The sequence below is a fragment of the Leuresthes tenuis genome, unplaced genomic scaffold (assembly GCF_036924035.1).
Source record: "Leuresthes tenuis unplaced genomic scaffold, fLeuTen1.0.hap1 SCAF_2, whole genome shotgun sequence".
NCBI lineage: Eukaryota > Metazoa > Chordata > Actinopteri > Atheriniformes > Atherinopsidae > Leuresthes > Leuresthes tenuis.
Window position 1 is genome coordinate 11419839 of NW_027325356.1, and position 121896 is coordinate 11541734.

A 121896-nucleotide genomic window follows, 5' to 3' on the forward strand; every position below is an offset into this window, starting at 1 on the left:
TGAACAGCTTCAAAACAATACCAACATGTTGTGAAAGTGCTTCTTGCAGCATATTAAGCTATATATTAGCAATAACAGAAAATTAAGTTCCTCATCCCAAAATACTACAATGATAATGATACAAATTTAGTAGCTATCAGTCCTGACAGGGAAAGGTATACAGAGCATACGACAAATGGCAGCGCTTGCTCCTTTTCTTTATACAGAGCACTCCATTTTGACTGTATATTGTAGCTACCAGAAGGATACAGAAATGAACAACTGCATAAAGAAACACTTCCAGAATGCATTGTGCTGTTGTGAGTCTGTGGGGAACCTAGTGCATAGCACAGCTGTTAAGTACTTTTAGCAGAGCTATTGTTCAGTGAGACAAAACAGCCTATTCAGCTTGGCTGGTTTCCAGAGTGCTCCTATAGCGGCCAAATGTTTATCATTGTTTTGACACTGCATAGGACAGGACAGCATGGGGTATGTCTATAGATAGCGTTGAGTTTTGTGTGTGTGTGAAAGGAAAGTGAGGTTAGGGTTGGAGAGTACATTAATGCCACAGGAACAAATTAGTGCGATATTGTAACCGACTATTTGCCATGCTCTTTGACATGTCCCTGTAACATGCACCCTTATTTTCCCCTGCTCAATTCCTCATAGGGATTAAGTAGAAGAGATAACTTACAGATCATGCAGAAAAATCTGGTCTTTCAAGGTTCATGTATCTTAGCATTGTAGCAACAACAAAAACATGTGTTTTAATGCACTCTCCAACCGTAACCTCACTTTTTCTACAAAGTGATCTCTGCTGTCTCTAATAATGGACATTTCCTCTGCCCTTGAAGTCTCCAGAACTGAGTCAGTTGTCGGCGTAACAGTGTAGGACAGAAATGAAAGGTGGTACATTATCTGTTCTGACTGCAGTCCGATAGCTGGTGCTGCACTGATTGTGCTTCCACTCTCTCCTTACACATTTAATCTCTTCATCCTAGCAGTGTGTAAAGCCAGGACAGTTCTGCTTTATTCTAATTGCATACTTTCGATTAAAAAAGCTTGTTTTCCTTGATTACTTTGATGTTGAAATGGGAGCAGGGGAGCAATTCACATTCATTCGGCAGAATATCCCCCCACCCCCCTCCTTCACTCTTTTGTGCTAACAGCAGAATTCCTATTTATATATTGGCAGTGGAACTAAATTACTGCAAACATTTCTGTGGGCCAGCCAGGCATAACAGATTGGCAGGGTCCTGTATTATATCAGTGCCCCCTACTGGCTGTCTTTGGAAATACACCTTTATTCATTCGATGCTTGTATGGCATGAAGGGTTTGCACAAACACAGTGGAATGGTCTCCTTGATTCTTTTCTGGGCAGCTAGAAGATTTGATAAATGAATCATTGATGACTGGGGCTCCTTTGCCTGTGTGCCACCATGTGCACTTACCAGGAATGAATCCACTTCACCTCTACATTTTTGGCATTTAGACAAGAGCTTTTTTTTTTTTTGAAAAAGGAAAACTTAATTTAATCCAGCAAGCTCCATCTTCAAAATCCATGACATTACATGTATTTTCAAACATGAAGTGCTCTTTTTGTAAAGCCAAAGTGCTTTCTAAGATCATAAAAACGGGGCAAAGGAAAACAGATCAGACCAGATGGTAAAAGCAGATCTGGATGAGATATGAATCAAAGGGGAGGGACTGACATCTTTAAAGAGATGAGTATTTAAAAGAAAGAAAGCTCCCGGAGGAATAAACTCCAGGGGGGAGGGTTGAATGGGGATGAAGATAGTGGAGTGATGATTCCCAATCTAAGTCTATGCTAAATATTAAATTGTACTCATGGAGAAGGGTTTAAAGCGCAACAATCCATAAAACAAAAAACACAAGGAGCTGAGTATCATTCATGGCCTGAATTGATGCTACCACACCAGAGCATCGAGGCAGGTCAGCAACAAAGAGTGCAGGCTGACTTTCCTGCTGAGACATGAGCGTTTCTCCCAAGGGTCCCATCACACACCACGACAACACTGGCAAACATCAAGGGGCTTTTGCTCTTTTAAATTTCTATGCTGTCTCTGTTTTATTCTCTCCCAGCAGATGAAAGAGTGAGTCGCACCAAATGTAACAAACAACAAACAAAATTGGTCTATTAGCTCTCAAGTACAGGTCAATTAGGTGTGCTGAACTCCAGGGTGCTCAGTTGCAAAACTAAGGAGCCAAGCAAAAGGTTTGAAAAGACACATTTTATAGCAGTTTATCTCTCCAAAGACAAATAAGGAATGACAGCGACAAGCGTCACGCAGGAGAAAACTCTCCTCATACTGAACTGTGCTGTAATTACTGCAGACATAAACAGGGTCAAATGTAGCCAACCTAACAAATGAGATATGCTCCATATTAAAATATGGCTCTTGTATTGATTATGAATAAGACATTATTAAAAGCTATACGTTATTTTGAGCCTTGATGCTAATGAACACATAGAAATGCGATACAAGCCTTTCAGAGAGATTGCGTTATCAGCAAAAGTACAGGATGATTTAAGGCTCTTTTGTGGAAAGCAAATGCCACCAGTAAAATGTCACAAAATGTCCACTACAGCCTCAGAACAGAATAATGTTTTCAACTCTGACGCTCCAATCACATTCTTAGGACAAAAATTATCCTATCTTCTAAGTATTTAAAGTTATTTCTGTATTTCTTGTTTTTTGGCAAGAGACCTCCCCTTTTTTATACAGTAGTTCTAGTGACAAGCACCTTCCTTGCTTCGTGTCAAAGACCGTGCCAGCTGCATCTTGAGATGAGGTTGTTCGTCTTCATTAGCATCCAGTGTTTCTTCAGTGTTTTCATTAGCAAGGTCCCCTCCTGTATTTGTCAACAGTAGTGAAAGGCCAGAGACGCAACAGAATCTGGGTCACGCTTTAATCGTTTTCATGCTATCTCTACCACTCTCTGAGGTGTTTGTCTTCCATTAGGCGAGGAGAGACTTTCCCACACTGGGGGTTTCTTGAGCAGCTGGTGCAGCACAACCCTCCCCATCTTGAGAACGGAGGGAGGAATGAAGCTGTTGGGCTTTGCTCCCAAACATTCCTTGTCTCCCACCCGCACGATGGCTTTTCTGCAGGATGGCAGCAACGAGATCCAGATTAGGTGAGGTGTAATTTGCTCAGTTTGGCAAAACTCTGGTGTCTTACACAAACACACGCTCTGTTTTAGCAATGCAAGCAGAATTTAAAAAGTTTGATGTGGATACTTGTGTTGCACTTATGGAAGCTGTGATGAGATGTCTATTATAAAAAAAGAAGAAAGCGTAGGTATTTACCTATTTTCATATAATTTCAAAATGGGCATCTTTGAATCATGCGTGCCATTGGATCGGATTAATGGCTAAATTACAATAAGATTGAGTTATTTAGTTCATGTAGACACCTTAATCTGACAAGAAATTGAATCGGATCGGGTTACTTGCGATCGAATTAAGACCCTGAGATAACTCGATCCAAATGCTCACTGAACATGCATGTAGACGACAGTGGATTGGATCGAGCGTTCTGCGCATGCTCGAGATTTTTTCCCGCGATCATCACCCAGAAGTCAAAGGAGACAATATTACTGTTGTTGTTGCCGCCGTCAGAAAGAAACAAACAACGCGATGGAGAATGCGCCGTTGTGCATCGCGTTTGTGCCATAACCAGCTCATCTCAAATGTAGAGGGACGTAGCTTCATCTTGCTCTTCATTCGCCATCTTTCTCAAATGCCTTTGTTTTGATGTTGTTGGTGGTGAAGACGTCAACCGGAAGTCGCTCTATTAGCGATAGTTGAAATGGGTACAGCGCAACCTATCATACTGGGGTGTGGCATGCTTTGTGCCAGTGATTCGATTCATTCACCACCTTATATCCAAGGATAACTACCCTTGCATAACCCAACTATAGCTATAATTGAGTTAATCTCATCATGTAGACCCACTGACTGTATTACAAAGATATACATAGTTTTAAGATCATTATAAAATGCTTAAAATGTCATCTTGAATTTACATTTTGTCTTGCCCTAAACAAGAGGTCAGGGAGGGAGTTCACTAAGGAAAGAACAATGCACATGAGTACTCCTGGAGAACAATGAAATTATTGTCTGTACAAGAACCTCCATAATGGCTAAATCTATTTGATCTATACTTATATAGATCTGCCTGATGGTCATCGTGTTCTATTGTCAGTCTCCAGTATTCTCACCCACCTCCACGAAACAGTGCTAATAAATAATTACCATACCTCTTCACCCCTTATTACACTGCATTTGAGGGTGGGCACTATTTGCATGTGTTGCTGACTATAATGTAGAGGAATTTGGGTACTGTCAGCAGTTTAATGAGCCTCTCACCTACTATTTTAATCTTCTATGTGGAACTGCGTCTCTATTCCTCGCTCTCATCTAAAATGACTGTAGATACTGCTCTCAGTGTATAAATCGCAGTGATTAGCAGCTGTGATTTAAGCTCTTTCTTAATTAACCTTGTTCTTCAATTTCTTCCCCCCTCTAATTTTCAGGAGCGACAATGAAGATGCTTCACCGACATGCATGTAGGAGTGAGTCTTTTCTGATGACAAGGTAATAGAGATATGGCGTATCTCACGGTAGGCACATTAGCCAAGTCAATATGAGATAGACAGAGAAGATAATCTGAAATCATTAATCTCTTCACTGACCGTAAATGCACTTATTTTGGATGCACTTAGCTCAATGGGTAGACTATGGTATTGTGCAACTCCCCTTCTTAAATTTGTTTTTTCTTCACAAGGTACTGTTATTTAATTCCAGTTAATACCATGTCAATACTATGTTAATAGTGTTGCAATTTCAGAAAATATGAAGTCTCATCTTAATACAAAAACTACAGCATTGGTTTGTTGGATGGTGGCATTGGTGGAAACAGCATCACGCCACTAAACTACCAAAAGAGATTTTAGGCTAATGGATATTGAAACTATAGAGAGTACAGATAAGGTACGGCGCTTATAAGATAGAAAGCATAGAGCCAGGAGTGCCTACATTTCTATATTCCCACAATTTCTGAGGCTAAAACTACCATACAAGTCTGGAATTCTTTCAGAGGGATCACTGGCACTGGAGAAATAGCTAATGTCACCATATTGACTTGTCTGTGTGGGGTGGGGGTGGGGGGTTCCAAGGGACTTCTATTTTTTTCCGAAAAAGCTACTAGCAACAAATCTAATGACTTTTAGGACAAATCTGGGCAACTTCATAAACAAGAAAGTCACAAATGTTCCCCTGCAAGTGCAGAAACTAATTGTGTCCTGTGTGTGTGTATGTGTGTCTGTGTGTGTGCCAAGCTCTGTCCCTATAAAGTAAAACAGATTTGTATCATGTGAAATTGTGACAGTGTGAGTTTTCATAATTCATACAAGTCTGCCTAAAGCACCACTAACTTTTCATATTTTATTCACTATATGGTTTGGCAAAGACACTATCCATGAAAGATAGTTTTCTCTTCTTCATTTCTCTTCTTCTATTTCAACTTCTTGGTTTTGACAATTGGCAATCAATTCAATGGTGCATTACCACCACCAACTGGTATCGAGTATGGACCGATCTCCTTCTTCGCAAACCTTCTTTTCTCGTAGGAAACAGTTCCCATGCCGGAAAAGTGTTGCAAAGAGTGATGCTAGCCAGTCACATCTTGTGATTGAAGAATGCACACCAATTGAAAAACTCCCACTTTGTTAGGGAAACTTTCACTTCCGTCAACAGAGAACCCTTACTCGTGTAACAATGATATGATGGACATGATGGAAAGAAGTAGAATATGGAAAAATTTTTGTTTACAGCATGCCAACGATGGTAGATGAGGATCCTTCATTAATAGAGTGGAAAGCAACATACAGATAGTAGATATTGGAAAATGCATCAGAAGTTATTTCCATTTACAATTATCATTAGATTTTAAACTGTTTAAATGACATAAAGTGGCTATTTTATACATTCAAACCAGTTTATAAAAGAGTGAAATCAGATACAATGTATGCAGTAGCTGACAAATGACCCATTCTGTTGTTTAGACATATGAAACTATGATATTACAAATATGTTGATATTTTTTGTTTCTGGAAAACTTCAATATATACAATGTGTTATATGTTGGTACTCTACATTTTTAAATGCATGCACATAATGCCTTCATGCCTTATGTACCTACCTTTTTTACCTTTTTAGTTCTGGGACACATGTACGAACAAACATAAATATGAGTGTTATCAGCTAACAAACGAAACCTTCATATGACGCAGGCTGGGATGATGAATGGATCTAACACAGGCACATTCTGCAGGAAATTTTTCTCTTGTTTTACCTTAAATGTCAGTGTTGCAACCTGTGGTGAGTCCTGTTTCTATTCATTAAATGTATATATTATATATTTAATATTTGAACCAAAACCACTTGGTTGAGGAAGTAAATTATATTTAGAAAAGAAATTACCTGAATATGGGAAAAATGTATGGCTTAATTTTAAATCCCAACCCAGTCACTAGGAAATAAGGCATCTAAAACATGTGCATCCATTACGCACATTGAAAAAATGTGAAGGTATAAATGGCATTATATGTTGCTGCAGGCTGACTGGTATGCAAACAAAAGTAGATAAAGTGAAACTTTTGTTGTAGCTGTTTAATTTATTGCTGGATATAGAGTACAATGATATTTTAATGGTTATTGGTGGTCTGTCTTATTTTGATTGTGAAAAACATTCACTTTTGGAGAAACACAATAAGTGGTTTGTTGAGTTTAGCAGAGTGTTGTATCTTCCAATAGTTGCTGTGGTCACTGTATCAATTCTTTGTAGAAAGTGAATAAAGCAGTTAAAACGATATTCCAAAAACCTGAAGACTGTTTTTGTAACCGTGTTAAATCAGTCATTTTAAATTCATGACATTGTCTATTTTATTAAATAAAATCAAAATTTTATTCAAATCTATTAAAGCTGTGACTCTCCACTCTCTAGTTCTTATGCAAGTCAGACAGAGCTATTGATTGTTTCTGAAGTGGTATATTAAGCTCATTGCCAAACATATACCCACTTGAAGTTTCTCATTGCTAAATCACATATATTTGCTAAATGAAGGAAAAATGGTTTGATAGTGACCAACTAAACATCAAGACCATGTTAGCTATCAAGAAAAGCACTGTGCTCAGTGAGTCTAGACTAAATAGCTGGAGGCAGGGCATCAGAATCAGGTCAGTCTGTTTGCTGATCAGCCCTGAGCCTCCAGAGAGCCACCAAGGTAAAAGTGCTGTGCAGTAGTGTAGGGAGTGTTCTTTAGAAAAAGTGTAGGTACCCCTTGCCCCGGGCCAAACTCACCAGCATAATTTATAAATGCAATAAAGATTTCTCAGAAAAGGTGATCTTTATGGATAAAGCTGGCAATGCTATAAAGATAAAGTCAATTACACGGGCATTACTGCGCTTTAGGCTGCTACCCAGACATTTTACTAAGCCATGTGTCCAGTTGTAAGCTAATTACAAGTCTGTTATCTAGTTCCTGGGGAAAGTATTGCAATGTCTACCAAGCATAATGATACTGTGAAAATGTATGTATATGTATCTTGTGGTTCTTGGTGATGAAATGCGCGTCAAAGCCCTACAAAGGAAGTTTTCTACATTGTATTTTGAAACAAAACTGTGGACAACCATTCCTAGTTGGCAAAGTTTAACATGTGGACAGCTGCAGAAACTAATTGCTGGATGGCACATCACATTCAAATTGCTGTCCTATTTGAATAGGATGCCCTGCTGCTTTGCTCTTGCTTGACATGTAAGTAGGCAATAGAACTTTCCTATACTTTAGGCAAAAGAGCATCACACTTTTTTAACATCTTATTTTGAATTAAAGAAATATAGAAAAACGGCTGTTTGTCATTACAATAAAGTCACATGCCTCATTACTTTTCCTTTCAATGAGCATAAAACACAAAAGAAGAAGGAGGAGGAAAAGAAGAAGAGCACGTAACTCCAATGTTATGCTAACATTACTGCAATGTTCTGAATTATATGGAAGGAGACAGAAGACAGAACTCAGCAGAGTGATTAAAATACATTTGAAAGCAGATTTTCTGGACTCCCAAATTAAAGACAGCCAAATTAAAGTCCAGGTAAGGGATTCGGTGAGTAATGCCAGTCAATAAACCATTATATTATTTTTGTTGACTTAAGAGCCGACTGACTCATGTGTAATATGCCTTATGTATAGTACTGAGTGGAAGAGACACTGGCACTGAAAACATACTGCCCTGAAAGTTAAGAGTTTTTTAATTTTTGAAAGAAATAAATTAAAAGGGAATTCAGTCTGACTGCTTATATGTATTAATAAGAATGTACTCATATAGTAAATAAAGATGCTAGACGCTGACAGTGAATTGAATTGGATATTTAGCAACACAAAGAGAAGTATTGCTGCAGTGTCAATCAAAATTTAAAAAAAATAAATGTACATAATAACAACAAATAAAAGGGAAGGTTCTTTCTTCAGCATGAATGCATTTTCCCTGGAAGCTGGAATTAAAAAAAATTAGCTGCCTACTTAGATTGTAGAAGAATATTTTAATGTAGACGTAGACATTTTTTTCTCGTGTGAGAGCAAAGCTGAAATGCAGTACTACCGCAAATTTGGCAATCAAAATGATGCTTGGTATATTGAAAGGGCAAGTTTAAGATCTCATACTCTGGTTGTTACAGATGTGTATGAGCACATACTGGAGTCACACACTGTGGATTAATTTTGTGAGGAGCCAGCACCACACTGGAGATAAGATTGCTGTAAACCTTCTCTGAGATCCAAGGTTCCAAGGGTAACTACAGTCAGTGGACAGACAGTGGATTGGTTTTGTGTGGACCCACAGTAATTTAGAGTTGAGAATCACTACTAACACCCACCTCAATTTTCACCTGGTAGTTTTACAAACTTTTACCAGAGACAGCTGGGTTTAACCGATACACTGATACAATGCTGGATTAATTTTCTCCCTCCCCCACTGGTGTGGTGATGCTATGCCAATATCTCTACGGGACATAACCGCCAAGTGAATGCAAGTTGCACAGATCAACGATGATAACTTAGTCCACTGCTGGAAGGTGACAGTTAATTAAGCTGATCTGAGATCTGTCAGTCGAAGTCTTCAGCAGACATCCCCACAGATTCTCAGAGCAAAGAACACTGCTCATTTTCTTACAATTTAGTTTTGAAAAAGCATAGCAAGTGTCATATACCACACGCCACTAAAATGCTTGCAATCCTTCTAATGCGGCTGCACTAAAGCAGTTCCATCAACAGAAGTTAATTCCAATTGGTTTCTAGTTTTCTGAAGCTTTTGGTTGCAGTTGTTGCTGTTAAAAGTGTCATAGTGAGCTATCAAGGTTTGGGAGGTTATTTATATTTCACAATATAGAAATCACGCAGCGTTAGGTACTGCATGATTTTTATGCTTTGATGTATGCAATCATTCTTTAAGAAGCGTGTCCTTGGATAATGTAGGTTGCCAGGTTTCAACAGTAAGCTACAAGATGCACCACTATTACTTTAATTTTTCCATGTAACAAATAGGCAGACATCTCACTAGAAACCAAATAACCTACTAACCTTAAGCGCTTCTGTGTCATTAAAACTTTGTCAGTTTGATTATGCTCACCTTGATCCTAAACCTTCTCTGTATACCCATCCATGTCTATCTAAAAGCCAGTGGAAAATGGAGTGGATATCAATTCTAAATGAAGTGGGCCTGTCTGTGTTGTTCAGTGATCCATGGATGAACCCTTTCCTCTAGTTAGAGGTAGCTGGATTTGAATGACAGCTTCCATGTAAGTGTACAACCTCAGACTGATCAGGCTCTTTAACTGTTGAAGCATGGCTCCTTGTAAAGACTGGTCTTCTCCCAAAACTGCCTCATTCCAATTCTTAGGCCAGAAATAACTGTCAGAGTTGGCCCAACTAGGCCTCTGGAAACCAGGCTCTCTGTCCATCACAGAAGCTGACATTCTTTATGTGAGTAATGGGAGAGTGTGTTAGGCTTTGTCTGCCATCCGTTCCTTGTAATGTTTGACCAACCTGCCCTAACATTGTAAACGGTCTGAGTCAGAGATCACCGGTGTCAGGAAAGGTATTTAAGAAAAAATAAAACAGAAGAAAAATACTAGGAATACTTTTTTAGTGGTTTTAAATTGGGGCAAACAGAAACAAACAGTAATTTGCAAAAAGCAGCTTGTCTCCCTGAGATGATATGTCACAGACATCACATGATCACGGCACAGAGCATCTGATGTGTTTTCTTTGTGGCACTGTATGTTGAGCAGAGCACAATGATTTGATTCAAATGTTATGATTGGAAGGAAGGAAAAAAAATCTGCAATCTTCAGTAATTGTTCCCCGGAATGAAATTGATTCACACCCAACCGAGCATGAAATAACATTGGCAGATGACACTGCTGTTACTCTGCCCGAAACACAACACAAAACTAATAGGAATAATCACCACTTTCTTGCAGAGGTGGAAAGGAGAAAGACACACACATACCTATAGTTTTAGGTGACTGCCAGAAATGCTTACATTATTATAAATTTAGCTAATTTAATAGAAAAATTATTAATCTGGAGTTCTTATCCTGAATGAGACCTTTTCATAGCCAGTATGAAAAGTACAATTTTTTGGAAACAAAATTATGTGTCAGTGAACATACAGTATGGGTATATGAATAATACATTTACAAATCATTTAAAGAACAATGATTCACAAATTTTGTGCTTCAACACAAATACTTCTACACAGTCATATCGAAACAAACATATAAAGCTTATCCCAAGCTGGAGAGTAGAACCTTTTTAATTTTAAATTAATGGTTTTTAGATTCAGTTGCCAAACATTTAGCAGAGTGCTCAGTAACCGTAAAAACCTTAAGTGCATCTATCTATTTTTCACAGTATAAGAGAGATTTAAATCCTGTGTCCGTGGTCACATTCCTACAGTCCAGTATTTTATGATAACCACATATGGATGCTAGAGTCGGGCACTACATACTCTAACAACATAGATGGAGCAAGCTACAGCAACATGGACTATGGAGTCTATGGCAGACTTGATACATCTAAAGATGCATCCCAGTTAAATTCCATGCTAGGAGTTGAGACTTCTTTCAGATGAAATACATTACAGTTGCATAACAGTTAGTTATGATAGTGTTAAGAGTGGGATTGGTATTTGTTTGCCTTAAATACCTACATCACTGCATCATGGAGCCCTGATTTTAGACCTGCCTGAAAATTCCCCAAGGCCCAAGCAATTCTCTTTTATTTGTTGTTCTTCCACAAAAGTAGCGTTTCTGCAGCAATTCATCCATGAAAGCCTGATTCACACAGTCTCCTCTGAACAGTTGATGTTGAGATGTGTCTGCTACTTAAACTTCGTGAAACATTTATGTGGGCTCTAATCTGAGGTGCTGTTAATTTCTGGTTTCTAAGGCTGGTAACTGATTAAATTATCCTTTGCAGCATAGACAACTCTTGGTTTTCCTTCCCTGAGGATGTCCTCATGAGAGCCAGTTTCATCATAGCGTTTGATTGTTTTTTCAACTGCACTTGAGAATAGGTTCAAAGTTCTTGAAATTTTCCAGATTGACTGACCTACATGTCTTAAAGTAATGATGGAGTTAGCTGAGTGATTCTTGCCATATTATGGATTAGAACAGTAATTATCAGCAAAAAAAGGGACTCCTTTGAAGAAGCTAAAATATTAAACATGTTCTGGTTTGTGTCACACTTTTTTGTTAACGACATAATGCCATATGTGTTCCTTCATAGTTTTGATGTCTTCAGTTTTAATTTACAATGTAGGAAAAAAAATAATAGGAAAAACCACTGAATGAGAAGGTGTGTCCAAACTTCTAACTGGTACTGTGTATGTACTTATAATCACTACAAGAGATCAATGACGTACAACAAAGAGGGGAGTTAGTTGAGGGAGGATGCATTATCATCCTGGTTACCAGAGAATGGATACAGAGCCCCATTACCCAGTCCTGATAACCTTACCACAAGGGCAGCTGAAGTGAGATGGCAGATCATTGATTAACTAGATACTTATAGGGCTCGGACCTAAAGTACTTTCTGAAAAGGATGTGAATGCAACACTACATTCTGTACTTACTGGGACCATCTCAGAGACCAAAAAGCTGATCTACACCACAGCAGCAGTGATCCTAGAAATGCTTGGCCTGCGCCAACTCAACTGACACACAGAATCCTGATCTTAGAGGATCCTGCCAAAAAGACATTTTTATTGTAACATCTTATCTTTGTCACCGAGGAACACTTGGTAGAAGGTGTGCATGTGGCTTACACAGATTTCCACCTTACTCGACTTGTGCAAAACTTGTCCTTTTCCGGTTCATATCTCACATACTCGTCTACATTCAACAGGGCTGCAATCATCATCCCCTTCTCACTACAATATCAAATTGACAGAGAGAGAAGAGGCTATTTCTGTTAGAGACAAAAGAGCATAAAAAGCTCACAAATAAAAAAATAATCGATTGAGTTCCTCTTTTTGCAACATTGGGGTTGTACGATGTGTTTTATTGTTCAGTGCGTCAACCTTCCACCCACACTTTGCAGATCTGAACAGACACTGTGCTTGTTGTTTGATGTGTTACCACAGCAATATTTCTATTTATCCTGTGAGACAGCAATACAAATAGATGAAGTGCAACAACATGACATTTTCTGTACTTCAATTACTTTGCAGGGCTGAGCCACGTGGGTTAAAAGCCAACAAACCATAACTTTCCCTGACATTTCCTCCCCCCACAGTGACCGTTGATGGATTCTCCCTGACAAAGCATTCATTATCGCAGAGAACAGAGAGTGCACTAAAATCTCTTCTCTTTTCTTCTCCCCTTCATCCCCCTGCCTCCTTGTCCAAATCGAGATGAACTCAGCTGCAGAAACAGAATGGGTTCCGCACACACCGTCAGAAAAGAGAAGTGTTGAATCGCTGCAGGGTATTCACTGGCCATCAAAAAGTATATCCTTATTGCAGGCCGGTGGTTATAGCACTGTGGGCAGAGGGCATATCAAATAGAAACAACTGTTCTATGCCAGCTCAGATTTGATCCCGGTACAACGAGTGAGCTGGCTATGGAAATGAGCTACGATGGCATGTCATTGAAGATTAACATCCTTTCATCATTTATCTTGGAGTTCAGTGCACAGAAGCTCAGTGGTCTAGGATGTATCAAGTCACCGTATGTGACAGGCAATGCCACAAGCCAAGCCAAGTCCCTCCAAAAGCTCCTTGGAAGGGCATGGTTAAAATATGATATTTAGACAGCTTAATCTGTGGTGCAGTTTAAACATACATTTATTTAGATCAAATATGAAGTTTGGGGCAAGAAATTGTATTTCTTCATTTCTGTAAAGCAACTGCATTCATGCACTTAAGGTAACAATTTACGTACCAGTTTATTAAAATCACATCTCTTCTATATGAATACAAACCGACTTATGCAGACACACATATACACGCCTTATCCACCCATAGGAACGATTGTCTGATACTTGTAGCATTAGCATTCCTCTCCAGCCCCGATAAATGCAACACAGAAATCAGGCTCATTTCGAGAGGTTCACATCACAGACAGAAACACATCAATTCACTGTGGACAGGCTAATAAATAAAAGAGTAACCCTGTGACAGTAACAAGCCTATAAAGTATAGCTATGTTTTACAAGTGAATCAGACAGACAGGCAAGAAAGATGGCTACCTTGCAAGAGTCGGGCACTTTGTACTTTACAAGGCTGAGAGGAGTACGTGACTCTGCGCAACACAGCTCTCGGCTGCAGACTGACTCTGCTTCATCGTGATGTGAAAATCTTAGTGTCGTAGCTTGAGTTATCATGTTTACACTGTCGAGATGACATGTGTCTTTTCAGGTGATGTTCACTTTTGTAAGATAAGAACTGGATTAGAAACACAACCAAGAAAATTAACAAATCAGTGGCTCCCTTGTTATTAAAATGCAAACACAAACTGTATTTCTGTTATACAGTTTACAAGTACACTGCAATATATGGTATCTAATGAAAAACTGGTTGCATAGTATAGATTTGATTTCAATATGTGTTATATTGTGACCAAATGTTTCATTTGATATGGAGGAAACACTTGAGGAACTGCCTGAACCATGTGGCATGCAAGCCGCTAGTTGAATTTCTTGCATGTCAGGTGAAATTCCCACAGGCATTGTCAATGTTAGTGAACTGGTCTCACTATAATTATAGTATTTTACAAGCTGTGATTAGACAGCAGTGTTGAGCTCTAAAGTTGTGTTCTACAGATGTGCCACACTAGTGGTCACATACTGCGGTAGCTCTGGCGATACTATTTCTTTCTTTGTTTTATATCACGATTACTGTATTCTATAACTTCTTTTAAAAATTCAACACTGCTTTTTTTTAAGATGATTTTAACTCTGGTTTGAATGCTCTACTGCTTATAATATTTCAGCTGGTAATTATGTTGCTATTAAATCTTATGATGAGTAACCAAGGCATTACAATAGTACATGTGGAAGCAGCTTACTGAGCTCTTCAAAGCTCCAGTAATGCCCATACTAAAATCTCAAATTGAGTTGAAGAGGAAACATAACAAATGCAGGGCAGGTGCAAATACATAGAATAAGAAGGAGAAAGTTTAAACAATTTCTTCCCTTGACCATCATGGGGAGTGTGAGATTGCCATGGAAATTAAAACACAAGGTTCAGAAATGAGTAAAGTGAGACTTGAAGCCTAACACTTGTCTTTGTGTGTGTGCTTGTTCAGGCCAGCATTTATGGAGGAGAGTCTCCAAAACCATCAAAGCTTGACAAGATAAGAGAAACAGTAATTACACTTTTCAGAGACATAGCCTTTGTTACCGTGGTTTCTGACAGTATGTGAGAAATAGGTGGCGCTCTTGAGCTGCTGATATATTAACTATTATAAGAGTTGTTGACATAAGTAAATTATCACCTTGACCTAACGCACATGTTGTGCCCCTAAATGCTTGTTTTCCTCAGTGAGACGACTGACAAATATAATTGACGAGCTTGGAATAATGGCAATAACACAATGGGAAGACATGGAATGCATAATGCATGTTTTACAGAGATAGATAGATAGATAGATAGATAGATAGATAGATAGATAGATAGATAGATAGATAGATAGATAGATAGATAGATAGATAGATAGATAGATAGATAGATAGATAGATAGATAGATAGATAGATAGATAGATAGATAGATAGATAGATAGATAGATAGATAGATAGTCACTTGATTTTTAAAATAAGAAATGTTTAACATTTGCCCTGTGGAGATTTATAAAGTATTATTCTATTCAATTTCATCTGAGGTTGCTGTGACAGAAAACCAAACTTATAAACAAATATGCTAATCTTTTGTTTCATATTTCCATTACACATTCATAGAATTCAATAAAAATGCAAAAGGAGGTGCTTGCTGAGGACAACTTGGCAACCAGATCGTGTTTAGAGTTTACATTCAGTATCACCATGAGGTTCTGATCATGCAAATAAGTTCAAGGTAAGTTAAGCTCAATTATATTTTACCTAATTTATATCTATATGAAAGAAGACTACAGATCAGTCTAATCCATATGAATGCAATAAATACCTTTTTTATCAAATTGTGTATTGTTATCTTTTGCTGTACAGTCACAGTGCAGACACAAAGATAACAGATTAAAAGATGGCAGAAATTGCCGTGAGGCTCCAGTCTGGCTGTCATGCCGCATACACGCCTGGTTGAAACAGAACCACTGATGAAAATGACTCCATGTCGGGTCCAGCATATGCACATCAAATTGTGAATCTTAATGTGTCAGGTGAACAAAGGCTTTTATATGTTCTTGCCCTTTTCATAGGAACAACCAAGTGGCAATTGGTCAGAGCAAGCCAACTCATCAGCCTGAGGTACAGGAGACATCTGAGCTGCCAAAACATAGGCCATGTCATGTGAGTGTTAGCCCTACTGTCCACAGAGAGTGCAATCAGCGGTAAACAACACAAACATAAACACATTAGGTTTAATTAGATTGTGACCAGCACTTTGACTCCATCAAATCTAATACATCGTGTGCTGGATGTAATCCAGCTGGTTGCCATGGTATCATAGCTCCTACAGGGAGTTGAGGCTGAAAGAACGTGTGCTGCTGAAGAAACAGACTGATATATCTGAAGAGCTAGATGCAAGTATTTGGGTCCACGTTCAATGTAAAAACATGTGTTCGTATAGGTTGGTAACATCAGTGTATGTTTATACTTTATACTAGAGGGGTAGGGAGTTGCAGATTGTATCAATTCATGCCACACACATGTATGTCAGAGCAACCATGTGTCACATCTAACATATGCTCCCCAGCAGCTCTGCCTTTGGAGGGAGGCTGAGCTGTGGCGCATGATATAACTCGCCATGAGATGATCGGGGAGGACAACATGGGGCACGATTCTCAGGGCCACAGGGAGCAGCCTGGGCCCGCAGAAAGATGGGGATCTGTTTGTCCTCACTGTCTTCTCTTGTCTGCTCACTGGCTGTGTAGGCAGGAAATCAAAATGACCCAGCGCTCTGGAACTGCACTAGCTATAGACACATTGAAAAGTACATTCACATACCATGACCTGAAATGTATGATCACTTGGTTTAATTGTTCCTAGTATATATATCTTTTTTAAAAACTGTAGTGTTTCTAGCACACATATAATACACATATTAAAAAAACACCAACTTACAACCTATATGCCAGGTTAAACAAAAAGCTAAGAATACAAGAATATAAATGCACATTTGCTCTGCACATCTGAAAACATACATACGGTGACATGTTACATGATGCTTGATGTCTTTCACCTACAGAGTGGAGATATAGTTTAAAATCACAAAAGGCAAAGACTCTTTAACATTAGAAATTAAATTAGTCAGATATGACTGTTCTTGAAGAACTTGAAGTAAATGCTACTGTAACTTACAGTTTATATATACATTTATATGTGTATAGATGTATATGTATATAGAGTGAAATCGGTTAATGTTTTACTGAAAATATAAAGAATCATATAAGAAACATATTTTCTGTTTCTGACTGTATCTCTAGGCCAGCTGTGTAGCCACTGGTTCTAGAGAAAATTTTAAGGTTGAATTACAAAAACAGTATAAAAAAAAAACTCTGAACATATCTCAAGCAAGCATTAAATCCTTTATAAGGAAATGGAGTCAATATGGAGCCACAACAGACATCCCAAGAATGGGGGCATTATTCTGAGAGTTAGCAAAGTGGCAAAAGGTAACACTTAAGGAGCAACAATGTCAACAGTGAGTTTCAACATTGGACCCATTTATGGAAAAGTGGTCATTGTGTTAAAAATATAATAAAAAGAAAAAGCATTTTTGGAGTTCTTAAAAGACAGTGGAGACTGAAACTGAAGTTTTAGTCTATCTAGAAAGATTTCAAATGTGCGGCAACCCCCAAAAATCACAGCCCTTCAGGGAAGACTGGTGGTGGCAGCATTATGCTGCAGCAGTGTTTTTCATTGGCAGAGCCTGGGAATTTGGTCAGAATAGAAGGAGGGATGGATGGTGATAAACACAGGCAATTTTTTTTCGAAAAGAAATCAAATCAGATCAGAATGACGGTGACAATGCACCAACAATCCTGTGATTTAAGAGGACACATTTAAATGTTTTGGAATTTCATAGCAAAAGACCAGGTCTTAATCCAACTGAAAATCTGTCATGATTTAAAGATTTTTGTACACCAGAGCATCTGATTCCGCTTGAAGGAGATGGAGCAGTTTTGTCACAAGAAATGGGCAAAAAAATGGGCAATGACAGACTTATAGATTAGCAGTTGCAATTGTGGCAAAAAGGGGTTTCTTCAAAGTATTGACTTTGTGAGCGTGAATACATATGCACGCTAAACTTCAACATTTTTAGTTTCTCAATAATGATTAAAACAACGTCCAAAGATCCATTTTTACTGTCAAAGATGTGTATTGTGTTTCTTTCAGAACAACTTGTTGGCTATTAAATGAAAAGGCTTTAATGCTTGGGGTGATCTTTTTCCATGTGGAATGAAGGGTTAGGGTTACCCCCTTACCCTAACAAAGGAGGCCCTCAAATGTCGCAGCCGCAGTCTCAGCAGATCTCAGGCCAACAGACACAATGTGCGACGTCCAAGGATTTTGCTGCGCTAATGTGCAAACATTACTCTTTGAGCTGTTCTGGCTTTAGCGTGCACTTGTCTCTCTGCCTCTCCAAACTTGGAGAGCAGCACCCAAAGCTGTGTGCAGTTACACGTCTCTAATCCTGTAATTACTGGCCCATCAGTGCCTAGTAAAACCATAATTGGAACCAGCTGTCTATTTGTTTTGTCTTTTCCTCTCACCAATCTGCACCATGACCAATCTGACATTTGCAAATGCATCTCTGGACCTCCAATAGAGCTTATGTTTTTAACAAGTGGAGACTAGCTTGGTCCAGATTGCATTTGTCTGCAACCATGAGCCAGTGGCTCATGGTTGTATGGCACCCTCATCTCAAATATCCCATGATTCCACATGGCATGTTGTTTGGCTAGGTACCAGTCAAACAATAGGTCCAGTTGTGCTGTGAGCCAAAGGACAGAGGTGGCTGAAAATAGATGAAATTGCTTTAATGGAGACATAAGTTTACTAAAAACAAACTGACAGGAAAGAGGAGACGACAGAGAGAGACTGGAGTTTTGTTTATGCAAACATTTCCCAGAGCACTGCACTGGAGGCAAAAAATAAACACACTTGTATTAAGATGCTCTACTGGATTTACTGCTGGTCACATCATGGCTATAGAAAAGCATAAATCAGAATTTGCCAGTTTTGATTACAAATTACCTTTTTTGCAGACAACCAAACATAAGCACGTCTCTGTCGGTTTATCAGTTACCATCTGTACTGTTAAACCTTTTAGCATTCAGGTAAAAGAACAAGAAACTGGTCCCCTCTGTACTGTATAAAGTCTGTTTGGAAGTGCCTCTGAATGTGCTCTGATCCTTAATTTCTTGATTAATATTTAAAGGCACTCTGTGATGATTTCTTGTATAATTACAAAGGTTGATGTGTAGAACATGGCAATGGAAGCACATTCAGCTCTGAAATTTGCAGAATTTCAATAAAAGAATGAGGTCGGTCTGTCTCGAAACCACCGCTGAGTGATGTATGTCTGCACTGTTGATACAAGGTGGAGCTTTTTGTACACACTTTCCAAAGAAATTATTACCTTTTTTTAAGCCCACCCATCCATCCATTTTCTATTAATCTAATTCAGGTGCAAGGGGGGCTGAACCCTATCCCAGGTGCCACTGAGCAAGAGGTGGGATACGCTCTGGATGGGTCACCAGTCCATCACAGGGTACCTTTTCGAAGCATTATTACTAAATCTCACAAATAATTTCCCTCCAACTCGGAAAGAAACAGAAGAAAATAAAAATACTTGAACATTAGTATTTTTGGGGATCATCCCTTGAGCATAGGTAAGTGTTCACTACTTCAGATAAGATATGCCTCACAGCTGAGTTTTCATTTCCATTCTGTTTTCTTTGAGAAGGTCATTGTTTGTTTTTCCCCTCTCTGTATACATTACATTTCAGTCTATTGCTTCACTCTCATCTAATGACTTGTTGGCTCCACATCTCTGATTTGCCAAAACTGAAAGCAGACATGACAGAGTAAATGACTTCCAATTCAACTCAGGAGTAGAACCTTCTGTGGAAAAACACACAGCGGATAAATAACAAATGGAGAGGCAGGCTGTGCTATCAAGAGATGCAATCATGATGCAATAAAGCTGCACAACAACAGAAAAGACATGATTAAAGTTGCCTATGCAATAAAAGGAAAGCAGTTATTTTATTTTTGAATTCTGTTTTCATAGAATTGCATTTTGTCAAGGACTGTACATGATTATAAAAGCAATTTTATCTCCTGCAAGAGGTATTATGCTGCACTGGTGAATTACATTTAGGATGCCATGCAGATTTGTTTTGTTGTGCTTATATTCAGTGTATCTGATAAAACCCTCTATGCTAAACAGACCCATGTTTAGTGATAAGGTTATCCAAATCATATTTAATATCAACTGAATATGCACTATTTGTAAAGGCAGCAAACAGGTTTACAAATTATGAACATCTGAAACAGTCAGGACCAAAAATATTGGTTATTGCATTTGACTTTCTCGCTGTGGTATGACTGTGCATTCAGTTTTTAAAATCTTTGTCAGAACTCATACACAGCTGAATCACGAGGACTCCCAAAATACATGGATAGTGCTTCACTATTCTTGGCAAGTGAAGTTATTTTGATTCCTATTTATGTTCATATGAGAAGAGGCCCAATTCTCGCAAACTATTACTCACCCTGTGATGTTTTTCAGCCTTGACAAAGATAGTCAAAGATTTAGTCTCCAAGTCATGTACCGCATTGATGAGAGATACTGCTTATCTCAGATTCAATAACGACATGAATTTGCAAGCTTTTTCAACCGTCTTTGATACCTTTAGCCAGCATTGCTTCGGGGCTCATTTTTTAAATGCCACAAAAACTGTAATAACACAAGATAATTTAATAGGTTTCTGACTGCCAATCCCCAGGAGCCAACACAAGAATGGTGTGTGGGGGGGGGGCTATTCTAATGTGTACTTGGCTCTCTTTCTTGACTCGGCTGTAACTAGCACTGATAGGAATGATGTTTTTTATATGTGTCTCTATCTGAGTGTCGGCAGATGTTCCACATTCTCCAGCAGTGCTCTGTTCCGGGGGGAAATCAGGGAAAACTACACACTATAAAATTAAACCACTGACACTTCACCAGCCCTGAAACCAAATAGGGCCTGCAGCATCGGCAAGCTGGAGTGAATCCATCATTCTGCATTTTTAGAGGGTTCCATCTGTGCTTTTTTTCATTACCACTAGCTGTATCTGTGCTGAGCTTCTTTGTAATAGATAAACACAGCACAGTATCTATTCACCAGGTCCAATTGTGTTTGATAATGCATGGAAACAAAGAGCGTTCAGAAGGACCTCATAGAAGCTATTAAAAAGCTATAGAATTACCAGATTTAATTTTGTACAAAGCAACAACAATTATTTACACTGGCAAATGCCACAAAGGATTAGATTCTGTCATAGCAAAGAAACAATCATGTTCCAAATTAATCAGTTTGCATTAGATATTTCAGGCTCTGGAGGAAACTGATGTCAAAGACAATTTTCTGAATGACTCAACTGAGTTTCATTGAATGCCCATTCCTCAGAATGTATTTCATGCATTTGCACTTTACAGCTTTTACAACTTTACACTTGAGCGCAACAGTTTTAGACATTGATGTAAAGTGTTGATGCTTGGAAAAATGATGGCATGGATGGTTTCTATTCAGCATTTAATTCTATACAAAGTGCAGTTAATTGGAAAAAACACATCTCTTAAGTACCCTTGTGGAGTTTTTCAGGGTATCTGATAGATCGGTTATTTGAGAATGTGTGGCAGTTCTTCCTTTACTACTTTAGTAGTCATTTTCTCAAGTCCTCTTTCATTGATTCACATTGTGGTTTGTTGTTGTTGAGGTCAGGGTTTCAGGGCAATACCATCTGCTGTGATACTCTCTGGTGTCATGGAAGATAGTTCTATACTTTGACTAGCTGAGTTTGAGAATCAGGTGATGTTACACGATGCATTAGAATTGACACATCTTAAAGGCATAATGCAGCACAAGAGAAGTGTGTGACCCTTGCTACTATGTGCTTCTGACTTTTTTAGATGGCACACAGGCATGCATCATGCATGTTCCTGGGCTCAAAACTGCCCTGCAGCACCAGTGGATCCAGAGCACTCAGTTCACAACTTTGGTTTCAAGCCCAGCAACCACCTGGCAAAGAGACCCAAGACAAAGCTACCGAATGGTGGTGTCTTTGCCTGCTACTTCTTGGCAGTAGATAGATTGTAACAGTATTTTTGGTGCCTGTCAATAGCACCATACACTGTTTTATAGCTGTACTCAGCGCAACTACTTTTAAGTTAGTAATTAACATTACCACTGGCATTACATGCAAATATTCAACCAGCATGGGATGAAATAACACAAATGTATGTGATGAAATATAATGTGAATAGAACTTTGATTTATTATCTTGTCTTAGAAAATTAATTCTGGAAATAAGACGTTCAATAAGTTGTTCAAATTTGAGGCCATCTAAGACCTCACTGTCATGCTGGAACCATGAAGTGAGCTTTGCAATCAAACTGCTCTGTTGTCAACTGCACAGATCAGCACCCATCATAAGACTGGAGGGGGGGATGTTCTGTCAATGTGAGTCAGCTGCCTTTCATAGGACCAGTTCAGCACATGAGTCATGATGAATCATGATGGGACTGTGTGTAAAAGAAGGATCAGTACCAACTGTCAGTGGTTAAAGACAAGGGAAATATAAGTATCTAAGACACAATTAAGATACTTTATTCTTTGGCCATAGGAGTAGTTAGCATGTAAGCATGCATATTGAGAATGTGTGCTTTGTAATTTGGCTAACCTGCATACTTTGCAGTGTGTGAGTAACTCATATAGACATATGAGTTGTTGTTGCTTCTTAAGTGCCACCAAAAAAAAAGAGTTATCTTTTCAGAAACACAATTGTTGATAATTTTGTTTGATTTGGTGTGTTGTAGTGTGAGCTCAATTCTGTGTTTGTGCAAGTGTAAACGCTGAGGCTAGGTACAGTATGCTTTTAATATGATGTGGTCTGAGTGTAATTTGTGTATAAATTTATGTTTGTATTTTAACAGAATGTGAGTTCTTAGACGCATGTCTTGATTCCCCTGACGTATTCAAACCTCATAAAGTCCATAATGCGGGAGCCTTTGGGCAACCTTTACAGAATGTTTCCATTTGGATGTAGAACTGGTTGTTGTGTGTCCTCTAATCTTAACTTTGTAATTAACCTTTGGGAAAAAATATGGCATTGTTACAGTTAGGTGATTTAAACAACACACAAGACCTGATGATAGCTCTATTCTAATTGCTCTGGAGATTGACATTAAAATGCTAATGAAAATAAAATTGTTATGATCCAACTGCTACAGCAACAGCTATTAGCACTACAGAACACAAGGCCCTTAATCTACGGACTTCAGTGTGTACTTTCATTATAGTTTAAGGATAGTTTAAAAACAAATCCTACGCCTTGTGACTAAAGTTTAAAAAAGGATGAAAAAATTGCTGTGACTTAAAACTACTTATCTTCAACTCTGAAGAATGTTTTAGTAACTGTTTTAAATATAATTGTGCTGGTCTAACAATTAAACCTGTCAACCTATGAGCAATGTTTTAGGAATGTTACCTTATTGTTGTATTCAGAACTTATGATAGATTACATTCATTACATAATTATAAATCACAACCTATTAGGAATGTTGTGTTAAGAGCATAAAACAACTGTAAGAGCATGCTGAAGTCTACCAAACTTTTAAGGAATGTTCCTCTATTTCATTTAGCAAACATTTTTTATATGTAGAAAGTTATGGTTCTTGTAAATCTAACCTCAAGAACCATTGGCCAGATGATGTTGGTTGAACATTTTGTGCTTTCTGGGTAATCAATGTGGTCTTTTAACCAAAGCATGTCACAGATTTTAAAACCTCAGGAAACATGTCAACACGTATTGATTGATCGTATCTTAAAAAATGGATTAGCAGCCACCGGTCAGTACCAGTAACAGTTGCTTGACGCTTGCACCAAATCAATCTCTGGCTCTGATAGAATCTCATTGCAAAAGTGACAACTTCTCTCAAATGAAATACAAAGTCGATGTTGTTTTCCCCATGCAACATTGTGCTTTAATTAGTTAGATTCACTGCTTCTGATCAGCGTGCTGGTGGATACTTCCATAATTATATAGATATTAGGCCTCAAAGATACACATTTTTGGCCAATTAGGTTTCAAGTGACACTTTTCAGATACATCCACTAAATATGGACACAATATGGATTCAGAAAAGACCAGATTGCAGTGGCACAGTGCCAAACTTGAGGTTTCTGAATGACAGTTCACAAACGAGTGTGTAACGTTAAAATGGCTACGCCCATCACTTACATACACCCACAGGGGTTGTTAGGCTCTCAGACTCGAATGCTTTATGATTATATACAAAGTGAATCCCTTCAGCATATGACATATTCAAAGATTTTATGGCTCTGGTTTTCTCAGAGTTTTAATCCTGCTGCTAGTAGAATTTCATTAACAAACTAAAGGCTCAGATTGTTCTAATTTGGCTTATGAAACCAACCTAGGCATCTGAGTGAAAGATCACAACTTTTCCTCCCTTTTTTTTTTCTTACTCTGAAATCACTAAAATTACGCATATAATAGGTAAAACTCTAAAGATGTATGGGCTTCTCATATTACTCACAGATTACTGCACCCTAAGTTTCTAAAGATCCAAACAGCACCTTTTCAACAGGAAATGCTGCAAAGAACTGAAGCTTTATTATAGACTGCTTATTCTCACACTACATTCTGGTATGTATTTACAGTGAATCTAAAATAGATTACAGTGTCATTCAACATTATTTCTGAAAAATTATCATTTCTAAGACACAAGAACCTAAAATCAAAGAGATTGTAACTAATGCAAGAACATATGCAAATTATATAGTAGACTACAGTTTCACCACATTGAACTGAGCACTTTACTGTTGTAAACTTTTTATAGTGTTTTTTCTCTATATAAATGCCATTTCATTTTAGTACTTTAGAACTGTATTCAATATTTTTTCAATGGCCCACACTGTAATCTTTTTAGCCCTCAAAGCTTCCTTACTAGTAGCCAGTGACACCAAGTTGAACCTTAATAAGGGGATTAGGCCTTAGGCATGACGGAAAGAGTAAAGATAAAAAGAGAACCAGCAATGGTCAGAATGTTCATGCAGGTAAACTGGTGGAACAAAGCATTTTTAATTACCCTTTTAATTGCCCCTTTAACAGTACAAATTAGCATTTTAATGATGGGTGTGTAATTAGGGTGGAAAAGGCTATGAGAGCTGCAGGCTGCTAATAATGCCTCTCAACTCAGAGATCACAGCAACAGGAGACAAGAGCAGCTGCACCTGAGCGCTGACACACACTGCACTACTCATACAGGAATTAACAGAGGCTGCATATACACATGCATACACAGCTGAGCTCCCTGCACACACACACTATGGCTGCATATATACAAACATATCACAGTCATTAGGGTGAACAATTGGTTGACATCCAGAAACAGAGTTAATGCAGTGACAAACATTTAATACGCACACATCCCGCCAACCCTCCAAAAGGCTGACTGAATCATTTAGGTGATCATTAAAAACCATTAAAGTGATTATATCATCAGCCATCACTGCATACTGGAACCCCAAACCTATGATTTTCTTTGTTACAGCTATGATGGGAACAATAACCATTTAAACTAATGTACGCCATACAAGACTCAACATGCACATCTAAATAGACATAGTATGTCAACACACATATTTCAAGCACACTGCCTATTAGTGTAGCCATCTCAGAGGTAAGCTTTGATGACCTTGGATTTCCATCGTTTACAGTAGAATCCTGTAAAAGAGATTGAAGGATGGTAAATGATGATGGTCGTTTTGCTACAGGCTTTCCAGCTAATTAAAAAACTAACGTAGTGCAGCTTCCAAATGACCATTAGGATTCATTTGGCATGTATTCAACCAAAAGAAAAGAAAAAAGAGGCAGACATGTACGTCATTATGAACTGATGATCAAAATGAAAGCACCCACCATCAAAATATGCTACTTTTCTGTGCCCATCGTTTGTTGTTACAGAAAGCTGTGCCTTTATTCACATACTAAGTAAACTATTCATCTGCACAAGCAATATTCAGCTATATGAAAAAGAAAGTATACTTTCTTTCACTTTTTAGGTTTTATGTATTATGATATAATAAAAATAAATAATAATCTGGTCCTCACCAGGTCTTATTGGGTAAATACAACCTCAGATGAACAGCAACACACACATATCTGTATTCATATAAATATGTATGTATGTGTGTGTTGCACCATGTCACGTAAGTATGCCTCATGATTCAATAGCTTGTAGAATGGCCTTCAACAGCAGTAACTTAAAGTTAAATTTTCTCCATGATGTTATCAGTCTCTCACGTTGAAGAGGTATGTCAGTCCACTATTCTTTCTAATGTTGCATTAGCTCATTTAAGTTTGTGGGCATTTGTTTATACATCGCTCTTTTAAGGTCCCACCACAGTATCTGTTTGAGGTCTGGATTCTGCATCCACCATGACAACACCTTGATTTTTTTTCAGCCATTCTGCTGTAAATTTACTGCTGCTCTTGGGTTCATTGTCCTGTTGCATTACCCAGATGCAGCCAAGCCTTAGCTGTCAGACAGATGGCAGAATATTTGACTTTAGAATACTTTGGTAGACAGATTAATTCATGGTTGAGTGAAAGACTGTCTCAGTACAGTGGCTGCAAAAAAAAAAAAAAAATCATCACCCCTACGACGCTGTGATGAGGTGTTTGTGCTAATATGCTGTTTTTAGTTTTCACCAAACATGCTGCTGTGCATTATGACCAAACATCTCCACTTTGGTCTGATCTATCCAAAGAACATTGTTCCAGAGGTCATTTAGTTTGTTCAGATGCAACGTTACAAACCTGAGCTGAGCTGTCATGTTCTTTTTAAAGAGAGGAGGCTTTTTCCTGGTAACACTTCTAAACAAATCACATGGGCAGATCTTTTTACAATAGTTCTGTCATGAACTTTAACATTGAAACCATAGAGTCTGAGATGTAGCTCCTGGGATTTTTGTACTCTCTCTGGGCATTGTACAGCCCAACTTAAAGGTTGATTTTGCAGGGACATCCACTTCTGGGAATTTTGTCAACTCTCTTGAATGTTTTCAATTTCAATTATCGTTCTCACTGTAGAATGATAGACTCCCAAAAGGTTGGAAATTACCTTCCCAGGTTGATGGGCAGCAACAACTGCTTCTCTAAGATAATTGCTGATCTTAGGAGATGGGTTTTTTTTTTTTCATGACCAGTGAAATTATTTAATATTGACTGTAGGAGTTGCGATTGTTGGTGGGGAAAGCTTCAAGAACAGATTAATCTCTTTTTGAAGTACTGGGAGAGACAGAAGGGTTTCTCAGTGTGCTCAAGACACCGGCCCTAATTATTTTTCCCAGAGAAGAGGTCACATTCCTCAAAGGCCAATCATGGACATTGTTATTAACAATCTGCACATAAACAAACACGATGGCTAAAAGGCAGCCATTCAGCATAAACCCTTTTTTTTTCTTTTTCTTGTCGCAACAATCTTATTCACACAATCACATGTAGAAATTCACTGGGGAAAGCAAACAATAAAAGATCATCTTGATATTTTAGCCATCAGAGTTCTAACTTTGGAACAACAGAGCAGATTTCTCTCTCATCCCTTGAGGCATGCAGAACTGTGTCATGATGACACAGCAGGCAATAATGCTATTAGCAGACTATTAGTGTTATTTGATGTGCGCAAAGGAAGCCTTGAGCAGATGGTTTAGTGATGTTCAGGGTATTAGGCCTGTTGTCATGGTGAACACAAAGGCTCTGGCACACTGTTGAGGAGAAATTATTGAGATAATAAGCCTTTCTTGTCCTAGATTAAAAAAAGAAGTGAACAGTAAATGGACTGCATTTATATGTCATTTTTCTAGTCTTGTTGACCACTCAAAGTGCTTTTATTTTACAAGCCACATTCACAGGAAGCTGTGGGAAGAAGTTTAGTATTGTCACAGAGAGAACTGATTTTCAGCAAATTGCACACAGAGCAGTGGAACTCACTACCAAGATTTATTTTGCAAGAAAAGAAAAAGACTGTAGCTTTTGATGAGACATTTTGTACATGCAGACTAATGCAGTTTCGCAGCAGGATGTGTCATAGCTATGTTGGTCCACAGCAAAATGTAGCAGTTTCACAATGAAAGGTCAAAAGTAGCAGTATGAAATTTTCAACGCTGAAGAGGAATTGTAACATGTTTACGTCTGCCTTTGTAAATTGTAACATTATCTTTTCCACAACATGAATCAAATGTAATTTTGAACTGCTATTACATATTCAAATATTTTTTTACGGAGGTAGGAGGTGGTGGAGTAGTGATATACTTCAGACTACAATGAAAGAGAGCCAAGCTCCATCTGATCCATTTTTGTCCAACAACTTCACTATCAGGAACGGCAAGTTAGGTTTAAGCATAAAAAACAATGGGTTAGACTAAAGGGTTAGTTACAGGTTTGTATCACGTAGCCTTAGGACATCCTTTTATAAATCAATACAAATGGCAATGAAATAATGTCTGTGCCTCTATGTGGACAAACACATCTCTCGCATGTTTTTTGTAAAACATGGGTTCTCAGTGTCTAAGTTATTAGGCTGTGTCAAAGAAAACTGTGATGAACTATATCGTTGTCTAAAAGGGAATTGATGCTTTTCTTGTGTGTGATGACTGATTAGGGCTCTGCAGATGTGCACATTGTCTTATATACACTACTTTTTGGGGTCAGTTGTGCCAACAATTCCCGTGCAAGGGTATGTAAATCATCTGTAATAAGCTAAATTGTAAAGGTGTGGATAATGCCAATTGTCCCGCAGAGCCTCGCCACAAAGCAAGCATCCACAGTGTTTATCTGCTCCATCCATCCATTTTCTATACCCGTTTAATCAAATCTAGGGTCACGCAGAGGCCTATCCCAGCTGCAATTGGACAGAAGGCAGGGTACACCTCCCAGTATCGATTTAGAGTGTCCAATTAGAGTAACCAAAAACAGGGTTCAAACCAGGAAGCTTTATTCTGTGACGCAATAGTACTAATCACAACACCACCATGCAGCCAGTTCTTCTGCTCCTTGATTACTTAATCTAGTATATTGTTTTATGAATGGAAATCGCTCTAGTCAGAGCACTCAGTCCGTGCAGTTCAAGGTAACAAAAATCAATTGAGAAATTCTTTCTTCATCTAACGGAAATGGGAACGGGGGATTTTACCTCTGGTATAATAAGGTTGTCCTCCACCAACTACAGCAATTCAAGGTCCAGTGTGTGGGATGTATTGACATCTGATAGCTCATATTGCATATGGAAACCAACTGAATACCTACCTCCAGATGTTTTTTATTCTTTTAAAACTTGTTCTAAATCTTTAATTTAGTATTACAAGTGATTTATTATTTTTTGTTGTCATTATTATTATTATTATTATTGTTATTGTATTTTTATTTTAACATTGTTGTCAGACAACAAGTAAAGTGTGTATAATATCTCCAAAGGGAGTAACATTGTATTAACATCATAAAGTGTGCCGCAAATAATGGGTGAGAAACTGAGTTAACAAATGTCCAGTCCAAACACAGCCCTTGTGTGTCCGGTGCTTTATAGAAGATCTATATTCACCATATTCACAATAGTCCTAGATTTCTGAAATTTCAGTGAGTATAGGTCAACTATCACAGGCTCACACATTTCATCTGAAGGAAGCATGTTAGCATCAAGCTAGTAAAGAATCATTTGGTGTGTTAGCCCACGAAATAAACAACTAAAATTAATCCTTCTGAAAAGAAACTTGCCTGAGCATCTGATGCCTTTGAAAGCCAGAGTATCAATCTGGAACGACTCAAGCAAGCAATCTCTGGCAATAATAGTGAAATTGTGCTCCACACTACCCTCTTGATTTTGCTTTCTTAGTTCTTTTATTTGGTGGAAAGGGATCTGTCTTTCACCTCTAGCTGAAACAACCAACGCATTGACAACAAAACAAAAAAAGCTCTGTGATGCATTCGGGGGTTATATAACTAAAATAGAGCAACAACACAAACTTTGTGATACACAGTAGTATCCAATGTGGGTAGATAACAAAGTCACATCTGACATACTGGCCATAGTGTCCTCTGTCACATATTCACTTTCACACAGACTTCTTTTTCTTATCAAATGTGATATTTTACAGGGCACACTCATCCTCGTTCACAATAGAAGAGCTGATTCTGCTGAAGGTCACCCCGACATCTGAGCTGAATGAATGACATTTAGAGTACGATTTTTTATTTTTCACCATTTCCTTTGAAAGGCGTTACGCTACATGAACAGAACATGCAGACATCCGCTCTCATCCACACATGATGCAGCCTTACAGAGGGATTTCAGCCGCCACTGAGCTCTCGCGTCTTATGACATTGAGGTATGCATTCAGCAGTGACCCCGTCCCAGAGTCACTTCCCCTTCACTTTGAAACACTTATTGCAAATTGCATTCATACATCCGACATGCGTCTGTTATTTCAAAAGGAAGTAACGGTCACACACTCTGAAGCAGAATGTTTAATTGCTGAGAATTCAACAAATTGTAATAGTTTAGGATTTATTACAGGCTCCAGGGTATCCAATGAGTCACAGCAGGACTGCAGAATAATCAAATTTTTCTTTCCACATTTTTAAACTTGTATCAATAAAAGTAATAAGTGATTAATACTGGAAAGTTTACAGCCCATAAATACGTAGGTATATAGCATCTTTTATTACTTTTGTTTTTAGGAAATTGCTTGTTATGTGAATTTCCAGAAATTTGCAGCTGGCACTGTTGGCTCTGTTATTAGAAGATGGTATTTATTTTGTAACCCTGTTCAAAAGGACATGTCTCTTTGTGCTCCCATCCAGGATAATCAAGTCATCCCTGTCCTCATGCCTCCCTGTATCTCTCCTCCAACGCCCTGACCTTTATCTTCTGTTAAATCTTATTTGCCTTGAGGACTTTATAAGGTTTTCCACTCATTTATAATCTATTTGCAGTGTCCTACAGACTTTTCATTGCTATGACATTTGACAAAAAAAAACTTAAGGGTAAGGTATCTCTGTCCACATTTTCATTTGCAGTTGACTTTCAGCGAAGCAGTTGGAAGTAGTTGGTGAGATGGATTGTGAGTTGCTTTGCTCCTGGGACATTTTAATCATTGTTCATGGAGATTACCTTTTCATGTGTGTGCTTCTTTAAGCATCTCCCAAACGTATATCTATAAAAAAAAAAGAACCAAATGGTAGAATAAACTCATCCCCAATGTTGTTGAATTTTTCCCCTGTATATTTCAGCAGAGAACCATCAGCTGAGGGAAACAAAGACTTGAGACAGACAAGTGGGTTGGAGTTTTGTTTCAAGTACACTGTTGGTATCACTCTTGTATGTCCTCTGTCTTCTATGTCATTCAGGTGATTTGAATAGAGAAAAGTACTCATCAAGCTGTTTGGTATTGTTGAGTGTTTACACTGATAAGCGTTTGACATGCATGTTCAAGGTAAAGACCATCTCAGATCTTCCGTGAAAACAGCTTCAAATACTTTTGATATTAATTGGTTACTATGGAAATTAAATGAAATCAAATGAAAAGTACTTTATTCATATATATATGCAATATGACAACGAATAAAGCAAGTAATCAAGTTTTTGTGAAATAGCTGCAAAATGCTTGTTGCATCCACATATTTCCCTGTTTAATGTAAAACAACAGCGACGAGGCTACACCCCATTTGAAAAGCCCAGTTTTCTCCGACTGGTCATCCCCACAGGCCTGAGCAGACACCGCCCATTTTTAAACATCAGCTCCACTGGTGTTCACGTTTGTATGCCCCTGCCCTAAACACTGGCTTTAATTTCAAGGGTACACAAAGCTCTACCAGCGCAAAGTCAATTAAAAATTGATTTGAAAGAGAAGATCAAAATGCATACATACTGACTTCCAAGATCATGGCTGTAAGAGTCTTGACTTGTTGTTGCACAATGCAGTCAGTTTGTGAATACGCAACAAGAGTCCCTGCATGTGTTTTCCATCCCCTCACAATGACAATCACAGATAACCTCTACATATATAGAAGGGTGGATAATTTGAGTTAAGTTCTTCAGAAACTCACAAAAACACAAAAAGTTTTGTGCCTTGATATCATATTCATATATAGTGCGGTACAAAATAATTCAATTCCTTATGTTTTCTATCTGTTAAGAAATACAATCTGGGATGTGACCCCAACCATGAGAACTAACATGCAACCAGTCACGACAACCATCTTCGATACTGTTTCTTCTTTGAAAAAAAGAATAAAAAAAACACAGAAGCATACATCTGAAGTGATCTGTCTGAAGACCATCAAATTCATAACATAAGGAAGATTATGGAGTCAACAAAACAAAGCAGGCAGCTCATTATCAGCTGTTTAAAAACTGGCACTTCAAAGGTGTTAGTGGCACTTCAGGATCAGATGGTCGTGACATGTTTTATTTCATCTTTTGTGTCCAAAAATAACGAATCCCATACCCATTTCAGCATCCAGAGGCAAGTTTGTGAACCACAGTGTGAACAGGACAGCTCTCTGTGGCCTGCAGTTTCGGGGAAGGAGCAGCATGAGGAGGAGGGTGCTGGGTGGTTGGAATCTGTGACATTCTTCAAGGCCAGAGTAAGATTAAAGACCAGAGCTGTCGTGCCTCTGATCATATATTCACAAAAGATACCCTGTGAAGAACATATCTTTAAAGAGAGGCTGGTAGAAAATAAGACCAGTACTTGTGAATATTTGTGGCAGCCCATTATACACATCATATAAATGGTCCATTACTGAGTAAGGGGATTAAGCCCCAGATTTTTTTCTTTTTTTTGTAGCTGAGTTGCCCTTCTCATTTTCTGTTCGCCCCTTTTTTTTGGCACAGTACTGTGAACAGCTGCCTTCAAATGCACCAGTTTGTCCTCATGCTTTAGATGGTGGTGAGCATGGTTTAGATGAGCATGCTTGAGGATGCTCTCTCTTTTTTTCCTTTATATTTCATCATTTCAAAATTTCAGCATTTTAAGCTGATAGAGCACAGATTTAGGAAGAAGAAGTAGGAAGAAAAAAACTAACAGCCTTGGGCACAATGTGCAACCAAGCGCATTTATGTAGAAATGAAAAATGTCAATAGAGCTCCCTTCCATAATATTGCCTATTTCCCTAGCACATAACACTGGCCTGTGACTCATGGTCATAAATTCAGTGCACACAGTACTTTAAACCAAATAATGATTAATATAACTTTCATCTTGGTTTTGCTTCACTTGGTGTAGCCTTGGGTCCTGTAATAGTCATGGCACAGCGGAAAAATGTAATTCTGCATGTCCTTCAAATAAAATGCCTCCATAATGGATTATCATTGGGAGATATATTATAGTATATATATAGTATATACATATACTGCATCATAAGCTTTGCCCTTTTTCTATCTTTCACAAGAGAGTTAAGCAGAAACTCTAGATCACAGGATTACAGGCCCTGGAAAGAAATAGAAAATGTCTCTACTGCTGAGAAGTATTAATATAATAACCAAACGTTTCAGGTTGTTCTTAATTCAATTGTCTCGCTTAACATTTCTCAGCTTTGTCAATCAATGTACCTGCCTTGTCTTTAAACCAACAGAGGAGTTATCCTTCCTGGCGCCATTAAAACATCAATGTCTCATTTCTTTTAAATAGGAGAGGAAAGATAATTGGCATGTGTGCTCGCATATTAATTAACTGATAATGAAACGATAAGGCCCCCTCTCTTCCTGCAGGTGTGGAACCACTAATCAATTGGGAGAGAAATAGGGTAAAAACTTGCTTCTTTTATCCCGCAACTGAAATTAAAAACCTATTTAGTGCCACGTTTTCCAACAAAGTGCCTTTCATTTATCTTCTCCGGCACATTATTCAATCACACTTTCCATTTGTACAATGGTAATATTTTCATGTAATTTCCCTCTGCCTCAGAGATGGGTATTTTTGATATGGCTTTGTAAAATGGCTATTCCATTCCAGTTCCATTCACTCGCTGGTAATAAACTTACAACCTATATTTCAGATTAAATGTCTTCAGCAAATGGAGCTGGCCTCAGATGTCTCTCAGCGTTGTGCGAAGACCGCTTCTGCTCCCTGGTGGCGACCGAGGGAACTGTCTCACTGTTTGTTTACACCCCCTGGTGGCAAGAACTGCAAAAGGCTAGAGCATCTTTTCAACCCACCTCTTGGCAGCCTCATTTTCTGTGTGAAAGTGCTTGCTGTCTCCGATTGTCCACGTGAGCAACACTTGCAGTCTCCTGATATGCAGAGCGTGCTATCTAGCTGAGAGCTGCAAGGTGCCCACAGCTGAAATGTAAGCTGACTATCTTAAAGGGTTGCTGCTTTAGCCTGCAGCACAATTGGAAGCGTTTGAAAGAGTGTGTTGTTACTATCAGTCCTAACCAGAGGTGTGTGAGCGCTAAAGTGAGGAGAGAAAATTCAGTATATAAACAGCTGTAACAAAGAAAAGAAAAAAAAAGACAAGCAACGCAAAGTACACAGCAGGGATGTGTACTTTGCTATAAAAAAAGGCTATAAAAAGAGCATGAATGCAGCAAAGGTACATCATGGCACAACCCAGGATTAAAAGCATGACATTTATCAGAAAACAGTTTCTGGAATATGAACATAAAGAGTTAGAATTCCTCAGAAGTGCATGTGTTTGGAACTATGTGGCTGGCCCAGATGGCACAGAGGTTGAGGAGCAGTTGTGCAGCGTCGTCTTCTCTTGCTGACAGCCCCTCCTTCAGCCTCGGACAGGCCAATCTGTACACACAGCACTGCAGACACAACAGAGCCCAACTCAGTCAGCACACGACCCATTTGTCATGTCAAATGGCCACAGAGAAGCATGGCAGTCAAGTTACAGAGGGGGCTGTATCAAAGTGACCCTGTGCAAAGGACATAAATTGCTGGCTTTATAGGGAGGAACTATATCCTCGTTCACAGATGGGATTGAAAGGAGAATAAACAGACTAATTTAGCTAAAAGTCAAATGTTTAATGCAGATCCTGATTGCTTCTGTTTGAGGTTTAAGATATTCTGGCTTACTTGGGAAAGAGTATACGTCTGTTTTCCTCTTCTTTTCTTTTTCTGTCGTTTCCTCTGTTCATGCTTCCTTGGGGGAAGTGGCAGTTTCCAGCCTTTCCTCTGGCTTTTCCTCTGGGTCCAGCACAGTGGTGCTGCTGCATGTGTTGCAACCCATTTGGCTAAATCTCAGTGTGTACAGACTGCCGTTCAGCTGATGGGAGCCCAGAGGCGTATAGGGCATGAAGGTCCTCATCACCTTAAAATCCCTGCCAGTGTTGTGGGCCTATGTGGCTTTGTTCTCCATGGCAACAGTGAGACTTGCTGTTGTGTTTGCTTACTTGACCGTGTGTTGGTTTTATGTTACAAGGCATTGTTGGCTTGTCATATTGTCTTTTTGCAATTACCTCATAAGCAGCTATAGTTGAGAAATAACTGAGGCCTGCCAGTGCACGGTTACTGACAGACACTGAAGAGAACTGGGTGCTGCATTACCAACCAGTATATGTTGGCAAAAGAGTGAATTATATCCAGAACTATTCAGATTATTACAGAGTAGATTTTTTTTCTAGGTCATAAAAACTAAAGACAAAGTAGACAAAAAATATATCAAGGAATAAAAGTCAACTCCAGTTTAATCAGAAAACTACAGCGCATTCTAAAATCTAATTGGGTTTCTTGCTGTTTGGTCACTTGGGAGTGCTGTTCTGTGGAGTAAAACGTGTTTTCTGGTTGCATCAGCGACACAACACCAAGTGTAAACCCGTTTACACACAGTGTAACAGGGATATTCAGTAGAATTGAAAAAGCCTTTATTGGTGTCATTTGTAACACTTTTTCTACAGAACATAAAGTCAAAGATTTAATGACGAAATATGTTCAAGAGACCCAAAAACAAAGCCAGCATGTTTGTTGTTAAAAGCATCTTCAATTTGACAGATGATTCAGTTTGTTTGATACATGAAAAGAAGAAAATACATTTACAGAGTGAGAATATAAGAATATGCCCGGTTTGCACAAATGGGTTCTCAGATTGAATTAAGTGTATAAATCCCAAACAGGCCTCAGTTAAAGCAAACTGTACCGCTCAAATGCTGAAATGGAATAACAATAAGCAAAACACTTTTCTGTGTGACCTTTGAGTGAATCACTCAGATGCTTTTTGATCGATGTCTTGCTGAATTAGCCACGAGATTCAGTTTGTAAGCAGAGGCTGGATCCGTTTTTGTCAAATCCGTCTATAAATTTAGTGTTACGCCAAGTTCATTTTCAGACTTTCCCTTCATATTTGTGAAAAAGCGCACTTAAACTTTACTAAAATGTCACCTGAAAGGATCTGTTAAAGTCGTAAGACTATTTTCAAGTTGAAAATACATGCACTGGGTTTTTTTGGGTCTCACACTGATCCAAAACTTAATCAAAATCATTTAAAAATATTTGAATAACATAAATGTATAAATAACAGAATAGGCAAATGGACATTCCTCAAACTATCAATTACACTAAATTAAAATCAGGGCTTTTAGATAAAGTGATAAAGTATTAGAGCCTCTCCACAGAGTGTCATGTGGAGCCAGTCTTACTCAACCCACTAAGACCTGATGGAACAGACAGGTACACCAGCTGCGTATCTGACGAGGGTCGAGTCTGCGTTGCTGAAGTCAAGTGGTTTCATTATTTAAAGCTCTAAAAACACGCCCAAGGCCTTCAGGAAAAAATTCTGAAAAGGAATGTAAAATTTGATCTTAAACTACCGGAAACAGTAGATTAAAATATTCCAATCTGGACACCTTCATCTACAAGTGGTGCAGATTTCAAGAAATTGGAGTGTCCCAATAAAAGCGGAGAATCTGATGAGAAAAGAAGACTCTCCACAGATCTACAGTTCATTCTGGCAGCTGTGGGAGTCAAAGTGCACGCGTCTACAAGCAGAAAAGGGCTGCACAAAGTGACCTGCGTGTCAGGCATGCTAAGGAGGACAAAAAGCATGTTCAAGCAGAACTAAACTGCCAGTGACCCTACAGACACAGAGACAAAGGGCCTGTACTATGAAGCAGGCTGAACATGTCCAGGGTTACATACATAAGAGCACAACTATGACGCCGATTATCTCCTCGGCAAGTCAACCCGGGTTTTCAAACCCTGGGAATGTAAAACAGGTGCTGCTGCCATCAGATGACCAATCACAGTTATTCTGTATATCTGTATAAGCACCTTAATTACTGCAGCCAAAGCGGAAAGACAAAAAAAATAAAAATAATGCTTTATGTGAATCAATTTGATCCATATCACTGCCACATCAGTTCAGCATGATGATCCAGATCTGATGATATACGACTGCGATTGTGCTGCAGGTCTTTTCTCAGGTCTTACTCTGTCTGATGCAACACTGGCTGTCTTAGTTGCTCTATGTACCAAACAAAGAACACGCAGAGAAGCGATTAAAAGCAGTCAGCGGGATAACTGTGAATGTCTAAGCTGATTTTGTTCTGAAGGCTCTAAACTGAGGTAATAAAAAGGGTTTCAATCGTCCAGTGATTTTAATTAGCCTAGGTTCAAATGATCTTTTTAAGCAAAAACAAACAAACAAAAAATATATATTTTAAGGAGGGGTGGACAAGAGATCTTCTGATGCAATATGGAGAGTCTGACACACTCACTTTAGAGGAAACAGCGAGTAAATCGTCCATGGTTGAGGGATTATCTTAAGAAATAGGATAACATAAGATCCAAATCTTCCAAATCCAAATCTAGAGTAACCGGTCTGTTTTAGGCTAAGTATGGTCTTCTGCCGACATGAAAAATGTTCTCAGTAAAAACAACATAGCAGGCCATACCCCGAGTAGTCAGTATGCGATATTATTACCTGTGTTGATATCTTACCTCAGAATATAACCATTTTAAGCGTTACCTGCCGTGCTGACACCACCCAGTTAGAAATTATACTGAAAATCCAGAGTTGAACCTGAAGTTAACTCACTGAGCCACTTATCCTGCTTCATAGTACAGGCCCCAGAACACACACAGCTGTTTGGCTGCAACACACGTCCCCGTGTTGCTCATACCAAATTAAGCTTATATCAGCTGTGAAACATGGGGCTGGAAATGTCATTGGGGTTGTTTTGCTGTCTCCCAAATGAGGAACCTTAAAGTCACTGATTCAACTGTGAATTCTGGAAGAAAGTACTTAAAGATTAAGAAAATAATTCAGACTTTTTCAACAAAACCAGCAAAGAATGAGCAAAAAAAAAAACTGAGTGGCCAAGTCAAAGCCCAGATGGGAATCTTGTTGAAATGTTTTAAGTTGAATATTCATATTTTTGTTTCAAATATGACTCGTGCAGCTTAATTATCTTCGTTAAAGAACCCTGGTTCTATTTGTAGCCGATGTTTCAAAGAAGTGTTTTTCAAAGTGTGCGGTTTTTTTTTCCAGATTAGCAGGGGTTTAAGTTTCGTATCTAAGAATATTCACATGGTTTCCAACGCATCTAAAAAGTACAAGAGAGAGGAGAAGAAATTTTAGGACAATGAGCCAAAAGAGAACGTGGCCTAAAGGCAGTATCTTAAAAGATCCCCTTAAAGAAAAGCTAAGGTGCGCTGTACTTCCCCTCTAATGCTTGCCACCATTGCACAGTCAGAAAGAAGAACATAGAGAGAACTCATGCTCCCCTGGAATACACTGCAGGTTAGAGTTCCTAAGTGGAAAAGGCTAGGCTTGGTCCTGATTCCCTACTTTTGCACGATCGTTGACCACATTCATCAGTAAATTCTTCAACACCGACTGATCGTCCGAGCGAACCCTTTTGGATGAAGGACCATCTTCTCCCTCCTCCGCTTTATTCTTTGGATCAAATGATAATGCACAGCGGGCCCTGGTGCAGGAAGTGCCTGTTTTCATCATGTTGTTCATCTGACGCAGGCACTGTGAGAAAAGCAGGGAAATGTATTCCATTATTTCACGATTTAAATCAATCATTTTCAGCTCTTATAATGGCATCAAAATGCAGAGGGAAAATGTCCTGTCCGCAGACCTTTGAGGGGCTTGAGCCGAAGTTGTAGCAGAGTCCGGATCTGATAGGAGAGATGGTTTCTCTCAGCGGTGAGATAAAAATGTGGCTGTTCAACAAGTGGGGGTGACTGAAAGCGGGTTTTTTTGCCAGTAGCTCTTTGGGGTATGGAGACTGAGGAGGAGTCTCTCCCTGGACAACAAATAAAGTGTTAGCATATAATGCAATAAAATGGTGCCTTTCTTTTTCTCCTTTTGCTACATCGGCTTGTAACTCTCTTCTCTCATTAGATCGGTAACGCTTCCAACTAAAATGATTCCCTTACCCCAAAGTTTGGGGCAAACTGCTTGGCAAAGTCTTGCATCTTCTTGCTGTAGTCCTGGTAAAAGCTGACCTCATCTTTCTCCTCCTCCTTCTCCTGCTCCGATGGCGTGCAGGGGGTCAATATGGCAGCTCTGTGGTCTCCTGAATCTGTAAAAAATATAACGATGACTTTTCATAGTCATTCTAATGTATAATTACATTATTATGCTAATGTGGATTATATAGACAGTGTGTGTGTACATCGGATATTTGCACAGTAATTATACTTTTAATTCCCCTTTTTTGTCAACAGCCACATGCAGATGAGAGCATTACCGTTGGCTTCTGTGGGATGATTTTCCACAACACTCTTCAAGAGGAGCATGTCTTCACAGACCTGAGGACAGAAGCCCTCTGTTGAGAAATACCGAGCTCAAACACACAACTTGGCGGAGCAGTGCTTTGAGCCAAATGCTAATGCACACAGATGCCAAAAACACGAAAAGTGGGACGACTCCATCTTTTCCAATCTCTTCTTCATTAGCTTTTTTCATTTAAAAAAAAAAAAATCCAACCTAAATAACAAAACTTACCTTTTTGTTGGCAAAAGACTGAGACTCGTAGCAGTTCACTATGTTGATGAAGGTGAGATTGGTGTTGGTTATCTGTGAAAGCGATGTTAATTCCACAAGTTAACACGATATTTGAAATCAGGAACCAACACCAGGTTTCAGAATCTGACGCATTCAAAAAATCCTCAGATTTTTCTTTCAATTCTAAGTGTCGATGAAAATAAGACACTTGCAAAGAACGTCCTTGCATGCCCACCAACACATAAAGAGCTGGGAGCGCTTGCAGATAAATCGGAGCCCACCTTTGCCATGCAGTGGACGGCGAGCAGCAGCATCTCGTCCAGGTGATGGTCTACCATGAGGCTGGTGTACCGGACCAGCGAATGCTCCAAGCAGGCCCAGATCTTTAACTTCAGCGCATCAGAAATTTCTAGTTTGGAACACAGCTCACTCAAACGCTTTGCCATTAGCTTGTAAACCTGAGGTGAAAAGAAAGCAAAGCTGCACTAAACCAGTCGAGTAACAGTGACGGCGACTCTCGTGTGGATCTGTGGACAAATGAGCTCACTTTGCAAGCAAACCAGCTGTTGGGGTTCGGAGGGATCACCTGCGTGAGAGAGATAAACTGTAATCATCCAGCTGTTCTGATCATGATAAAGCTCTTTGTCCATCTATGCATAAAGAGCTTTTGTGTGTTACTGCGGACCTGTTGGGAGGAAGGCAGACCGCCTTCAATTTTCTTCCACAGAGGCGAGTCCCCGGTCCAGGCTAAGCTTTCCAAAATGTTGTATTCAACTGGGATGAGGTGTCTGATTACATCGTGTGACAAATCCAGCCCAAACCACAACATCAGCTCTATCACCTATCAGCCACAGGAGAGGGAAAAAAACATCCTTAGAGTTAAAAAGGGGCATGGGATGTCGCTAAATGCAGATCTACGAGCAGATTTTGAGAGGCAACACACCAGCGGGACTATGTATGCAGCCAGTTTGAAGATCTGAAGGAGCTTTGTGATGTCACACGGCAGCTGGTTTGATGATATGGCAAACTCCAGACACAAGACCACCAGATAGCGCTGGAAATTGTCTTTCCACAAGGTTTCCTGTAGCAGAATATTATGTCAGAAGAACAAATTAATTACCTCTGGGTAAAAATGTAAAAAGCATACATAGTCCAGCACAACATGCAGAACTCTGTGCAACCTCACTAATCAACAGCCCCAGCTGTGACCACAGGGGGGGGCACTCACTGAGATGTCAACGCCACCCTGGCTTCTGCTCCCCTGACTGAGGAGGAGTTCCAAAATGTTGTAATACCACTCTTCAGCCTCGCAGCAGCACTTTTCTACCGACTCTGTGAACGACAACACATAAATCACATGTGATACAATGTCAACAACCTGACCCCCCCCACACCGGTGATAACGCTGCTCATCTTCAATATTTAGGCCATAAGGCAACCACAGTGTGAGGGCCCCGTACCTTTGGTCCATCTCATCTTATCGTTTCTGTGGTGCTGCACAAACTCGTGCAGCATGTGACTCAGCCTTGCTTTCATTTCTTCTGTTGGATCGCTGGGGCAGGCCCTGAATTCAAGGAATCATCAAAAGATTGTGAAAAGGGTTAAAAAAAATTATAATGAGGGAAAAAGCCAACTGTATTATGTTGTAGAAAAAAACCCCACAAAAAAAGCAAACAAGATTTGTATGTTGCAACAGCAACTTTTCATGAAGAATGTAGAGTTGGCATAAACCTTACCAGCAAAGCATTACCAGTCCACACCACACCCTGCATGCCTTGCACCAAGGTTAAGTCGGCCAGTGACTAATGTTATCTGTAATCTTATTAGATACAGTAATGTAGCAGAGAGGCTGTGTTTTCTGTGAAACCGATGGCCCGTTTTAGTTTACTGTAACTATTAACTGTTGTGTTGGCAGTGTAGTTTCTCTTGTAAAATGGCCACTGTGTGTCTAAATAATTCAGTGTGGCTGGAGCGCTAACCTGAGCAGAGTGATCAGATTGTTGCTGGGGCCAGACAGCGGCCATGCTTCCGTGGCCATGGCGACTCTCACTCACGGGACTTAGAGCAGGAAGTGGGTGGGAGAGTGGGCTCCTAAACAAGGGGAAAGAACAGCAGAAATATTGAGCTGGCACATAAAACTAATATTTTCTGTGAATGCTTCATGTATCGTGATGTGAGTCAGGGGGTGGCGCCGTATTTTCATAAGGCCTGATTTCACAGCAAATATACTTAAAAGGTGTCTACAGGTGCGATTCCTTATATTTTAAAGGACAGACTTTTCTTTCCTTTTTTTGTAGTCGGTGTTAGTAATTCCCCGTTTTTGTGTTTCCCCTTTTTTACGAAACGTAAATCAATCATGCTGGGAGAACAGAAAATGGCTGTGGTATGACTGGGTTCATCGTTTTAAAGATAAATTCCTGATTTGTCACTTTAAAAAAAACAAAAAACTCAAGATATGGTTTGAGCTTGTTCTGACCTGCGTGATTCTGATTGCTTTGATCTTTAACTGGATTACAAATGTGTCGCTTTTTTTAAAGCGACCGAACCACGGATGTTACGCACCTCACGCTCACATGTCGCTAAAAGTCTAGCATGGAGCAACTTATTTTCAACTTTCGCACGAGTTGCCTTACAAGACGTCTTTAGGGCGAACAAAAGTGACGGTGAGACGGGATTACGCCGTTTCAGAAGTAAGAGCAGTGGCATCAATATGATAGAAATACATTCTGAAAAGATTCTTAAAAGGAGATAGAACTGAGCTAGCCTGTTTCTAAAATAGCTCTCCGGAAGTGTTCAAACATCGACCAGACACATGGCCAACTAAAGGACGAACACTCTTACCAAATTACTCCGATGCGCAGATGCTGTTCAGTTGAGGAGAAGGTTGAGCTCAAAATCGCCGCCACACTGTCTGGGTGTAGCTCATGAAGTTGGCGGAAAACATGTAAATATATATTTATATTCATGAGCTGCATTATGTGGCACCGAGAAGTAGGAATTTACTGTTTTCAAACAAGAAAAAGTCCTACGAAGTCTAATGGCCCGGTCGGTAACTTTTGTAATGCCTTTCAGGTCCTAGTTCTATATATTTCTAAGTTATTCAACATTATTTGAAAAAAAATACTATAATTCAAGTACATTTTGAACATTTTTATAGCCCTATGTACTCCTCGCCGAACTAAACAACTGTTGCCGAGGGTTTGTTGCTTTTCAGAAAAAATGCCTATAAAAAAAAGGAAGCCTTTACGTTTTCCGAGTCCATGTATCGATCTCTAGAACTTGAAAACGTGTGATAGTCCCGTTTCCGAGGTACGCGAACGCAGCGTCGGTAGCAACATTGAGCAGCCATAGCAGCTGTGAGAGGTGCCCGAGCACCACCCAGAGGGGGAAGAGAGTAACTGCACATATAAGTGCCTGTTAGAAACTTTATTCTTGTTCACCACTTAAGAAAAAGTAAATGTATTATGAAGCAAACCTTATTCATTATTTGAGAACTGAATGCTGTATAACATAAGCTAATCAGCATGACAAAAGCTTTCTTTTAATGTTGATTAGAGTATTTTAGTCCTTATAGATGATATATGAGCTTAGGAGAATTTATTTACCTTGATGGAATCTAGCGTTACCACCATAACTAGCTGTAGTTTAAGCTTCTATGGCGTTACTTCAAAAAAGATGCACACCATTCCCAATACTGACAGACTCTAAATGGTGTCCCGTTCTTAGTAAAACACTAAAAAGCCCTGGTCACAGTTGTCTTGTAAAAGGCCCTAAAACAAAGCAGAATGCAAAGGCGTGTGTAATTAATAGTCAGAAGAATATGTTTAATAAAAATAATTAAACCTCAATTTCCTCTATAGAACTTCATAGAAAGTAATCCAATAAATTACAAATGACTTTAAGACGCATTTTCCTGCACTACATGAATTATTTTGACTACACAGACCACAAATTGCAAATTTTACAACTGTCCAGTGGAAAAAAAAAAAAAACAAACACACACAAACTGACCAGGGTGACATTTAGATTATCAAGCTTAAACTAAAAACAAACAAAAAAAAAATGCCAGGTGCCAGTTCTGTCCTCTCAGTGATCACGTGTGTGAACAATGAAAGAAAACCTCCCAGTACAGCAGTAGTGTGTCGCGTCACTCCTCTTGCATATTGGTCTCCAATTATTTTGTGTCAACGCAGATTCGGCACTGCTTCTTTAGTGCCAACAGTGCTCGGGGAAGAAAGGAGAGAAGAAGAAGAAGGGGAAAAGAAAAAAAAAAAACAGCACATGAAATCATTAAGTCCCATCTTGTTCTCTTTTCTTCCCCACTTGTGTCCTACAGAGCCTCAGCAGAGTCATCAACAATCCATCGACCAATCGCTGAGGGGCGACAAAAAGTCATTGGATCAGTCACCTACAGCAAACATAGCAGTGGCTGGGTGTTTGCATAAGGTGTACATACAAGTTAAAAGAAAGCAGAGGTGCAGCTATACAAAATGACAGTGGCATGTTTAAGTTCATTGCTCAGACATAGAAAAATACCGTACTGTTAGTAATAATAAAAATAAAAAATAAAATGCAATTGCATTGCAAGCAAACCCACGACGAGGTCTATATAGAACAGGCATACAAGAAAACCATTTTAAAGCAACATTAGAAAACAGATGCGTCTTCAGTCTTTGTGATCAAACACTTGGCTCATGGTTGAACCCACCAGAGATGCTACAGCTAGACTTGAGAACTGAAACGGTTATTTAGCAGGCCCTTGGCCCAACAAATACCTCCCCTTAGAAATAATTTGTCTAACAGTCCACTGTGTAACAGCAGTCCTAGAGTCAGCACTGTTGTGCCAGAGAACATTACAAAGAAGTACTTGGGCTCGCGTGAACTCCAGTGTTTGTGTGTGTCGTGGTTACAGAACAAAGAAAAAGTGGACATGTGCAGGGATGCTGAACAGAATGCACAAGCGTGGACAGGGAGCACAGATGTGACAGGGTGATGTACAGGATAAGGGCACTTCTACAACTAGTTTGTCAGCAGAACAGTCGTGGATGAAGTGAAACAGAATGAGACAACACTGCAAAGTTCCAGCAATGCCAGCTGAAACTGATCAAGCCCTTCCTAAAGCAAACCCGTACGGCACTAAATTGAATTTAATAGTCAAAAATAACAAGGGGTTACTACAATCGTAGCCAGGATTTGATCCAGTTTGTGCTTGTGGCACTCATACTGTGAGATAACAAGTGTTCATGCAACATGTAATCTCAAGGACTTCAAAGTTTCTCCCAACGTTTTCTGATGAGACGTATTCGAAGGTAAAGAACACTTGTAATGTGGCTTGCGAAGCCCCTTAAACACACAACATTCAGACTGGAAAGTTCTGGAAGCAGTAGATATCAGCCCAGATATCTCTCTGAAGAGAGATGGGAAGGGGGGGGAGAAAACAAGGCCTCTGACACACACACAGTCCAGCAGAAACGAGGGCAGTGTGTACATGGACAGCAAGAAAATACACCCATGCACATGCACATTTGCACAGTGAAGCCAATCCATTTAACAAAGTTGAGGTAAGGTAGCAGTTAAATACACCGGGGGTTGTACTAATAATGTCCACAACACTGTCAGGACCTCAAAAGGTCAAAGGGCAGTTTTTTGGCACACAGTAGAAGGTTGGTTTTTTTTTTTTCCCTTTTTTTTTTGTCAACACAGCTCAAAGAGCGTTTTAAGTCAGAATCAGCAGATGTGCAAGTGAACATGTATGCCTACTGTGGGTTGCTAAAGTGCGCCTCGAACCTGCAGCGGCATGTTTGTAGTAAAAGGTGACGCTGAAATCACCGTCCCAAATTAGATTTGCGTGAATCATTAAAAGAAAAAAAACAAAAGAACAAACAAATTAATTATGATCACTTATGGTTTAAGCTAATTTCCGATTGGAAAAAAAAAAAAGAAGCAAAAAACAAAAACAGATTTCCACCGATTTGACAATTTAGGAGAGAGCTTTGGGTAATTTTTTTTACCCAAAACGGGCAAGAACAAATAAGGAAAAAAACAACTTGAACATGATATGACTGGTGACAGGTTTGAGGCTGTGCGAGTTGTGCACTGGGGTGGAAACAGGCAGACAGAATCTACAGCTTCAGTGACATTCATTAGCTGCCCAGGTTATTGCTGACATATCCAACGTATGATCTGCAAAGCATAAGTGTCAACAAACCTGCAAAAAGTACTGTCAATTTACAAGTGAAACCAAAGTGTTTGTCAAGTGTCAATCCCCCACGCACCCCAGCAATCAAAATATATTAATAGTACAGCTCAACGAGCGTGTTGATGTAGTTTCACTTTTTTAATAAAATTAATCCCAACATAATTACAATAATGCCTTTTTCGTTGCAATTGTACATCATCGTGTGGTACAAGTTCACAGAGTTCAGAAACCTACTAAAGTCTGACATGCAAAATGTCTCAAACAAGACTGTACCATGTGAACAAACATGAACATTTTATTTCAGCTCATTTAAGTCAGTTATTCCTGTTTTTTTAAGGTTTTTTTTTTATTTTTTTTAAGGTTTTTGTAGTCTTTATTACACAACATTGTAGTTAGTTCTTGTATTTACATGTACAGAAATCGCAACATAAGTGCTGGAAAATCCATATATATGTGAATATATGTTTACATTTCTAGGCCATACATAAATAAATTTATAATTATATATTCATAGGATCAGTCCTCGTCACTGGAGTCTGAATCGTCTGAGGATGAAGAGGAGCTCCCAGACTCTGATGAAGATGATTCGGCTTTTGCCGAACCTTCAGGACCACTGTTTTCTTTCTGTTCAGCAGATTCCTCCTCCTCTTCGTCCAAAGCCTCTTCTAGTGCCTCGTCGTCCTCCTCTTCATCCTTTTCTGCCCGCGGCTGCTCTGTCTCCTGCAGTGATGACTGGGAGGTGGCAGGCTGAGGAGGAGGAGCAGCTCGAAGGGTGGAGGGGTCACTGTTTGAGCTCTGTGGCTGTGTGGCAGACACAGGAAGGTTAAGGCCTGGAGTGAGAAGCATCCCTGGGTAAAGCATACTGGAGAGTAACAAGGGGTTAAGAGAAAGTGGGTGACTAGAGCCTCCAGAGGCAGATGAAGCACTTTGTGTTGCAGTGGCAGAGGAAGCAGAGTTGGAAGTGGAGGAAGGAGTCATGTTTGAGCCCTCTGTCCTTTCTCCTTTGGTGTCTGAGGTGTGAGAGGGGGTTTTAGAGGCAGACTGCTCTCCCGGTCCACCAGTGCCGATTCCCTTTGTCTTCTCCTCAGAACCTCCAGCACCTTCCTGAGCCGACTTTCCAAGCAAGCTGCCCATGCTGAGCAGGTTTGGCAATCCAGCCATACCGGACAGCATCATGGGAAACATAGCAGCTAAATTACTTGCAGCCAGGTTGCTGGCGTCGGACGGCAGCCCCATCAGGCCTGCAGTGAGTTGCAGGGACTGCAAACTCTGGAGGTTTTGCTGGAAGGCCTGCAGGCTGGTGAGGTCCATACCTGAGAGGAGGCCGTTAGCCAGCAGAGGGTTCAAACCCAAGGCGGAGGCTGCTGGGTTGGGTGTTGCTGCAGCTGCAGCCGCTGCCGCCTTTGCCAAAGGATTCTTTGGTCGACGCCCTCGCCGGCTCACCTCCTCGGGAACGATGGGCCCCGTCAAGATCCGATCAAACATGCTCTCTGGAAGGTAACCCTGAATACAACGCAGAACACATACAAGGTTAGCAGGCTAAAACAGCTAAAAAGAAAATTGGCTTTCATTACAAATGACAGCATGTGTCCAAACAATGTGGCAACTTGCACTACTTCTGTTTAATGCAGTTAATATAAGAGCTCTGTAACTAATTCCGGTATCATGACTGCTGTCATGTTAAGGTTTGTTTAAACTATTCAGTCTACTCGATTTAAAATAGAGAGGACAAAATATTATAAACGTCTCACTGGCACCAAACAGAGCAGCCTCCAACTGGGACACAGAAAGTAGGGGTGCTAAGGGGGACAGTAGCACCCCCTACTGGCAGGATATCGTAACTGCAATACTAAGCAGTCTATAAAACATGGTTCTTATTAAATGTTTGAAATCTAGCCCTTGAATGGATAGTATTTGCTTTAATTTTAGAACTCAATTAGATGTGTAGGCTCAGTGCACAGCCCTAATGTTGAGCATGTCACATAGACAAGTGTGAAGGATCACAGTTGGACCGTTTCCTGCCACTGTGCAGGCTTTTGTTGATGTGCTACACAATGAGTGCTTTTACAAGGGCTTAGCCCTCTGTCTGAGCTTCAAGTGTCCATAAAAATATATTAAACCCAGTAAAATAATTGCGGTTTCTTTTCTTTCTTTTTACTATTTTTTCTAACCATTGACAGAAATGCTTATTGTTTATATGGGTTTTGAAATGGTAGTCTTATGTTGTTACTTAGCTTTTTAAAGACTTGTGAATGGTTAAAAATTTAAAACTATATTTTACAAACTGATTTGCCACCCAGGAGATTTTACCTGCTCTTTCATTATAATGGTCATTATTGCTGTGTGGCGTTTAATACGACGCCATGCGCACTTTGTCACAGCACCCCCAAATCTGAGACTTTCTGCAGCTCTGGCTGTAGGGAATGAATATGCCTCCGAAACAGGTTAAATGCTCTCAAAGCAGGATTTATTGTTGTTGCAGACTGCATTTTATCAAGTGTAAACCATAATAAACCTCATTACTGACTCAAAGAACTGGCCTGGTATCCCATCATACTTTCGTTCTCATGCAAGTATGACTTGGAAAAACTCACCGACTGTTTAACCACATCAGCCCATTCTGGCGGGACTCCATACTCTGGGTTTTCCTGAAGGAAGCGGCACAAATCCTTCAGAGGAGGAGCAAAGGCACCACCAATCTAATCGGGAAAAACAGGCAAGCGTTTTATATCTGGACAGCACATAATTATTTAGTGACCTGATCAAGCTGAGAACACAGCATTAAATAGTTACTTCCTTCATAACCTTGTTCAGTAACAATGTTCATCATTCTTTTTTAGCGGTTATAGAGAATTATTTTGTGTGTGAAAGAAACTCAAAGCCACAAACCAAACACTAACACACCTTGCGTGCATTTCTCCTGTTGATGATCTGGACCCTCTCCTCTCCCGTCAGGCTGTTGACGTCGATCTTGTTGGGATTCCTGCAGCGGTGTCTTTTCTGCTTGGGCCGACCGTCCTGGAAGTGAAACTGCAGTTGCATCTTATTTACCCCCTGGAAAAGAAAAAAAGTTCTTCACGAATTAGCACTGCTGGATGTAATCTGTACTTCCATTAAAACACCTACACACTAAACTTTAACAGTGCGTTTCCGTAAATGATCCGTCTTTTATAAACATCTTGTGTTTTCTGTTAGACAAAAAGAATCTGTAGCCTGTAGAGATAAGGGATGACAAAAAGAAGTGCTCACAGGGATAAAGGCTCCAGTGTCTGCCACAAAGCCAGGGTGCTCTTTCAGCCACTGTTCCAGGTCTTTCCTCTTTGGAGCGTCATCCCCTGCCAGCCGTGTGCCGTCTTTAAGGTTGATAACAGGGACCCTGCTCTCAGTGTCTGAGGGGACCTGACTGGAGCCTGGCACAGCAGCTCCAGCCATGCCCACCTGGCCAATACCCCCCCATCCTGGAGGCACCTAGACACAAGAACCCAATTTTTACTTTTTTTTTTAAAATGACACAACTCATCTCATACAGCTCACTTTGCAGAACAACTATAAATTAAACTCCTAATTTAGATAAAAATCTTATTTTTCTGTCAACAACTACCAGGGTTTATACTTCAGTAACAACTTTTCACCTGATTGGGAGCAGCAGGTACTTGATTCTTGTTCATGAAGAGCAGGTCCATCCCCTCTACATTCTTCCTCCTCCCCCTTCGTTTCTTAACCACAGGCTGGCCATCCAGTGCTCCGTTCAGCCTCATCTGGCCAGTGAGACTTGGAGTAACTGCAGGAGAAGCAACCTGTTAGTAGTGAACTATGAAGGAGAAGTTAAAAGTGAAAGTTCAGATGCATTCACTCTCTGGAATTTTACCTATAGCTCAGATTTAAAACAGAATGAATAAACTCTTTCTATTCCTGAAACATCTGTGTGAGCAAAGTGACTCAGAAAAACAGGAAAATTAGTTTCCATGGTATCCTCTCCTTAGCTACCAAAACTGTGTTCTGCTTCCATCTAGTGGTGGGAACAGAAAACAATATGGCCCATTTCAGCAAACCGTGCTTGCAAGAGTTGCCAGGTTTTGGCGTATTTGAATCAACATACCAGTCTGGAGGCTGCTCTGAGGCTTTGTGATGTCAGCCAGGCCTGTGTCCGAAGCACTCTGCAGCTCATGAAGCCGGGCCAGGTACTGCTGCTGAGCTTGGGGGCCTTCTTCAGAGTCCAGGGGCCTCTTCAGAGGTAGACCCTGTTTCTGAAAGGTCAACTTCAGACCTCCCTCCTGCTGCAAATGACATACAAACAAGTGTCAGACAAGTCAAGAAAAACACCAAGGGAACACGTACAGAGCTGTTACCAAAGGAAAATGTTAATGTTGTTGTCTTAACTTTCTGAGCTTTTTCTGAATCAGCAATCATCTTTTTGTTTATCATTTGATTTAAGGATTACAAAGCAAATGTCTCCAAATGTGTCGTCTACATATCTCCTTCACTTTCTATTTAATGTTATGCTGACTTGCTATCTATGCTTTCAAGTAATCTTGTAAATAAATTACTCAAATAATTGCAAACATAGTTCATGTTGGTGCTAGTTAGTATTACTGGAACACATGGACACATAGTGGGTAGTGCTTAGCAGGGAAGTGGGTAGAGTCTATTCATAGTTTGGACTGTGCTTGAAAGCCATGCCAAAGATATAACTGCTGTCAGCATAGAGTGTAAAGTCCAGATGTAAAGAGAACAAGCAGCAGGTGTATGCAGTGGCAAAACCAATTACATTCCGATAATAATAAAAAAATTTTAAAAAAGCAGCACATAAGCGAGGGATAAATAGAAAATCTCAAGCCTGCCAAGTTAATAGCCACGTTGCCTTGAAGCAAATTAGAGAACACCCACAGCAGAGGTCTCCATTTCAATCAGATTACTAGAAAGACCCCTTCAGTCTAGAGAGCCTTCAAACTGAACCTTATTATATTCTCTTGACTGAATGATTTGTGCTCATATAATCACAGGCTGAGAGCGTGTGGGAAAAGAGAGGAAGGCTGCTATTAAATGAATATCTCCTGCCAGGCAGTCAAAACTGTTAATCATCCCCAAAGGAAAGCAGGTTGGGGACCAGATAAACATGCTGAACACGGCAGCTAACACTGGTCATAGCAGCGGAGGTGGTAGGGTCCTACGATTAGGGCTGAAGCAGAGGAAGGAGGGGAGGAAGGGAGAAATCAACATACATCGTTGAGTTTTACTGAGAACTCCTTGTTTTCTGCAACATGCTTGGTCACCTTTGACCCCTGTGGCGAGGCAGAGGGGTCCTCGCACAGGCTGTTGGCGTTGTCCAGCAGCTTGGTGGTGTAGAAGGAGGCCACCGCACCTCCAGGCTCATAGACCCGACGTGGGCCTGGCCACTTGCCCTTGAGCACTGCCTGACAGATGCTGTCCAGGCGGTTGATAATCACACGATCCTAAAAAACAAACAGACAAGACGATCTCAGCCGGATTTCCATCCTGGTCACATCCATCCTGCAAGTCTACAAATCGATTCCGTGATTTATATCCTGAGAGCCAATTGCCGCAGACTAATATCTGTAATACTGGATGTTCAGTTACAAACAACCAATACTCACCAATACTTGTTTGAATAGTTTGTCAGGCACTGGTATTGACAAGACTCATTTGGTAAAGTTCAGTTGGTTTTAGAGTTTAGAACAAATCTTGTTTGCACTGTAAGTAACAACGACTGTACATTCATTTACCTTTGGCCAGTAGGATGCAGCCAGCATGTACCCTCCTCCCTGGAAAGGATGAGAGGAGTTGGTGGAGACGCCGTTCTCAGCCACATGGGCGTCTTGCGCTTCATCCTGCGTAGTGTTCAGAGATGTCACACTGTCCTCATCAAAGCCCTTTACAGTTGTTGCTGCAGGCACTGCGAACATCAGAGACCGACGTCAGAAACACACATCAAACTACCAGGTGCAGAAATAATTCTTCCCTGATAAAAAAACAAAAACAAACGAGAGATGCTCACCTTTCTTCTTCGCCTCCTCTCCCTCACTTTCACTGTCAGAGGAGGAGGAGGAGGAGGACGATGATGAGGAGGAGCCAGAGGAGCATGACGATGAGGAGGAAGAGGAGCTCGACCCGGAATGCGATGAGGAAGAAGAGGATGATGAAGACGACGAAGAGGAGCGCGACGAGGAGCTTGAAGAGGAGCCGTCCGAGTCGGACTCGGAGCGACGTCTGGCCTCCCTCCGGCTCCTCTTGCTGGCCTTCTTGGGTTTCCTCTCTGAAGAGTTGGGCGTGAGCGGTTTGGTACGTGCTGCCACCATCTGCTTTTCACTGTCCTTCGCCACTAAAACAGGCTTCTCCTCCAGACCTGTGGGAGTGGCGGGTGCTTGAGGGGGGCTCAATCTCTCTCCCTGCCTGTCTTTGCTCTCCTCCTCCTCTGAGGCTGGTTCCACTTTGGGAACAACCGCACAGGGATCTGGGTCTCTCTGGATGGGTGGGGGTTGTGGAGAGCCTGTCAACAGTGAGCTGGCTGCCTGGTACTGAGGGTGTAATAGAGTGGTGGATGTGCGTGGCTGCTGCTGTGCAGCTTTTGAATGGCTGTAGTTGCGTTGGGCAGCCATGAAGCTGAGCTCGGGGTCTCTCAGGATGTGGTAATCAGTCCGACTGACGCCGTGCTTTGCAGCACCAATTAGCAGGTCGCGGTCATGCGAACCAGTCTCCCACCACACAGGCAAGTCGGAGCTCAGCTGGCACAGAGACAGACGTTCGTAGAGTAACTGGTGTCGAAGGACTTGTTCCCTCACCTGGCGCAACAACTCTACTCTGTAGAGGGTACGGGATGCTCGCTCCTCTGTGATTGGTTGGATGTTCAGAGACGGGTCCGCAGTGGAGTCTGGGAAAGAAAAAAAAAAAAGAAGCTGGTGTAAGAAAGTAAAGGCAAGTAGAACCCAAAGACTTGTTTCTGCCTGGAGCGGGGACATCCGTGTTTATCTTTCCACTAATGATTAACCTTATCAGCTGTTTAACCCAGTACTGCTGAGACAGCTCGTTTCACGGTGCCGTCAACTTCTCTTCAAAACAAGCCCATATAGGCAGGTACGATACACGGAACTATGTTTTCACATTCATTCTTCTGTTAGTAAAAGAAAATAAAGCTTTGAGCAAAATCCCACAGCAGCCTTGTGAGCACACACATCTCCACTTCAGAACAGTAGAAAAGAAAACTGATTCTCTGCATGTTTTTATGTGGATGAGCAAGCGGGCTTCTGACCTCCCTCTTTGGGTGGCAGACGACACACCCGTCGACACATGGCGGTGAAGGCGCACAAGTATTTCTGCAGACTCTCGTCAGTTTTCTTGTGCAGCCGAGCCATGGCCCTGAACTTGGTCCAGTCAAACCGCCCGAGGTTTGGGTCAAAAACGACACCAAAAGTAGAGACGACCCGGTAGAAGTCAGCCTCCTCTCGCCTGGTCCATCTGGAGAAAGGGGAAAACAGAACAAAATTATGTATACTTAAGTATCACTATGGCAACGATACACTTCTTAATCAATTCACTTCTCAACCATTGCCAGTCTGATCTGTGCCCTGACCTTTGCTGGCGTTCAATCTTTGCAGCCATTTTAGGATTTAGTGTGTCGTTGAGTGTGGGGGGGAGAGGGCAGAGCGGAGCAGAAAGTATCATGGTCTGCTGGGACTGGGACTGAGACTGGGACTGGGACTGAGACTGGTGGATGTGGAGGATTTGCCGGCTCTTGGTGTAGCGCTGGGAGGCTGTGATCAGTCGCCTCAGTCGAGCTGTCAACACGGAGGGAGAGGGCCAGTAGGCACTCTGGCCTTCTGTCGTTACTGGAGCTGCATCTGGATTCAAGCAATAATGAACATTAACATTTTTTAAATGTTTTGAAGCTTCAAAAGTCTAGATTTCTCCTGTGTGTGGGAAGCCTGTGCTTCATAATTCTGCTAAGGATTACAGACATCTAATACTCACCTCCAGCATTATCAGAGACAACCAGGTCTCCAGGAGAAGATGCGTCATCCTGTGTGAGAGGAGAGAGTGCATTTAAAGAAAAACAGCAAAAAAACATTGCAATAATCTAGATGGTAAACCGAAGTGGAAGAAAAATATACCAAAGCAGTCATTTCCTCAACTACTGTTACAATAAAAGGGCTAAATGGACAGAATTCCACTTTGATTGTTGTGCTCTTACCTCCATGTCATCCTTTATTAGGGCTGGAGCAGGCTTGTACTCTGGATCATCCACATCCCTATGCATACATACACATTGGATTTGTTTTTTTTCTTATGTTAACAGGTTAAAAAAAAAAACATTTTCAAACCTGCCAGCCATGGTAAAACAAACGCGACCGCTGGTGAGTACACACCCATCCATGAAGTCGTTGCCTCTTTGCTCGGCAGCGATGGCCTTCTCATCCGGTCGACCTACACGCTCTAAGAAGCACAGAGTAGGGTCTGCACGAATAGTGTTGTACTTCTCATAACCTGGGAATGTGCAGAGAGATAAGCACACACCAAAATTAGCAAAGGATAATGCATGGAAACTTGTAGATAGGGTGCAGGAAATATACACAAGCTGGTTGATTTCCCACAAAACACCGGCTACCAATGGAAAGCATGCTAAAAAAAGCTAATCAAACAATGTCAGATTTATCAGTTAAAACATATATTTAGAAACAATCAATGTTATAACAATCAATGAATCAATGTTATTAGTTCCTGGGCTTTTGACCAAAAATTATCATAAAAATACAATAAAATATTTTTATTTGCACTATATGATAATCATCATCTTAATTATTATTTTCCATTTTCCTTGCAATCCCCTTTAAAAAATTATTAAATAAATCAATCAATAAATAGATAAATAAATAAATACGTTTCTTACCGTGTTTGAAGACACCGAGCAGCAGACACTTGTCACAGATCGCATCCCACCACAAGGCCGGCAGCTCTGAGTGGTCCGGATCAGGCACCCAGATCTTTATCTCACTGTGGAGAATGAGCAGGGGAGATGCTTTGTCATGAGAAATACTTTGGAAAGGAAAGGTTACACGTTTTAGCATGCCTGTTGATCTCTGCAGGATCTTCCGTTTAGCTAAATATTTGTTCTAATAATAACATCAATGAAGCTTTCGTGGTTGGATGTGACAATTTGCTGTCAGTAGAAAAACTTGCCTCCTCCGGAGGAAAAACAACACAGAGAGAAATATGAAACAAGAAAAGCCTTGTTTGGCTTTGGATAGTGACTTCCTTGTTAACTGTCGTTTTCATGAGCTAATTTCACAAGCTGTAGAAAATATCAAAAAGAAAACCCTCATTTTTCTCCACCAGGTGGTGCTCTACATCCTTCTTAGGAATTTGCTGAACCTGTGTTTCTTCCCTCAAAGGGTTGACATCACATGAGATAGAACCCATGGCCACTCCAGGAAAAATACAGAAAATGTGTTCGGTAACGTGGCTATTCCACCTTAACGTGGAAATGGAATTGAACATGTCCACCTCGGACAGGACTGCTTTATTAAATCAGCCTGAACTATCTGACTGTTCAGATCAAGACTGCAACCGCAGTAAAATCCAACCATCGTACTGTGTATAGGTGCGAGTACAAATAGACAATCTATGATTTAGTAAATCTAGTGTGTTTGTAGATTAAAAAAAATGCACTTTAAGCATCTCTAGCAGTAAAAGTAGACCTCTGGGACACAGGTATTCTAATGCACCGTCTGAGCAGGTCAAAGCTGAGCTCACCTGGAGTCCACGCCGTCTAGCACCTTCTGGGCCTGGCTTCCTATCACCTCTTGTTTCAGGTAGTAGAGCATTCTGACCCTGAGCAGCACCCTGCACAGAGAAAGCTCATTGGTCACAACAAAGCCCTGACCACAAGCAAATGCTGAGCGAGCAGAACCAACACACCCACCCACCCCCACACACACACACTATTATACACAATGCAAATGAGTCAAATTTGTGGCGACTGAGCCACAATCCCAAGATTGCATGATGTAGTAATGGTCCTATCCTTTGTTGTACATCCACTGTCAAATCAAACAGAATTTTTGCCTTTATTCTCTCATTTTTTTACGTGAGCAGCTCCTCAGAGCTGGACGCTCATAATGCATACCTCTCTGAAACAGGCCAGCACATGCACCATGTCTAGTCTATTTACTCTGAAATGGTGGATCTCTGAGGTGGACATCATTGTGTAGATCTCACAGGGAGTCGTGAGCAGCCCTACATCAAGACTCATGACTGAATGAACAGACCAGCGTCTCCCTCCAGTTGTCACGTGGTTGTATGCTGGCAGAAGATGAAGGCTGGGATGTCGAGGCTGACAAGGTAGAGAGAGCATGACTCACAGGGGAGACATTAGCTCTGTGATGCATGATCGCACATCACAGACAGCAGCCACTGAGTGGAGACACAGTGGAGTGGTGGGAACTGCGGTGTGCCACGCTGTTGCATCTGGTATGACTTGAGTTTTCTCAACTGAAAAAGCCTTCTGTGCAATAACTTTACATAAATACAAAATCATTTTGAATTTCGTCTTGATGCCTGCAGGGAAAAAGTGCCATTAAAAAAAAAAAAAGAAGAAATAAATAAATAAATCATGTCGTCACTTTTCAAAGAATGTAAAGTCAACATCTACATTTAAATTAGTCTAACTTGTCATTAATCGACAGCCTGTAAAGCTCGTTTTCCTTAGAAATGTTCTTATTCAAACAAAACACAGATGTAATAGAACTGAGAAGCACATTTTACATGAGGAAACATGAGCCAGACCCACAGAATAATCTCCCCAGATAAATCTGCTTTTTTTGTTTGCAGCCACATTTTAAAACTTATTTTAACCCAACTGTACTATATTTATCACTCAAGTGGTAAATATGCTTCTTTTTACAGCACTGTAGGACTTGTGCTTTGCCCAACAGCAGGATGCTCGGCATTCCATCTTCCTTTGGACATAACTCTGCTATAGAAACAAACTAAACCTCGACTCTCTGACGGGACAAGGAACAACTGCAGGGCTCCATGGTCTGTCTGTCTGGGGTGTCCAGTCTGGACTTGTGGCTCTGTCAAATTAGAGCTGAGCTAGCTTCCTCTCCCTCCTCCACCCTCCATGCTTCTGTGTGGATTGGACCCGCCCAGGAGCAGCTGCTGCTGCTGCTTCCTCTGCCTGTCAGCACGGCCCTTCATCACCCCCTTTCCAAGTCTTTGTTAGTGTGTGGTGTCTGTGAGATATGGTTAACAGAGGCTGCAGGGGGTCTCAGCACAGTCATATGCAGTCTTTCAGAAAACATAAGCAAAGTATGCCTGACATGGGTGGTATATGCAGAAAATCCCTCATGGTCTGTTCATCATCAACTAGCCTAACTGAGGGGTACTGCTCACAGATGTTATTCTGTGTCAAAACACAAAATCGTGTCAAAGGTTTGTGCCCTCTCAAAGTTGCATCCGAAATGCCAAAGCAGATTTGAGAAAGATTTATTTAGAAAAACTAAACTGTTGAGTAGAAAGTCACATTATGATCTCACAGTCTGACCACTTGTTCTTTCAGTTTTCAAAACAAGTCCCTCATTTACCACTACTTCTTACAGTGTTCCAAGCTGTGTCCTATATTTGCAGCCTTGTTAAGGAAGCCAACGAACCCCAACACCCACGCCAGCAGTCACATTCCAGGTCCTCCGGGTGAAAATGCAGAAGTCAGCAAACTCTGCTCACTGCATGTCCCCTATTGCCCGGCGTGTCACATATCAGACAATCCCTGGATTCAGCACTACTGGACAAGGAAACAATGGCGAACTTTCTATGAAAGCTGCAGTGCTCTGCAGCCAAAGCCCAATGCACACAAGCCTCCATTTAAAAAGAAGCAGCCGTCTATTTGACTTTATATCTCAGCAGAAAATGTTTTGATAACAGCCATCTTCCCCGTCGGTCTGAAAATAAGAGAGATCTATGATGGCCATTAGCTGGCCTGAAGTCTCATGAAGATTTTTATCAGCCAGCTAGACTCAATGGGATGCCCGTTCGTTAATCAATCAGTAGACTGTCAGCTCCAATAGATGTTTGACTGCTTCCTAATTACAGTGGCTTGGCAGTAACACAGTTAAGATTCAAGCCATGTGCAAATTGTATTTTCATTCACTTAGGTTTTATTCTATTAAAAAAAATGAATGGAGACAATGGTTGTTAAAGGTGACTAAAGACCACCTGCCAGTTGTTATAATTCTTTAAAAAAAGTTTAAACAGAGAGACAGCCCTGACCCGCCCTCAAGAGGAGAAAAAAGCAATACACAAGCAGCATGTGCACCATGAGCCAATCATATGCTCATAAATACAGAAAACGCCAACTCTCTTTCTCCTGTAGATGAATGTATCCTCTGTTCTGCTATTACTGAGAACATTATTGTGTGTGAACAGGGCGAATAATATCGGGCAGCATAAGGAACCACGTACTTGTTGCAGTGGTGTTTCAGGTGCTTCTTGTAGCCATCGTCCTGAAGCATGTGCTCAGGGTTGTGTTTCCTCAGCCACTCGGCCTTGTGGATGTCAAAAGAGCTAGACTGGATCTTCATCTTCTTACCCTTCCTACCCCGAGGGACTGGGGCTGACAGGCCTAGTAAATAAAAAAAAAGAAGTGGAAGATAAAAGTCACTGGTGATGTCTAGAAAATGCATTCATTTTAAAATCCAACATCCTCCAGGTGCCACTGCTGCTGTAAAAAGTCGAGTTAATGTAGCCAGGACTTCCTAGGACTCACCCAGGTGATTCTGCAGTTCCTTTGTGCGTCCGTCTTCACTAGGGGCGATGAGGTCCCACATGAAGCTTTTGATTTTGTCATCGCCACGGTAATGGACCAGACAGTAAGCCAGCAGGGCTCTGCAGATGGACTCCACATCCCAATCAGTCAATTGCTTTTTGAATCGACCATGGTTGAGAATATCTTTCCAACGACCCCATCTGGAAATCCAAATAAAAATAAAAAAAATGTTCAGAGAATGAAAGTAGACCCCGAGCACATTTTGAAAGACTAAAGTCATCCTGAGCAACCAGAGAGCTTTATATTTGGACTGATTTTTCAGTACGTTTTGTGTTTTGGAAAATTCAAGTAAATCCTATCAAATACAAACGATATTATATGATTGTTCTATTAGGTTAAACTAATTAAATTAATCTTACCCATATACAAGCAAGTTCTTCTCCACTCTGAAGCACTCTGTGCGGCCGTAGCTGTTTTGGCGATCATGGTTTCGTCTGAGCTTAGGTTTGGTCTCGTCGCTGTCACTTTCGCCCTCCGAAAGCTCTGCCAACTCATCCTTGGTGGCGCTGAACGGCCTCGTCTGCTTTCTGACACGAGGAGTGTCAATCACCAAGCTGTTCTGTAGATGAGGAGAGGGGGGATAAACACAATTTCAGGGACTTTCAGGAAATTTCAATGTTTTAGGCCTGTAATATAGTTAAAGGAAAGCAGCAGTCCTGCTCCATGTGCCTTGAGACACTCCAGTACCCTGCTCTCTGTATACTGCATTCACTGTAGCGCAGTACTTACTCTGCCATTGACCATATCCACATCGATGTCTGCCTTTTTGGCCCACTTGTCCCAGAAATTAGGGTCATCCAGAGAGATGTCTGTGCGGTTTCCGGATGCGACAAAACTGGCCTGAAAACAGACATCAGAATCACATCAAACCCTAATCAAATTGGCCATTTTGGCAGTTGCCTAGTTGTAAATCAAAGGCGGCCAGTGAGTTATTAGACGGAAGGACTGCGTATAAACCCGACAAACAAACTATTAGTTTACCATCTGTTCTTTTTTTTTCTTCCCCCTATTCAATTTACCTTAGCAAAGGTGGATCCTCGTCCCTCAGACTCAATTGTGATTGTCTTTGTCCTACGCTGGAGGATCTGGTCAATGTCCTCCTCACAGAACTTGGCCCCTTCATCCTCTTCATCCATGATGGCCCCATAGGCGCCACGTCGCAGCAAATCCTCAATCTCCTTCTTAGATAACTGCTGCTGCGCAGCCTGAGAGGTACGAAAATGTGCTTGTGTAAAGAAACTATTTTATAGTACAAACTGAAATACATAAAGTCTGATACGAAATTCTAGTATTAACAGAAATGGAATGCGCATGTTGGATTATTTGAATGGTAACATCAGCAGCCCTGTATCTCACCCCAGCAGCTGTTTCGTATGCAAATATGTTCAGACCAGATGTAGGAAACAGCTAATACCTCAACCTCCTTATAGTTCAGATATTTCCCAAGAGGACACACAGTGCAGCTCAACATCCACCTACACACTTCACACACTGCTGATACACTTCCTCACAAACAGATTAGACTAACAGGATCAGCTACACATCAAGAAGACATTTCAGCGGTGACCTTCGTGATTTTTTCCTGGCTTGAGTCTGATTGTTGTTCTTATGCTACTTCATTTTTATCAACATAGGAAGACAAGTGATATCTTTAGCTTATTTTTATTTTATATTTTTTAAGATGACAGCAGGAACGCTGAGGTAACGAAAGTAAAAAGATCATTTAATTTGCATGTTGGTTTTTGCAAGTACTAATGACTAAGATGACTGACCGTTTCACAACGGCCGTAAGATGACTAATTCATCAAGCGTACTTTGTTTAAACTGAAATTTTTACACTCCAAAGATTTTAGTTCCTTTTGTGTCATGATCTGATCTGGAGAGCTGAAGACAATCTGTGTCAAGCTTTTCCATTGTAAAAATTCCAGTTTCTTATGTGATCATTTATTGGTGGAACAGAAAAAAAAATAAAAACAAATAAAAGTCACGTACAACCAAAGGCAAATGATAAAGATATTCATGACAAGAAAACTAATAATGTTGCAGTCTTACCCCTCCTCCTGTGCCTCCTCCTCCTCCTCCTCCTCCTCCTCCTAAGCTGTTATCTCGGCCACTCATGCTCTGCAACACTGCTTTATCCAGACCCAGTTTGAGACTGGCACGATCGAACATTTCCCGCTCGTACGAGTTCCTGGTGATCAGTCGGTACACCTTCACCGCTTTGTTCTGACCAATCCGATGGCAGCGAGCCTGGGCCTGTGAAGTGGAGACAAACCAGATGTGGACATAAAACATGAGCATCTGCACTTTTGATTTGAATGACATCTACTTTTTAGCGACTGGTCAAACTGAGGTAAAACAAAACAGGGAACCAAGCACAACTGTTCCAAAAACGACTTAAATCTTTAGCCAAGTGAGGCTCTGAGTCCTACCTGCAGGTCGTTCTGTGGGTTCCAGTCAGAGTCAAAGATGATGCAGGTGTCTGCTGCTGTGAGGTTGATTCCCAGGCCACCAGCTCTTGTGCACAGGAGGAAAACAAAGCGGTCCGAGTCGGGCTTACTAAAGCGGTCAATGGCAGCCTGGCGCAGGTTTCCACGAACACGGCCATCGATGCGCTCGTACAGGTACCTGCAACATGCCATGTCAGAGACAACAAACATGAATAAAATAAATAAATGCAGAGAAAAATGACATATTCAAAGCTCAAGTTATGATGAGACACTTTATTCAAGTGTTGGGTCTTAGCTTATACAGGCATCAAACTCCAAGTAAAACAGTCATGTGCTCAATTTTTTCTCTCATCCTTTCTGAGAAACAACATCCTCAAACACAGCTAGTTCAAGGAGTGGTTATGCTCCTTCACGTTGTGTCCATTCTCAACCCTTCCCCACAATCCTACCCCCTGCCATCCCTGAGGTAATTCCCTTCCACTCAAGAGAAACCTCACAGAATCCCCGGCTTGTCTGATGTAGTGGAGCCCTAAGGGCTTCTGTAACCTGCTGCTGAACCCTGACTGAGGTCTGTGCTGTGCAGCTCCTCGCATGGTTACAACAGACAGTTTCAGGTTTGCTCCAGCTTCTGGCTGGAAGCCAGAGAAAAGAGAGGGAAAGGAAGACAGAGACAAGTGAGCAATGAAAGAAGGTAAAGAAAGACTCAAAAAGTAAGGAAGTGAAGTGGAAAGACAGACGTGTAAAACAGGAGAACTAAAATAAGAACCATATTCCCCAAATCTCCTCTGTAATAACAATAATAATGAAAAAAATTGATGGTGAAGAACAGCAAACCATGAATCCCACATATTTTGAATCCTGTCAGTCGTGTGCAAAAGATTTTTTCTTAATAGAGGAAAGAATCTGGTCAGAGAGTTAGTACGATAGAGCTGCAACAGCAGCGCTGTTATATTTCACACTACATTACCTTCTCTGGATGAGGTAGTCTTCCAAAATATCCAGACAGCGCACCATTTGGGAGAAGATGAGCACTTTGTGGCCTCCTGCCTTCATCTTAGGCAGCAATTTGTCAATAAGGACCAACTTCCCAGCAGACTGCACCATCGCCTGCAGGTGAAAGTCAATGGCAGTGGGACTGTGTACTTCCCTGAAGTCCTCAAGAATCTTTTCTTCTGCCCCTAACATAGCAAAGACATATCACACATCAGCAACACTGTGTCACATCCTTCACGTTTTTTTTTCCTTTCTCTTAAAGATTTGATTTAATTTAATGCCAATTGTCCAGTCACAATAACTGTGGCATTCTGTCATATCAGTTGAAACTTTGACAAGCTTAGTTTTTCAATACCATCCTACCTTTGATGAGGTAGGGGTGGTTGCAGCACTTTCTGAGCTCCATCATGGTGTTGACCAGGTTAGGCATATTAGCCTGTCCAGCTCCTTTAGCCAGGAAAGAGAAATTCTTCTCAAGGATGGCACGATAATATTTCTTCTGGATGTTGGTGAGCTCGACCTCTATGATGGTTTCCTCTTTTGGGGCCAGTTTCTTCTCCACATCCTCTTTCAAACGACGCAGCATCATGGGCTTCAGGATGCCCTGAAGCTTCTGCACCTGTGGGTCAAACAGATGAAGACACAGTTATGACATCCAGCCGCTGCTTCTGTGCAGCTCTGGTATGAGTTAACATTTTCTGTGTTTAGACGGGAAACAAGCACAGTTATGCTGGGTTGTAAGTTGCTGATTTCAATGATCAGATTAATATGTTTTACCGCCAGCAAATTACTTTCTTTTGTTTAGCATCCATTCCATAGCCTAAATAAGTCCATGCGGCTGTTTTTACAACCAAATCTTCCTTCCCTGTGTCTTTACCCATTTTGTTTGCTCAGTTAAATGTGCAATGTCAAAGCTGATATGCAAACTTCTGCATCTCCGCTGAAAAGAAATGCCACACTGGGATACCATCGCCATCGTTTTAGTGATCAGTTATTGGCCTAAAGCACATCCATAGTAGCACCCAGATTCTCTTAAAGTAGTGGTTGCTGAAGATCAAATGATAAACAGTATTTTATATCCTTTTATATCCTAATCAAATTAAATAAATCACTTTAACCACAGTGCGGCATCACAGTTATTTATATTTTTCAAATACACATTAAGAATTGTGCAACTTCAGTTATGTTATGAGGCATTAACCGTGCTTCTTAACAGCACCTGCAGCTTTTACCAAGAATATGATTACGCATTTCCTGTGGCTTTTAGCTAAAGTACCACATGTTTTGCAAGGCAGGTTCCAAATAATTTAACTTCAAGCCTCACACTTCAAAACGTGTTTTAATGGTCTTTTCATTGAAGATCTGCTTGGAGCTTTTGGCTAAAAATAAACTGCCTCTGATAAATCAAAACAGAATCCACATAAATGTGTGCGCTCACCTGCTCCTCGGTCTTGAGGTCTCCAAACTCTTGCATGAAGTTATTTTCCGATGGGAAACGTGCCGGCTCGAGGAAGTGGAGGAGGCTGAAAAGCTCCTCTACTGTGTTCTGAAGCGGGGTACCGGTCAGCAGGACCTTGTGCTCCTTAAACAGGACAAAGTTCAAGTCAAATTGGTTTCTAGTTTTTAAACATCAAGAGAAATGAAGTCATTTGAAACCTGTTTGAAACAGCTGATGTTTACGAACCAGGTTCATGAGCTTGAAGCCCTCCAGCAGCTTGCAGTTTTTGTTCTTGAGACGATGAGCCTCATCGATAATCACACAGCGCCACTCAATGGCGTTGAGCTCAGGACAACCTCCCAGGATCATCTCAAATGTGGTGATAACAGCGTGGAACTTGTAGGCGCCTCGTATTACTCGACGCTTTAATCAAAGAAGGGATAGACGTAGACGATTCAGAGATGACACTAATACTATTAAGAGTTTCTCAAGCGGAGGTACAGTTTCTTTGTAAATAACATCTTACAGTTGATAGAAATAATACATTCTAAAATACGAGTAGAACAAGCTTGTAATTGTCCAACTGGAAAGCATTCTGAGAAAAAGAAGCGCATACTTCAGGTACATAGTTCTCAGCGCACCGCTGGAGTTTTTTTCTTTCTATCGGCCTGTTAAAATCAGAAACACACTGATTTGCAGCCATTTGCCTTAGACCACACACACATACGGTTTCCTTACTTTAAGTTTCACAGACCCCCCCCTGTTTGTTAGGAGGCCATTCACAGTATAACCAGTACATAAGCGCCAGCCTGCAAGCCTTAATGTTGTTTATTTGTTTGCCTGTCTGGGGAGACTTTGCATTACCCCACCTCTCCATTTGTATCCATTGCCTTGACAACAGTTCTCAAGGGATACTCAGTTATCCTGTAACCCCCTCCCACAGCCAGCCAGGAAACTGACTGCTGTGGAGGAGCCACTCACTTTAATATGCCTGAGCAGCGTTGACAGAGCGCTCCCCTTGGGGAGTGCTACGACATCACAGGCTGCCTGGGAGACAGCCTGGTGGCGGCCCCGCTCTGTTCTCTTCTCTTTCACCTTAATTTCTGCTACGGTTCACCTAAACACTAAGAGCTCCCCACTGCCTGTTGTGAAACATCACATGGCCTGCCAACCACAGAAAGCCTCTGCTCAAGGCTCACTAACTACTTCTCAACCTACTTATTGTCAGGCACGCTTCCTTTTATGTGTCGTCTTAGTATTACAAACCATTTACTCTTTAAAATGCTCTCACTCCCAGCATAGTGAACAGTTTTAGCTCTCAACTGCTCGAGTTAAATACCTGATAATCAAAGTCCTGAATCTACATTCTATACAACTTTTCAATGAGTGAATTCAGACTTTGATGAGATATATTACACTAACAGCATCAATAAAGACACATAAATGATGACTTTTTCTACCAACTCTTAACACATGGCACCAACACCGGCTGAAAAACCTTTGCTCAGCAACTTTCCCCTCTTTCTACAGGTGAGCTGGGATACATGCGTCTGGGGTTTTGCCGTATATGGTAATCATGCTCTGCCAAGCTTTTCAATATCTGACTTCAATTGTTGTAGGCAGATCTCCGGTTCGGAAACATGTAATTACATTACTCACAGGATTTCATGTTGCTGACACATGTTGCTTTTTTGCCAGTTTTCAAAAAAAAGCACTGATTATTTTAATCTCAGTGAATCACTGCTTTCCACTGAAGGTATTCACAGCAACGAACCAGAAGGCCTCTGAACACTCATAAGTGACAAACTACATGTCCCTTTGTGTATCCAGATTAGTAGACAGGGTTTTAGATCTTCAGTCGCCAGTTAAATTTACATTTAAACAGCCAGCTCACGCAAATTTACACTCAGGTGAACTGGGTGTCACTCATTTCTGTGTTTGTCATCCATTTACCTGTGCATCCCTGAAATACATCTCATACTGCTGGAGCATCTGCCTGCTGACCATGCTTCCGTGGTAGACAATGACATTGAGGTGGGTCCATGTCCGGAACTCGCGCTCCCAGTTTGCAATGGTAGAGAGTGGGGCGATGATGAGAAAGGGCCCCCTGATGCCCAAGCGGTGGATCTCTTCTAGGAATGTGATGGACTGGATGGTCTTTCCCAGGCCCATCTCGTCTGCCAGGATGCAGTTACGTCTGACAGGCGAAAGGAAATGAGTTTTAGAAATGAAAAAAGTGGGGACACGATAGTGGTAAAATAAATAGAGAGCAGAAGAATGTGACGACAACGAGTACAAATAACAGATAAACCACTTATAAATCCCATTTGTAGAAGTGTACAGATTGCAGCTCTGGTGTGTGCAGCTTACATTATGAGTGGGAGTGTGTGCTGCATGAGACACGCTGTGTATATTTATCATGTGAAGGTCTGTTGCGTGTGACAAATATGAGAACCTGTAGAAGGGTAAAAGGAGCTAAACAAGGAAAATGAAAAAGATCCCATGATACTAAAAGAATAAACAGCAAACAACCAAGGAGAAAACAACATCATCAGCAGTAATAACACAGCAGAGATGTGAGATAGATAATGCCTCTGCTGTGTGGTGTGCTCCTGCAATCCATTTATGCAGCTGTCCAGTGGGTGGGGGTATTATGTCTTGATGCTAATTGCAACGTGCAGATATTCCCACTGGCCTCTTAAGCAGCCCTCTAGTTTTGATGAATCTCTCTGCGTAGGCATACACAAACTCCTGCAAGCTCACACATATCTAAACCAATTCCCAGGGTTAATGCAAGCACACCGACTTTCTCCTCCAGATGTACTGTGCGGCGCTTCTTTAGGGAACGTGGGCGAAGAAAAGCAATCTGACCCCAACAAATGTAAATAAAAAAATAAAAAAACAGGACAGATCACTGAATAATAAATGACCTATCTGCAGCCTAAGATCACCCAGAACACTTTTTTTTTTTAAAATACCAGAGCTCTTTGTAAAGTCTGTCAGTAAAGAGCGATATTCTCCACTGACAGATGTTTCTGTTATTAAGCCTGACTTTGATATAAATGGGGAAAACATATAATCGCGCGCCACTATTCAGGAAAGCTAGATAATAGAGAGAGTTCTTACTATCAGATCAAAGCTTCATTTAATGGGATTTAACTTGTGTATCAAGAGCAAGTGCAACAACTTGAGCATTCTTTCACTTCCACGTTACACCTTTTAAAGCACCATGTGTTCCCTTCAAAACACTGAATGGGAACACATGCACAGCACTTTAAACTGACCTGTTGTACCAGTTGAAGTGAAGCCAGTTGACCCCCTCGAGCTGGTAGTCCCTGAGCATGTTACCATTCCTGTACTCCCTCGACTGTTCCCTCTTCTTCCACAGGTTGGCTGGGGGCCGCTCCTGAGTGACAAATTTTAAAAGGGGGAATTGAGAAGGCTACATTTTGGATGAACACATTTCTGTGGAGACTTAGAATGACACAACTATATACTCTGTGCATAATGATAAGATTTTACACGATGTTGTCAATTGCTGGCAAAGTGAGACTCCATACATGCACATGCATGCGTCTGCTTTCAACTGTTGAAACATAGGTCAAGTAAGAACATACACAAGGGAAGTGGAGCTGATCAATATAAAACAGAAAGGGTGCAAACACTTCTGAGGCAACCTATTTATACCAGCAGGGTAGCGCCATAACCACATTGTGTGTATATTCAGAATTTTTATCTTAAGACTCGCACGCAAATATCCAAAAAGAAAAAAACCTGTTGAGTCTCGTAAGAGAGGCTTTATAATTGAGTTCAGTTGATTTGGTTACAATAATTAACTATGAATAAATAAAAGTTCACTTAGTTAAGGAAAACCTGCAATTAAGTTAAAACTTAACCTGGTTTGTTTTTGGTAGGACAAATGTAAGATTAGGTAATGGCTGTAGTGAAAATTATAGGTTTACATTTTTAAATCAGGGGGACACCCTTATTAGCTCCGATAACACCAACAACAAAACAAATCAGAGTTGGAAGAATGTTATTAGCCTTACCATCCTGCGCGAGTCCGGCTTGGCTGCCTGCAGCTGCTCAAACTCTTCAATCTTGCTCTGCTCTACATCGTCCTTCAGCTCCCAGGTGCTGTCCTCATAAGGCAGAGAGCACCACTTCACCAAGTAGTATACCACTTCCTGCAGCAGGCAGAGAAGAATTGGCGCTGGAAAAGACTAGAGCAAGGCCAAGCTTTGCTTTTATAATATGAACAAAGGCTGTAAGGCAGCCCATTAGGATGGCCTTGGGCATTTCTAAGCTTTAAAGGCATCACTAAAGTGAAGAACACATTGAAAGGAATAAAACTACCAAAACTGTGGGAGTGAAATGCCTTCAGGAACAACAGACACAAACACACACTACTCAAGTATGTGATTATCAAAAGAAAGCAGATTTATTTCACCTCTCCTGTATCTTTATCCTCGCAATACGATACCTCCAGCACTCTGTCCACCTCTACATAATCAGGGTTAAAAGGGTCCTCCTCCATCTGAGAGGAACAGAAAGAGACAAAAGTGGATAGAAAATTAGAGAATATACCTACATGCCCACACATCATCTGGAACCTGAGAAAAAAAAAAATCTCTGCTGTATCAGTCGAGTGAGTAAAAAGATTCAACTATATGTAAACAGATGTGTCAGCCCACACAAACGACTCAGGAAAAGGATTAACATCCGAATACAATCGCATTATACATGTGCACCAAACAACTGCCTGACAAGACATCCAATAACTAAAGGACACACCTCAGAAAAGAAATACCCTCTACAGAGAGAGTTACTAAGGCAGTCTCACAGACAGACTTACATCAGCGAAGAAGAGCGCCCTCTGTGCTTGTTTCATCTTGAAGCGTTTGATTTTCTGCTGAATCCTCTTGTCCTTCTCCAGCTGCTGCTCTGTGGCCCACTCACAGTGTAGGTAGGAGCTGAAAAACACACACAACTGGAGTGAGAAACCACGAGTTCCAGCTTCTCCACAGTGTGAGGCCAGCAGGTGTGATCGCTGACTCCTTCATAGGCATTCCGTTTGAGCTGATCTAATCATTGATACCTGAATAGAGACAAATCTCAGCAGTGCTATTCATATATCTAACCTTTTCATCATTTGGTTGAGAAGTAATGAATTTGAGTCGGCTCATGACAGATTATCCGTCATGTGAAAAGAAATTATTTCTCTGGAAGGGGCTACAGCTCATAAAACCTAATTTCCAAAACGCTCACACTGATAATTTGTTGTGGGAATGAGCAAGTATTTTTATTAATGTTCACACATTTGCAGATGAAAAATTACACAGTTACAAAATATGATCCATGAAAGATCGCACACTGACCGCATCACTACTTTTACCGTTAAGATTATCACACTTAACTGAGAAAAAACAAGTCAACTACAGACTTACTAGTTTTTGTATTTTACAAAAAACTCCTCGACTTCGACCAGCATCCCCGGAGAAGCCTGCAGAAACGAACAATAGAAATTAGGACGCAACAATTCTGAGCAACACCTTTTAACTGACTATCTATTTGCAAAGGTTTCTTTATCATGATTGTGAAACAACCTTCATCTTAAAAACAGAAAACAGGAAGAGATCTGTGGTAAAAAAGAAATGAAAATTACCTCCTTCTTAAGGATGCGAGAAGACATGATCTTGTCAACAACAGCAGCATCCTCCTCACTGGGATTCTCCTACACATGCAGTGGACACGAAACATTAAATGGTAAGTGTTGCATCATGGTCTCCCCGAGCATAAACTGGCTGAGAAGTATTCACAGTACAAAAACCACACACCAGAGGCTGCTGTACGCTGTACACACACTAGATTCCTCAGGCAAAGTTGTAATTTGAAAATAATATACCGTACCACTCAACAGTCTAAGTGTCGGCTGGCACTACAAATTAAACTGACACTGAAAATTACAACAGATTTCCACAAAAAGAAAAAGCAGGGTGAATAATTCACAATATTTGACCAGCTTTTATTGCACCCTTGACATCTAAAATGTGGAAAATGTTCCTTTCCACTTTGTACCGGCACAATGTGATGGTAAAAAGAACCTAACGGAGTATGTAGTCCTGCTGTACCTCGGCAGAATGTGTTCATGCAGAACAGCGTGTGACTAAGGCCTTTTCATTTCAGAGCATCACTGCCAAAAGCTGTCCTTTTCCTTACTAAGTCAAATATTCAAGCGTGAACTTTTCAGGAGCTTGTTAGGAGAAGAACCTACAACAAACAGCTGAACAGCAGGTTCTTTGGATGCTGCAGAGTTGGTTTTCTTGGCTTTGACGATAACCTTTACGTCCTCATCTGACAGTCTGGCCTCCAGCTCTTCAGCGTACTTCTTTCTCTTCACTTGGCGGTTAGACCGCCTCTTCTAGTGAGGAGAGACAAGGAGGGAAGAGCACATTCACATAAAAATGGAAAACTGATACATATATGAACAATATTCTTGGGTACTCAATAAATACATTTCAAAACTGATAGATAAATTCTTCAGTTCAGGTCAAAAAGCTGGTTGCCTTCCTCAGGTGGTCATTTCCTAACCTCAATGTGTCCCCAGTAGCTGTGCTAAGTTGAAGTCGGACCAAGTTTGATCTGGAATGAGCTGGAATGTTACAGAAAACCAAACAACAGAAATGGACTCGGCCTGATCTTAAAACCAATTAAAAGAAATGTTTGTGTGGTAGAGTCAGAGGGTGCTGGTACAGGGTTGTAACTCAATAGAAGAAGCAGCGGTACTAAGCAGAAACTGGAGCTCTAAACTCAAGGAGAGGACAAATAATAATTGCAATCAACTTCTTTAAGAGGAAAATGGAGAAATCTTTTCTTCAGGAGTTACTTTCATCTCTGGAAAAATCGGCAATATCATATCTAGAATGACTCAAGTCAGTCACATTTAATTGCAAAGGCACCATTATGACTGAAACAACTGATCTTAAAATGTAAAATAAATATATATACATTAAATAAATTTAAAAAAAAAAACACTTAACACTGGCAGAAATCATGTCAAGCGATTCTACAAGTTTTTTAGGCATTAATGAGATTATATATAAGTACATAGATTTTTTTTTTGTCTTTTCTCATTAATATGTTGTAAATGTGAATTAAAAAGAACATGGAAAGCTTGGTACTTCACAGGTTGCATAATGTTCTGCTAGGTGTGAAACACCCTGCTACGAGGTTAGGATCATTTAACTTGCACATGAGCATTTTATATCCTCTGAAATTAATACTGTACAATATAGTTTTGTAATTAACACAATACATGATAGGTGAAAATTATGAACAACATAAGCATTTCCACTTCATATCATGATGACATGAGTGTTCTCATGGACGAGTCATGGCAATATGTCTGAGCATATTCCAGAAAACAAAAACAAAAATGAAGCTACGTAGGTGAGAAAAACAAAAAAAAATAAGAGTTTTAAAGTCCGGCTTCTGTCCAGTCCTTCCTGTTAAGCTTTTGTAATTATCATGTGCGTAGGCTGCTGTATCCTGCATCAATGCACGAGCCCCTCCTAATGATAATATGTAGTTAATTAGAAATAAATGCCACTGAGCCCCAGTTAATTAGGTGTGCAGTATGATATCCCTGTGGATATAAACCTTGACATCCACAAACCCAAGCTGACCAGAAGCTGGAGTCAAACCTGCCACATGCCGCGACTACGGGGCTAAAGCCCTGAGGAGACGGTGCTTCTGTTCTAGCTGTCGGCCACGCTACCTCGACTTCTGCTACAGGATCATCCTGAATGAGTCATCAACAGACTGTTTTAATTAAAGCCAGGGGCACCGTTTAACAAGCGTAATTATATTATAGGATACAGTCCGGATAGGACAAGAAACGGGGGGAAGAGAGGTGGTGGAGTGTGGGAGGAGGCTGAGCGTGTTGTCATCCACACTCAGACATGTTACTCTTCACATCTTTAATGCCTGTCGCACCTCAGCAAAACTTTAAAAAAAAAATAATAATAATCACAAAGCATGTATAGTTTAGCACTTAAAGGAGAACTCCGCTATTTTTAAACCTAGACCTTATTTCTGGCATGAAATAAGTTTATCTACTCACCAAGAACTGTTTGGCGAAAGTCGGCGTCCTTCGGAAGCTATTTAGAAAACTCGCGATCGGCGTATATCCATATAACGGAGTGAACGGGTCAAAAACGATGCAGCCTCTAAATAAGGCATTATCTGTCTTTATTTCACCAATACTTTAAGAAGAATGAATGAACGAACGTGTGCTATAGCTCTGTTAGCTCATAGGTGCTGTTATGTGGCTACTTGCGGCTATAGGAGTCCCCATCCACCTGAAATTAGCTAAATTCTAAACGAGCAATATTCAATTTTCTATATTATCACCGCATGGAATAGCTTCAATAACTGAATTTAAAAAATAAAGGAGAGAGGTCATATTTCAAGGAATGCGCACTTGAGATAACCACCCACTGCATGACCTCCACATGAACCAGAGACAATACTTCTAGACTGGAACTAGACTGTTCCCAGCAGCAGTGTGAACACTCAGGACACCACTTCACTCGCTCACAGAAGCAGAGAGAGGCTGCCGGTGCCAGTTTCTTCTCTCTTCCCTTTGGTGCTGCCTGTGTGACACCACAGACAGTGGTACACATGCCACATCTGAGCAAAACTGAAACTCAAACTTCAATTCTAAACTGCCATCAAAGTCCTATCTCCAAGTTTAGGATTTATATAACCGATATGATTAAAAGGTGATGATGTACAGTGTGAGTGCGCTGACCATCAGACGCCCAGTTTCAATATTTCAAGAGTAGCACTGTATATTTGAGAGTGTGTGTGTGTGTGTGTGTTTACTGGAACTCACAGAGTCATCATCCTTAGAAGTGTGTCGAGGGGGAGGATCATCCTCCGACTCCTCCTCTGAAGACTCTGGTTTTCGTTTTTTCTTTTTTCCAATCTTGATGACAATTTTCCTGAGGAAGACAAAAAGATAACATGTAATGAAGGCCAAAGTAATGCAAACTGGCTTCGAGGACATAACATTTACATACGTTTTAAAAAGCAACACATCTTTAACCACGGGGCGATGATTCTCTTCAATAGCATCAGTGTACAGTATCAAAATGGGGAAGTACTCCAAGTGTACAAATATAATGCAAAGCATTTTCTCTATCAGTATCAGCGCACTCCAAGGGCATAATGGCTGTTTGAAACAGCTGCCTTCACATTAGGCTAAGCTGTGGTCTCAAGTCTAAGCAACAGCATGTCACATGTCAAAGTTATTTTGCAGTCAATCTACACTTAAGGTTTTTTAAGTATGTGGATAAGGAGCTGTCTGGGTGAAAGGTCATCTGTAATGGATTACAAATGAAGGAAATGAACAAAAAAGAAAGAAAAAAAAAGTTAAATCATTTCATTTTCAACACGCATAGCCCTGACGCAGACTGTCAGCAGCGTTCGATTAGATATGAATGCACTTGTGCCTCACTGCACTCCAACTGGAACCGATGCGTTGTAGCAAGTGCCCGATGATCTGAAAGAATGTGTCTTTGCAGCTGCAGTTTTTAAGCTAAAATACACAAACAATAATGGCAGCGGAGGGACTGCAGGGAATGCTTACACGTATCAACACGCTCGTGTTTGGGAGCAGTCTGGGTTTCTGGACTTAGGAATTCGGCACTTTGGAGATCCTCCCTCTCATTCTGAAGATTCAACCACATTTGATCAGAATGGCTTTTTTTTTTCTTCTTTTAAACCATTGCTGGTTTGTGAGGGTTAGCTCCAACTACAGCCTAATGTACAATTATAGTTCCAAGGCATGTTTGTGCAATAAATAGACATGAGCTTGCTTCCCACCTTCTTCAAGCTTCAACAGTCTTCTTTTTTTTTTTTAACCCCCCCACTCGCAGTCATATATAATTTTATGGCCTTTCCCAACATATTCTCTCGCCACATATGCCGACACCTCTCATCTTGTGCTTCTCCATTTGTATTATTTCTGCCTCGGTGTGATGTTAATGGGAAAATAAAAACACTGCATTCAAGCCAGCAGCTCTTTTCCTGCTGTCACGCTCAGACGTGCGCACACATAACAAACCCACCCACGCTTTCCCCACAAAGGGAGACACGTGCTATCGCAGGTATATTCAGACAGACTGCAGGTATGTCTCCAGCTCCGAACGTCTCTCTGTGGACTTGCTCATTTGAGTTTACATTAGACAGTGGATGTGAACAAATAGAGTTCCACACCGACCAATCAGTGCTCCTAGACTTTTCTGTGAGGCAGCTAGAAACTCAGTTCTTTCGATTTTAGAAGAGAGCGAGAGACAGCAGGCTGATGACAAAGCAAGACCGTCTTCCAACAGCATGGGGAAAAAGCAGAGAAGGCACCTCCAAAACCCAACTGGAATTTGAGCAATTATGCCCCATGTTGTAAACAAGAAAGCAAATATTCAGCTCTCCTCTGACTTTAACTCTCGGATGTCTTTCCAACTATGGTGTTGTTTTCCCATTAAAATCAAGAGATGGAGATTGGCGATTTCTTAGTGTGTGTGAATGTTGCTAAGGCGGTGTAATATTACTGCGCATAGAATGGAGAAAAAAAAGGCTGGGAAAACCTGTCAATATTTTTCCAGATTTCTATAGTTAAAATACAAACAAATTCTCTAGAAACAGTCACTTGCCAGAAATGTTATAGCTTATTTTAAAACAACACTTAAAGAAATAAAATAAAATACATAAAGCAATGTATCAATAATGTCTAATTAAGAACTTACAAACCTAAAAGCAAGAATACGTGGTTAATAGGTCTAAAGACATCTGGGCATCTTTCTGAAGTACACAATAGGAGATTCTTCCAGCAGCACGGTGACAGATAACGTCCCTCAACGGGAGTCCCTGCCCCCTCTGGGTGTGATTACATTTCTCAAATCCTTTTGACAATGACACTTGATGGTTGCTATGCAACGTTCCCTTGGGAGTGTGTTTGGTAACGTGGGCGGTGATGTTTGCGATGGCGTCACTTCCTAGGAAAAACATCAGTAGTCCATGCTCACTGACACTATAGATGGCTGCACACATATCAGGTCAGAGTGACCCGAGAAAAAAGGGAAGGGAAAAGGCTAAAATGGCCAGGAAAAAAAAACAGAAACAAAACAACCGATACAAACAAACTAGACCATAATGAAGCAAGTGAATTGAACTCAACACGATGTTCCTGACTAATGGCTAATTGCACGCAAAAGAAATAAAACAGCCATCTGATCCTGACATGAGAAAACTGGAACTGTGATTTTTGTTCCCTGGTAAAGCCACACAGGATAATATGGGTCTAACAAAATGAAAAGTATACATTATATATACATCCTGCGTGTGTACAGTACATCCTGCAAAGACTAGAAGAAATGCACAAAGCATGCACCACATCATAGGGATGGTTACAGCCGGTTCCACCCTGCTGTTGCAGATAAACTGGACCACCCAGGGCTTTAATAACATTGGTGCTAATGTGCATGCGCTCTCTAAATAGCTGCTCCACAAGCTGAAGAGTTTCAACCAAAATGACGGGGAGAGAACACATATTTTCAAATAAGAAGACATCTCACTGAGAAATACAGCTATGGAAGAAGTCTTCAGGGTCACGGTTGATTCCCTCCGACGTGAAAGAATTTTGCACAGGCAGTATAAACCCTCCGTGACAAATTGCATTATATCCACTGATATAAGTAATCGAAAGTAGCCAGCAGCCTGACATGAGCACATACGCCTAGTGTGCATGCGGCCGCTACCAGTGGCTTCTGCAATTTTCAAACTTTTCTAACTTTCTTTGACAAATTTGGTTGAATAATTGCTGTTGACATGCCTGTTTTAGCTTTACAAACCCTGTACACGCTGGTTCGGAGGCTTCTCCTATATCATTTTGGCCATCTTTTTTCCACCTTCATTTAAAAAAAATCCACCAACAGCAGCAAAAATCAGAGGGTGATACCTGAATCTGAAAAAGAGGAAAAGAGCTACTACAGAGATTGGATCCAGACTACGCGTGCTTCTTGAAAACAGGACACTCAAACCATGCCTCCCATCTAGCAACATTGTTGGATGATGGATGAGACAATAGTTCAAGTGAGGAATTTGAGGGGACCTCTGAAAGTTATGCGTCACAGAAATGTGGCGACACGATAATTGTGCTGGATCCTATGGTTACTGCTGCTGGCTTTCAGACGGTTTACACAAACAGGAATAATGTGAGAGAAGGCATACGTGGCTTGACCTGACATGATCAGCACAAAAGTCCCAAGACTTCTATGCAGTTGGGAGCATTTCCTCTCAGTCAAACACAGTTTCTGGAGGTGCATTATTGTGCCGGCGCCCAAGGACACCTTGAGTGATTCTCAGGAACATGTGCAGGTAGTACTGATCATCTAATCAGCAGTATCTGAAGTGTTTGGTCAGCATTTAGTCTTCTTGCCCACTTGGGTTACTCTAAGCAAGCCTGCTCTAAAAACTAGTTTGAGATACAAAGAGGTTTAGAAATGCAGCCCATCAAGTGATTATGGAGATAAAAAAAACACTGACTATACACAACTGGATCATTTACATAAAGTCCTGAAACTATTCTGAATAATAATTAACTACAGTTCACTTTAATATTTTTGGGTGCATGTTGAGATTAATGCATTTTTCCTTTTTTGTTTAATGCGCCATTTTAATTAGACAACAGCTGCCCGTCATCTGACATTGCCGAGTGATCCCTGATGATCCACCACAAGCTACTCCCTGAGAGTAATGGGCTAGTTACTGTTCGAGGCTTTTTCGGCTCCAATCCTCCTATTGTGCCAAATAACCCCATCCTTTGTCCCCCCAGTGTTGTCCTGCCCTACTTGGCATGCCGCCACTGGGAGTGTATGTGTGAGGGTTTGATTTTAATAGAATCTGGATAGCGCCTTACTAGCCAAGACTGCATGATGGTGCTTCAGCATGTCAGAGACACATCCATTGCCTTTTCATTGGTCCGCCTGTGCTGTGTATGTGTTTGCATACTTTTTGCCACCCTGAGGGGCTTATTGACACAGTGGTGCTCTTCCTTGTCAGGAAATCCCCTTTCTTATGAATGGAAGGCTATAATCTGAGTGCCACATAACTAACGGGTGGAAACCGTAGGAATACCATCATCGTGCTTCCTCTCAAAAACAAATGTGTCAGCACAGGATTTAAGTTTTACACAGCAAAAATGTAAAAAATTAGCCACTCTCTCACAGACACCTTTGCATTATATGTACAGAACCGCTGACACCTTAAAATAAATCGCATACACGTGAACACGCAGACATATGCACCCTCCAAGGGATTAACTAGAAAAACAATTAAAAAAAACAGCTTTAGCTTTTCCTAATGACAAAAGTGAGGGAAAAAAAGATTAGACGCCTAGCAGGCGAGCACTGAAATATGAACAGCTATACACTAGACTTAAACCTCCATTTTCTATCATGTAATTGATCTCACAAGCACCATTTTGTTTGATTTTTCCTCTTACCCTGCTGCTTTGTAATATCAGCATATTTAGAACATGCCTGCTCTCAGGAAACGCTGGATACGCAGCTTTGAGCGAGCTGGAAGTACTAAATTTATATTAGGGGAAAAAAATGTAAAGAGGAGGGGGAGGAGAAACAAAAAAGGGAATGAGCGGTACGGTGCTTTCAACCGATGATTATATGAGGGTACTTTTCAGCAGGTAGGCTGCCTGGAAAAGCACATCCCAGCCTTCAGCGAGTGTTGATCGGTGAAGCCTCGGCTGCAAAACATCTTTCCTAAGGGTAGATTATGCTGGTTAATATTTTGACTCAAACTGTATAAGCAGATCAGATACAGAGCAAATGTATAACCTGCCGGTGCCTTTGTTCCACTTGTTAAGACTGGCTTCCTTCGGAAGATTAGAAATTGAAAAAATAATATGTGAATATGCTTTAGATTTACAGTGTTGCAACCAGATTCCCAAAAAAGCTGCTTTCAGTCACATATCGTTCCGTTTCTTTTGTCAGACAGAAAGTGCTTCCTGTGACGGAAAACAGACACGTCTTAATGGACCGATTTTCAGACTGTCGCTCAGCTCTAATAAGACTTTAACGGCAACATCTGTAAGTTTCCTTCCATACTTAGATGTACGATGATCTCCCACAGACGAAGTGTCCTAAATGTTTTCTGCCACAGCATCAGACATTTGACTCCACTCGTGTACCTGTATGTATACGATATAGTTTCCATTTGAGATTAAAAATGATTTTTTATTTCATTTCAAATAAATGGTCTAATTGAGCTACAACCATAACGTGACACAACTGTGCTTATAAGCATATCGAGTAATATCTTTACAATCCATGACACATTACCTGCCAACTAAAACTCACATGAGATGGAAACTAAACTTATCAACTTGTGTTCTTACAGTGTCAAATAAAAAGTCACCTGTGAAATAAGCTATGATGATGGTTCAGCACAGTCCAAGTAATAAAAGTCAATGAAATGATAAAGAATGTTATCAAATGCCTTTCAAAGAATTAAAGTCCATTCTATGATGGCTTAATTGAATGTGCCATCTTGTTATGTTTAACTAAAAAACATGAGTTTAAGTTTCTTATACAGCTTGAAGTATTGAAAGGCATTCAGATCAGGAGCCTCAGTCAATGTTGAAGCACATTTAAAATAGAAAAATGAAAACAAATGTGTATTTTTTCCCCTAAATCTTTCTATGATATGCATCCCGTCCACTTGCCATACTGGCTGGTGCATCCATGTAATCAGCGTTAGGTGCCTTAGTCAGGCAGCTTTTCCTTATGATGATGTGACCCATAATTGAAGACCCAAACGGCTGATTGAGCAAACTAAATAATCCAGAAGACACCAACTAGGAATTTAATAGAACTGATTCTGGTAGAAACACAGGTAGTAAGAACAGCATAGTTGTGTTAAAGAAGCAGACCCTTAAGTACACAGACAATTAGGGTAATAGTCCTTTCTCAGGCTCCATTCCCTGCTTAAAGAACCGTCAGAAGGTGCCATGGAAGAGCGAACACACACTTAATGCGACACTTCAAGTTTTCTGCCGGCAGTCCAGCACATTTGCTCATCAGACAGGGACTAAAATAATGACTCCAGCAGAACGCGGGTACCTCTGCACCTTAGATGCATGAATGTTTTACAGGGACATCCTATTGGTGCATACAACTGAAGAGGAATCCCCTCTGGTATGGACTGCTCACAACAAGCTTCAGGTCACTATATAGGCAGCTCATCGTAATCACTGCTGTTCTCACTGCATAAGCAACAGAGTGACTCTAACTCACTCACCATGTAACTGTAAGCAGACACATTCAAACTATGTGCATGAAGACTTACAAAATAAACTGAAAACCCTCTCCAGTACTCATTCTTAATGTGTCATTATTCATAGATGTTCTCACTTTAAGCACAATGCAACTGAGCATCCCAGAAGGGACTGTCAGTATGGGACTAAAATATAACCTCACCCCGATACAATCACCGACTGTGCTCACGTGACTCTTTCAAACTATTATTACCCAAGTCAAGCACAGAAAGTAAAGTGATAGCAGAGGTAAAGTCCAAAGTAGAAACTGGAACACAGCAGTGCCGCCAACAGCTGTGATATAAGAACCTTTTTTATGGATGAACACTGAAAAGGAGACCTATGGATCCATCATAGCGATATAAATGCCATCTTTAAAAATTTACAGCAGCAGACGCTGCCCCAACACTGTTCTTCACTGTTACGACTGGTACAAGCAACTGAACAGTGTTGGACTGCAGCTGGCATATTCTGCCAAGATAGAACGCTTCCCCCTGTCTGTCTCACGTCTAAAGGCTGCACTGTTTTTCATAAAGTTTAAATGGCAAGTCCAAAAGTAGGCGTTTGTAATGCAGCCAGGTCATAATCGGATCATGTTGAGCTCCATCTCGTATGGTAGCATTCTTGTTTTGTTGCCTTTTTTAACATTTACATTTCAGTGCTGCGAGCTCAGGCTCAGGTTTGATCATGTTCGGACTTCTGAGTAAAGCCCCAGATCTGACAGCCTTAATGAAACTGAACTTACTGTATTTGGTTGCACTTGGCATTCCGCTCTTCCACATTTATTTTTTCTTCTAACGTGGTAAACAAGAGTGAAGTTTATATTCGTTAGGCTTGGTTCACATCAGCAGCATAGCGTGCAGGTGCCGCGGGCTTTGCTGAACTGCGGGACATTTACCGCCTGAAGAGTTGTTCCAAACAGTCCCGTAACGACTCGAAATTAATGACTTTTCTGGAATCCATTGTTTCTTTGACTTGAAAAATGTGAAGAAAAAAAAAAAAACTTGCCCAGCTGTAACTTGAGAGCAGTAACATGCAACTGCTGAAATAAAACTGAAAATAATACCTTATCATCATCAATCATCATCTTAACAGGTAAGCTGCATCTTGAATGTGTCCCAACAGTTGCCTACATACCGAAACTACAGGAAAAGGTGTACTGTTGTTGATATAAGGTTGATATGTGTAGTTTGCTGGGGAACGCTTCCCTGACACTTCCCTCATATGTGGGAAATAGGCACAACAGCAAAACTATGGACGTCTTATGGCTGCAGTACAGCTTGAGCCATTGCTGAGACGTGCCAGTGAGGATGCTCTGATCTGTTAATACAGAAGCTGAAATGAAAATCATCACTTTCTACATACATCTGGACTTGACATAACTTTACTTACCATTTCTTCATTTTCTCATGAGAGGAAAACAAAAACGTACAGAATTTTAAGGCCCAAGTGTGTACACTGTTCAATCCACATTGTCACAGGTTCAAATGCTTCCTGGAGTCTTTACTATGCATTACTAAGGTGAATTAAACAGGGTTTGTTCAAAACCAAAATCTGTAAAATATGTTTGAAGCTTATGAACTACAGAATTTTCTGAGCGAGACATTTTAAGGCTCCATAAGGCGGTTCTGCTGCCCACAGCTAGAACTGATATTTTCTTCACATGTAGGCCAAGTATGGTCACTAAGGTTATACAGTTAATCACCTTGTTACAACAGAGACTCTTATCTATGACCCATTTAAATAATAGATTGTTTTCGCTGTCCTTCAAGCCTAACAAATCTTAGATTACAACTGATTAAATGCTGATGGCTTCATCAACTGTAACTCCATGAATGCAATGTAATCAGGAAAAAGATCTGTGACGCTTCCTGATCTTAAGTGTTGTCGCTTGTACGTAAGTAAAATTATCAATCGCAACATTACTATAATGATCAAAACAAAGCTGGTTTTAGAGGACAAACAGTCTTTCAATTAATCAAAGAACGGACACACCGAAAGTGCTGCGAGTTCCACCAGGCAACGGACTCCAACTACAGAGGGCCGTATCACCATGACTGATGCCGCCATCATCTCACCATTTCAATTATCACATACACGCAAACCCACATAACAAGAAAAATCCATTATATGCTACAGCTTTTCTCCCCTCCACCAAGCTCATCTAATTATCAATCAACGCAGCTGCCAGCCAGACTGTTGACCGCTGTCAGTCTCTCTCACACTAGGTCCAAAGAGTACAAGCCTTTTATGCGCTGCTTTCACAGTAACACATTTTTTTCTCCCCAGCAGTTCAATCTCACATTTACTACATAAAAACATTCCCCTTCTCCTTTGTCTCTTTTTCTCTGCAGCAGCTAATATTTTAATAGCTTATGCTGGGTGTGGCTTATAGCTGCACACTTGCTTAAAGCAGTTAAAGAGAGGGGGATGGGAGGCAGATTACAATATCTATACATCAGCACTACTATCCTGAATGTACTAGGCAGCGTTGGCTCACATGTAAATGGAGTCTTTGTTTGCTCCTCCCATATCTATGCTGATGATTGACATCATGGAGTGCAGAAAATGTTGAACTTTGACCTTCCATCTTGGCAGCCACAGAAACCAAATGTACACTAGACAAAATATACCAGGAAAATAAAATGGTACACAAGCAGGTAAGCACTACTGCCAACCTACCAAACATTTGGTTGCTTTCAAAAACCCTTGCCAACTGTATATCGTCTTAAGTGTACTTTGTGTTCATCAAATAGTTAAGCTACACATTGATCTTTTGTAAAAACTGCTCAACGGAGACAATTAATAATTAGAAAATGATCAGTTCAAACAATTATCTGCAGGCCTTTCCCAAAAGTATGGTCGTACAGTAACAGGAAGTCAGCTGGTGGCACACGTCACATGCTCAGAGCACATGAAATGCTACAGTGATTCAGACATGTGCTGAATTAACAGAGAGAAGATCACAGCTCTACTGACTGGATTTTCATTTTTCTACAAACTGTGCATTGCAATGGTTTACAGAACAGCAATAACCTCTACATACCCGATCTTAGCCTTCTGCTTGGACTTGGAGGAGGGTACGATGCAGGCCTTCCGGCAGGCCTTCTCTTTCAGCCGGGCCTTGCCGTTTCCCTTGTGCTCCCGCTCACGGTGTGTCTTGTACTGAGCTGAAGAACTGGGGAAGCTTTCTGGGCTCATAACCCGCGGGATGTTCTTCTCCCCACGCTGCCGGGCCTTAGCAATAGCCTCTGATATTATCCTATTGGCCTTCTCCTGTTTGTCAAGCAGGGCCGACTCCATCTGATGATGCGTCCTCCGCGGCACCCTCTTCTCCGATGAGGAGCTGGATGAGGATGAAGACGAAGACGAAGAGGAGGAGGATGATGAGCTGCTCTTCACTGGGGGACTGAGGACCTGCACCTGGCTACCGGGACCATTGGCATTCTTTCGAGGCTAAAAAAAAATAAATAAAAGAGGAAAGAAAATATATACTTAGAATTATGAAACTTGCATAAGTGGCATTTCATAAATACTACAGCCATGGGGAAAAATGGGCCTTTGAAAGATTTGAAACCACAGTAACAGAACAGCCTCGTGACACCAAGAACTTTAAAATGAAAGTCTAGCAATATGACAACTCTAATGCTGCCTGAGTAGTTGTTTTAACACATTTGCTGACAAAACAGGGTGAACCTTATTAATATGCATCTCTAAACAGACAAAAGTACAACGTGATCTAATTTCTCATGATGTTTGACATAAAATGTGCCTGTACACCTTTCTTTATTTAGAAAAAAAAAAGATTTGTGTTTTATAACACATTAATAATAAAGTCAGAACAAGAAGTCATGAAGCATAAACACCAAGGTCGTTTATAGTGGTTATGAACGTGCGTCCATTACAGTCAAGCAGTTCTGCTAATTGGTGAGTAAACAAATCTCCATTTTCTTCACAAATAATTTTGCCATCACTTTTTAAATGCCATTTACTGCATGAGAAGCTGAACGTGAATATGAAACAAGGGCTTAGGATACTCCTTTTGAGTTTACAATCAACAATGCAGTGATGGGACGGATGAAAGTATCACTCATTCAAAGAGACGAAACCCTCCAATTCCTGTGTAAGACACCAGAGCTTGTTGCTCTTCCCATCTCTGATGCTGTGGGTGGGGGGTGGACCCTTTTCACTAAGCCCATTACTCACTTCAACCCTCAGAACCCTATCTTACTCTACGAGTGGAAATTAAGTTTGAGAAAAGCTGGTGCTTCCTTTAAGAATTCCAACAAATCCGGTGGACACCATGTGACATGAAAAGTGTGATATTCGTGGAATTCCTCTTGGGTTGTGTACGCTTATCAAAAGGTAGAGTAAAACACTCGGCCATTGTAGCAGGTTACAGTGTGGCTTGCAGACATAAATAATCCAGGCTGCCCGATACATGATAATATGTGAATAATAGATGGCGTGACTGCAGTTATGCCAAACACAGGCGCCTTGTTGTGGGCCTTGAAGGGAACCCATAAATGGATGACCTAATCTAAAAATGTGTTGCGTATGTCTACACGGCCCAGGCGCGGCTGTTTTTGTTTTTTTTAGTCCCCCCCCCATCCCATACTGCTAGCTAAATAAAGAGAATTAGCTTGAACCTCACAGACAAAGTGGGGAGGTGGGGAGGGATTGAATAACAACCAATTCATTTGGAAGGAAGTGTGTGTGTGTGTGGGGGGGGGGGGGGGGGGGTGACACACACACACACATACACACAAGAGCTGCATTATGATTTTCACGTGTGCAACACTGCTGAGGCTATTAGGAAGAAATTTACTGGATCATGCTGGAATGTTCTCATTCAACTTAATGGTAAAAAGGGAGGAGTTGAAAGTAATGCACAAGGGCAGAGGAACAGGAACATACATGAGGGAGGGAGTTAGAAAAAAAAACATGAAAACAGGGCTTCTATCGGAGAGGACAGAGAGAGGGAGAGAGAAAAGATAAAATGCACCAAAACGGCGAGCACTGCAGCTGTGTAATACATCTATAAATAACTGAAATTACAGCCTGCCAGCACTGCAGTGATTTCAATCTCTAAGCACGCAGGCCCATGAAAACGACGGGGACCATTACAGCCGATGAAAAGGTAGAGTAAGCTCCATTTGGGCTGGACACCTTTCCCTCATTCCCACCCTCTGTTTCCACATGTAGTCAACTCGCTGATTACTGAGGGGTTCAACTCATGGAGGACACACACACACACACACACACTCAGTGTACATAAACTACAGAGCAGCACAGCTTTAAGCACATTTTAACAGCAGAATGGAAAAGTGATGTATGACACCGAAAGAAAGTGGGGGTGGGGAAATAAAAGAAATCTAAAGTGTCTTGATAAGGTGTCGCACAGCAGAGCAAATGAGTATGAAGGAGATGAAAAAAAAAAAACAGCAATGAGTTCAAGATGGCGGCAGTGCAGCATGAACCAGTAGCAGAGGAGGTTGTTCAGTTCCTGCCGGGCCCCTCCTCCCCCCCTCGTCCCTCCCACCTCTGAGAGCAGCTCACTTACCCTTCCTCTTGGCCTCTTCACTGTAGACATGGTGTTTTTTTTTTCCTTCCTCTTTACTCCCCCTCTCCAACCGGCTAACAAAAGCCTTGCCCTTTCGCCGTTTTTTCCCCCCTCTCTGTTGCTCACAAACGCTCCTCTCTTTCAAACAATCTTCCCTTTCCCAAAGTCGGTTTCTCTTACTCTTCCTTGAGCCGTGGTGTCCCCCCCTCCCCTCCCTCTCTCCTCGTTTGCCTCCCCTCCTCCTTCCCGGTCAGCTCTTCTCCTCCTCAGGCAGGAGCGAGAGTGCTGGAACTGTTTCGTCTCCTCCTCCCCCAGCGGGCAGGGCTCAAGAGGAGCGCATGGGAGCTCGCGCTCTCTCTCTTTCTCTCTTCCCCACCTCGTTTGTCTCTTCACAGGGTGATGAGGGAGCAGCGCTGTTGGCGGTAGAGGAGGTGCGTGGCAGTCCAGGAAGCTGTCATTCCGCTGCTGCGCGCCGCTTTGCTGTCGTCCGGCTCCAACCTCACTCTCTCTCTGTGCCTGTGTGTCGGAGTTGCCTTCCCCAGCCTCCACTCTCCTCCCCCCTCATTGATTCCTCTTTCCGCCTGCCTCGTGTGCGCTCTCAGTGCCTCCTTCAGCCCTCTTATTTCTTCTTCTTTCTGCCCCGTCGTCTTTCTTTTTGTGCCTTCCCTTACCTTCTTCAGCAACCAGGATAAGGTAGGTGACTCCTCTTATTCCAGAAAAAGAATTGTGTTATTTTTCTCTCCTGTTTGGCTGATTGTTTTTTCCTCCTTTTTCCCCCTCTTATGTCTTTCCTGGTTCTCCCTCGTTGCCCTCCACTCTGCCTGGCCAGGGCGTGTATGGTGAGCTCGAGACTCTGGCAGCCAGAGCGGTGGAAAATGAAAGCACAAAGCAGCAAAATGCATCAGCATGAATATTAGAGATGTCGTTAAAACCCAGGCTCGTTTTTCTCTCGCTCTCTCGCTCACCCACTCGCTCTCTCTCTCTCTTTGTAAGGAAGTAGGCCAGCAGATGGTGCTAGCAGTTATTACATTAACTTTCACAACTTAACCCCCAAAGTACTGGATTTCTCCCACGCCACAGATTGTCAGAATCGTAGCTTTTCTCTGTACTGGTGTTGGCTGCTTCCAGCGATGTGCCGCTATAGTCACAGATCATCCAAAAGAGCTGGATGAACACAGAGATACACTTTGGTTCCCAAAGGCTTAAAACATATTACCGATAAAAAACAAAACAAATAGCAGAAGAAATTGAAGAAATTAACACAGCAGAATATCACAAGACTCCCCAACCAAAGCCTGATGAGATAAGCACTTTTACCCGGTCAAGGTTGGGTCAACATGCTACACTGGAGAAAAAAAGACCCAAGAAGGGAAGCTGAGACGTGTCCAAGGATACAGCCCCTGCTCTGAGCCAGAGAAAAACTTGGAGCACGAGAAGGCCTTTCAGGGAACTCCTGACACCACAATGCAGGGGCCATGTGCTCCGGCTGGCACATGTTACTGGGAATAATTCAGAGACGCAGCTGGCTTGATGCCAGGTACAGTACTCAGCACTATTGGGTCAGGCCTGCGTTACTAACAGACTCCCCAGCAGTGTTTTTTCTAATCAGTAAACCTTCCAATCCAACACCTTGTATGCACTGATATTTGTCAGCTGCCTAGCTCAGCTTATTAAGAGGTTTATTCTTGACCCCATGTCCCACAAATGCTGCCCTGATCTAACACACTTCCAAAATAAAAAGGGTCCTTTGACCTTTACACATCTGTAAAAGTCATATTTTCTTGGGACGAGCGATTAACACATACAATCCAAAACATCAGCTCATTTTTACACACAATGCACATCCTGACTCATCAGTCTGACCACACAGCTGATGATTTAAGGAGTTTGGTGAATGCAGCACAACAGACACATACCCATTAAGTCATCATCTACAGTCGCCCACAATATCATCCAACCCCCATTGTATGGGGAATCCAAAGCAACGGGGGTTGAATAATTTCACTGGCAACTGTAGAATATGGATAAATATGAAATGTTCCACCCCGCCTTTCGCCCTATGACCGCTGGGATAGGCTCCAGCCCCCCCGCAACCCGTCCGACGGAATAAGCGGGTATAGAAAAAGGATGGATGGATGAAATATTCCTCCTGTGCTTTCATGAACAGTCCAACTGCCAGACATCATCTTTTCATAGGCCATGTATGTTCCCTGCGATGTTATCTTTTGTAACTTAAACCAAGACCATGGCCAGACTCACTGTTGCTGTGAGTTTATTCAAATATGGTGTGAAATATGTGGGTGAGCACGTGTCGGGTACAGCACAATATGCCTTTGCATTGCAACTTATGAAGATATTCAAAATTCAAAATCCGTCTGCAAGTGCTGAGGTGGTGTTGAGGGGAGTTGGTCTGGAAATGACACTGGAGGCTGACTCATTACCGCTCCGTGGTTTGTGTTGTCTTACATCTTACGGCTTTATATCTCCTACGGAGCTAGAGATGGCTGCCTGGTGTGCATAGCAGTGTCTGTTCTTTCCAAGAGTGAGCAGCAGCGGCAACAGGCATTGGATCAACCTGCCAAGCCAGGCCTTGGAGTTTGGACTTTAAAGCAGACCACATGCCAGGAGCTGGGCGGCAGTGCCCTCTCCAAACCAAACAAATTTATTGTCAGATAATGGCCACCAGGATACAATACCAGGGATTGAGTCAACTCCACACACAAGCACAGTGCAAATGGGCTTTAAGTAATAAAAGGCACCTGGCTATTTTTAAAGAAACAACATTTGTCTCCCAATAGCACCTTGTCACATGGTGTAAATAATTCTGCAGCCTCTCACATGTTCAACACATCATTATTTATCTCCTAATGTAGAAAAACAAACCATTAAAACAGCCAGCACACTCCTAGATGGGTAAAATGAACAGGAGGTGACAGACCTCTGGTAAGGTAAAACACTAACTTAGTTACCACATGTGCCTGGAATTATTAAGGCTGTTTTTAGCAAAACAAGAAGAAAAAGAAAGAGAAAAAGAGAGTAACAGTCAATAACATACTCTGTGCTTCAACGGTCAAATGGCACGATGCCACAAATCCCTGGCAACTAGACAGTTAATATGCAAACAAGCCTGGCAGCTCTGTATGAAGGGGAGTGGCTTCCTTTCAGGACAGATAAGGGAGGGGAGTGGAGAGGAAGAGGAGGGGAGGGGAGGGGAGCAGAGGAAGGGGAGGGGAGAAGCAGTGCTGGTGAAAGGAAGTGAGCTGAAAAAAAAAAAAAGAAAAAGAATGCACGCACAGAGGTAGGGTGGCTGCAGAGGCACAGGTGTCTGGGTCTGAACACTTCATTACTTCCTCATCAAAGACTCTGTAATAGCAAGGCGCTGCTCTCATTTTTTTACCTGTACCATAGTGAGCCTCTCAAATAACTCACCATTAAGGAAATGAGAGGTGAAAGCAAGCAATGCTCTTAGTGAAGCTGAAGATGGCCAGCACCCACCAGTGCTTCGGAGCCAACAGCTACACAGAAATTAAATCCTTATCCAACTGGAAAATAATGGTACACGGTGTTTCTAACAGCGAGATCCGTGGAAAACTGATGTACCATTATCTACTATAGCGATGACGCTGATGTTCATAACTCATCAAATCAATAGGTCAACATCTTGTTCCTCTAAAGAGCAGAAACAAGTGTCCTTCATTGGTTCAAAACTGATTGATGGTGTCATCTTACACTTAAGAGGAAGTTGCAACACGTTAAGACAAACAAACGAACCAATGATTCAAAAGAGCATTCAAAAGCATTTTGGTAAGAATTTGAATCAAATGAAAATATAAATTCTGATGTTTCTTGGGTTCATCTCAGAACTGAAACAAAAAGCTCGTCTCAGCTAACCCTATAACAGATGATATGAAAACATGCGCACTAAACAAACCTTTACCGCGTCCACCACAAACTTTGATTTGACCAATGCCTTCCTTTTCACACCAAGTTTCTAAGTGCTGTTGATGACCACAAATGATCAGAAATAGACTTTGTCTTTGGGGTTTCTCACAAAAATAAACCAACAAATATCACACCCATCAACAAATATTACACCTACTGATGAGTACATAGCACCGCTAAGGTGCCTAAATCCAGCTAATTAGGCCCACGGTTTAAGGTCAGTTTGCAAGCCAGACTGGAGAGTGAGGCAGGAGTACTGATGATAAATAAGAGGAGAAAATACATAGCAATGCTTCCTAAACCAATTAAATACAGCAGAGTAGGAGGAGCTGGGCCGAGAGTGCTTCCCTCTAGGGAAGCTACTGAAAGCATAACTGGGCATTATTACTGTAGTCTGGCTTTGTGAGCTGTGACAGGATGGTTGCAAGCTAACGAGACCAAAAAAAAAAAAAAAAAGTGTATAATTCACGACAGGCTGGTGCTTAAATGTCAGATCAGAAGTGTTGGAGGAGGATGAGAAGGTACCTCATCCACTTTCCCACACAAGCTGTCCAGCTGTTCAGAGTATCTCAGTGAAGTTGGGCAGTTTCTCAGCAGCAATAATAACTCAAGTTAATAATCAACTCAAAACAAGACGTGCACATTTTTCAGGTTTACTGAGAAACAAAACAACATGTGAAGTAATTTAATATAGCAAACCTGTATAAATCTAGGACTATACTGAAGCATAAAGCTTTCTATACTATTTATTCCTTACATATACTACATTTTATTGCATGGAATTAAGGATATCAATGTTTTATACGATATCCTTATCTGAACTCTGATATTTTCAGCCCTCCCCCAAACAGGAGAACAAATATAATTTGAGCGGTATGTGAAAGTTGCTTCACAAAAATGATAAAGATCAATTTAACAGGAGACCTCATTCTTCACGAAGAGCTGTTCAGTAACAAGAAATGTTTGACTTTGTTCATATGTAAAGCCCTTTCTACATTTGTAATTAGTAAATAAATAATCTGTTGGCGTTTAAAAGAGACAGCTACTTAACATAATCACTTTCCCTTTTAATCATAATGCAGCTCTGGTTTACCTACAAATTGTCCTTCAGCCTATTTCAACTTCCAATCAGCTTAAAAGAGAGTGTGATGTCACTATAATAAAGACTTTGATTGCTGTATCTACAAGGTTAAACATTAAAAAAGGAGAAACTAACAAAATTCAAGCCCAACAGCTGAGATTAGAGGGACGAAGGCAGAGAGAGGTGCAGGCGACGGCCCCAGCTGTCGACACGCTGATGACTGATGATAAAGTGACCCTCAGACAGGCCTCGTCGGGCCTCAGAAGATGCAACAATAGACCACCATTTTTGAACGCATGTGCTTACACCTTGCAATGATATACAACCCTGCCGCACCATCAAGCCACACTGATCCATCGGCTTTTACAAAGCCAGCCTATAAACTCACCATTATGCAAAAGGATAATTGACCTATTCCCTTATTTAAATCAAGCCCAGCACACACTGACATTTCTATTACCTACAAAAAGGTCTGTGAGGTAAGATGGGTCCATGTGAAATATTACAGGTACAGCAGGCTGGATCTAATCCCTCTTGATAGGACAGGATTGAACACTAGAGGGTGACTATGAGGAGGCAGAGCAGAAATGCAACATGAAGGGAAATGATGTCTCACCTCTTGGAACACATCTAAGGAAAACACATTCACCTTCATGTGAGGGTGTTCTTATCTTAAAGAGACCAATGGAAATGTTTGGAGATTTTTATAAATAGCCCTATTAAGAGTATAAGAAAATAATATTAAGTAGTTTGGGTATGAACATTTCACAATAACTTGACATTAAAAAAAAAAAAAAACCTGCATTTGGGGCTTTATTATAGTTATTTCACATACACAAGCTGCAGCACTGACAAAGAGATTTCCTAAATGTGACACCTTGTTTTCAACCGAGACGAGCAGGTCTCCATTTGAAATCATTTTCTTTCCATGGCTGATCGCAAAGTCAAACGGGTAGAACCTAAACACTGCCTGCCCGTCTGCACCGGTTCTGAAATAACGCGACCGACCAGGACATTAGAGCACATCAGCCATGTGGATGGCAACCCTCAAAAACCTTTTCTCCATGAGTGATGGATTCAAATCTCCTTTTTATGAAAGGACTCATACTGAACATAGACCACACACAGACAGCAACAAAACACTTTACAGAGAATAGCCAAGGCCTGGCTCAGTGTCAATCAGGCTCAATTACTGAGGAGAGCAGGCAGCGATTCTAACTAGGGCATCTGCCCTTCCTGCATCTTCAAGTGTCAGCTCAGAGGGCAGCCGCTCAGCAAGATTTAAGATGATATTTTAAGGGCTAGCAATGTGTGCATGCACCAGCAACCATGACTCACAATGAAAGCACCATCCAACCACCTTACGATTAATAGCTGACGCTCACACTCTGCAACAGCAATAGCTGAATGGATCACTTCCTTAAAACAAAAGGAAATCACAATTCTAAACACAGGTTTCACCTATGTTCAGTATTCTACGTTAAACTTCACATCGACTATCTGTGTAGCTCTCCAAACATCATTGATGGCGCGTCAGTTTCACACACAGAGGAGCGGAACTTCTTTTGTCAATGCAGATGCAAACAATGTAATCACTGAAGGCTTTGCTGAAAATATCAGAGTTCAGATAATAAAATGGGACATGAAAACCAAACAGATTCATTAGTGGGAAACGACTCACCCAATTTGAGAGAAGAGCCAAAAGTGACAACACTAATAATGTCAGTATGAAGGGAACCTATTAAATACATTATGACAAGAAATGTGTCATTTTTGCTAAAACCCTCATGTTGGAGCATACTGGACACCACATGGAGTCTCCTCATTAGAAATCAAAAGTACAAACTTTACTAGCCTGTTTCAAATTAATCTTTAAATGAGTCTTCTCCCATGAGTTAAAAGGAAGAAGCAACTCATCTGCAGGTGCTACATGAATCATCTTCCCAAAAGGAAAGCGTCTGCATGTTGAACAGCCTGTGGTTGTCATGTACTCTCTGTGACGTCTGCAAAGCAAAACCGAGAACTGTCTTCTATAAGGCTAGCTTTAAAATGGTGCTTCCTCAGAGTAATGATGTGCCTCTCTCTGAATCAGAGATGGCACAGCAGGTCAGACACCAAGCAGTGAAGCGAAGCTGAACTGTGCAAAACAAGCAAGCCGGATGATGCCGTTCATTAACGGGAACATCGTGCAAACTGAAGAGTGGCGCTGAGAGGAGGTCCCTTAGGATGCACGAGAGAGAAGCAGACAGAGGAAGAGAGAGGGAAGGAAAGAAGAGAGGGAGGGTGAAGTGGAGGGGAATTCAGTAAGGGGGGCTTACTGCCAGACCTTTACAACTCCTTCATTATTGAAGCGGTGCGAGGGGAGCGCAGGGCCAGTGCTTCTGTGTAGGAGAACACACAGGGAGGCAATAACATATCTGTGCACAAGCAAGACCCTGCAGGTTCACTGCTTAGTCAACCTGCAGTCGTGAGGATTCGATGAGGCAAGGACTTTTTTTCTGTTCCAGTTTCCACCCCCCGCTCAGGAAAACGTCTGTGGAGCAAACCAACGCTGGGATAGAAGAGGCCAGGAACAGAGGTCATATCTCACCTCTCATTTCAAATGACGACGACAAAAGTAGTCTACGTGTTACAGTCTTCCATGTATTATTTGGAAAAAAAGGTGCAGGGAATGTTTGAAACAAGTATGCAAGTGGGCTGTAAGAGAGCAGATCAGGTAGCGATGACAGCGATGTGAAAATGGACATTTAGTGAACAGGCAACTTATTGGATTTATTCCTCCCGGTTCTCCAGGAAGACAAACAACACATTTTAGAATTTAAGAAGTAAATGGGTTCTCTCTTCTTTCTTGTTCTAAAAACGGCAAACATGTTTAAGTTTGAGCAAATCCACCCCCTCCCACACACACACACTTTGGCTGAAATTGGTAGAAGTTAATACAAACTAATATGTATTCATCTTCAAAGGAAAATGACAGTCGGGATTTGCTTTTTAGCACCACTGCAGGAATAATCTCAATGCTTATTAACACACCTGGAAGTGTAGAACCATGATCATTCACAGATAACCGCTTCGACATGACATTTGTCACAAGCCAGTGAAATAATGTGCGTGCTGGCACTGAAAGCATGACACAACGCAGAGCAAGCGTAAACAACAGGGTTAGCTGCGCCTGTAATTCGTTAACCACGTTGAATTAACCGCTGGTAAACCGAGACGATGTCTTTGTTTTCCTCTGGAAAAAAGTCGCGTGACAAATCGGGGAAGGATGTGAAGTGACTGATCGTGATGAGAACAGACGTGTCTGCGTCGTCATTTCCGAATTCTCAGAGATTTTTCACCCACTTTTTCTTTCTGATCTCTTCATAGATAGTTCATAGATAATGTGGACATGTTGGACACACATATTTAAGACATACCAACAGATTTTCAAGTTCATGTGAGGGGACTGTGAGGGACATTCCAAAAGATTCAACTTGCTCGTCTTGATCAATAAACTGTTTCTTTTCCTTCCTTGCTGCCATACATCAAGTTCCCAGCCCATAGTTGCAGGGTTACACCAGAACAATACAAATTGATCAAATCAAATACATTTAAGTGCACCCCTCAGGTGTCGACTTATACTGGGTGTTAACCTGTGTCCTGGATGAATGAATCAGTCAACAGCACTGAATGCAGGTGTAAACAAACACTGGATGCTTTTTAGAGGTGGTTTTGAAAACTATGGTGGCCATTTTCACAACAGTCTGAACAAAAATCCATTCTAGGCCACATTTAAGGACCATCCAGTGACCTAAAACAACTCAAGTTGTAAGAAGTAAGCGTGCGACTTTTGAGCAGAGCGACCCAGGAAGTGGCCCTTTATGCTTAAAGATAAGCCACACGGTATTTCAGCTTCAGCCATCATCTCGCTGTTCTAACCTGGTCCGATCAAACTGATGACAAAGCTGAATACATCATCTCTGGAGCCATTTATTATGAGATTACATATTCTATAAAAAATGTCACCGTTTCACAGATTATTGTCCTGATTATACTCCAAACAGCAAAAATCAGACTGTAACAATATTTAATAATTCGGGCAAATGAAATGCATTTTCCTGATGACGGATGTCGCAACCGTACTGAAAGTGCTTGACTGATATAAAACATTAAAATGTTGGACTGTAATAACAGAGAAACTCAGTCAGGACAGCTGTGATCCTAACAATCTGTGCATTTAGTTTGTAAACAAACGCTGGCATTTAATTTGTCAGGACGTATTATTCACAGAAAACACGCTTGTCGTCTGGTCTTGCCGCTGATGCACACGGGTTGTAAAAAAAAGTACACCTAGATGCCCGTTTGCAGATTTATCAGTGCTCACACTGTGTGTATCTTTGTTCGTGTGTGACTGGAAATCTTAACCAATCATAACAACACAGGACAATTAGACCTGTGCAGGTCATCACACCCACCTGTCTGTTCAGTTAGCAGTTGTCGCTCTGGCTCTGCTCAGCCCTTAGAAATACGGTGGGTTTTTTTTGTTTTTTTTTTATACAGAAGAAACAAGCACTCGAACTTGTGGCACAACAATCCCACATTAAAGATGAGGAATCGGTAGGCACAAATCTGCCTCTTCCGACGTGTTTATGAGGTAAAGATATTACAGAGAGGAACGCTGGGATTTTCATGCAATGCTATCTATGCAATGCAATGCTACATCTAACTACAACAAATGTAGTTTGCTAAGTCGACCGCAACCTGCGAAAACTCTGCTGAAACAGAGTCACTGACAAACTGCAGCGGGCTTGTCTGCAGCATTTAAAAGGCAGGATTAAACTATTCAGTCTGCAGAAGAGACTGAAAACCCTTAGAAACTGACGCATTAGCTCAAGGAGTCCATGATGCGTAAACCAAATAACTGAAGTCAACATGCAGCTCAACACCACTTTTATTCCATTTCAACATCATTACTTCTAAATGTTTTGGTGATGAACACCTCTGCAGTTTAGCCTGCAGAGATACCAAAATGTTGTCTTTGTGCACCTTTAGTGAGCAGAGCTGCGCCGACACCGAGCTCTGCAACATCACAGTAATTATGTCCCTTTTATTTTTCCCATGTCACATCTATGTCAAACATCAGACCTTCTGATGTCCCGTCTGTCCCTCGGCCGGCCACTGGGCACGTGACATAGGCCACATATTTATTTGCAGACAGAGTGGGTAACTGAGATCTGTCACGAGTGGTCACTCTGTTCGCACTGCAATGCCAGCTTCGAACACATGTACTTGGGTCTTTTCACTTGTGATCCGAGCATCCGAGACACATGTTAGCATCAAGAGCGAACAGGGCCTCTGTCAGTAATCCCAACAACGCAGTATCAAGCAAAGTCCTGTCCACAGTGCTGTCTGAGGTTATGGCCCATCAACACTGAGCGTTACTGGGTCACAGAAGGGCACACTTATTTACACATACATCATAAATAATTGGAATTTGTCCTGTAGGAGGACCAACTTATTGATCGACTTTGTGTTGCAGTGTGGGATCTTGTGAAGCTTGACAAGTTAATGATGCTGCAAGTGTTTTGCATGTAGAATGCTATGCACTCAATGCTAATGCATTCAGTTTGTCCTCCACTGGACTTGCACTTACAAAAAAAAGTCATTACAGTAATTACCAACAAAAAATTTAAACATATTTTCAACTGAAAGGCTGATTATAATACAGTCAACTGGTGGAATAATAACCCATGACAGAGGAGTTTCTGAGACATTCTACTGCCAACATGATGCTGGGACATGTAAAGCACCCTCTCTCTGGAACTAGGTGCATCTCTGCAGCCTTCTTCCTCCCTGGTCTGACTAAACTGATATTCCACCTTTCTGCCCTCTGCTCTCCCAAAGCAGCAGAGGGAGCAACATCAGAAATTCTTTCCACATAAAGTAATTCAAGTCATCTTGTGAAAACTTCAGAGGGAACATTTCAGTTTTGATGTTATTAAACATTTTAGATTCCTCACATCAAATAATGTGTAAAATATTATGTGTTGTGTGTGGTTAAAATAGATTAACTAATGATTCAAATCTGTAGGCTGTTAATGTTTATGAGACAACACGACATGTCCACACAATAGAGATGAAAATGAACAATTATCAAAGTACGTCTCAGTGTATTTTAAATGTGTTCTGTTAGTTTTTTTCTTCTATTTACATAACTACTTTGGATGAAATTATAAAACTTAATCATTTACTCAATCCTTTCATTACCGAAAGATTCTTTTACTTTCCAAAGGCAATGAAATTCTTATCTGCACCTGTATCTGACCCACTACAATGGCAGCAATAATAGATTAGTTGGTACATTTTATCTTTGTATAAGTTAACAACGACCTGCGCAACCGGATTGCCCTGTCAGCAAAAATTAAATGTCATATAATACACATAAGAATCAAACAAAGCCTCCACTTACTGCCGAGGCATCCATGGCAACAAGCGAATGACTTCAAACAGACACAAACCTGTTTGCTGAAGTTACAAATCAGTAACCAGCAAGTTGCTGTGCTGGTTCTATGGTCAATGTACTCTGCATTCAGTTGAGGCAAACATGAACTGGAACAGGACAGAAACTCCACCAAGTGTAACTCAGTAGATACTCGTGTAAATGCTCTTTTTCTTGATATTTAGGAAGTTTTCTCAGGCAGCCTCTCCCTTCAACAAAAACTCCTCACCCACTTTGTCAGGTATAAACACAAGGACAAAGAGGTCATTTCAGCCTCACGCCGTTGACAAGTTTGCCTGTTTTATACCCTACTGAGCTCATTCATAAGTGATTTTTGTGTTGTCTTCTTCAAACCGAGCATCTGTCCGCTCTGAGGTGCTGTGGTGTACTAACCACCCTCACTGCCAGTGAAAGGTTAACACGAGTTCAAGAAGGCTGCCTCACGTCACAAGCAAAGTCTCGCATTCCAGTCACAGACACACAGGAGAAAACAAAAAACACCTTTACACTTGACCACTGGGCAAAAAAAACACATCACCCCTAAAAAAATTCAAAGCCATTTAATCTCCAAAGAAAGAGGCAAAGAGAGCAGAAAGGAAAGGAAACAGCAGAAAGGAGCATACTCTGAATTCAGACCTACTGTGCAGTTGAAGCTGGCAGTGTTCCCACATGCTCCTGACACACTCAGTCCAAGTACGACTCCCTCCTCCCTCTCTGCTCCCCTCCTCCCCCATCTTCTCCTCCTCCACTGAGCCCTCCCCTTCCGCCAACAGCAAAGACCTCCTCACTTCCTGTTTACCTCTGACCCTTAGTTATCCCCTGCCCCCGCCCTTATCTGGCAGGCCTCCAAACAGACAGGACGATCAGGCCGGATGAAACAGACAGAGCGCTTCAGAGAGAGAGAGAGAGAGGGAGGGTAGGATGTGTTTGGATGTTGGGGGAGGTGATCAGAGAAAGTGTGTGACTAAGACAGCCTATCACCATGTGGTTACAGAAGCAGCAGGTTTCTCAGGGGTGTGACTGTGCAAAATGTTCTTGTGTCTGTGTGGGTGTATGTGTGTGGTGCATGAGGGTGGTGGGGTGACGCTCGGTGTTAAGTTTCCGGGCTGATTATGGCATCGCCTGCCCAGTCAGGTCTGCTGATGAGCTAGGACTTACATAAACCTCTGAGAATTCAGGAAGCAGAAAAGACACCTCGTCGCACATTAAAAAATTCCCAACCAGCTTACAAGCATGCACGCATAGCTAAAGTTGTTTACTGGTGACACAACTCAGAGGCCAAGGTTAGGCAGAGACAGGAAAGCAGCCAGTCAGATAATAAATCTAAACCAGCGATGTAGACAGGCGGCGAGGAGGCACCTGCTCAGTGTCACTGCCGGGGGGCCTCTAGCGGCTACAGCAGCCCAAGCCATCAGTATCCATCAGCGTCCATCAGCTTCCACTTCCATCTCTTTTCTATTCTGTTCAGCACAACAGCCGCTAGCACTCTTACATCTGAAGCCTTTGGTGTGATGCAAAGTACAAACAGTAGAATGCAGCAGTAGGGCAAAAAGATGTACAGAGCCATTTGTTAATGCAACAAAGCTCCACCACACATTCGTGTGGTGTAACAATGGCAAATACGGGGGCATATTTACCTCAAAAGGATGAAAGGCATTGAGGCTGATGTGACATCATGTGGGATTGTCTATGCTTTTATGTGTGACATCAAATCTGATTCACTTCAAATACAACAACAATGATGACAACAATGATGAAGTAAACTGATCCTAGCTGCATTTCGTACCCACTGATGAAGACTTCTACACATTATTTAATTTAAGTGTTTTTAAAGTGGTGTAGTTTGGAGTACATACGTGTAGTTGGTGCCTTACTTACAGTGGAGGATGGTCAAGGTGCTCTTGGTACAAAGAATCAGAGGATTTTTGCCAACCACTGCTAAAAAGAAAGGCACCAGGAGTGCAAAGTTTTTCCATCTAAAACAACTCAAAACTAAAACTTTTCAAAAGAGTTTGACTGAATGCTTGATTGTGAATTTTCACACTGCCACTTTCGTAACATGCCGCACCATTAATGCTGTTTGTTTAACACAAACCATAACGATGGACAGTTTTACTACATGAATGGTCCTCAGATGATAGAATGCTGTGGGGCACAGTAAATAACTACTGCAAAGATGACTCTCAAAATGCACACGATGGCATCCGTTTGAGTCACTATGAAAGTTTGCATTGTTTTGTTGTCCCTCTTCTGAGCTGCAGTGAGCACGGCTCACCCGTCAGGATTCTGTCTACCACAGGTGCTTCAAACAATCAAACATCAAAAACCCAGTCAGCTGGAAATCTGCACACAAAACAGAATGGAGGCAGTTGTGTGTAAGCTATCAGCTACTTGTGGAGTGTCTCTCCATCTCACTCGTGTGGGGGTCCAGCACAGTGGGTTTTTTTTCTAAAGGTTTGTTTACAGTTGGTGTGTGGACATCCTCTTCTTCTTCTGAATTACAACCAGTTGTGGTATAGCCTATACTGCCACCCTCTGACACTAAGAAGCCGTGTTTGTCTGATTTTATGTTGTGGTTTTCGCTGCTCAAATCATAAGTACGCAGGACAAGTGTCTTTTTTTTGTGAAATATGTTACTCCGAGCACCTGGTGAAAAATAAAAAATAAAAATAAAAAAATCAAATAATGGTGACAACTTTAGGTCTTAAAATAACCAGGGTTTGCAGTTTATTCAAACAAGTTTTTCTAACTTATTGCCAAGCCACGAACACAGCGGCTCTGATGAGTTCTGAATGAAAAATGTCACCAACTCCCTGTAAACTAACCAAAACTACATGTTCCAAGTTGACCCTGGAAATTTAATACACAAATAAACAACTACAATCAAGATCTCCATCATTCTGCCGCAGGGCACCATGGACCACCGGGATGGATGCACTCCAGTCCAACAGTGACAAACAAGACCAACATAAAAATAGCACTCCCTTATTGAAACATTTTTGCATTTTTCTGTGTAGTTTCTGCATGGTAAAGTTGCAGAGGAAACTTATTTTTCAAAACTATTAAAACAACATTAGCGACACCACGCTGAAACGCGGTTTCATTTGTCATTCATTAGAGTTGCAAAACCAATCAACCCCGCCTGTCCAAGATGAAACATACAGATCTACACATTAATCACACCAAATACCCCGATCCCTGATCAAGTGCATTATGGGTATGATCAATTCCACTAAAAATCAAACTAATGAAAAATTATGGTGTTTCTGGCTAATCCATGGCAAGTATGCAACTGATAAACTCACTAAAACCCCCAAAACTTTATATCGCTACAAGGAAATCACGTTCACAGATTTTCAACATTGTGGGCAATACCCCACAGAGCCATGTACATATATTCAATTTCATAATCATTTTACGGGCGAGTTTAAAGTGTGCAGAGTTTGGCACAATATCATTCTTCCTGCCTGAGATGTCGACCAGACAGAATACAGACCGACTGACTGACATGAACACATTCAAACATTAAAAACCAGCATCCAGCCCATATCAGTCTCGCTTGACTGCTTTGTGTAAACTTAAGGCAAACAGAGGTTTATAAATATCCAGATTTAAGCTGGCAATCTTAACACATTTTGACAAATTCAATTAAAATCTTTTTTTTTTTTTTTTTTTTTTTAAAACGCATCTTCATAATATGGAATCCTAGAACTATTCAGTCTTGAACTGTGGGTGCTCATCACATCTGCAGCTGACCATTACCACCATTGGAAACCCCCCCATTAGTCACATTCACTGCGGGGGAGTAAAGAGTGGGCCGCTGTACCCTGCCTGTTCAGCAAACACACTATCAGGAGGCTCTTCACACATCAGTGCACATGAATGGCACAGTCAGCCTGTAAGCATCAACACCGGACTGGATGTTGACATAGACAGGGAGAGGCTCGCTCATATAGCTGTGGCTCACGGCCCCAATACAATCAAGGACCTTTGCAGATGAGCAAATGGCCAGTAGGGATGAGCTCTGGTTTAGGCAGAAAACTAGTTCTGTTGTCGCCAGCTGGAGAATAGTGAAGGTACTCAAAACACCTGTTGTGTTTTGGCTCAGGGGCATAGATCTACCTCAAGAAGTGGGGGGAGATAGTGGGTCTTGCAGCCGTTAACAAGACCTTGCTTAGAGGTAGAGAAATTAGTTGCTCCAACTGGTCATATAAAGTCGTGGTCATTTGTGTTTACTACACAATGAATTGGAGAACAGATATAGAAAAGATGAATTTGGCAAAGTAATGTTAAAAAAAAAATGCTCTACTTTGTCTGGAAAGGGCCAAAGAAACTACAAGCTCGCATCGAACTGAAAATGTACATTTTCAACACATTCGTGCCTAGTTGTCCTTCGACAAAGTTTTATTCTTTTAGTTTTGGTATTAATCAGAATTAAATATTTTGAAAACAAAGACACCATCAAAAAAAAAAAAACAGCTACAACCATGTGTTACAATCCCAGTGTCTTTTTTTTAAGTGAGCAGACAACGGTGAAACATCTGCTGTATTTTCTGCACGTCATGTGTCACTCATGGACCAGGAAGCTGCATGGATGCTGCTAAGTTACCAGCCAACTGAGGTCCAGGAACCGCCTGAAGCCTGTTACAGCCAGCTAATGCATTCTCTCAACCTCCCCCTCCTCTTCTATTCTCCCTCTCGTGCGCTTCCTCACTGTCTCTTTCTCTCCCTTTCTTTCCTAAGCTCTCCTTCTTTTTCCATGAGCTTCCGCCCTCTCCATCTCGCAACCCCCCTCCCCCTCTCTCAAGTGCTAACCACTCTTCTACACCAAGTTCTTCTCCTACTGCTTGCTCTCTCACACGTGCACATGCACTCACGCACAGAGACACACAGAAACTGTGGCAGCAACCACAACAGTGTGCAACCTCCCCCACACTCCAGCGAGGCAGTGTGCAAGTGCCTCTGGCTTGCCCTGACCCATATCTTGATATAGCCCTAAGTATGCTTACAGCTAAGTCCTGAAGACACTCCTGCCACTCTTAGCCTAATCAGGCCTGACCTGCTGTCGGCGCAATGGGAAGATAGACAGGCCAGGCTGGACTGACCATTATCATTTTCTGAAGGCTTTCAAACTGCTCTAGGTACCGCCTAATATCCACCTTCCCCCACTCAACTACTGATTGCAGGTTTCCACGCAGGGAAGCACATGTTCTACCAAGGATAGTTAAACATTACATGAGTTTCCAGTATCTGTACTCTGATATACAAGGAAGAGTATACATTCTTTTTATCACAGTAAATAAATAATGTCATATAATATTAGTCAATGGCTTTATATGCAAATACAATTCAGAAATAAAAAAATATGGGATAAAGCTCAGAGTGGAGTGAGATAATTTAAAACTGAATGCTTTATTATAGTTACAGACAAAGCTTTACCTTCTCATCCTCGTGTTCAATGGATGCTGATTTCCCGCTCTCGTATCTCTTTTCCTGGCTGGAATCTACCCATGAACAGCTGGATTCGTCCTGTTGTCGAAAAGCATCCTCCAACTGGGGAAGCAGGTCAGGCAAGAGGTCAGGAGCTTCCAGACCCTCCAAATCCCCATCCTGGACCTCTGATGACAGAATATGGTCTTCCAAAACTTGGTATCCATTAGTGTTGATAGCCCCACAGCTCTGTGGCTGCTCAGAGGGCAGGTGGCTATCGATGCTGGGATAGCAACTCATTGATTCACCAAACATCTCTGATGCCTTGCAGTTTCCCTGGGTTTCTCCAGTGCAACGAAGGGCACGAAAGGGACACTCTTCCGCCTGGCTAACTGCTGTTCTAGTGTGCAGCTGACTCATAAGCGCTGTGGACTGAAACTGGCACGCTGTCCCTGATAGCTCAGGCACTGTAGAAGTGAGTGGTGCAGTGGTGGTGGGCCTAGATACAGAGGCTGAGGGTAAAGACTGCTGACTGAGACTGGGTATTTCTGACTCTCCAGGGTAGGCAGGGTACTGAGCTGGTTGGTAAACAGAAGAACTGACAGAGCATGTGGGCAGGGAGTGAACTACTGATGGTGAATGCATGGGGAATGACAGGTTAGAGTCTTCCAGTCCTGATCCAGAGAAGGCTTGACCTCTCCTAACCAGTGGGTAGCTACCCTGCTGCTGTTGCGTTTGTAAGCAAGGCCCACTCAGAGGAGCATTCTGATTCTCCAAATAAGCCTTGCTTGGAAGAATCCTTGAATGGAATTGTGGTTCTCTTACAGTTAGTGGGTGCTGAACCTGTTGCTGAGAATGGTGTAGCTGCTGTTGACTGCTGGATTGACTCCCCTGGTGAAAGGAGAAGTTCCGATGCTGCTGCAGGGAAACAGTCGGTGTGTTAATTTGTTGCTGCTGGTTTAACAGCTGTTGCTGATGACTGTGCTGTTGTTGCAGCTGCTGTCGGATTCTGTGCTGTTGCTCCGCTTGTGGATGATGACGGGAGTGATGTTGCTGCTGTGCATGTTGTCTGACATGAAGTTGCTGGTTGTGCAATTGCTGATGACAAAGCTGTTGCTGATGTTGAGGTAAGGGGTGGAACGTATTTCCATTCTGGTCGTGGTTGCCCCACATTGGACTGCTGCTGTTACAGAACAGCCCATTGGACTGAGGTACTTGGCTTATGGCGGCGTTGTGGTACTGGCCATGCTGCTCTGCAATCATGCCACCACCTGTGCTCCGAGAACCAGAAAATGCCTGCTCCATAGGATTCTGTGACTTAATGGCAATGTAATGACCCATTGGCTGGCTGTAACCGGGCAAGGCTTGCTGGGCAGAGACTGGTGGCATCATATCTTGGTGCTTTCCTGGTCCAAGAGCCTCCACTTGGAGGGGTTCAAAGTCAGCACTGAGGTTAAGCTCATCCACAAGCGATGGGGCTGAAGGGAAACCATCCTCATCCAGCCCTTCCAAACCTCCAACAAAGAGGTTGGGGTCATCAAAGAAGTCCATGGCAGAGGCCAGGGGGTGATGAGAACCTTGGGAGCACCACTGGATCCAAGCTGCTCCCAATTAGCCAGTCTATAGAACTACAGCATGTCCATGATAATGTGCCTGCCAAAAAGTGGAGAGAAAAAAATATGATCAAAATACAAACATTACAATAAGAAAATTAAGCTATATTCCTGAGAAATAGCCTAGCATAAAGAAGATCAGAAAAGTCTGCGAACAAACCACAAATCATTAAAATAATTCAGTTGAGACTTCCCCACATAAACATTTTCAATCTGAGATTATGTGATTATTAACTGCATTTCCTTTAATCGCCATCTTAAGAAATTTGGTCCTGTCAGAAATCCATCAGCATTGTCTTTCATGTGTGCTGCAAAGCAGCTGGTGCAAACCAACCACCAGCAGGTGTCTCTTCCTGTCCCCCCACCCCTTTCACACACAGATTTACACACAAACACATGCACCTCTCAACCCCCCACCTCCGCAACTATTGAAGCTGCCTGCCATGCTACTGCAGAACATGTGGGAGGTGCAGACAGCTGATAGAATTTCAACAGCAAAGGACAGAGGCTGAAGAGGCCCTCTGAGCACACTCATGCATGTGCTCTGCAACCACAGACCTGCGGAAGATCACAGGGGCCTTTCCAGGTCAGTCATTTCATGCAGATTTGCACACAGACACCTAAAAAGGGACATTTTTCTGACGGTATATGCACTGATTAATATTAATTTTTGTAAATGAAGAAATAAAATATATATTTAAAAATCACAGTCAGGCTGATAAGTCATTTAACAACAAAATGAACATTCATTTAAGACTTCAAACTGTTACGTTATAAGACATCTGCCTATATTTCTCACAGAAGCAGCTCTATAGATTTGCTTGTTTTAAAGATTTTTATCAAAGGAGCTACATTTGAAAATGCAAATGTTTAGTTAGAACATATATTCTGGGAAGTTCACCATACCAGGGTCCAACCGAGGCCATGTGTTAGCAGAGCAGGTTAACCGGTAAGCTACACCACGAGCAGGCATACGTGCTAATGACAAGTGATTGGCATAAAAGTAAGAAAACAAATATTTGATGTTAGATAGGATCAGCGACCGGGGCTCTCTGCTGTATCTGGGGACTACATTTCTAAGAAGACTGCTGAGCCTCCAGGTATCATCTATGGATCATATGAAGAACCATCAACAGCAAACTGCTCTGTAACCTTTTAACCACAATAAGAGCCATTTCATGGAGTGCTGTGCCAGCAAGCTAACCTAAAAAAAGAAATATTTAAAAGTTTTAGTGCCAAGGATCGAACCATCAATCCTGCAGTTAGAGGAGAACCAAACCTCCCATCTGAACTACGAAAACTAAGTTAGCACTGATTGCAATACAGTGTGACTAATAGTTCTTTCTAAGGGCAGAAATTAGCACAAACTAGCACATTAATCAGCCAATAATAATCACCACCAATACCTCTCCAACTTTGACTTTAGGAAGATGAGCACCAAAGTTACCCAATTATGGTCTGGAGTGACAGACATCTCTTTGAATTGTTCAACTATGAAACAACATCGTCACATCAACATTTTGAAGACACTCTTAAAAAAAAAAAAAAAAGAACCAAAAGCTGTGATAAACATAAGGCCTTCAGAGGCTGAGTGATAAGTCTTAGAGGAAAGTCTTTTAGTTTTCGAGACAACCCACAGGGTTTGGAAGGCTGTTTTAAACTAAGCCTTAGGTGTGACTGGGTTAAAGGGCGTACTTAAGCCCTTTCATATATTCATTGAGGCTTATCAGCAAAAAGATGTCCTTGTTAAGCCGTCGCTTCTCCTCTTTGGTAATTCAAACATGCCAGAGAGAGGACGCTCAGCTCTGCATCTGTGTGCTCACACACAAGCCGGCATGGCGGAATCAATTGCGAGGGCACAGCACTGTTAGTCATGCTGCTGCGGTACTTTCATACATGACACCGATGCACAATGAAGGCGCATCAGTCCAGGCTTGAAAAGATTGTGTGAAAAGGCCTGCGGTCTGTGACAGTGTTTTGGTAGGCCAAATGAGTCATAGTAACAATCGCATGAAATTCAGGACCAAGAGTTTCTCAGCGGAACTCCTAAAAGCCTCACTGGCTTGCCTTCCTCCCAAAGTACATGCTGTTGCCATCTCTTCCCTCTGATAAAAGATACATCTGTGCCGTCTACATGATTCAGTCGTCCAAATCATCCCTCTTCCTTTGCCCAATGGGTTCTGATTGGAAAGGGTTCAGCATGGGGTGCCGACTGATCTGCAGTTATGCAGCAAGCAGCAGTGGACTCAGTTTTTAGGTTTTCCAGGAATGTGTGCTAAAATCTTCACTCCCCACATGCATTAATGGACCCTTGGGATGTGCTTGACCCTGTTGTGGGTCCACCCTCTTTATCAGGTACTAGCCACTGCACACCAGGAACCCCATACAGAACCTGTGGTGTTTAAGCAGCTTTGACAGAGTCATCTCGACATTTCAATCTGCATTTTCTGTGAAGAGGGTGAAAAGATACTCTGCAGCAGCACGTTTATAAAAGTTTAACTAAAGAAATATCTCCAGTTAATATAAATACTTTTGTGGAAGGGGGGGTGTTCAGGCATAATAAGCTTTGCTGTGTTTAGAACATCCAACCCCCCATAGTGAGTTGTTGTCACCTCTGAGTTGTTCAACCAACTGCTTTGGTCACAAGAGAAAAGGTGTGAATGGTCGTGAGACTGCTTGGGGAGGAGAGTCAAGGATCATGGCTGCATTGTAAGTGTTAGGTGGCTGATGCCTGAGGTAAACATAAACCAAGCACCACAGAGCTCAACTCCCGACAGCGGAGAAACAAAGACTGATCGGTTTGTGTTAAGAGTGATTTATCCTTTAGGTGAACCGCTTTTTCTTTAAGGGTGTCGTCAGGTTTTAACTGCACTGGGATGTCGTGTTTGTCGAAAACTTATAAGCTTGAAAAGCCACACTAGTCAGAACGGAAGAAACCTTTCAAATGAGAAGTGAAGCGCCTCTGAGAACCAAGACAAGAATTCCAGTCGTCTTCTATCCAAGCACTAAGGATAAGAAACACTGTTCCCCACTGACAATGCTGCCTGCGCTGCAAATATCTCAACTTTCCGATTCTCGTTTATATGCTATGAGGAAATAATGAACATCAGGTGCTATAATGAGTCGACGTTAATCATCTTGAACAGGCATTTAACTGGCTCCATCTCTGGCACACAGTCAAACCGTAAAGTCAGAAATGGCTCACAGCAAAGTCTTGCTAGCAGCTCAACATCCTCTATTGTCTATATGCAACCCCTGATTACTGTCAATACTGACCAGTCTGCAAAATGCAAACCACAAAAACAAAAGTAAATCCAACTATAGAAGACGACCTACTAGGCTAATAACCCTTAACCCCTTTTCTAAGGTAATGGTAGGCTGGAGCTGTCCCAGGAAACATTTAGAGCTTTTCAACAAAAGTGGATCTAGGGCTGGGGCTAGAGACAGACCTAAGTTGTTTCTGGCTAAGAATAGCCAGACAGCCACAACAGAGCAGTGTCATGATGTCACTTTAAAATGTCTCTTCAAATACATGTTCGACCCTCACTCGATTTTATTACCAACGTCTGTAGATGAACACAGTCCAGGGAGACGGTTCATTTTCCCCAAAAACAACAAATCACACAACGGACGTCCTAATATCACCAGTCCAGTTTCTAAATGCCGTGTCGAACACTAGTTGGCGTTCCAAACACGACAGATATTTATGAGCAGTGGCACAAATGGTATTCATACACACACCGTTTTGAGAGGGATCTATAAACGCCAGCCAACTCCATGAAAACCACCAACAATGTTAAGAAGCGTGACTGCGAGCACGGTTTTAAAAAGTCAGCTGCTAACTTTGATTGTGAATGTTACTCCGTGGGGTGCAAAGGGTAGTGTTAACAGATGCGACCAGCGATATATAAAACATTTAACAGCTGGAAGATGAGAGGAACACTGAGCTCATGTTCTTCTGCTTCGACTTCACGTCCAGGCTGAAGCTCAACTTTTTTCTTCTCTCATCCTTTACTCTTCTCTCTTGAATTGAGCAGGTTAAACACTACATCGGATAGGGTATTTAAAACAGGGCAGTCAACATTTTAGAGAAGCCCCCAACGTAAACTGTTTTTTTAGTGGCCTGTAATCAGTATTTTCGCTCCCCCAAGCCCCGTCCCAACCCCCATCCCACTGAGCAAATGGTAAATTACTTCAATCAGTCATTCAATCAGACATACCCACAACAGTGAAAGAGAGATGCACTTGCCATGTTTGCCTCTTGCATGAGTTTGGACAGTACATCAAGGACATCATCAAGTTTGAATGCGTGTCATGCTGCAATGACATTTCGCATTAGCCTGACAAGCTTGTTGTGTGAAACATATCGGGGCTAATGCGCTTACAGAAACAATTCAATTCAGTTTTCATCTATATAGCACCAAATAAAAAATAAAAAAACACGTCATCTCAAGGCTCTTCAAAGACACAGTCCAATTCAAGCCAATTAGTGCCCCATTCATTGTAATACAATCAGAATTCAATCCGAGACAACTCTGCAAGCCTTCCTTCACCGTGGTGCACGGCCCTACCTCACAGCATCTATGATGCATCTCATTTTGAGAAAACTAACTCTAAAAGCACTTCCAGGATTTCGCTCAATGCCTACTAATCTAAAGACAATTGTCACAATTGTGCAATCGAAGCTTCCCACATTTAACACAGACTGTTCGGCAAGCACAAAAATCAAGCTAAGTGATACTTTTAGCTGCCTCCAGGCACTGCTACTACACGCTTGGCACACCAATATGAATTATTAAGGCAATACAACATGTTGTTGTGTTAAAACTATGACTCTGTGTTACTCCTCACTTGATGTACCATCCAGTCTCTCGTGAATGCAAATATTGCGTGTGTACCACTCAGTCACTTTCAAAGACGTGTCAGAACGAAGCAATGAGGAGCATGATGAAAAAAAAGACCAACTTATGAACACTGTGCTTAACGGACTGATGAGGCCACTAATGCTGTTCATCTCTCATCTGAAAAGGGCCGAGAACACTAATCAAGACTTTTACACACATGTGAGGAGATTGGTGATTCAGACGTGGGGCTGACACATGGTGTTGCCCGAGTCATGAGTAATGAATTCCTGGCATCATTTCCACTGCAAGCATGTTGTTATAAATCAATTCCCTTTAAAGATAAACGTCACAGCAATATGTTCTATGTCCAACAGTCCATTCAGAAAGTGGTAAAGAAACTGCGCTCATTTAAAACCTAGACCAAAATAAATCAGTATCTAATTGAATCGTAAATTAAACATTTCCTGCAAAAGTTCCCTGACACACAAACAGGCTACATGTCACTCTCCCCACCATCCGGCGAGTTCCAGTAAAAATCTGTTCACACAGGCATGAAGCCATTCCAGTTTTCAGTTTGGGCGCAGTGCTTCCAACCTAACGTTCAGTCCTCTGCTTCATTTGGTCACACCGAGTTTCAGTGGACCAAGGCGAAATATTAATGTTCCAACGTGTCGTTTCATGAGATTCTTCAGGTTTTCGTTCAACAACATACTGATAATGATGGGGTCAAACCACAAGACATATGAAACCAATAACTAACACTGTTACATCACCTGTAACACTTTTTTTTCAGCTGAGGGGACACTGATGATAGAACTATACTCACAATAAAACATGTCTGTCACGCGTCTTGTTAGAGAGTATTTCCAGAGCAGGTTTGGCAGATATGGTCATTTGCTGTGACTCAAACCAAGTCTGAGACACAGCTAGAGTCCAGCTTAAAGCTGAGGTAGAGACTACAGCATTAGAGCTGCCTTTACAACAGAGAAACTGGCGAAACAGAATGAAACGTACGATTCTGAAAGATAAAACACCTACTGCTTAACACTAATACATATATATCACATTTCTCATGCGCTCAACAAATCTCGAGCCTGCTAGTTAAGCCCTGCTAACTTTAAACACCTCCCAGCTGGCCCAGAGTCACAGAACCTGTTCCTCTTCCGTTTGTTTCCAGCTGTTTCCTTCATATTCATGACGTTGTGAGCACTATCCAGGCACGTGCAACTCTTGTATATCAACAAAAAAAAAAAAAAAACCGTGCAAATTACCTGACTTTAGGCCACCAACGACTCTTTGGACCACAGCGACCAATTATGCACACCACATTCAAACGGCGTCAATCCAGTTCAAATGCGACATTGGCGGTGTAATCCGGGTCTTAACGTATGCAAAACTAGCCGGTTAGTTGAGATGAAAAGTAAGCGTCGCTGTGACTGAAAACGCAGTTTTAATTTCGAGACTTTACGTTTTCATTGTTAAAACAGCGTCACGCGACACTTGGCAGCACATGGCTCACGTTTCCAAAGCTTTTTCTTTTCTCTCCCGACATTAAAACAGTAGACAGACCTTCTCTCTGAAGTGAGCAGCATTTTCTTCATCTTCCCACAGAAATGGCTTCAGCTCCGTGGAGCGCCGTGTTCGATAAACCAGCCGTCCAGCAATTTGTTGCACTACTTTTAAGCACAACCGCTCGCCTAGCAGTAACTAAATGAACGCACGTGGAGTATTAGCTCGACCATTTTTAAACTATTAGCCCAGGGGGTGTCCAGACGGTCACACGTGGTCAGAGCCAAACCTTCACTTTGGATTCAAAAAGGTGTCGTGACGTTTCTCACTGCTGAAGAGTGGGGAGGAGGCCGGAGATGGATGGAGAGGTCGTCAGTGATGGTGTCCATGATAAAATAACTAACTAATTCGCCACCCTCGACTAACTTTCGTTTTCCCGTCAGCCACAGCTATCGACGTTTGGGTTTTGCTCGCAGTTAACGCGTCCAAATTCTCAAGCGGTTCCGACTGAGCCCGGCTGGTCGCTGTCAGTTCAGGACCACCACGACCAAGAAACCACCGCCGAGGTCTACTTTTCAAGCCATGCCAATCTTGATTTATGGCGACAAACTCCGAGAGTACGACTACATGTCCTACTTTATAGGTAATATTAAGGAAGAGTGTGAAGTTTGGCTACTCAACAGTGTTGTTTGAGCCGAGAAGATGGCACACTCAGCCTGGCGGTGTGTCATCAGACAGCTGAGTCGACCCTCACTTACTGACTGTCCGAAAATTGACAGCTCCGATCCTTGAATGAAACGTAACCCTTCGACTTCGAAATTATTACCATGAAAATCAGCGAAAGAAGTGCGATTTCCTTACCTGAAACTAACCCCAAAGCGCAACTCCAGGCGTCAGTGCAGGCAGAGTGTTATCGGCGAAGTTGTGGCTGTGTTGTTGGTTGTACTTCTGCTGGCGACCACTGCACAGCCGCTCTGCTGCTGCTGACGTGACTGTGATAAGGCCGTATTTGCATATTAGTGACTCCCTCTGTGATTGGACAGACGACAATTTGCCAAAGTGCCAATATTCGATGTAAAATTAAACACCGGTTTCCCTTGTACGAGTACTTAGGGGACTGTGTCGTTCCAACTAATTCCGGGAAGCGGCTGATCAAATCACGTAAACATTTGTAAAGTCGATGTGTTCACTGAGTACATAAGATGGCCGCATCCGAGTCACAGCCAATGGGGAGAGGTCTTACTTTCGCACATGGACCAGAGTCGCTCCTCAATGCGAACGTGACAGGAGTGGGAGAGGTGTGCCACACTGTGGGTACATGCTGACCTCTAGTGGTTAAATTAAGTCACAACATGGATCCGTTTAGCCTTTTTTTTTTTTTTTTTTTTTTTTTTTAAAAAAGCGTAAAAGTCACGTCGTTTTAAAAATAATATGGCACATTTTTTTCCGAGATGATGTATTAAAGTTGCAAAGTCAGTTTGGTGCCTACCAGTAGACTCAATTCTACTATAAATTACAACACGTTTTTAAACACAATTAATGACAATAACCACGCCTAAGTTTCCTTTTAGTGTCTCTGTAAACCTCCACCATGACCAAGCACGCACTGCAGGACCTCCACCCAGGTGGAGCGCAGTTAACACGCTTGTGCATTAGTCACTAAGTCAACATTTCCTTTAATGTCAAAAGCAGGAAAATTAAATGAGTCAGTAGAAACTTTGCTTCACACATTGCAGCCTTAAAATTAATCTAAAAACGCAAACCCACAGCAAAATAAGGCATACAATAGACTTTTTTTTTTTAAATGATTTTATTGGTTTCAGAGTAAAGCATTTAATTCTCAGAAGAAATGGTTCCAAACAGAACACGTCACACGCTCTAAGATGCCAACAGCCCAAATAAACACACCTTCCATGAGTCAGACCAACAGGTTTCAGCACCATATCCTCTATTCTAATATAATCAGTTCTCAGAAGATTCCCACAACCTTTTAAGGAGTCCCTTCAACAATAGTTGCATATTGGCTGTCAAACCAGACGCCTCTTCAGAAGAACACACCAGGTGCACACCGACATGGGTCTGGAATGGAAACCTGATGTCTAGTATACGAAAGGAATTCTAGTATTACCATCTTTTTGTGCTGCTTATATTGTAGTGAATAACTAAACCTTATCAAAATACTGTACATTTGTTATTTCCCCCTCAGGCATAAGGTAGAAATCCTGCAGTAACCTCTGACTTATGAGCTTTGAATTTGAAAGAAAAACCCAAGACATTCATTTACACAGATCAACGCATGAATGAAGATGTCACTCACAGTCTAACCTTAGCACTGCACCCATTATTTACAGACCTTTAATAACCAAAATGAACATCAAGCATTTAAAATTATTTAAAAAATCAAAATAAAATATGAGCTTCCTTACGTAGTGTCTCACTTAAAACCACACTCGCCTGCTTCGCTTTACATATATATTAGGAACTATGTAAAATAGCTTACACAGCATTGATAAAAAGAAATCATTCTCCAATAAGAAATATAAAACATATGTTAACTTAAGTAGGTATTGAGAGAGGAAGTGATTAAGATGTTTCATTCACAGAGCTGCAAGTGAAAACATTCCAAGTCTGACATTGAAACAGTCCGAAGCCAATTTCAACAAGTGGTCTTGATCATGCGGTCCACTGTACCTCCCATACGAACACAAAGTGCTTTGCTCGTCCTTTTCATCTCCTTTTGGGGCTTGACATGTCACCTAATAAAATGGGAATGAATCCAGGCATAAAAATGAGACTGCACTTTTGATTGCATCACAGCCTAAATTATGTTGCTGAGACATCCATTTGTCATTGTCAATTTACATACCAGACTAACTAAGTTTCCTTATTCTAAATCTGTGCCAGGAGATACCTACAAATCTTTTAAAGCTTAGCAACAAAGTGGAGAGTTAATATAAAGTTCTCCCAACTGTTACAAGGATCCACTTCACATATTTGGCCAAGCCAAGCCAGTGTGGCGGCACCCTGTACTGGTCTCCCTCCAGTGGCTGGGGCATGACAGTACAGGTTCAGCTCTGGGGAGGGCTGTCCTCTTTGCTGAAGGGTTGGGTCGTTCCAGGCTTCACCCAAGATAACCCCGACACCTGCGTTCCCTTGTGGTGTTCTTCAGGCCGTCTCTAAGGCAACGAAAGGCAAAAAAAAAAAAAAAAAAATCTGCAGTTACACAACACAAACAGCCTAACCACTCGAATGCTTGTAGCTTTCACTCTGGCTTAACCAACCTTAAAATGCTAAATATTGCACAGTTACACTTAGTTTAAAGAAACTCACTTTGTGTGTGAACATCCTCTCTTTTGCTTCTTCGTGTACGGCTGGGTTCCATGGAGAAAAACTGAAACCAATGGAAAAGAAACTAAGTGAGTTCAACTCTCGTTTTCCCTTCAGCGTGTCAGCTCACAAACAGAATGTGTTGTCGTGGTAGTGGTGAGCACTGAAATGTCAAAAATGGAGACAGTCCTCCAACCTTATTGCGTAGGGATCATCTATCTTGGGTTGGTCAAAAAGATGACTGTTGCATAGTTTCACACTGTCCACCACTTTGCTTTTGAACAACTGCACATCTTCTTCATAGCTGAAAAAGTTATAAAGAAAATTAAAAATAGTGATGCTTTGGATACCAATGAAATGACAAAGAAAAGCTTTTTCCCTAATTACAACCACTTCAATGCCCATTATAAATTAAGACAGTCTTTAAGAATAGGACTTCATTTCAGCAGCAATTTTGAATTACAGCAAGAGAAAAGTTACCCGAGGCAATTCAAATATATAAACAACCACAGAATTAGACCCAGCTATAAGATTATCATCATAATGTACGCTATCCACCCATTTACGCAGAAACTGACTGTTCTTTCAGTGGATAACAGACTCTTCTTTGGTGTCTTTTATTTTCTCAACATCAATACTGTACAAAGTAATCTGTTATTCAAAAGACATTTATGCAAACGTCAATGTAGTTTGGAGATTTGTTAGTAAAAATATATTAAACAGTTTTAAAGGAACAAAAAAAAAAAAAACATTGCAACAAAACCAGAGGAAAAGAAGGAAATCAAACTGACAGCACAGCAGCCTCTGGGTTGAGCGGCTCCGTCGTGTTGATCTTGTAAAAAACTGTACGTGCGTACATCAGGACTTGCCAGATGTGGTTGTGATTCCGTCTACAAGAAACAGCATAGGATTTAAGTTACCTCTCAGACCCCCTCAATAACTTTTCCAAAAGTGGACTAGCAACAAATCTAGTGATCTTTTAGGACAAACCTATACTACCTTATAGAGAAGACGATCACTAGTTTTGCTCTGTGAGGACCATAGATTTCAAACTCAGGCCTGCGGGCCAAATATGTCCGACAGTGTAATTATAGTTGGCCTGTGAGATGATACTAAATGTCTACTAGAGCTGGCCTGCCAGTAGACAGGGCATGCACCGCTAATACTACAAATCCCAGAATGCTCTGCTGATCAATCAGGACACACAAGCAACCCCCTCCTCTGTTAACATTCAGTACGACACCATCCTTCCCAAAAATGGAAACGGGAGCTTTCTACACAGGTGGGAAGCAGAATACCTGTTCAAAAACAAATTATTAGTATTGTTAGCCTGTGAATAAAGGTTACGATTTAGGATTTTAATTTTGGCCCACTGTATATATAATTTACTTTTTTCCCCTACTGACAACATGTGAGCAAGAGCAGCTTTCTTAGAAATTCAGCTGTATCATTATACATGAATGCAGACTGGAATGCTTTCAGATAAACGGAATGATGACAAAGTAAATGTCTCTGTGAAATAACTATCTTTCTAACATATCTATTTACTGTATGGTGGAATGCACGGTGCACACCCCCACCCACAACCAAGTCTTCAGACTATTTTGGAATTAACTGCTAATTTTAGATCATGATACTTAGTGTGGCTGACTTAACTGCAGTCATGCTAAGAGTCAAGTCAGTAAAATCAAATTTCATGTAAGTTTGAAAAAAAGTTTACTTCTGGCCAACTAAATAGGGTCCATCAGGTATATTTTACAAGCTAAAACCAAGAGTAACACAAGCTGCTCTCACAGGGAGTAGCCAACAATAACATTAGCCAAAAAGACATGAGAGCAGGGTGATCAACTCTCATATCATTTTTTATGATGTCAGACATGGTCTTGCAAGACGAAAGTAAATAACCACATTATGTAATGCGAGGCCCTGGCAGTTGAGTTGATTTATTTATTTTTTTCATACCTCCATTTGGTGAAAGCTCTTCTGACATCAAGTTCTCCAGACACAGGGTCGACAAGTGGATGGAAGACCGGGATGTCAAATACTAATTTCTGCAAAATAAGGTAGAAATGTAATGGTTTGCCTCTACTTTCCCTTCAACTGCATTAAGGAATAGTTTTAATGTAAGTGACAGTTTCAATGGTCACTGCTCAAATAGGGCTCATGGCTTTGGACAGTTCTTTTTAATTTGCAGTGGTCAAACTTACATAAAAATGTGTTGCAATGTGTAGCAATTTAAATACAATTATCAATACTTTAAAAACTGCGCACAACTTCCATTTGTACATGACCTTCAACCCCTGACAATAAGCAAAAAGACTCTTACTATTGGGCTCTTGCTAAATGAAGGGATTTTCAAAAAGTAAATGAATGTAAAACACTAATACTTACAGGACATTCTCCGTCTGGATAGTTGTCTGGAATATACACAGTGAATTTGAAGACACCGTCCTGGTACAAGCCATGTCTGATGAATATGACTCCAAACCACACTAAACAATGGAAGATATTTGACATCTTAAAAATCTTTACTTCCATCAATCCCACTACAAATTATGCTGAATGAAACAGTAAACGTCCAAAGTTTCAGTAACTATGGCTTCACATTCCAGCAAAATTATATTTTTCTGCATTTATTGACATGTTATACGATTTTACGGGGAGGGGGTAAGCTTTTGATGCTTTGAAGAAGGAATCCATCATTTAGCTACATTTTTCATCAGGTTATGTATGAAACTGAACTTCAAGATAAAAGTGTCCTTACTTAGTGCCGACTTGTAGGATGGCTGCACATAAATTCCGGGGAGTTTCTGCTTAATCACTAGTGTGCTGCAGGTCAAATGACACAAAGTTAGGTCAATACATGGAAGAGATATTAAAGGATATTCTGTTTGCAGTTTAATCCAGACTCTGCACAAGTACTTTTAAAATAAATGCTCCTAATGTATTTGATTAAGTACAAGACATTAATAAATAAATAAATTTAAAAATAAAAAAAACCCCAAAAACACTAAATTCCAAATATTTAAAACAAACTAAATATAGAATTCTGATTTGGACCAATACTTACAACTCAGCCAGCAGAGAGTACTCCAAGTAAAAAGGACCGTAGGAAGCGTGAGTGCCATTGGCTGACTGAGCTGGAGTGCCCATCGATGCAGGTTTAGTGATGGGGGTTGCATTCTTAGGAATGGGGGGAAGCTGCTTTTTGCCAAAGGGAAGCCGGGCTGGGCTGGCTCTCTGCTCCCCGTGCCCACTCTGCTGCTCCTCGTCAGATCTCTGCTGTTATTTATTTTATTTTTTAAACAGGAAATAGGACAGGGATCACAACAAAATTGATCAATAAGAAATCAAACTGACAGAAAGCCTTGTGAGCTAGAATTAGAGAAAGGGCTGATGTTTGCAAGCCACAATGGACACGAGAGTAGACTAATCAACTCCAATCCCTTAGGTAATACTGTCCAACTGGATCATGAAGTAGAGTAAAAACATGAGAAAACACTTACACTCAGTTATTGTTTCATACTGATGCTGTTGAAAAGAGCGGTTACATTGCAATATCCCAGTACATATGGAGCACATGGCAGTAGGAAGGCACCAAAATACTACTGATGTTCAGTGGAAGTATGCCAGGAATGCTCACAATGAACATTGCAGTGGGGAAAAGGGTGCAGACTGCATCTTTTGTGTCAGACTACAGAAATATTCATTGACTAAGCCAAAATGAAGTCACACCATTGGTTAAAGTGGATAGTTTATCACTTTCCTGCCACACAAAAATGGGCTTCCTCTCTGCTAATAGAAAGTCTGCGGAACACCATATCATACTGAACCACGAGCGGCATTATTCACACACCAAAATTTAGTTTTCCATCATAGCTATATTCTCATTACAAACTTCTTTCACAAAAAGTCTGAAACCATTGCCTAGACTTGGTTTGCCTAAAACAAGTTTTCCTTTTTACTAGATTATCTGGTCATGCAGAGTTACAATGGTGATTGTCAGAGATGGTTTTCACTTTATGGTTAACAAGTGTAAAAAAAAAAAAAAAAAAAAAAAAACTTTGTCATAGTAAATAGTTGTCCATCTTTGATATGACAAGTGGATATTAAACATCACTTAACAGCAAGAATTGTTAAACAGGCGTTCCGTTTGGCTCTGTAAAATTCACAAACAGTATTCAATGGGTGCCAACTTAATTAACTTTACCTTACGACTTGTGTTGGCAGACATGCTCCAAAAGGGGTTTAAGTTCATTACTTATTCATAAGTTCAGATTGATGTGCCTTTTGCATAAGCAGGTCCAACAACGAGTACTGCGAGGGCCATCAGCTTCTGTTTAGAAAAGATGACAGATTAAATGAGTGCAACTGAGGGCACACAAACAATGTGAATCGCATTGTCACAAGACAGTACTTTGGGTGTTTTACTGGACATTCTAGCTATGCATCTTTAAAATCACCAAAGTTAAAATCACGATATATTAACAAAGGCTAACAGAGCAGAATATGACGAATTCTACAACTGCGGGACAATCTGATGTGAAGGCTTGTTTTGGATAGCTTAGCTTCGTGCTAATTTAACCGTATCGTTAAGTATTCTAGTTTCTGTATCACTACAGACGTCAACAATTGAATGCATCTGGTTACAGAGTAATGACAGAAAAATAAAATGTTCTGTCAATGCCGTGGTATTTGTGACGGGACAGCGAGTTCTCGTGTTATTCGCCACAGCCCACATATACACCAGGACCATGTTAGCAAACATTACGGACCTGAATTTCACAGAAAAATACAAATTCAACTGCACCTGACAGCCGAATGTCCTCTTAAATACAACGTCAAAGTATAAAACAATTGAAGTTAATATCCACAATAACAATGTGGAATGTCAGTTCTTCGTTTTCCCTGATTCACTTTACGTATCTATAGCATTAGCTAGAAGCTACTTTTGACGTTGCTAACTTGAATATTCCTTTAATTCTAGCTCCCGTGCGTATGACAGCTTTTTGGTGTAACTCACCGTATTTATTTGAGATTTATAAAGACCCCTTTTACAGAGATGTTTACGCGTTTTACCACTTTACTTTAGCAGAAAGTGCTCAGCTGCTCGACACTCCTTTATGTGACATTGCGGCTAACTGGCTAACGTTGGCTAACTAAATAACTTGACAGACACTACCGGAGTTCAATCTAACATAATGAGGGGCGTTTCTTATTGTACGAGCACGGATTTTTATTGGTCAACAGGGGTAAAACGTCGCCGTAGTTGATTTGCTGGTGCTATTCTCACATGCAGAGCTAAGGAGTATATTCTCTATAGCTCTGGTCACATGTAGGAAAAAGTGAAAGCTTGAAGAGAAATAACAACTAAAGCTAGTGCTGTGGATTTCTGGCAATTAAGCGTTTAAGCACATTAACCTGAGCTGTTAACAAAATGGCCTTCAGTTTGTGAAAAGAGTCAACCATTAAATGTGATTGCGGTGCGAAAATGAAAATGCTTTTGTATCTTTTAACCCAAATTATTCTATTCAAAAGTGAGGCCCCAAATTTTAAGAAAATTGAGAATTGTCTGTCATTAACAGTGATAAGTGTGTAATAAATGCTTTTTTGTTATTATATACATTATTTGTGGAAACTAATATTTTGTCAAGGAGTTGAAAGAATGAAATTACAACTCCTTACTGCAAAAGTGCATTGGTTGGATGAAAAAGAAAAGAACTGAAAAAAACATTCTGCTTTAAAAAATGTTGTGATAGAATCTATCATAAGTGCCTCAGTACAGTTAACATGAGTCCAAAAATGCACACTTCTCTTACATCTCAATGTTCAAGTGTACTGAACAAAGTCCCTCGACGTTAAGATGCATCCAAGCCAGCTGTGTCACACATTTGTTTAGTTCTGACCACGCTTCATTGGCAGTCCATTCTGTTGATTGATTGATTTCCTAACAATTACCCCTAATTAGTTTTTTGGTGAGTGAAAAAAAAAATTAATTTAATGCATGGGCGATTGCACTAATTGGGAGAAATGACATTGTCCAAGTTTCAGAGTAAATACAAATTATTGACTCCATTATTGTTATCTGATTGTATATCGTCCCAAGAACACTTCACTGACAAAGGTAATTAGACTCCTCTTTCTTTATTGGGGCAGCCAACAACACAAGGTCAACACCACTTTTTGACACATACAAATCAAAGACCACCTCAAAACAAATAAGTTTATGCCTGCTTTGCCTTCATCGACATTGAGATGAACTACCTGACCCAAACAAGGGTGCGAGTATCCACACCAGTGCTTCTGTAATTAGTTTTTTGTCTTTGCCATTGATTCTTTATCTAATCAATTATTGTGACCTTGTTTAGTCAAACAAATATGCTAATGAATGTAATTAAAGTGTGGAGATTGGATTGCCTAATTGAATATGTGAGCTGTTTGAGCTGGATTTGCTTTTGAAACATATAAGCTCAGTAGTATTTGTTTAGTTTTTTTTTCATTATAGAGACTCAAATAAGATCCTGACTTGACCCTCACTGATTTCAGCTTGGAGTTCACATTTAAGTAGGAAGCATCTCCATCAGATCTTTCTATACTTTATTTTGCCAGATACATCAGTGATGTAATGGGACATTTTATTGTCTGATTGTTCCTTTCTGAAAGATTTATACGCTGTGGTTTCAGCAGAATTTACAGCCACTCATCTGCAGCTGGTGCCAGAATTCAAATTGAAGATGAAATATGTTCCCTTCTGTCACTCCATTTCTTCAGAGAATTTTAGACCCGCTGATTCAGATCTACAATTTGGTTTAAATGACAGTTAAAAATTACAATTGGCAGTCCCCGGTGAAACCTCTTTGACAGCACATAGATATAAAAGAAGTGAAAACAGATGACTCCACATCCAAATAATATGTAATAACAATATTAGTTTGAATAAAGAAAGCCAAATCTAGATTCAAATGTAATAATCATTTTAGGAATATGAACAACTAGGGAATAAAGGCTTAAAAAAAAGAAAAAATACCAGCCAAAGCCTTCATATAGCAATAGTCTTTCCTTAACCCTAAGGCTATGGCCTGGCTAAAACCTCTGTGCAGCAATTATTTGCTGTAATGACTGCAGTTCAAATAAGCCTGGAGATTTTATTAAACCAAATGAGAGAATCATCGGTGTATTATCACCTTGTGATTGACAGTGACAAGTGTTGGGCAGGCTCGGATGTGAGCATGATGAAGAAGCTCTGGGTAAAGCTCTCGATAATGTTACCCCTGATAAAGTTGCCTGGAAAACCTCAGCCAACATACGGAGAGGGAAAGCTCTTCGCATATTAATTCCAATTGTCAGAGTAAGAAGGGGGGTGGTGGTGGTGGTGGGGTGCTAGTTGTCAAGCAGGCAACTCTGGATGCCCCTCCGTTCACTGACTGGGATTTTACACAACTAATGAAAAAGAAATCCATTGTGCTGATCATATGCATAGATTTCACTCCATAATAATCATGAAATAGAAATTTTCATAATAAAAGTAAAGGTCACTCGCTGCTGCTGCTAAGCTTCCTAAGCTGCAACCTTTGCAAGAGCAGTTGTCAGGTTCCAGCGATAGAATAGAAAAAAGGGAGAGACGTCAAGTTTTAACCCCACAGAGGTCAAAAGGTGGGACACTGACCAAGCTACTGGACTGTAGCCGCTTGGTCGCATGTTTATCTTTTTCCAACACCATGCAGCGCCAATGTAGAGCTAACAGTCTCTTCAGCATCCAGTAAAGAGGGTTAAAGGTCGGTGGCACTGTTGTGATTTACATAGTACTCTCTGACGTGCACTATCCTAGCTAGTGTATACACTACTCAGGGATTTGTCCAGTCTAGTTAATAAAATACTGGGAGATATGAACATCCGCTTCTCCTTTTTTCAGCATTCCTCCGTATGTAGGTCACATGGTCTTCTTCAGGTATATGAGCCGTGGAGCACGGGGGAAGAGAGAGGCATGTCTCACCTCTGAAGGACATTCACAGCATTATTATTGCACGCTGCGACTTCCACGCTGAGCCTGTCTTCATATGCATCATACATTGGCATTTATTAGTGCCATGCACTAAGTACAGGCCATGTTATTGAATTTGAATATCAGCTCCAAGCCACATTCACAGGCCCTGGAAATATATTATATTAAGATGAAGCAATCTCATTTAATAACACCCAAACTAATAAAAGGAGAGCAGATTGGAAATTAAATTTATGAGTATTGCTTGGCGGCAGGAGTGATCCAAAGAAGCCCAGCTTGGTCTGTCATATGCAGATATTTCACTAGCTACCAGCCCAGGTGTTGGTAAAATGTCTGACTTTTCCCTCATGGGGAACATGTTGAGGAGGCAGCAGGTAGGTTTGTCTTTATTGAAAGGAAAAGAACCATGTTTTGGGCTAACTCCATCAATCTGGACAGGAACCATTTGACTGAGATATTCACAACCAGAATTCATTTTAGGGGTGACAATGCATTGTGAGCAAAGTACACCAAATGCAGGATGAGGCTACGGTATAAGTGCTTCAGTTTTATGCTCTTGTTGTTTTTGTGAGCTCAGACTTTGTTATGTATGACCCATACTGCAGCTCAGTTTCAGTAATAATCCTTTTTTAAGCTGAAGGTGTAGAATGTGATGGATGTAAAAGTCAATTTTGGTATGTGACAAAAAAAAAAAAAGAACAAGACCAGTCATTTCTGTCAACCTTTTTTTCCCTTTTTGAAACACTAGCCTGTGTAATGGCATTCATCCAACAGGAGTCATATCAGTCTGTGCCAGAGCTCAGCAGCTCAAATTAAGGAAA

At 41.2% G+C, this 121896-nt stretch overlaps 3 protein-coding genes across 8 annotated transcripts; all 3 read right to left on the reverse strand.

Moving 5' to 3' along the window:
* Positions 1 to 38317: 38317 nt before the first annotated feature.
* LOC140301630 (retinoblastoma-like protein 2) lies at positions 38318 to 42110 on the reverse strand. Its single transcript, XM_072380184.1, has 12 exons — positions 41957 to 42110; positions 41438 to 41541; positions 41206 to 41309; positions 40921 to 41058; positions 40663 to 40818; positions 40525 to 40563; positions 40259 to 40435; positions 39978 to 40049; positions 39721 to 39781; positions 39407 to 39552; positions 39106 to 39273; positions 38318 to 38996 (listed from the first exon to the last, which is right to left on the reverse strand). Exons 1-12 carry the CDS (start codon positions 42013 to 42015, stop codon positions 38784 to 38786), a joined length of 1437 nt encoding a protein of 478 aa, XP_072236285.1. The 5' UTR covers positions 42016 to 42110; the 3' UTR covers positions 38318 to 38783.
* A 4185-nt stretch (positions 42111 to 46295) lies between these two features.
* Positions 46296 to 110723, reverse strand: chd9 (chromodomain helicase DNA binding protein 9). 5 transcript variants are annotated; one of them, XM_072380186.1, is made up of 39 exons: positions 110608 to 110723; positions 101790 to 103433; positions 82330 to 82739; positions 72789 to 72897; positions 70167 to 70313; positions 69558 to 69626; positions 69340 to 69395; positions 68748 to 68865; positions 68343 to 68429; positions 67942 to 68079; positions 67177 to 67298; positions 65846 to 66089; positions 64139 to 64315; positions 63893 to 64036; positions 62818 to 63073; positions 62429 to 62639; positions 61444 to 61639; positions 61064 to 61267; positions 60031 to 60216; positions 59741 to 59851; positions 59371 to 59570; positions 58952 to 59151; positions 58648 to 58807; positions 55942 to 56031; positions 55079 to 55182; positions 54558 to 54675; positions 54383 to 54440; positions 54163 to 54211; positions 53765 to 54032; positions 53444 to 53649; positions 52193 to 53065; positions 51921 to 52090; positions 51450 to 51629; positions 50276 to 50453; positions 49809 to 49957; positions 49426 to 49644; positions 49081 to 49230; positions 48771 to 48875; positions 46296 to 47679 (listed from the first exon to the last, which is right to left on the reverse strand). In XM_072380186.1, exons 2-39 carry the CDS (start codon positions 103329 to 103331, stop codon positions 46693 to 46695), a joined length of 8991 nt encoding a protein of 2996 aa, XP_072236287.1. In that variant the 5' UTR covers positions 103332 to 103433; positions 110608 to 110723; the 3' UTR covers positions 46296 to 46692. The 5 variants fall into 5 exon arrangements, with proteins under 5 accessions (XP_072236287.1, XP_072236286.1, XP_072236290.1 ...); XM_072380185.1 differs by having other exon boundaries at positions 51399 to 51629; XM_072380189.1 differs by lacking the exons at positions 101790 to 103433; positions 110608 to 110723 and adding an exon at positions 96987 to 97072 and having other exon boundaries at positions 51399 to 51629.
* An 814-nt stretch (positions 110724 to 111537) lies between these two features.
* On the reverse strand, positions 111538 to 118247 carry aktip (akt interacting protein). Of its 2 annotated transcripts, none has more exons than XM_072380191.1 (10): positions 118097 to 118247; positions 117284 to 117409; positions 116144 to 116352; positions 115838 to 115902; positions 115465 to 115565; positions 115036 to 115124; positions 113865 to 113963; positions 113270 to 113377; positions 113077 to 113137; positions 111538 to 112922 (listed from the first exon to the last, which is right to left on the reverse strand). In XM_072380191.1, the coding sequence occupies exons 2-10, from the start codon at positions 117329 to 117331 to the stop codon at positions 112815 to 112817; spliced, it is 888 nt and encodes a 295-aa protein (XP_072236292.1). In that variant the 5' UTR covers positions 117332 to 117409; positions 118097 to 118247; the 3' UTR covers positions 111538 to 112814. The 2 variants fall into 2 exon arrangements, with proteins under 2 accessions (XP_072236292.1, XP_072236291.1); XM_072380190.1 differs by having other exon boundaries at positions 116144 to 116355.
* Between the last annotated feature and the right edge of the window lie 3649 nt (positions 118248 to 121896).

Bases quoted from the DNA above. Each gene is read 5' to 3' on its own strand.
- LOC140301630 (XM_072380184.1), bottom strand. From the start codon at position 42,015: ATGGCCACGGAAGCATGGCCGCTGTCTGGCCCCAGCAACAATCTGATC. The intron at 41,310-41,437 runs GTACGGGGCCCT...TGTCGTTCACAG, and splicing joins TAAGATGAGATGGACCAAAG to AGTCGGTAGAAAAGTGCTGC. The intron at 41,059-41,205 runs GTGAGTGCCCCC...ATTCTGCTACAG, and splicing joins AGGGTGGCGTTGACATCTCA to GAAACCTTGTGGAAAGACAA.
- chd9 (XM_072380185.1), bottom strand. From the start codon at position 103,331: ATGGACTTCTTTGATGACCCCAACCTCTTTGTTGGAGGTTTGGAAGGG. The intron at 53,066-53,443 runs GTCAGAAGCCCG...TTTCTTTCCCAG, and splicing joins TCTGCCACCCAAAGAGGGAG to ACTCCACTGCGGACCCGTCT. The intron at 49,958-50,275 runs GTATGTTGATTC...CTTCTCCTGCAG, and splicing joins TCAGAGCAGCCTCCAGACTG to TTACTCCAAGTCTCACTGGC.
- aktip (XM_072380190.1), bottom strand. From the start codon at position 117,331: ATGAACTTAAACCCCTTTTGGAGCATGTCTGCCAACACAAGTCGTAAG. The intron at 115,903-116,143 runs GTAAGTATTGGT...TTTGACCTGCAG, and splicing joins TACTCTCTGCTGGCTGAGTT to CACACTAGTGATTAAGCAGA. The intron at 113,964-115,035 runs GTATGAAAAAAA...TGTTTCTTGTAG, and splicing joins AGAGCTTTCACCAAATGGAG to ACGGAATCACAACCACATCT.